Here is a 144,179-nt window from a genome sequence, read left to right on the forward strand (position 1 = left end):
CTCCCAGTTGAGCTCAACTGCTGTTTCTAATGTGCAAAAGGAAGCGGTGATTCATCTCAGCTCGTGATGGGCCCCAAAAGTGCTAAATTTCTCTTACTTTCCTTAATCACAGACTCCAAAGGGAACTGAGTGAGGTGGATTAACAACGTGGAGACTTGAAATTTTTCTGATACCTTTTAGTCTTATCATTTAGAATATATGACCCTTTACTAATTTGATTGAAAGTAAAAGTAATTAATTTATAAATTCATGTGGAATTAAGCAATAGACACATGAACCATAAACCTTGACTTACTGCATAAAGGAAAAAGTTAATTGTGGTGAATGTATTCAGTTTCAGAAATTAAAAAAAAAACACACACACACTAAAAAAGAATGTTCTGTTAAAAATGAGATATGTAGCATAGGTTTATGGAAAGGAAGAGCATGGGAAATATCTTGTGATATGTATGGTTGTAAGTGTATGGCAGTATCATGTCCACCTCTCTAGCATTGAAGCCTGCAGCTTGGAGCAGGTTTCAGTCACACTGGCACAGGTACAACCTGCGAGTCTGGCTTTGAGCCATGACGTGTGCTTCAGGATGTGGGATGGGAAGCCCTTGAGAACCCACTCAGCACTCACATATGGATATCCTGGAAATGCTGGAGAGTTAATACCCATGGGGCATGCTTGACCAATGAAGGATGGGGCTGATGGAATGCTTCTCTCTTGATGAGCAGTTCATAAGGCTCCCCAGAAGGTCCTGCTGAATGGAACATCAAGTGACCATAGCAGAAATCAACACATCCTTATGTCAACTTTCCCTCCCTCTCTGAATGACTCCTTGTTCTAGTTATCTATTGCTGTGTAACAAGTTACCTCAACACTCAGTGACTTAAAACAATGAAGTTTTATTCTCACAATTTCCATGGTCAACAAATCAGAAGCAGTTTCAAGTAGGTGGATGCAATTCAAATGACAGCCAGGGTTGCATTCATCAGAAGGCTTGACTGGGGCTGGAGGAGCCACCTCTAAACTTACCCATGAGGTTGTGAACAGGAGCACCCACTTCCTCACAGTAGTTGGCCTTCTCCAGCATGAACGATCCTGGAGAGAGGGCGAGGGAGAGTACAAGCAGGAAGCTAGTGTCTTTCATCACCTAACTTTGGAAGGGACATCCCATCACTTCTCTGTGTGCTGTTGGTGACATAGATCAATCTTGGTGCAGTGTGAGAGGAGACTACACATGAAGGTAAATGCCAAGAGATGGGGAACATTGGGCAGTCTTGGGGGCTGGCTGCCATGCTTCCTCTACCTCTCATTCATGATCCCTGGGGCCACTTCCAAACACTACTAGTACAACAGCCTTTATCTGAGGCTCTGCTCTCAGGTGGAAACTATGCTAGGGCAAGGAATGATTTTTCTCTGTCATTTTTTCAGTGAGGTGGATCTGTATGTGCATGTGTTGATACAGAAAGATTTCTGTTATATATTATCAAGTGCAAAAAGCAAGATAAAAAATTGTTCGGATATATGCATACAACCACAAGAGTATAAAAGAAATGTAATGATAGCTAATAGTATTTATTTGGGGGAGAAGGTGAGGGAGAAAAATCTTATTCGTTTTAATTTTCTTATTCTCAGCACTATTTAAATTTTTGAAACACTTTTGTGTTCTTTTGAAAAATAACTTTTGAGGAGGTGGTGAGATTGTGGGTAATTTTAAATTTCTCTATAACTTTATGTATTAAAAGGATAATAGTATTTTTTAAAAAACAATAACTTTAACAGTGAGAAAACAAAACATTTTCTGTAAGGAACTATATATAGAAGATGTTCAAGAGAAGGGTCAATTCAAACAATCCCAGGGGCCCTGTGTTCAGTCTTTCCAGGCATTGAGCTGCGGTGTTGACCTGATTATTTCACACCAAAAGAGAAGCGGAGAGGCATTCCACTTCTATGAGGAACCCATGCCCAGGACACAGTGCACTTCCTGTCATTGTGCTGGCTGTCCACTCTCAACATTAAATCAAACTGGGAACACCATGCCTCACAATTTGTCCTTGCCCTCTGCAATTCTCCATACATTTCCAATTAAATTAAAATCCTTTGACACTATGATACCAAGATAGTGCAAATTCCTGTATGAAGCAATTGATACTTGGTTCCTATTATTTTCTCAAAGAACAGGTAAAAGTTCTTATCTTGGAAATGACAGGCCAAAGTGTCTGGAGAAGTAGGTGATAAAGTGAAGAGCGGCTCTCTGCATCCTTCCTAGCCCAGTCTAACCCAGTTAGGGCCAGTAAAACAAGGGACAAACAACCAGAAGATTCCTGGAAATCACTGGGTGTCTCCCGGACGGCCCACCGCTTGGTAGTTGAACTGCTGAGGAGAGCTGCCACCAGGTGGTGCCAAACCGTGGTTGAGACCCAGGGGATTTGGATTATGCCTCCTGATCTCCTTTGTCAACTGGATGTGTAAATCCAACAGGCAATTCACAAATCCTGCAGGACACCACCCTGCATTTTAATCTTGACTTTTAAAAGCCCCACCCACCTAGTTGTAACAAGATTTTATTATCATAACTAAAAGATGTCTCTGATAGTCAGGATGATCTCTTAATAATGGTAACTAGCCTGTTTCATTTGATCATAGTTATAAGGAATGGAGGAGACAGACCAAAAAGACTACAAACTTGCCCAAATCTTTTTTTCCCCCCAAAGAATAAAAAAGCTAATTTTAGAAAATAAACATCTTTCCTGATTATAGGAATATTTCTCAGCAAGCAAGTTAATTTCCTACAATTTAAATTGCAAATCCAAGTGTGTCCTAGCCAAGTTTCCTGTGTTGTCAGTGAGGAACAGGGACACCTGTGACTAAGGCATCATTTGTGCTTTGGGTGTTCTGAGCCACGACCACAGTGCTGTTTCCATTCTGACACATGGACACCAGCAAGGCTTCTTATTGTGGTCAGTACTGGAGCCTGCTAATATCTGGAGTGCTCATTTCAGTCAGTAGATCGGTTGATACCTTCCCACTCCTCAAGTCTGAATCTCATCAATGTGATAAAATTCAAAATATGATGTAACTACAGACAAAAAATGTTGAAAGATATTTTCCCCCCAAACTGCCTAACTTCCCCTACAAGTTTTGTCTCCTAAAAATTATAGGTTTGGTGGGCAGTGATTGGAAAATTAGGTGAAAGGGTCAAAGGTATAAATTTATTTATATATAAGATAAAGAAGTCCTGAGGATGTAATGTACACCATAGTTGCTGAGATTCTGTCTTGTCTATTTGGAAGTGGCTAAGACAGTTGATCTTAAAGTTTTCATCCCAAGAAAAAAATGTTTATAAATCTATGAAGTGATGGATGTTAGCTAACCTTATGATGGCAATCATTTTGTACTGGTATACACATATATCAAATCGTATGCTGTATACCATAAACTTACACAATGTTATGTGCCAACTATATCGCAACAAACCTGGGAAGAAAAATCAAGAGTCCACCATACTCTTCTGGATGCCCCTCATGGTGAAGCTGTGTATCCTCAGACTGATGTGTATCACTTGGATTTTCCTTTTTACCTTCTTACAGCAACTCTGAATATATAGTGGATTTGAGAAAGCATAGAAGGCAGTGGACAGCATGAATAAAGCTAAGAAAATGTCATTAAAAATATCCTCGCCAGCAACAGAAAGACCACAAATTTAAATTCTATGCAAATCCAATTCCTTTTACTCATTTACCCTTAACTCCTTTTAATCAAATGGGACAGAGAAGTAAATGTTAATAATATAGGTAAATTTATATATCAGGTTTCTCAGTTTTGTCTTCTGCAGTGAAAAGTCTTGAACCACAGAGAAAGGAACTCTTCCTCCTTTTCTGTCCCCTCCCACTCTTCTGGCTGGGAAATACATCACCTTCTTTTGGGCCAAACCATGCATATCCCACTCTTGATTCAATTAATTATTTCCATAATCGTCATAAAATATAATCATAAAACCTCTCTCCACCACTTCAAGGTTTTCATTCTGGAAATTGAAGAAGAAAAAATTGTTTATGTGAGTTCCCTCTCTGTGCGTGATTTAGATTTGCTCTTCGGAAAACCTTCTCAAAGATTTTTGTGGTAGCTCGGCCTCTTAACTGAAAGTTCTTCTAGACAGAGAGAGTAATTATTTACATGTGGTTTTATCTAGAGAAATTTTTATAAAGTACTATTTGGAAATTGATATGAGGATATCAATATACATGTAAATAAGAAATAAAAAATTATTTTCTTAGCCACATTCCAAAAGTTTCCACATTCCACATCTCCCTTGGGGGAGATTCAGTTTTGGGGTTGAGGCTCTGAGAAGCCTCTTTGGAGTTTCCAAGGCTGTAGATTTGCACCAGAGATAAACTGAGAAGGAGGACAGAGAGCTCTACTGTTCTGCTTAAAAAGAGTGCAGAGAGAGATACAAGACTTCACAGGGGAGAGATGGCGAGAGGGAGACCCAAAGGCTGGTCATCAAAAGAGAAAGAGATAATTTTAATGTGATTCTGGAGTGAAAGACTGTCTGTTGCCTGATGCAAGTTCTCCTGTAGTCTCCTCTACAAAACCATTAGTAACTTTACATTGCACACTCATGCCTTACAGAGAAGAACAGAATTGCAATTTGAGACATGCAGGCTACAGAAAAACCATAGGCAAATTGGCAAATCTGGCAGAAAGGGAGGGGAACTTTATGGAGAAAAGGGAGGAAATTGAGAGGGGCTGCTTTGAACAGAAGTGCATTGGAGGAAAGTGAGAGGTCAGGGTGGTGACAGTTTCTCATTGGCTGGGGCTGTTGCTGGTCAAGGGGAAAATTTTCTTTCCTCCAGCTGGAGATGCAGGGTGGGTCTCTTCCCGTTTGCTGTCTGTGATGGCAATGAGGGGTGGAGCCTGACAGCTCCCTCTTCAGGACTCCATCTTAAGTGAGCCTTCCTCTTACTAATTTTCATGGGGTCAACTAAACAGTGGAATGCCGTTAGTAGTAAAACTTGTCTTGACACCCAAACTCTTCTGTGTTTTCCATCATTCCTTCCCATCTGGCCTTCACCTCAACCCTCCAACAAAACAGCTCTTGTCAAGGTCACCCAATGAACTCCACTTTTTAAAATCCAGTGGGGAATTTTCAGGCAGGTAACTTGACTTGTCAGATCCTCTCTCCTCCTGGATCTAGTTTCTTCACTTGCCTTCCAGAGCACCACCCCCTCTGGTTAAGTAGACTCCTGCCGGCCTTCTTCCCCTGATTCCTTTTTTCCCCCATCCTTTTAACACTGGCACACCCTGGGGTTCAGTTCTTGGGTCTTTTCTCTGCTGTACTTACTGTGTTCACAATATGTCATCTAGTCTCAGGGCTTTAAGTGCCCGTCCATATGCACATACTTCCCACATCAGTACATCTGACCTGGACTGCCCTCCTTAACTCCCAGCTAATTAACACAGCCACCTACTTACTGGCTCTACTTGGATGCATATCAACTGTAATATATCACAACCCGACCTCCTCCTCACATGGGCTTCCTCATCTCAGGAATTGACTCATACCAGTCAGTTACTAACACACTCCATCCAATCACACCAAAAACCCTGAGGTCATCCTTGAATTATCCTTGTCTAATATCTCATGTCCATTTCATCAACAAATCCTACTGGGATTCAGATTATACCCCACCAACACGACCCTGGTCTGAATCTTTGGTCCTAAATAGCCTCCTGACAGGTCCCCTGTTTATACTTCTGTCCCCTAGAGTTGATTCTCAGCATAACCACTAGAAATATTCTTTTGTAAACAAAAGCAGAGTATGTTTTTCCCCTCCTGAAAACTATCAAATGTCTGTCAGTGTCTCCCAGAGTAAAAGCCAATAGCTTTTTAAAATTTTTTATTTTGAGGGGGGGTAATTAGGTTTATATATTTATTTAAATAGAGATACTGGGGATTGAATCCAGGACCTTGTGCATGCTAAGCATGCACTTGACCACTGATCTAGACCCTCCCCACTCCCATAGCCTTTAAAAATTTTTTGCATTCTTTTTTATTGAAGTATAGTCAATTGCGTCCATTTCTGGTGTACAGCATAGTGTTTCAGTCATACATGAACATACATATATCCCTTTTCATATTCTTTTTCATTATAGGTTCCTACAAGATATTGAATATATTTCCTTGAGCTATAAAGTATAAACTTGTTGTTTATCTATTTTATATATAGTAAATAGTATCTGCAAATCTCTCCTTTAAAGGCCAAGAAGCCCTCTACAATCTGCCCCTCCTACCCCTCCAACCTCTACTCTTCTCTCCCTTTAGCACACCCCCTCCTAGGGCCATGCTCTTGCTGTTCCCTCTGCCTGGAACAGTCCCCTCTGGACAGCCACATGCTCACTTCCTCATCTCCCCTGTATCTTGGCTTGAACATCACATCATCAGTAGCGCCTCTTCTAACTACCAAATCCCACACCCCCACCACTTCTAGGTTTTACGTTTCTGCATATCATTTATCACCATCTGACACATTCTACATTTCACTTCCCTGCTAATGTTCTGTCTCTCCAGTTAATCTTATGTTCCACCAAGGCATGGAATTTCATTTTGTTTGCTTCTGGTTCCCACCTAGAACAGTGCCTGGCAAACAGTATGTGATCATAGAGACTGGCTAAGTAAATGAATGAATGAATGAATGACAAAAAATAAATTGCTATTTCTATTACATAACCTTCTCTCTCCCTCCAAAGAGAGGCATTTAGTTAATAATGTTACTCTGTGTAGGCAGTTTCAAAGATACATTTCCCCCCCACTCATTTGTATGCATCATCGTTTTATCTTACATGTTTCAAGACATTTAAGTATTTAAAATAAACAAAGTTGATGAGGAAAAAAAAGCCAACAAGAGCTAAGATTTCCAGAATATTACATATAAATGAGATAGATATGAATAGATAATGACTGTAAAAGATTTGGGGGAAAATCACTTTGGGGGAATATAAAATTAAAGCAAACATTTAAAAAATTTAAACAGGCAGAAATAGACATGTTTTTAAAAACTGAAGCCAGGTGACAATTTTTCATTCCTGTTATCGATCTGCTATGACATTTTTAGATTATAGGTAATATAGTCATTTGAAGCCAAGAGAGGCTTTACTTAAGCCAAGAAATGCTTTAGCTCATCCACATAATGCCAACAGGAAGAGTTCTGAGATAATTACAGTGACATCCAATAGCCTCTGACCAACTTTAACAAAGTGTGATGATACGTCTCAGACACCATTTTTCTACTAAGACAAACAATATCTAAGCCAAGGATTGAGCAAAGGGAAACTTCAGTATTAAATGGGGAAATTCCACTTAAGTATCACTTTAATCAATGGAGACATGAAACCTTTGTTTGTTTGTTGTTTATATGAATATCAGTTTAGGAAATGTGTTTTATCAATAATTTACCTATAAATGAATTAAATCAATTTGAGATTTTCAACTGGAACTTTGTAAAAGATATCCCAGAGATTTTCTTCTTTCATGAAAGGAATATTTAAGATTATCCTCAAAGGGCTAGTTTTCAATAACTTGAGCTTAATGCTGGGAATCCCAGTGGCTGCGATGGTTGACTGTAGGTTTAAGTTTGCTAATAATGAGGAGAAACAACAAGTGGAAGCTAGCAGATAAACCAGAGGGTAAATCTGCGAATATCCAGCTTCCTTTACTGCCAAATCTGTTGAATGCTGTTTGTGTCTACCAACCCCAGAGGCTTCTGGGAACTAAAAATATCCTGGGGATGAGTGAGGCACTGCCTCCATCGCCAGGTTTGCTTTCTTTGTCTCAACCTTGCTCTACCCACCTGTCATCTTCTCCTTGCCTATCATGCGGGAATCATATCCTTCCAGAAGCACTCTTGAGTTATGCATGCACAACTCACCACACACATGCACATAAGCATACACATGTGCAAATGTATGTGCACGCGCACACACATCTTATGCTATGCTGATATGTGTACATTTTATACTATGTTTCTATATGGTGCTTCCACAGACAATAGTACCAATAAACTAGTTTATAGATCCTATGACCAGCATTAGCAGAAGCTGAAAAATGAAATATTCAATCCACATCTATTGCAATTTCATTTGTCAACTATACCTCAACAAAGCTGGGGAAAATAAATTAAAATACGTATTTTTCAGATTGAAAATAAAAGCAATAAGTTAACAGAATTTTTAATAATTTGCAATACATTAATGTCAAATCACTGAGGAAATGTTATTCTATGTTAGGACATAAAGATAAGCTACAGAGTATAATCTGCTTGAGAGGATTCTTTGTTGAAATTGTTATTTTTTTCTACGGGGTTTAAATTTCCTTTATCTTAATATTTTGGCTCATGGAATTTTTTTCCTCTTTTTCCTTTGAATGCTTGTCTCCTGAAATTGTAGAAATTGATGTTTTACTTAATCTATTTATAAGTATATTTGGAGCTTTTTCAGCAAATGGTTTGTGGAAGAAAGGAGAGACTCACAGGTGGAAAATTTACATGAGAGCGTGTGTTTCTCTAAGGCAATATTCAGAGTAGGTTCTAAACTCAGCACAAGTTGAAGTTCCCCTGGGTCACTGCACTGTGCTGTGGGAACTGTACCCCAAAGAAACATCCTCACCCTTCATAGGAAGTGTAGATGGATGTTTTCACATCTAACCACCAGGCTCATTTCTCATGCCAGATTCTATAAAATTCCCTGCATTTTAATTGCCCGAATTAAAGGGTTAGAAAAGCAGTCATGGTAAAGTTTCCCACAAAAATCATTATCCATTCTTAATTTTTCATGCACCAGGTTGGGGGATTGGCCGTCTAGTCCAAGTCTCCAAAGTCCTAGCACTGTCCTTGACACATGAATCAGTTAGTGTGTAGCCCAAGTGGACGTGCATTTCTGTCATCTACACGTCTTCTGTTACTTTGAAACTCTTTAGCAACTCTTTTGAATGTTTGGCACCCAGTGGCCAATTTTGAAAGACCTCTATGTGAAAAGAAGAAAATACTTTTTAAAGGAAGCACAAATGAAATAACGAACAACATTCTCTATGCCCTGGCAAAAGGTTGAACTCAAAGAGTTAAATGAAACATTTCATCCAGAAAGTGCCACGATGATGTGGATGAAATGAAAGTAATCTTTCTACGAGGGGAAAAAAAAATCTAGCCCCTAAGAAATCTTATAAATGCTTACTAGTTAAGTCTTTAAACTATGAGTCATGCCCCACGATCAGTGAACTATTCCTCCTCAGCTTTCAGTAACCATGAAGGTAGTTTTTATAAAAGTAGTTTTTACCCTCCCCATAGTGATAACTAGAAAAGATAAACTCCCACACGAGGCAGCGGTGGAGGGAGCGGGGGAGGAGGTTACGATCTGCGTGGGAAGCTGTAGGTTGTCGGGACGCTTCACAGTCCAAGATGGGGCTCCCACTCATCTAACTTCCGCAGTTACCTGCTACTTTTTAGTGGCTTCATCGGTCTGTTCTCTCTCTCTCCCTCAAATTCAACCCATGTTCAAAAAACAGCTTACAGTTCTCATTAAAGCCCTTGAGTTTGTATCAACTTGCATCAGCAAATGGAATAAATTATTAAGAGCTTTTTCACACACATTTTGTCATGCAAGCCATGTGTTCCTGTAAATATCTTATTGAAATGTTCCACGTAAAAACAAAGATGCTGTGTCATTCAATGTATTAAATTCAGCATTTCACTTCAAAGTCTCCCAGGCCTTGGGTGACCGTGTTTACAGTTTTTTGCCAAAGAAATCACTTCTATCTTGGCATCAATCAGTTTAAGAATGTAGCCACAAATTATCTTCACAGAGAATGCACTCTCCCGCAGAAACACTTCCCATTCCGGAATTAATCTTCTGAAGGCTATTTTTTTCCCCTCTTAAAACCGAGTGAATTAGCCTTTTAATATTTATTTAAAATGTTCATTAGCCTTCATACTATTAAAGACCAAACAATTTGAAACTTCCATATTATGTATGTTTTGTGTAAATGTATTTATATGTGTACTTGTGTTTTTATGTATATTTTGTGTATGTGTACACACATACACACACAGACACACATACATAGAAAGGCAAATAAAGTGAAATATAAAACAGAAGTCCCAGAAGCACATTAAATGTTCACAGCTTTTCTGTTATTTTTATAATCCCCCCACCACCAGAAAAGGTCTCTGGTGGGCACTGAAGATCTGGCAGACGGAGATGACCCCGGGCACCCATGGCTTCCCTAGAGAGCTCTGACAAGATTGAGAGGCCGTGTCTGTCGCTGTGGAGGCCCCTTTGCTCTGCATGAATATGGGGCAATTAAACCGAGTGCAAGGCTTCCTTTCCCGACCCAGCGCCTGACACCACAACCTGGGGAGGTACTTCCTCTTTTGCCCCAACTTTGGCTCAAGTTACTTTGGCCTAATTTCTAGAAATTAGTGCCTCTCCAGTTATCGCCCCAGTTGTATCTGAGAACCCAAGGCTGCTGTGTCATGTGCCCCCAGGAGTTCCGCTTCCAGCAGTTGTCCTGCAGTCACTCAGCGCCGTGGCTGAGAGCGCCTCACAGGCTTCTGTCCTCAGAGACCACCTGCCCTCCGGTGTGACTGTGCTGGTGCCCCCGGTGGCCCTGGGAGGGTGCCGCTCTCCCTAATTTTCATAGTACAATGAGGACCAGGAAGTAAGTTTTATCAAGAATGTCCTGAGGAGTTAAAGATAACACACACCTAGCTCAAAAAGAAGTTTACGACTGCTATTAGAACCCCAAAGATGACCTTTATATAACTCTGGGTGGCCTGCAGGTGAGGGCAGCGTAGCCCCTGCCTCATAGGACCCTCAGACATCCTCACCGCTGTGTCTGTTCTCCGCGAAGGGGAATGTTCTCTTTTGCCCACGCTGACTGGCAGAATGCCTGCTCTGTTCTACTTACTTTATAGGCTTTAATCATCACCTTGCAATAGTGATAATAATAATAATAACCACCACCATAATAATCCATTTTACAGCTGAGGATAGTAAGGCCCAAAGAGCTTAAAAGTCATCTTGCTCAAAATCACAAAGCCAGGATTTGAAGACCAGACTCCCTCACTTCAGGAATCTAGACACAAAATTCTGGGAGTGTTCAGAGCAACAACCTCAAACATGATTTAGTAAAATTCTGACAGATTATTGGGTGAAGGAGACACAGGGGCCTTGGCCATGACGAAGGCTCCAGGCAAGGGAGCTAACAGCCCAGACTCTGGATGGGCTAGGAGAGAGAGCTGCCTCTGAAAAGGCACCTGCTGCTTTAACATCTTTGCAGTGTTAATGTTCATGCACTCTGAATCCGGAAGAAAAGACGCTCCTCCAGCCACCCCGCCGCCACATCTGCCTCCTCTTGTGGCAGGAAAACAGAAGATCCTAATACTGGACCCCCAATACTGTGAGTAGCAGGGAGGGAGGAGAGAGAGATGATGTTATTTCTCTTGTCTTTAAGTGTCTTTCCTATTCCAAAGAAAGTCTGCTCTTACAGGTAAGCTGCAGGTGAGCCATGCTTCATCAAATGGCTTGGACTATGCAGGTGAATATTATACATCTATATATTATACACATCAGAAGTCAGAAGTTACAGTGCTGTTCTGCAGAGTTGTGGAAAGTGATGCAAACGGTATAAAGCCAAAAGCCAGAACCTGGGGACCCAACGGCTAAGGCTGAGGAGATGAGACGTGGGCTCCGTAGGAGGACGTTCACCACAAGAGAGAACAGAAGTCACGGGTGAAGAAGAAATAGTGGGTCTACTCCTGGTGCGCAGTCGGCAGTCAAGCAATAACATCCCGGAGAGTTGCTCATCAGTGAGACAGGCAAGAATGCACTTTCTCTTCGCCTCAAAAATATGAGCAGCAGTTGGTAGTTGTGACTGTTTGACACAAATAAACTCACTGCAGATGGTATAAGTCTTTGCACTGTCCTGTAGATTGTACAGCTACTCTGAAAATACAGCCGTTTGAATGACCCTTTACTTCATTTCTTCCATTCCCTCAAATTACTTGATGCAACAGATTTGTCTTCAAGTCATAGCATGTTTACCTTCAAGATTCTGCAAGTGCTTAGCAGCAATTGTAGTGACAATTCCCATAGAATTTATGAAGTGTGTGCTCAGGTTAAGGTCTGAGCTGAGAAAGTGGAATTCCCTTATGAGATTTTATTGCAGAAATCTCTATCCTAACAACACGCTGCCATCTTCAAGGCGATTAATCCAGGCCCAAGGTGGCACACTTCTTCCCCAGTCAGGGCATAAAGATGATGACTAAAGATGTACAAATATTCCTAAACAACATATCTGAGCTCTAAGTATGACTAAAGTTGACTTCATGATCTTAAATTCACAGACGAACAGTCAAAGAGCACCTTTTAAACAGAGCTTCCAGAGTTGCACAAGCATCACCTGCCACGCAGCAATCCTGTCTAAAGGACAGTGTCCACAGCGTGACCCCAGAATCTGCTCTACTTGAAAAGACCTTCCCGGGGAAGTTACATTTTTGCTAAAGTCTCCAGACTCTGATCCAATACGACTTAGTGCTTTTGTTCAACCACACACATGCACGATCTCAAATCATCCTTTCATTGGTCAACATTGCTAACAAATGACAAAGGGATGAAATCATGCTCACTGAGGGAATTACTCCAGGTCAGAGATTGACTGCGATTTTCACTTAATTCATATATATATATTTTATATAAGTAAATATGTTCCAAGAAGTAAATATTGGAACATATGTCATATATTGGAACATATATAATGTATGATACAAATAATATATAATATATATTGGAACATTATAAATATAGATATATGTGCCATGTGTAAATGATTACTTCATTGAGCCCCTCCAAGTATCTTCAGATCTATTGTACCTGCTACATTCATGCTTACTTTGATTTCTCTTCTTTTTGGCCAACTTAGTGTTGCTGTCTACCTCTAACCATCAAAGTGAGGAGTCAGAAAGAATTTTCAGTCCAGGACAAGACCTTTGATCTCCAACATGTCTATTCTGTGACTGTGATAGGTGAACCCAGAGAAAGGCCCTGGGAATTAGATGATCACACTGAAGGCCTTTGACCTTTTCCACCTTCTGCTGCTCATAGCAACAAGCTTAAGCCTCATCTTACTCCCCACATGGGGTTTTCCTAACAGTGGGGTGGGAACAAATGGTTTAGCTCTGTACAACTTTCCACTCGTAGATACAGACCCTTTTTTGGAAGGAAAGGCCCAAGAAAGAAATTCTTGCGTCTAATCTCACAGGGTTCTGAGAACAAGAGTTTTTCTTACTCCTGACCTTCATGGCTGATTCCAAGATGTGATAACGGACTCTAACCCAGCTCCGCACCTGAATACATTGGCCTGTTTACCTCCTTGGTTCTTGTTCCTGAATTTCTCCAATAACCTAATATCCTGATTCATTGTTTTGACTGAGTGCTAACTGGCAAGTCAGACCTTCTGGTCTCCCACGGAAAGCACCCTGATGCCCACAGTTTACCCACACCCCCGTACTGCATTCCAGTAGTACTAATACTGTCCAGTAGCACTAAGACGTCTAGCGGTAATAATATTGTCTAGTAGAGCTGTCAGCTGAGGTGGAACCTATGCTGAGCCATTTCCCATTGAATCTAGCAACCACTAGAACAGTTGTTTTCTGATTCCCACTTGGAACGACTTGTGCATTTGAGGACAGTCTGTGTCTTTATAAAAAGTTATCTTCTGCTTGTAAATTCTCTTTGCTCAAAGCCCCACCTCACTTTTTTTTCCCCGCCATTCAGGCTCTTCCTCTGGGTCAGTTCTTCCGGGATGACTCCGGTACTAGGTCCAGCAGAGAGCAGACAGCCCTCATCTGCAGGTGGGGACAAGTCTCACACTCCCAGACTCCCTGACTTCTGCTTATCACCCCAGTAGAGTTTGCTTAGGTAACAGCTGAAGGACGTGTTTGGTTTTTTGGGGGGAGGGGGGAGTTTTTTAGGAGGTTTCTTTATAAGGAAAGCAATCAGAGTGAGAAAAGAGCCCAGCTTTTCCAAGAAGGCCGGCTACAGCTGTCTTTGTGAGCAGGTGAGGACAAGAGGGCAGGCAGCTGTTGCACCCTCAGGCTGCCCCTCTCGGCAGAGACAGGTCCCCAGAATGTCTCCCTCACAGGGGCAGCGAAGCGTGGCTTTTTGAGAGACAGGAAGTAAGAAGCGTGGGTGGGCAGGGTGTTCGACAGAATTTTGAGGAGTGGTTTCAGAAAGAGGGGGGAAGGGCTCCAGACATGCTTGAGGGATTACAGAGCAAAGGAGAGGGAATTGTTTATGCTGCTTTGTTTATTTTTCTCAGAAGTGGGGCTGTGGGCTGTGAGCTTGATACCCCTGAATGTTTTTCAAAAGACAAAGATAAAAGCAGAATTCAGTTTTAATGTTTGATAGTTATTATACATTTTAAAATATCTCCTAGGGCAGTCCATCACTTAGCTTTTGCTGTGTAGCAAATTACCCTAAAAGTTAGTGATGTAATAAAACAACTAATTCTTTAGCTCACAAGCCCTTGGTTGCCTGTTTGGCCTGGGCTCAGAGAGGCAGTTCTGGTCTCACAGGGACCCGAGGACATTTGCCGTCAGCAGCTGGTCAAACAATTATGATTTGGGGGGTTTGCTGGCCATGAACTAGGCCGGAGGTTGGAGGTTGGGGCATCTGGGATGCATGTCTCTCCTCTTCTTGGGAGAAGCTGAAAAGTCGCACTGTTTCTCCCGTCACTACGGTAGAGTCTATTTCTCTGTTCCCTGAATCTGGGCTGGCCTTGTAGCTTGCTTTGCCAGTATAATATGCAGGAAGCCAAGTTGTATCATTTTGGAGCCAGTCTGCGTCTGCTGTCTTTTTTTTTTTTTTTTTTAAGAACACTACTGGGTTACCCATGAAACACTGACAAAATGTCGCTGAAATCCGAATTGCAATCTGGAGTTGAACGCATGGTTCAAAACTGGCTATTTTGGGTGGAGAATCAAATTTACACAATACTGTATTGTTTCAGTAACTTAAAACTCAGTGTCTCTCCTATGAAGTTGTGACATTGCCAACCTTTTTCACCCAACATCCATGAAGCACTAGATTTCCTGAGAAATGACAAGTATTTAGGTTACTGACCTTCCTTTCATCAATGCAGATTTATTGCTGTGCTTCATTGATAGACCCCACATTCTTTGTGGAGGTGGGTATTACTATCTGACTTGTAATCAAGGAAGCTTTAATGGGCATAAGGTATTTCTACCATAAACTGGAGAAATTCACAGACAGCACAAGTCTCAAGATCCTCAGGAGAAGACGTTGAGTCTCTTAAACTATACCAGTGACACAAGGCAGGACAGACATCTCAGAGGTTGAGAAAAACCGACAGCCGAAAGAGAGATTTCTGGGGTGGTTCATGGCCTTAGAGATACACAAACCATGTAGCATGACCTCACCTCCCCAAAACAAGTGATCTGGAATACAGTAGCTAGGATTCCCACAGCTTCCTGTTCTAATTGGAAGGAAACCTGTGGGCAAAGAATGTCGCCTGTCGTCTCAGTAAACAAAAGGATGTTTCAGCCATCAAGTCCTGGAAGTAGAATCAGATCCCAGAGGTTAAGGGCTCAGTCTTACAAGACTGCTCCCCACCAACTTCTGACACTCATTTCAAATCCAAGTTATCACCTGTGCATCTGACTGATGGACTATAGATTGGAGGCTCCCACAGCCTCCTCCTCAGTTTCAGTTAATTTGCTAGAGCAGTTCACGGACTCAGAGAAACAGTTTACCTACTAGATTACCAATTGATTATAAAAGGATATAACTCTGAAACAGTCAGATAGAAGAGATGCATAGAGAAAGATGGAAGGGAAGGGCAACAAGCTTCCGTGCCCTCTCCCCAAATCTCCACACGTTCACCAGCCTCCAAGCTCTCAGAACCCTGTCCCTTTGGGGTTTTATGAGGGCTTCATTACACAGGCATGGTTGATCAAATCATTGGCCATTGATGACTGATTCAAACTCTAGCCCCACTCTCCTCTTAAAGTTGTGACTGAAAGTTCCAACCCTTTAATTACATGGTTGGTTCTCTAGACAGCCAGCTTCCATCCTTAGCTGTGGTCCAAAAGTTGTCTCATTAACATAAAAAAAGATACCATTTGCGCTCATCACTTGGGAAATGCCAAGGGTTTTAAGAGCCCTTTACCACAGTATCACAGAGGGTCTTTGCAGGTAAATGACCCACCCTTGGAGTATCATGTTCTATCCATCTCCAAGGGGCCTGGGCTTTATTTTTTGATGGAGACACCACACCACTTTGGGTCACTCTGGGTCTGGATATCCTCAAGTAGAATGGTAAGGCAGAGGGATTGAAATGAGGAAGTGAATGGGCAGAAGAAAATTGGAAACAGTGATGTCTTTTAAATTTAGCTTTGGATCTCCCTCATACTCTCGCTGACCTTAGAAATTTTTGGTTTATTTGTGTAACAGTCATAATAATCACTGTGTGGGATAGTGTAAAAAATATGTGTTTCTGTGACTCACAAACCAGGATCTGAATCTCAGTCTGAATTAGCTATGCTAATTACTGGCTGAGATAAAGTGGCTTAGCTGAGTCCTTCAGTTCTCGGCAGGGCTGTTGTTGGACACCTGCACATACTCTTGTTCAGGTCTCCTTTCTTATTGGCTGATGCCTGTATTCAATCAGGTATCAAATATTTTGAATATTAGCTCTGCTTCTCTGAGTTTCATTTTCCTCATGGGTAATAGGAGGCTAGTGATACCATATTTGCCAGTTGCTGGAAAGAATAAATGAAATAATACAAAGTTCCTCAGACTTTACTTTCATTAATGAGATTCCCTCTCATACCTGGAGATCTTGTTAAAATGCAGATTTTGATTCAGTGAGTTTAGGATGGCTCCTGAGATTCTGCCTTCCCTACAAGTTTTTGCTGGCCCAAAAACGTCACATTAATTAGCAAGGAAATAATGTTTGTAAAGCATCTGGTACAAAATAAATGATCAGAAATTATTGCTAGTTGTTATTCTCAATTATCATCATCATCAAACTCAAAAATGTAAATTGATTTATATTTAATTATCAGACAACAATGATAATATTTCATTAAATTATCCAGGCTGACTTTTACTATAAACCTGGCTTAATTTCAACAATGGGCTCTATCCATATATGTTTATTCTTTGTATTACATGGTTCATTAATTCACAATTTAAAAAACTGGAGAGAATGACCATAAAAATCTCTTCAACTTATAATTTTATTTTAATTCTCTCTCTCCACTTTAGTAGATAGAGAAACTATAGTTTATTGAATTGCAAGAAGTATTCTTAGTCTCACCCAATCAAAGAATATTATTGTCAATAGTAATACTTGTTAGCTTCCTCCAGGAACAAAATAGTCCACTAAATAATGATACCAATTATTATGTGTTCAGAGAAGATAAAACTGGAGGAATGTGCACCAAATTATCTGAAAATGATGCTATCATAGCCTCATGTCAGAAGTTACTTCTCCATTTTTTACTCTTTCCATATAATATAGTTTTATACTCTCAGACTTTTCATCAGTCTTATGTTTGACATTTATAATTAAAAATTTAAAGGAAAAATAATTATTATTTTGGGTCCTTGGTTAATCTTGACTCTCTAGAACACTAATATCTTTGTAAAACAGAGAAAATTTCCTTCAGAGTAAAGTACTTCCCCTTACTGTCAAATGTTTTTACACAACAATGAAGGACATGATGAGAAGACTTTTCCCTAAGGCCTCATTACTCCTTGGCAGTAAATTAGGCATTCAAGTATTTAACTTTGTAGTTGTGCTGGGAGTCCAGCTCTTCGAAGTCTTTGATAACTTTGGTTTAAGAGCTGAAAGAGTTAACATAATTCCATGAGTAGAATCAACTCAGAGTAGACACACTGTTGAACAATGTGTTATATTTTTATGGTAGTCTTTCTCAACTATACAAGAGACATTAAAAAAGCATAAAACCAATCAAAATGGAAATGTATTGTTTGCTGTTTCGGGTGATATCAAATCATAGAATCTTTGACCCTGATGGGATTTTTAGGCATCATCTGTTCCAATCCCATTTTTAGGTAAAGGAACTGAAATCTCCAGGGGTTAAATGAATCTGATTCCTGGTGAGGTTGTTAGAATGACTGCCACAGGAGAATAATGCTTTGGTTTAAATTATACATCTATAAACAGACCTCAGGACTTTTCTCCTTGGTGTACAAAATTATTTCCAATATAAGCTTCGAAATCATCATGTGAGTTTCAGAGTGCTGGAGCTAAAAGTCTTCCCCTTGTTATGTAACCTTCTGGGTCCTTTGGGATAAAACACTGAGAGCCCCTCCCAGACTTCAGCACAGTAAATGACTTTCCCATAAAATGTCCATAAAACTAATCATTTTAGTGCCTGTTTTTCAGTTTTAAAGCTCCTGTCTGTTCCCAAGTGTACAAACCCTGTGATGCTGTAGATTTGGAGTTAAACATCTAAAGATCACATGAAGACAACTGGCTATAAGTGAGGGTCATAGAAGGTGGAAATCACAGCTTAAGATCAGAAGTAATTTTTCTGTTTTAGATTTTCAATTGAAAACAAGAAACTACTATAAGAGAATAGTTCCATCAAATAGGACATGTAGGCTTTCCAGTACCCAAAGTCAGTTTTCACACAGATGGAGAATGTATAAATTATTCAGTGTTGGTCTTATAAAATCTGGTCCAAGATGCCTGACTTCTAAGTTACTGCTCTTCGGGTGGTAATTCCTGTAAGACAGGAATAATCAAGAGCAAATGTAATGTTGAAAACAGGTATGGTTCCTGAATTTGGGTGAGAAAACATATTAATGTGTGTTGAAAACAGGAAGGGACGCAGTTGTGGTGAGGGTAAGAGGCTAAGGGTTTGAGTGTCAGAGTTCTCCTGGGATGTGTCTGCTCTGTTGACACCTGGGGTTGCCTTTTGAAGATCACCACATCTTCGGCCTGGTGTACAGTGATAACTAGACTTGGTCCCAAACAGCTGCATTTCTGATTTATCTGCATGTATGATTCATATTCATTCTTCCGTCCTCTTTGGAAATGAGATTTATGCCCCTTCTCTTTCCTGGTTGTTTGCCTGATGTATCCTCTTTTTGGCAGAATTTTTCAGAGAAAAATGGGATCTAGTCCTTAGGAAAAAGTAGAACTGATGTAAATTATGAGCTGTTTAGCCCTTTCTTACCTGTGGTGGAGTTAAAGGGGGAAAAAAGCATGTACACACACACACACACACACACACACACAGTAATGAGGAAGAACTCAGGGAAAATGCATAGAACTACTGAGTTCCTTAAAATGATAGTTCTACTGGGGAAAAAACAAGTGGGGAAGAAAATCAAATTTAAGCATCATATCACAAGTATAACTGTTCCTGGAGTTTTATGAATGGGTATTCAAGTTTGCAAAATGATGACAAAAATTGTCTGTTCTTCATGTCAATTTTCATCCAGATGAAATTTTATCAAATAGTGAAATCAACTATACTCCTGGTTGTTATGGGAGTTTGAATCTGAGAGAAAAAAAATGCCATTTGAGAGGAAAAAACAGTACCATTTTTTGATGAAGTAGAAAGCCCAAATTAACACTAGGTTTTATCCTTTATAAACTAGGCTAGGAGACAGTGGAGCAGAAGTCATATTACCCTTCTGGTTTGATATCCAATCTGTTGAGGCTCCTGGCACAGCCATCTCCATCCTGTAAGTAATGCTACAGGTGATGTTCTGAAGTTGTAATGGAAATACAATCTCTGGTTTGAATCTCTCAAGGAAACAGTGAGGACCAAAGTTTGGCAAGAGGCCATGGCCTCCCTCTTGAAGGACTCTGGAGGCTCATCAAATGTCCCTAACCTGCAGGAAGCTCTCACCCAACAGACAATTCGTTTGAACAACTCCCAAGGTATGTGTAGTTCATGGCACAAACATTGCTAGGTTGGTTTTACATTTCTTAGAAAACCCTGTGAACTTCTTAGCTGTGGTACCTACGTGATGGTCTCCATTCAGCCTCCATTCTTACTCATGATTTGGAATCTGGGATGTTGGGATGCTGAGAGGGAAAGGAGCCTGAGTTAGTGGTAGGGAGGAGGGGACAGGGCCTGGAATCTTGCCAGAAAGCAAGCATGTGGAAGCACTTTCCCTGTCTTCCTGAGGACCCCTGTGGACGGCCTGCACGTGAGGTGCAGCTGAGGTCCACCGGAGCCTTATGACTGAGTGACACACTCAGCTCATCTTTAGAGACAGGGTGGATTTGCCCCTTCCCAAGCCTAAAGCTGGGGAACTTCCTTACCTTAGCCTCTTTAATACTCTCAATATTAGTTCCGGACAAAGGAAGAAGTATTGAACATGACGTTCTCTTCCCCCAAACTCAACTCTTGGTGGCCTTGTCTTACTTCACCAGTCTCATTTTCTCCCTTTTCTCCCCTTCCCCCCTCAGACAATTGTACCCTCAAGCCATGTGAAGTTAATTTTGTATCAATCACTTTAGGTATGAGTCTTCAAGTTTTATTAAATTTTTTTTCAACTCATTTCCTTATTTTTCCCTGAAGGTAAATGACTAAACAAAATGCTCTTTTGTGAACAGTAAAAATTGTTCAGTGGGCAGACAGCCAGCTTTTGCTTGCAGTTGCTACTAAGTGGCTTAGATGTACACTAGAAGCAGCACAGTGCTTTCTGGACCAGTAATGCCTGTATTTCACGATGGTGTTCTAGACAGGGGCCAGCGTCCCCCTTACGGTCAGAATGGTGGGAGGTATAGATAACAAGATCTGTTCTTGTGCTTTAGGGACCCTTTTTTCACCAACATTTGCATGAGGTAAATGAAAATGATCTCTTATTCCATTTTCCACTGACTAGCATCACCATCCTCACGGTCCATCCCATAGTTTTTAGTGATCTTCCTGCTTAACCATCAGTGAACTTTGAAAGAAACGTCCCTGCTTTTTCTACACCCTTTAATTTATGTGGTCATCAAATAAAGAGGCACATGGCTTGAGATAAGATTGGTCCTTAGACACACTGTGGGAGCACTTCAAAGTTTTAATAGCAGCAATTACACGGGGCACTTGTGGAGCATTCTTATTTAATTTTCAAGGAAATTTCAGAAAAGGAAAATATCAGTTAGATCTAAGGCTTCTAGTTGATAAAATGACTTGACTTTCCACCTAATTGCTGTTGGCTGATAAATGTCTCCTTGCTCTTTTGGTATCACACTAAAATGGCATATTCCTGTGAAACATTAGGTAATTATTTTTCTCACATGGAAAGAAACTAACAGGGTAAATGTCATTTTGTGTTAATTCAAAAGACCTTTTAAAAGACATGCTCAAAATACTCCAGGAGATCTTGAAACAACAATATTGGTATTTTCATACCAAATATGTTTACTTTAATGACTCAGATTAAGGACATTGTTTCCTCCATGGTTTCTATTTGGATTTTTTTAAGTTAATGATATGTGCAAGCTACATTGCATTATAGACTTTTTTTTTCCTGGAAAATTTTTGAAAATACAGAGAAAAAGCACACACACACACACACACACACAAAATAACACTCATGACTTTACCATTCAGGATTGAGATTTATAACATTTTTGTCATGAAAAAGATAATGTTGAAGATCTCTTTGGGATTTGTTGACTTTCCAAAGTGTACCTGGGGAAGTGGAATTGTAGAAGTGGGACCTTTGGATGGTATCAGCCTACTTTTCTGAAGCGCAGTGACTGCTGTGCTGAAGTGTACCGAACAGTCAGAATCTGGTACGATCTGTCTTCTCCAGCACATTGCCAGCATGCTATTGGCAGTTTACCTAATTCCACTATGTGTACGAGGAAAGTGATCACTTCAATACAATCAATGGTGTAAATAACCGCTAATGATGGCTACCGGGTACCTCATCCACAATGATTTCATTTCTGAATTGGCACAAATTTTGTTTTTCCCTTTGGAGAGTTTTCCCACTGCTAATAATTATAGTTTGGTGAGAAAACATATATTATTTCTCTCCTCTAATGCCAGTAAAGCAATATAGAGACCATAAATACAATTTCCTCTCTAAGAAAACACTCATCAACTCTTTTTTTTTTTTTCTGAAGGGAGTGGGCTTATTTCTAAATTACTTTAAAGAATGAGTGTTTAAATGTTAACCTGGGTGCTAGCTCTCTCAGGGAAAGAAATAGGAAGATGAAACAGAGGAACATTCCTAGAAATGAGTGTGTGACCTATGTGGTCCTTACAGTAAATTATACAAATTCTACATTTGTGTTTATGTGTTGTGACCCTATTAAGCTGATATAACTTTTCCATGAAGTGGGCAGGTGGATTTCCTGTAGTACCCCCAAGCGCCTGAAGAGGTATGTTGTTTTCTTGTGTTTCCATTACAACATAGCGACTAAGAGGGAATCCTCTGTGGTATTTTCACATCTTTTATCTGTAGGTTGTACTTGTATCCGAGAGGTGAATATTAATAGCCTCTTGGCAGCAGAGTGACTTTCTTAAAAAAGGGGTTTCCCTGTGTATGGGTGGATTAACCTTTCAAAATACATGTTTCTACTTAAACCACTTAGTTACTATTTGATTCAAAGGCTGTCATAAAGACAAACCCTCCACATCTGCCCTTGTAGTACACTCACCTAGAGCGGAGAGGAGCTTTCAGTATAGAACATGGTGAGTAACGTCGGCTTTGTGCCTTTACTTTCATTTCGCTGACTTACCAGCGGTTGCGCGAACTTGATTTCTTTTTCAAATGCCTAAACGTTCTCGTATTAAAATGGCACGTGTGATTGATTTTTGAGTTTGGTGACAAAAGCATTTAATTTCTGGCTTCATGCATTCCGTGTGGGAAATGAGAGAGAATTTATGAAGTGTAATAATGTGTGACGCTCTCCTTTAAAAATTTTATTTTATTTTTTTTTAACAGCCCTTTTGTCCATGTCAGGTAAAGTGAGCTTTTGAAATGACATGTTTAACTGTATGATGGTATCCTATTTACTTGGCTACTTCTAACAAGCCTGTAAATAATAACTCAATTTCAGTCGTCATATGAGTAATTTTACTACGCTTGTCCTCTTAGGCTATGGTGCAACCCTTCACAGCCTTATTTAAGCAACGATCAGGGCAGGGATCCAGGTAGCGTGCGCCACTGTATTGGACAGCCTTCATTGTATTCTTCATGGTATTATAGAGTCATGTTGATGGGACGTATGCAAAGTTCTAAAAGAATGTATTTCTAAATATAAAGTCACTGGATTGATTTATTTAAATAGTTGAATTTTCCAAAGCAGATTGGAAAATAAACTTCCCTAGGTATAATTTAAGTGTAAGCAATCAGGTTGACATGCAAGGAAGGTTCATTTTAAAAGCCAGCAGTGGACAAATCTCGACCAGATGATTATGAGCAGAGTGTTGCTTTGTCATTAACCTAACAACATTAAGTTTCTGGCATAGCCACAAAATTTCCTGCTGTAAAATACTTAGCGGCTCCATTTTTCTTAGGAATCTCAGGCAATGCCCTGTTGCAGAAAATCCAATAGCCCTTTTGAAATGGCAAAGCATCCACAGACCTGCCCCCACAGCATAAGGCTCACATAGAGTCTTAACATTATGGGTGACAAGCAAGGATCTGTAGAATGGGTCAGTGTTAACACAGTATTTTCAGAAATGCTCTCCTCAAATTTTTGAGGCTATTTTTTTAAAAAATCAGAATTGTATTAGATTTTTAAAGTCCAGAAATTAAAGAGAAACAAGTCCTCTTATTTCCTCCTTTTCTTTTTCACTCTGTCTCTGTCTCTTTCCTGTCTTTCTGTCTCTCTCTCTCTCTCCCTCTCTCTGACTCACTCTCAGCTAGCTTCTCTCTCTCTCTCTACTAAGCATGCATTTTAATGAGTACATCACTGGCTTCCAGTACAATTTTTCCATTGAAATTTGCAGCCACTATACAATTTCCCAATTTTAATGAGACAAATGAGACACAAATGAAAGAGGAAGAAATAGTGATTTTTAAACATGGGAAACTTAGTATACTCAATTCCTCCTGTTAAAGGAATCAGAAACACAGCTGTCAAAGGGACTTGTGGAACAACAGAAGAGACAGGGAACCATCCTATACGCCTGATCAGTCAAGGTCCCTGACTCCTTGACTGTCTTCTTCCACTGGTGGAGGGAATAAAGATGCTTACTAAGTTCTTTGTCAACTGAATACTTCCTGCCAAGGACAAACCTTAAGGCCTCATTTTGACTGTTAACTTTTAAAAATTGCTCTTTAATGTTTTAATTTTAAGCCCTTTAGCTATCAATTTCTAAACTTTGCTTCCTCATGAAGATGAGATAATGAAGAACTCTCAGAGGAAAACCTGTTGGTCGCAGTTGTTACTCCATCTGTTTGGAGTTGTGACAGTTTAGATCTTTCAAATATTGTTTTCATAAAGGAAGAAGGACTTAAAATAAAAGAAGCATATTTTACACACGTATGTCCTCAAATCTTTAAGAAAGAGGAGGGCATAAAAAAATAATATATGTCTTTCTACTGAAATTGCACAGGGCATGAGTAAAGAATTATTTTATTTGAAAACACTGCCAAGAATAAATATCCCCAGGGTTTCTAAAATAGAAACAACATATGAGAGAAAATTATTCTGGTAGCTGCAAAGCACAGTCCCAGCAAGCGGATCCCTGGATTGATTTAAGAAAGTAAAAAGCCTTGGATGACAGAGAAAGAGTCACAGTGGGACGGTTAGTACACAGTTAACAGATCATTGTGGTAAGTAACCAGAGTTAATTATTCCATGCTTTTGCCAATCTGACAACTGTAAATTCTACAAGAAGAAATACATTAAGTGGTATAATTCATAAAATACATTTAAAGGTAAATTACCCCTTTCACAGTTTTAAATTACATCTTAAATGACAAAGATGGTGGAATATTTCCTTTTGATGTGAATAAATATTGGTAAATAGAATAAGCTACATCCAGAGGACTCTAAAACAAATTGCATGCTTACAAGATCTATCAGTACATTCTTCAGTAGGTTGCCATATTCATTTTTTCCCTTCAATTTTAAAGAATATATTATCATTTTTCATAAACCCTCTACTAGGAGAAGCTGTTCAAAAATCTCCTGGGAAGGTGGCTTACATTTTTTAAACTACAGAAGGCAAAACAACTGTAGATATTAAAATAAGCAAAAAATTGTTCAGCCTGAACAACAGGAAAATGTGCTTCCCATTTGAATTCTTTTTGTAGAGAGGAACGAAACATATTGGAACAGGATCAAACTGATCAGGCTCGATTTATGATTGAAAAAACTGAGTAGGAAGATTCTCAACTTTAAAATGTTTCATGTAGACAAATTTAATCTTACCCAACTATGTATCAAAAAATAAGATGAATTTCTAATTAGAAATTGTTCTGTGGCTCATTTAAAAACAAGAAAAAATATCAAAAAATAAACATTAACATTTAGATAAGACTAAGGCAGAAACTACAGAATTAGTCTGAAAGAGCCTTGAATTTCACATGTAAAAACCGAAGGATGGATTCTGTATCTGAAATCACAGAGGTCAAGTCTCATCTCAACTTTTCATTACCAGCAGAAGGCATTTATTAAAATCTCAGGAATGAGCTCAGTGAGTATTCATTTTTATTATATTAAACAGTCTTTCATTTATTTTCATTTAAGTCATATTAAGATAGTAGCACTCTCTCTCACTCTCTCTCTGTTTCTCTCTCTCTCTCTCTGTTTGTTAATCTAGTGATAATCACCTGGATGTTAAAATTCCAAGGCAATTTCTATGTAGTCATGGATATTTAGAATTATTACAATTGCTTGATTTTAATAATAATAATAATAATAGTAACATTATCTCTGAAATGGTTTCTATTGCTAAAAATTTGGTGCAGATCAGAATATACTCACTTGAAGCAAGTCCCACAAAACAAACAACACATCCTTAATCTCCCATTTTCATGATTAGCAACAAAATAATCAACATTCATAAATAATAGCATACATAAAATATTCATCTCCCATAATAAAATCACTTTCTCTACAGGCTTTCCATTGAGTTTTAAATGTTGAACAGTATTTAAATTCTACAATATTTATTTAAAGCTTATTATTCACCAAGACAAGGAGGCAAATCTTGAAATGGAGGTGAATTGGAAGTGCTTTCAAATGCGATCTCTTGTTTAATCTTCATGTTCTTCCCTTTGAAGATAGGAAGTATTATTTTTACTTCATAGATGAGTATGTTTGGGCTCAAAGAGTTTAAATAATTTGCCAAAGTCACAAAGCTCGTTATGCATAAGAGTATAAGAGTTGTTGAGTATAAGAAAGATTGGGATTTACATCTTTTGAGTCTTAATCCAATCATCTTTCTAATATACATGTTAAGAAAGGTGAATTTATAATATGGGGGGCCTCATTGAAGTTCTTCAATAGAAGTCCACAGTGTGAGAATAATTCCTCAGATAGAGCTGGATAAAGACCCAGAGTGCGCACTTACTTGTCTTGCAGAATGAAGGACCATTCTACAGACAACAAGACCCTCTCTACAGGGTAAGAACTGACCATTGCTCATATTTCAGTAAGCCTCTAATACACATGCGTCACAAGTGATACTGCAATATGTATAATTCTAGGATTCTTAAGTGTTGGAAAGGCTCTTAGACATTGCAATTCCAATCACTTCAAATCTGAGAGATGGTGATAAACAACTTACCCAAGGACAGGCAGTTTAGTGACAACCCTGGGGACAGAATCGTGGCCTCTTGAAGTCCTAATTCAGGAACTTTTCCAATTTCAGTACCCAAACGTTAGTTTTTCATATAGTAATAGTGCAGGTGCCCTGAAGTGATTGAGCAATAGAGAATCTGTGGTGGCAAAGAATTTTACTTTATTGCTATAAAACGAAAAGGCTTCTCAGAAGGAAATAGATGATAAAAGTCCCCTGATTTGGCACCTTTCTCAGAAATATGAAATGGAAAAAAAAAAAAAGCTCTTCTTTTAGTCTTCTGTTAGGTATTTCTTCCTTTTGGTTTAGCCAAACAATGTGTAGCCAAAAATCTCTTTCTTATTCTCAATTTCCCGCAAGCCATTACTGTAAATGAGAGTGATGTATAATTTTCCTCTCTTCCAATTTCATCCACAACTGCAATCAAAGAGCCTTAAGTACCAATTTAGATACAGGAATCTTATTTACTAGAGAAAATAAATGAATGAAAACCTAAAACACATGCTTTTTTTTCCCCCTCAAATGGCATTATCATAGTTTTAAAAAACCTTGATCATTTGCCTAATTTAGCATAGAAATTATCTGAAATATTTTAATGGAATCTTAGCTTTGTGCTTATCAATTTAGATTTTTTCTTTTTTTTTATAATCACCTGATATACTTTATAGTCCCAGTTTCTAGGCTAAGTGAATTCCTTTTTCTTTTTTCTTTTTTTCTTTTTTTTAGCTTTTTGAAGATCAATGACTTTGATAGGAAGCTCTGGGAATAAAACTTCTTGAACATACAAACTGGTTTAAAGAGTGATTTGGGCTAAACTAAAGTATTATTAGGAAACCATATTCATGATTTTGTATTAAAATGTTAACAGTTCCATGTACTGGCATAATTAATATCCTTCAGTTCATTCATTCAATATCTGTGGCACATTAAACCTATTACAGACACTGAACCAGGTACTGGAATTTAGCTGTGAGCAAAACAGATGGAAAAATCACAGAAGTTACAGTCTAGTCTTGAAAAATGACCTTCAGCAAATACTCACTCACACACCCAAACAGCGAAGGTACAATTATGATAAATGCTACAAAGGGGAGGTGCATGCAGTTGCAAGAGTGTATGTTAAAGGAATTTGTACAACATAAGTCAGGGAAGATTAACTGAGGGAAAGAACAATCTAAGGAGGAGGAACAACAGCTTCAAAGATTATAATGGAAAGGGGCATGGCACCTTCAAGGAACTTACAAAAAGACTGATGGGTGGCAAGAAAAGAGGCTGGAGAGAGGGTAGAGTTCAGTGGTAGAGCTCAAGCTTAACACGCATGAGGTCCTGAGTTCAATCCCCAGTACCTCTTCTAAAAATAAAAAAACCTAATTACTTCACCCCTCCCCACAAAAAAGGCAAAACAAAAAGAAAAGAGGCTGAAAGTTGCTTCTGGGTCATTGAGGGTGGGGAGCATTTTTGGTTATTGGGATCTGGTGATGTTAAGCATCTTGCAATATTGGAAGATTTGTCACACGACAAAGAACCATCACTTCCTATATCCAATAGTGACTGATTTGAGGCATGCAGAGCACTTTAGCTGTGATAAGGACTTTGAGCCCTGTAATGTAAAACCATGAAGGTGTTTATATTGTGGGGGTGGAGAGAGGAGAGATGGCAAAGTCAAATATGTGTTGTGAAAGAAACACTACGTCTACAATGTGGAGAGCAACTTGAAGGGAGCCAACAGTGGGAGGAGGCAGACCAGCCAGGATGCCACTCCAGGTTAAAAGGCAAAGTATTGTCCATGGTTTGCCAGCATTGGAAAAAATCTATAAAATACTTGAAGTTATTTCTTACTAGCCAATGTAATACAACATTAAGCATAAAGAAAAGTTTGTTTGGCCCTTTAGCTCCCCAATTCATTCTTGAATTTTGTACAAGTGGCCTAATTATAGTTTGAGGAGAATCAAACACGGAGGACAATAGCTTCCATGACTCCTGCCCATCATAAGGGTTAGCGATCCTGGTCATCATCCCTAATGCTGACAGTAAATATGTGGCAGTGATCACCATGGAATTTTAGAATTCAAAGGACATTAGACACAATCCAGGCAGGCCTTGATTCTGCAGAAGAGGGCTAAAACCTGGAGAAAATCATTAAAATGCTTAAAATTTTACATCTAGTTCATTTAGGAATTGGGATCAGAAAAAAAAAAGTAAAAAAATAGATAAATAAAATAAAACTTCTGGCTTCTAATCTAGTGCTTTATAAAATATTTCTTTCTTGCTAATAATTGCAAGGATCTCAAAATTAATGCAATATTATTTACATATTGGCAACAAATAAACTCATACTTTGGAAGTTACAAAAGGCTGTGAAAAATAGACTTGATGGTTCCTGAAAGTCAATAGAATTACATTTTTAAGAGCATTGTCTTTTGTTTGTTCATTTTACTTTTTTTTTTAAATTGAATTTTAAAGCCTTCAGGCAGGAGATCATTTCCTTGTTCTGCACAGGCCCTACCACCACCTAAAGTCACCAATTTATCTTAGCTTCCTAACCCTGCAGGCTTTTTCCCACTTCTGACTGAAACCACAGCTCTTTTTTCCAACCTCCACTTAACCAGCTCAGCATGGATTAACCATGGTGTTCATTCTCTCTGTACATAGACTGGCACTCAAGGCACGCTGAATGCTCGCAGCTAAGAACATTCACTTATTTCTGCCTCCAAAAGTTGAGCAGTACTTTAACCAAAAGTCAGTCTTTGTGACCAGGCTACATGTGACCTTTTTTTTTTTTTGCAATTACATAATTTAAATAAAATTTGCATAAGCTTATGATACTTGAGTCCAAAAACAGGTGAAAAAATTGTTCTATGCAAGCCCATTTGAATACCTGGGAAACATCCCACAAAGGTGAGTTACCACATTCAAATTGGAGGTGGGTGAGGCAAATTTAAAAGACTGGACAAATATCATAAAGATCTCAAAATATTCTGTTTCCAGATAGCTTTGTAAATGTCTCACAATTCTAATTCCCTTGTAAAGAAACTACAACTAAAATTCACAGGAGATCTGTTGTGGGTCACCAAGTCTGTGGGGAATGCCATCAGTAGGTCTCTGCTGCGAAAAAAGGGCATAGCAACTGATGAGCACTTGTGTGTTTTCAGTTACAATAAATTAATATGGAATTAATGAATTATTCTTCATGAGTCCCAGTTTGAACTAATTTTGTAATCAACTGACTCATTATAGGTCTCATGTGATCAATAAGAAAGTATTTATGTATTAGATACCAATATATCACTTCTTAAAAAATCAATATAAGTACTTTCATACATGTAAGTATCAGTGCATAGGTATGTAAATTTTTCAGCATATTGTGACATCTTTATTATTTATCATATATAGATAAAAGGATAATAATTTTCACAATGGTTTAGTACTTAGCTAGGGCATTTCATCCTACATGTACTGAACCTGGTTAATGTTTGATGTTGAATTTAATAAAGGTGCGCTCTGGAATGAAACAGATTTTCTGGGTAAGTATTATGTGTTCTGAATTGTATGCCTTAGAGGGCAGAGCATTTTACATAGATAAAAATCACTCATCAGCCTCAGGTTATTTCTCTTTTAAGTAAAGCTCTCATGCCTTTGATTGCACATTTATTTTGATACATTCTAGTGCTGTAGCATAGACCTGATCAGCATAACAAACTTATACAACAGTAGAAGAATTCTTCGGCAATTTCTAAAGCGCTGTTTTCAAGGTCTGTAAAACTGATTTTTGCATAGTTGACTATGACTTGTGATACTCACACCCTCACCCTTGAACCTGACTTCAGAAACCCAAGTGTATTAAAAGCTGACAGCACAAATGGCAAAAAGCTCATAAAACTTGGTTTACTTCCAAAAGTCAGTTTATCCTCTAAAGTTGGGTTATTTTGGAACTGTGGATTGTGTAAACGTCTGCTTAAACAATCAAACAGCTTATGATCTTCACTGATGTACTGAAATCCATCCAAGAATCCAGGACATCCTTTGGTTAAGTTAAACAGAAAGCAACAGCTGCTTCTTAAGAAGTAAGAAACTCCTTAAAAAGAGGAAGAACTGACGGGAAGAGGAAGAGGAGGAAGTTACTCAGTGATGGAAACAAAGAAATTTGTTTGCTTTTAGCTGAGAGGATGCTGTCAGCCAGCTAGGTACTCTAACTCCTGTGGGCTTTAATTGTAAATCTTTTGGTTCCCAGAAATTATATGTGGTTTATACTAGTCTTCCTCCAGGAAAGCAAAAGTATAAAACAACTTCAAGTAAAATTTTTAGCTCCCTTAAAAGGACTTACATGAAAGACAAAAATAAAAGCCTGTAAATAATCCACTAAAAATGTCTGAGCAACTGCTATTGGTCATTATAAGTCCTGTTATCCTCAAACTCTTAATTGTCAATATCGTTTTTTTTTCATTTTAACATCTTTTATTTTATACAGTTAGGTAGCCTTCTTAATTCTGTTAAAATATTTGGTCCTCACTGTGAGATGCACACCATGTGGGATCCTGGGGATACGAAAATAAGAAACACCTGGATTTGGGCTGCTAAGGCTTAGCATCCTATTTTCTCAAAAAGATGATGAACTCTTTGAAAGCAAGCACCAAATTCTTTACTTGGAATCCTAGAATCAGAGAATTTTATAGTCACAAGGAATCTTAAAAGTTATCATCAAGGCCAACCCCCACACACTAAGCTCTCCCAACATGAGCTGCCCCACCATGAGTCAAAATGGTGAAGGGACCACAATTATTTACCTCCTCCCTCCTGGATGCTAGCACAATGACACTCATTAACAATTACAGACTACTAACTACATGCCAGGCACTACTGTATACATTTTACATGTATCAACATATTTCAACCTCATTACAGCCCTAATGAGGCAGGTACTGTTAATATCCCCATCTTACAGAAGAGGAAACAGAGGCACAGGAAGGTTATCATCTCCCAGTCGAAGAGTCACGAGAGGAGTCAGGACTGTACTCCGGCAGGCTCGCTTCCCAGCCTGCTCTTAATCACTGTACTACTCTGCTTCTGTACATACGAAGACTTTTGTTTAAAAGTTTCCTTGTTTGTTTGTTTAAAACTTTTGTTTTAAAAGTTTACGAACGAGGGAAGGAAGCTCTATTATTTTTCACCCTATGTCTTTATTTTTTTTAACATTTTTTATTGATTTATAATCATTTTACAATGTAGTGTCAAATTCCAGTGTTTAGCACAATTTTTCAGTCTCACCCTATGTCTTTAAACCACTGATATTACTTAGCTTTTTCTCTCTCTACCTTATTTACCAAACTTTAACCTGATAATTTAGTCCTTTTCCAAAAATTTTTGAAAGAAGGTGCCATAGATTCTAGAAGTAATTTCAGAAGAAGGATCTCAGTATTTAATTCATAGTAGCTTTGTTGGCAGAGAGCAGTCACATTATGGTCACACCTCTTATTGTTATGAGTCCAAACTCGTTCTGCTCGCCTTACAACAGGCCAGTACACTGGGAGACAAGGTGTTGGGGCAAGGAATAATGACTTTATTTGCAAAGCTGGCAGATCGTGAAGATGGCAGACTAATGTCCTGGAGAACCATCTTACCCAAGTCACAGTTCAGACTCCTTTTATACTGAAAAGGGAAGAGGGTGTGGTTATTTGTTGCCAACTTCTTGGTGTTGAAATCCTTTGATCTTGCACCTTTCCCTGCAGGTCAGGTCATGATGTTCCCAGAAACCTCCAACAAGACAAATGTTATTCTATATTCTGCAACACTTTATATGACTGGAAAAGTGTTATATCCTTAAAGCTCAGAGCCTTGAGAATGGGCTGTCCTGTATATTTCAGGCTGTAGGCAGCATTCTTTTACAAAAGGTGCGGAAGCAGCATGACTAAGCCCAGGAAACAGAGCACAGGGTTAGAGCCAAAGGAACAGATCTAATAAGATCTAATATGGACCCAGATTTGTTCTTCTCTATTACATTACAAATGATGATAGTGTACAAAGTTTCTGTGTCTCATAGGCCACATATGTGAACATATCTGGCAGAATAGCTTTTCAGATGACCCTGCAGGGTAAAGGACAAATGTCACAGACATGAGAGAAAGAATAGATTTGTTGACTTCTACCTAAAAGCTAACAGAAATAGAGGAGTATACCAGGCAGACACCATAAGCAGCAGTTAAAACTTGACTAGTTTATACTGTAAGTACGTCAGGATGACCTATCTGAGAAACTCACCCTGAATGAGCAAAAGGTTAAGAGGGATCAGGTACCCAATCTTTTCTTTATCTTTCTACTATTTGATATTCAGAAACAATTTGCTTTAATGAAAGTTCACCATGTTCTATCTCGGACATGATTGTCCCATTCTTGGATCTGTTTCAAATATTTTAAATGTTTAGCAAGGTAAAAATATTTGAATTACACATTTTATAAGAAACAAACGAACCTCTATCAAACTGCAGTGTGCTGCTTAGAATTGGGAGTTCTGACTACGGAGTCTCTTGATTTGTTGTAGCAGGTACCTGGCTCCTGCCTGTTCTTATGTCTCCACACCTGCCAAAAAAATTCAGGAAGTCTATTCCCTCCCTTTCCAGGCTGGTTTTGTGCTTTTGCTCGGTGAAAAATTATAGGAAAGAGAATCTCAGTAGAATTCCTTGTCTTCAGAGAGGCACCCAAATGTTTGCTAAGTCTTATGAGACTTCTGAAATTGTTCATTTTCTCCACAACTGAAAAAAAAAAGTGAGGCACTGATATTGAGAAAGGCCCTGCATCTCTAGGGTTGGCTTGATTTTATTTGCTTCCACTTGAAAGAGAAGCCCTTTAGTTGTTGTCTGTTTCTGATTCTGACTTGTTTCTGTTCCATTAGAAAAAATCCCTATCCGTGAAAATGGATAAAGTATTGGGAATTATAATTATTCCTGGGATGTTGACTTTTCTGATGACCACTAGTTGACATTTTGTCTTCCTGGATAGAAGAATAGCAAGTTTAAAATTCCAGCCAATGAAAAGGCTTTTCAGAAAGGAAATACAAGTTTTGGTAAACTATACCTTTGAGATAATAACTATCTGATCTCTTTCTAGTGCCTTGGAGATATTATCTGTGAATTTTAAACTATAAAATTTTAAGTCTGGACATTTCCCTCTCCACATACTGTTTTGGGGGTAATTTGCCACCAGAGTTCAAATAATACAGTATCATGACCTAACAAATATATTTTATGAGGTTTTATCTATAATGTAAACATTTCATATATTACTTTTTAAATATTCTAGTACTAAAATTAGATCTCACCTTATTCCAGACTTGAAATTTCATCTGTAAAGTGTTTAGTTATAAAACAACAATAAAAAAAATCATAGACTAGGAGTCTAGTGACTTGATATCTAATGCTAGATCAGCCATTAATTAGCCAAACCACTTGCCCTCTTTGGGCTTCTGTTTCCTCTCTTGTAAAAAGATGGTGTCATAATTCTCAGAATATTATCCAAAGTTTCAATTTCTGTGATTTTTCTGATATTCCAGGACCCCATGTGTCATCTCAGTTCCGCAGGGAAACTAGCATTTTTTAAAAAACTATTTTAGGAATAATGAAACCATTAAAGACATGTTTTAAACCTTCCTGTAGTTTTATTTTATTAATTAAAATTTAAAAACCTCATCTTCCAGGAATTACAGTGTGGGCACTTATTGCAAGCCACTCTTTGTCAGGTAGCACCTCACTTGCGTGCCTTTCAATGTGTTTGCAGAACTGTATAATATTTCCAGAGTGTCACATGAAGAAACCGGGCAATCTTGCAATTTTGTGTAGTTAAAAGTTAGCTGTACTAGTTGGTGGTCTAATTCCTACCGCAGTCCTGAAAGGCATTTGCTTTCATCTAGTAACTGGCTACCATGGTGGCAATGAATGACTTTTAAACAGCTGTCACAAACTGAAAACAAAACAAAATTAAAAAGCCACCCTCCCACACTGTACAGACAGCTTGCCAATAGTTGAAACAAATCCTTCTTGGAGCATTTTGACAAACAGACTTTTTTGGGGTTGTTGTTGCAATTAAATAGAAACTCATAAAACGCAGACAAGCTGAGTTCATGTTTCCCACAGACCTGAACTGCCTAACTTTTCTAATGGGATCACAGCAATTAGTGGTTTCCAGATGCATTTAAAATGTGTTAAGTGCCTGCAGAAATTGGCTTTTAAAACATACACAAGTCTTCAAATGCTTCAATCTGAAGAATCTACTATAATCCCCAGGAGGGACTGTGATGTCTGTGTAATGTTTAGCCACAGTTTGGTGCTTACATTGCAATTAATATTAAATAGAAAAAGAGTGGGAAATGGAAAAAAAAATCTGTGTCTTACACACATTTTTAAAAAATTCCCTCCTTCTCTTTTAATGATCACATTACCAGTTCCCTTGTTATCCTGAAAATCAGAAACAATCACTAAATTCTACTGGAGAAAAAAGCTGGAGTGAATGTTGTTCTGAGAAGAAAGCTCTTGGTGTCGCTGGTCGTTAGGCACTCCTGGGAAACTCGTTTCTGGACTGTGGCTAATTGAACCACAAACATGTCAGTCTGACAACGTGGAAGTTTATGACTTGTGCGTTGGAATGTCCAGCTTTCTTTACTTGCTCCTGGACAATTTCTCCCTGTCATGAGACTCTTCTTGAACTGAGAGACTGGGTCCTTATGTTTACACCCAGTATTTTACATCTGATTTAAACTAGGCAGAAGGCAAGGTCACAGTCTGTCTTCTTATACCTGGCAGTGTTGAAAACAAGACATGAGAGAAAAACATGGCTTTGAGGAAAAATGCATTTAACAAGTGGTTTCTCCTCCAGTGACTGACATAGTTATCTTCACTTGACATACAGCCAAACCTCATGTCCTTTATATTTTTTTTTCTTTTAGATTCCATGTGGACGACTCTCAAATAAAAACGAGGAACATGAAGAGAAACTGGTAATGTTCACCAATCAGGTAGAAGATTCTGAAAGGTAATGATGACATTTCATTTAGAGGATGTATGACTCTAATATTAATATTCGAGTTAGAGCACTTCTTTCAGACAAAAGTGATGAGTCTATTCAAGGGAGATGAGAACCTATCAGGATACAACCATGAAAATAAGGAAAAAATGGTGGATAACAGTGTGAACTATTTGAACACATTTTCTTTTGTTGCTATTCAAAGGGCAAGGATCATGGTAGGTTATGGAAGTTAGATTTTTTTTTAAATATTTGATATATTTCCCTTGACAAGTTTGGATCTTAAGATAATTTCTCTTGAATAGCACACATTTTCTCTTAGGAAACAACTCTATTTCATTAGTAAAGAGTAGTTTTATCTTCTCTCCTGAGTTATTAAATCCTTAGCTCAGGTACAGGGTAAGAAATTTGCTCAATCTTTTACCAAAAAATCCCTTCTTCAGTCATTTTCTACATTCTATCAACCTTTTATGGCTTTTTCTCAAGCTTCAGCATATTCACTGACCCCCACCGTTATTTCTCTGACTGCTTATTTGGCACCTTTTTTGTGTGAGACATTGTGCCAGCTGCTTGCAGAAGATGAATCAGGTCCAGTCCTTTTCCTCTAGCTGCTTGCAGTTTAGAAGTGAAAAGCCACACACAGACCTAAGTATAATGTATGTTGAATGTTTTGCTTTATAAAAGGCACAGATAAATTGCTCTGAGAAATCAGAGGACAGTGAGATTCTTATCTGTGAGAGTAAAGAGATGCATGAAGAAAATTTGTTTGACCTAATTCTGGCAAAAAGAAAATACGGGGGAAGTTGGAAAAAGAGAAAGAAGCTGAAGTTAGAATGTGTACGAAAATGTTGTGTAGGTAAGCTGAGGACTTGTGTTGGGACCAATGAGCAGTTCCGTTTGGTTTCTGCATCTGACGTGTAATATAAAACACATTTGAGTGAGAGACTAGATAGCAGAGAACTTATTCTATAAGCCAATGTTTCTCTGTCCATAAAGACAAAACTTTCAAGTGAAAGATCATTTAAACAAATAATAACCCTCAGTTTCTTAAGTCGGTGTTGTTCAAACTAGGGTTCCCATAACCTGTGGATGTGGAGACATACTCTCAGGGTTCTTGGTCTGTGAAAAACTTTCCATTATAAGAGGCCCATATGTCCTTCTGTGAGAATCACAACTCTGTACAAGGAGAGCCATTAAGAATTCTGAACAAGGGATTGATAATAGGCTAATCTGACAACAGGGTTTGAAATGGGGAAGGGGGAAGACTAGAAGCTTGAATAAATATAGAAATGCTGATTTCTCCCATTCCTCTCAGTTACATCCAGCATTTACAACAAGTGTTAAAAAGGCTAAAAGCCTTTAATCATATAAATTAAGCATTTTATTGTGCACTATGCTTTATTATTCTATAACTGTGCTGTATGTATAAGTCTCATCTCCTTGATAAGATTTTATCTACCTCAAGGGAAAGAACTTGGCATACAATAGTATAACCCACTTCAACAGTAGTTCTACAATAGCACTGATCAATTTCATATAAATTGTTATGAAATGTATAAGTGAAATATAAATTCACATCACAAGAGTAGGTTGAGGATTAACTGATTATATTGACAATCTCTAAGATACTATAGATATTACAGAAACATTGAAGACAACATATTATGTTGAACAATTTCTAGGAAAGAGGATACCTCATTCTCCTTTGGTAGCAAAGGTCCGTATTTGGGACATTTTATCAGTTTGGGGAAAAAAAGAATGAAAGAGAGGAAAGGAAAGAGAGGAAGTGAAGAAAGAAGGAAGGAAGGAAGAAATGCAGGCAGACAAACCTACTGTTTCTGTGTTTTGGAGATACGTATATCCTAACTTTTCCTTCAGTTAACCGTGATGCAAAGAAGCAGCAATTACCCTCCCTGCCCCCCCCCCATTTTCTTCCATATGGAGACTTATAAGGACTCTGTAAGCTCCCAAGTCCCATTCTATTGCCTCCCTTCCTCAGCAGTGTATATTAATGTTTAGATCCTCTCCATTTACCCATGATGAAAATGACTCAGAATTTAGTAGTTAATGTACTTTTTTTTCCTACAGTAGTAAAACGTGTGTGTTTCTGAGAGAATGAGAGAGGTAGGTCCTTTGGCAGCGATTTAAAATGCTCGGAGATGGTTTTCACGTTAGCCTTTATGGTCAACATGACCTGGGGTCCAGAGGAAGGATGAGTGGATGAGGCAGATGTCGCGCTCCATGCTTTTATCTCGGGGGAGGTGAGAGAAAGAAGAAAGGGAGGCAAGAGGCATCAATCAGGGCAGGAACGGAGGAGTGAGGCTACTCGTCTTTCCCTCTCTCTCTCCTGAACCGACTTCTTTCTACTTGAACCACTTTAGATTCTGCAGGGGTAACATTTGCCACCTCTTGAAGTATTACCTATTGATATCATGGTTGTCATACCACACTTTCTTCCAAAGTAAAAAGTGAAGGGGCAGGGGAAACAACTTTGATCCCAGGGAGAAATCAAAATAAATACAATATTTTACGGTTTTTATATTTCCCTTTAACAAAAGCTCAAAGCATATTGTTTAAAAAGCAGCCCCACTCAACATATTATGTTCCCAAAGTTCATCCTTGCTTTACCAGACTCTTATAAGACCAGCTCCTCGTCTGAATTTTTCTAAAGCTGATTTTTCCCTGTCCTAAAATGTATTTTAAGAAATGGAAGTACTTTTTAAAATAAATTGTGTGTTCAGAAAACTATCACTGTAACCTAGCCAGGAAAACTATTTTGATTCATTATAGTTTCAAGGAGAGGTAATCTCAGTAGAATAGGATGAATGTTAAATTCTCATGATGTGCCCCCTTTACCTGGCGTTAAACTCATTCACGTTAGCACTGACTAAACCTATGTCTTAAACATGGTGGAATATCTCTGTTATTTGTTGCCTCCTGAGAACAATATACTGGTTTTAGATGCACTTAAGGAGCTCCTGTGTCTCTCCCTATATTCAAAGCATTCAAATGTCTTTATGCAAAACATTGGTGTACTTTAAGAAAATTAAACAATAGTTGTTTTTTATTTTTTTCCATGTGGATAGTGCACTCCCCTCCAGATGCAGTATTTGGCAGCCAAACAGCTGCTGGCTATTAAATGTCCCTTAAAGCTTAATTTTTTGCTCATAAAGGGAAGAGTAGTGTAGGGACGTTTATGGGGTGATGGGTAGATGTTTTGGTTTAAGCAAGACTATGTGCTAAGCAAAAGCTAAAATGATCTTTTTTATGATATCATCAGCATTTTTACAATTCTTTTGAACTTTTTGTTTCTAACCTCTTTCTTACCTGACCCTAAGTTAAACTATTCTGAAAAGGCAGAATAAAGAGCCATTTATATAGTTACTGTCCACATTGTAGAGAAGTTAATAGTATCAACTGCTTTCTCAGACATTATTTTCAGTCCATTCACACTGTTTTGTCAGAGAAAAGAAATTAATTTTGAAGTGCTGAGTAAGTATTTTTAATGACTCACAAAACATCACAGATCATCATAAATTTTTTCTCATGAATTTTACTAATTCTTAGTCATGCTTTAATTTAAATAGTTTCAATATTAAAATTCATGAAACGAAATTTGTCGGTTTTTCAGAAATTCTAGTTCTTCAAACTAGTAAACATCAAAGTTACGTTGGGTTTCAGGACAACAGTCTAATTAAACCTCTTCTCTTTCCAAAATAAGAAAGTAGCATCTCAAGCATGTGTTTATGTGTAATATCTTACATAAAATCAGCCTTTATTGGATGGATACACTTACAGAGATTTAAGATAGGGGGCTTTTAGAAAACTTGGGTTTTCAGTCAGACTCTATATAGTACATTTTGGAAAAGTTTCTTCCATACAAAACACCCATGGGGTGAACACAGACTTTCCATTTTCTGAAGCCCAGCTTTTCCAAAATGCCCAAGAAAATATCTACAGTATATCTTTTGTTCTGTCTTTAATACTTTATGCCTATATAAACTCTTTGATTCAATGCAGCAATCATTTGTAAAGTTCCTACTGTGTGCTAGGAAATGTTTGGGGAGATATCATTGGAAAGAACACCAAATTAGAATTCTCCAAAGGAGCTACTTATCACTTACCTGGGAAGGGCTGGTACTCCCTCTCTGCATGAAATTGGTGTATCTGGAGACTGAGTTGCTAGCTGTTACGTCAGTGGAAATGTCTTTAAGTGTGGAGGCACAGAAATCCCTTGGGGGTCTACATTAGGCCTCAGGAGGGCCACAGACAACAGGCAGCCAGCTGAATGAGTTATATGTCTGCTCTTTCCATGTGTGACAACTCTTAAGAGTTGTCCTTTTCTCACAGGAGGCTTCAGACTTTAAGCTAATGGCATGTCCGCCAACGTGGTAATTAAATACACAGACCCTCCTAAAGAAGTACATTTAGTTCCCATGGCTTGAATCTGACGTAGTTCAAAGCCGATTAACATGATGGAAGTTATTGCATTAGCAAAATTCCAGTTTTCAAGGCAATTTGAAAATTAGGAATTCACCGCTCTATGCTATGCTAACAGGAAGTTATGTAAAAACACAAAGTGAGGAAATAATGTGGAAAAATGAAGGGATTTGAGTTTGGAAAATTCGATTTGGTTTTGGTTTGGCTCTTTCTCTTTTATTCCTTCGTATAAATTGAACATTTAAATTTAATATCCTCAGTGAATTGAGTTTTTTCATCTCTGGGAGGCTTCTGCTTCGAATACTACATATGTCTCTGTTCAAACATAGGTTTACTTTAAAAGGAGGCAGGTTATGTTCAGAATTTATTTGAAATAAATTTTCATTCCCTGCATTTAATCGTTTTCATCATTTGCTAATTTTTATATTGACCTAGTGCCCACTCTATATCCTGATATACCTCTCTGTTAGGAAGGACTGCAATTACTTACATCACACATCATCTCACTTTCCAAGGCAACTGCACTAGAGAGTCATTTTTCCATTTCTCATTTAGGAAATCCTAAGCTAGAGACATCTGCTTTCCAAATAAAATTACTTCCATTGTTCTAACCATGTAAGTTCCAATATTCTCTGTATATTACCAGATCAGTGTTTTCAATTATTACAGAAAATAAAGCATGTGAAAAAGTGAAGTATCATTTGTTTTAAGACTCAGATCATTTGGATGATTAGTCTTTTAAAATTTTTATTTTACTTTGTACTGTATCACAATTTTAGAACGTAAACAGGAAAAGTAGTGTAAACATTAGCAACAAAACTTAGATGAGTTTCACACCCTATGCTGCTGTTATTATCAATATTTGAATGTGACACTGTTGAGGTGTTATTATGCATAGTCAGACTTACGTTTATCTAATATTTTACACAACTTGGAAAGTCTTTTCACCTTTACATCTAAATTTAGCATAGGTTACAAGCTACAGAGAAAAGTAAACTTCAGTACGTGATTGTTGGTTATTTCCATCTGCTTCTGTCTTACCTTTTGAATAGTCAGTTGCTCTTTACAGGAAAAGAGCTGACCACGGGGCATAGCACGTGGTTAATGTTCTGAAATTTTTGTTGAATGAGTGGATAAGTGGAGACTAATTTAGCCTCTACTCCTCTGCTAAGCAGAACACTTTTCTGAACATTACAAATTAACCTGCCGCCATGTCATCTTCTTATTTTCCTTAACTTTCTTTCTCTTTCTTTTTGAAAATCGTTTTTATTTTCTAATTATAACATTAAAACATGATGTATATAAGTCAGTTCTTTCTGTGTGTGGCATCTCTAAGAGTTGTTATATTTATGCAAAAGGCTTTAGTGTTTGCAAATCAAGATGAAAAGGAAGAAATGGAAACTCAGGTTTAATCCTCCCATCCAAAATAACTACTGATAGAATTTTTCACCTCTCTCTCTACAACGTTTTGTTTTTCCTTTAAAAATGGGACTATAGAGAAAAGGTTGTTTTCAAAAAAAAAATTTAGGTAAGTCTATTATGAATATTTTCCCAAGAAAATATTTATCTCTATAGTATCCAGTTATATAGCTGTATCGATATTTTTTTAACTGATTCCCTGTTTGAGACATTTATGTTTTATTCAGTCTCTTACTATTAGGGACAATGCTGCAATAAACATATTTGTATTTAAACCTTTGTGCGCATTCGTTTTTGTTTTCCTAGGATAAATTCCTAAAAGTGGAATTGTTGAGTGAAAGTTGAGAAAAGACTTTCGATATGCACTTAACAAATATGCACTTAACAATGTTCTCAAGCGAAATAATGCCAGATTACCTCCCTCCAGAAGTCAAGTAATTTTTCTACATTGTTATTGTTGCTCCGAATATTACTTACTATTCAACCAAGTACTTCACTCTGGTCAAAATTTCTTTCCTAAGAATGCCATCCCTTACTGGAGTTAAAAGTTGCTCTGCCACTTCAGTTGGTTGACTTTCTAGATGTCCTTCTCCCCAGATGAGACAGCCTACTCCTTGATTTCCTCTATAGTCAATCCCATCAGTCACTTATTTTCTAACATCCTCGTTTCTTGACCTTATCGTCCATCTCTCCAACCGGGCTTGTTACTCTTTGGCCAACGGTGCAGCTTTTTTTCCTAGAACTTACTTCACCACCACAGCTCTTCTGATCGTTGGTTCTTTTCTGGCAGTTCAGCTGTTCTAGGGAGGGTTTTTCCAATTTTTAGTCTTCAGACATATGACTGGCTGTAGGTATTTAGAGCAGAAGTGAGGGACGGGATCTCAAACTACTACAGTTTACTATGTAGATTTTCATGCCGCACTTCACCTCCACCCCAGACTTCTTTTGTGCCTCCTGTCCCTGAATCCAGAGGCTTTTGTTTTGTTTTGTTTTGTTTATTTGTTTTCCAGAGGCTTTTGGTTTCATCTTTCCAAAAGAATCAGTCTCTGGCCACACATGGGGTATATTTGCCTGGCTGCCCGGGTTCACATGAGGAGAGACCTCAGGGATTCAAATGCTCCAAAATCAGAGAGAGAATTGGTTCCCTAGTTTCAGCTTTGTCTTCCGTCCTTTCAAGTGCTCAGCCTCTCAGATATTCTCTGGAACAAATTGTCCTCTGTTTTTGGTGGCTTCTCTCGCTAAAGATGTGGCCTTTACCTTCCTCTGCTCCAGTAATTCAATTATGACTTCCGATTTTCTTTTCCCCAAAATTGACTGAAAAATGTTCATCTACTGTTTCTCCTCTCCCAGTTCTCCTTGCCCTTGTAGAGTAAGGATGGTTTAAAGAATCCCATTTCTTGGGATTTTAACAGGGCTCTAAGAAAAAGAGTTAAATTCATAACGTACCATTGATGTCTGCCTATTACTGAAACATAGTAAAGTCAAGATCAATTTGGAGAATTATTTTAGAAGTGAGACAGGATTTAGATACTATCTGAGGCTTTATATTTTCTGTCATTTTCAGTTTGTTGGTCAGAGACTTGGTAGTTCATCAAGTGTATTTACATCCAGTTAACTGCAACGTGCATTAACTTGTCTCATTTAATGCTTTGCACTCAAATTGTACCTTGCTGATATCAACCCCGGCATTTTGACTCTTGTTTTCATTTGTCGGCTCTGCCTTGGCCCAATACCTTACTGTTAGCCTCTTGGAATCACTTAGTTATTGAGTGTCTTTTCTACTGAGCAGAGATATGGATTTTGCTTTGTAAGCCACATTCAAAATCTTGTTCATTAAATAGCCGAGATAAGCCGCTTTACATTTGTTGATAGGATCGGCATGTTTGTTCTTAATTCTGTCTTCTTATTTGATGTTACTATTAATTTTAGATTTACAATGTTTTCTTCTCCACTTGGTCTGTCTTCTTTGCATATTTTAGTGCTTATTTTCGCATTTAAGAAAGCTTGTATTTTTATTCTAGTAGTTGGCTAACTCTGCGCTAAGAACTCTTAAAATTCCCTTAATCCTTTTTTCCCCTTGATTAAGCTTCTGTTATCTGATTTGTTAGATTTAAATGGTATTCTTTGACTCCTATCTATAATCTATGCAGCAATCAATGAACTTATTCATGAGAAATACTTCTACTTTTTCACAGAAATTATTCTACTTTTCCCCCTCTCCTACAACTTTTAAAATTATTTTTATGTTGTCAGAACACATAATTTACATAATGCCTTTTCATACTTGTTCTCGTCTTTGTTTTAGCCTTGGGTATATTCTTAGACCTACTATTTTAATACTCATCAGCAGTCCTTTTGCCAAAGCTCCTTCAGTTTCGACACATGTAAAGCAGCATAGCTGAATACAAGATTCTTTACTCATACTTTCCTAAATTTTTTTTAAACGCCATGTCTTTTTTGTCTTGCTTGTGATATTTCAGTCAAGAAATTTTGTAAATTTCTTGGTATTTTTTTTCCCAGAGGACCAATTCTTAAAAAATTGAATAATTTTGCTAGACTCTGTCTTGTAATTTTGAAGGTATGAGGTGGGGACTGGGAGGCACTTTCAACAATAAGATTAAGATTTCGTTGTTTTTTTTTTAACTTTGATTAGTTTTTATGGTAGCTCTATTCCATTGTTTTATTTTTCTTATTCAGAAAAATGAAATGTATTGGATCTTTTTTGCTGTTCTATATTGAGCACTTTCTTTCTGATCCTATTTATTTCTTCATTTCATTTTTGTTCCTCTGTTCAAAATCACTTATGAGACTTGTAGTCAAATCTATCCTTCCTTGGACACTTTACAATGTGGCCTTCACCTGGGAGATGACTTTTACCATTTTTCCAATTTGCCTTCCTGAATTTGATCATATCTCATTTTAAACTGTGCTTTTGTTCACTTCTGTACTGGGTCTTTTGAATTTGTGATTTAAGGTCCTCCTTTATATCTAAAAATGCTTATTTAGAGATATTTAATTCTCATTGGGGTAGGTGTTTTATCATAATTTCCCTGTGCTTCATGTTTAGGTTTTTAGAGACTATTTTCATCAGCTACAATCTTTTGAGTCTCATTTTCTATTTCCTTCTTGTGTTTTTCATGGTTGTCACTTGTCATTTTATAATCATTTTCTTGGACTGGGAATAATAGATGTTTTTATGTTGATTTGGTGAGAATGTCTTGCTAGGTTTCTTCTTTTAAGAGGCCCCTCGCCTGCTGGTAAAGATAAATGATTTTTCTTTGGTAGTTGGTCTGTTCGAGGTTGATGTATCTTCTGACTTCATTTTTATAGGGTTCAATTCCCCAACTTGCTCTCTTGTATCTCTTCACTACCAGACTCAACAGGATGCTTCCTCCTTCCAGGTCTCACCCTCTCCTTCATGGTGGCGCCTTCCTAAGGGAGACAGTTCTCCATGGCCTCTCACACTCATGCGCGTCTGACAAGCAGAGGCACTAACTGCCTTTGTTCTGGGTTACTTTTTCAAAGATATTTATTGAAACAAAACTCTTGGAAGACAAAAGGAATAGCTTCTCTGGACTAGAGGGCACAACTACTTACAGTCTTGGCATATAGTGTCTCCCTTTGTAGCAGGTAGGCATATTACTGTCCAGGATAAAAATACTCACTTTCCTAAGATCAGGGTTCCTCCTCTGTAAGGCAATGCACTTGGTCGCCAGTGCCACCTGGCTACCCTTGCCCCTCACTGTGAGAAGCAGGCTTGAGGAACTAGCCCAGTTTATCAAAAAGGCTGATACTCTGGCTACTGCTCTTTCAGTGAGCTAGAAGTCCTTCGTCTCTGGTGTAGAAGCCTCATCTCTTCTGTCAGTATCCGTGAAACACTGACCAGCTAAATTGTTAGTTTCCAAGTAGGGTAAAGTCTCAGACTCGTCACAGTTTTTGATGGCGGCCTTTTGATCTCTGGGTCCCCAGAAACCAGTTCTCAGACACATTCTGAGGATTTTCCCATTCAGAATGGGACTTTCCCCTCTTTGTTTTTTTCCCTCAAATTTTACGATATATTCCTTTTAAAAAATGTATTGTGAATATTTTCAAACATATACAAAAGCAGAGAGAATATTATGGTGAACCCCTTAATCATGATAGCAGTTTTTATAATATTCAACACATGAGCAACTTATTTCATCTATATCCACACATACTCTGCAACTTTGGATTTTGAAGAAATTCCAAAATGTCATTTCATTTCATCTGTGAATGTTTCAGTATTTCCAAAAGATAAGAATTAAAAAATAATACCCACAATATCATTATTACACCTAACGTATTTAACAATAATAATAACTGCTTTTTTTTGTTGAAGTACAGTCAGTTACAATGTGTCAATTTCTGGTGTTGTTGAAGTACAGTCAGTTACAATGTGTCAATTTCTGGTGTACAGCACAATGTCCCAGTCATGCATATACATACATATATTCGTTTTCATATTCTTTTTCATTAAAGGTTATTTCAAGATATTGAACATCGTTTCCTGTGCTATACAGAATAATAACTACTTCTTCACATCACAAAATATCCAGTCTTAACATTTTTCCAATTGACCTTTTTCTATTTACAGTGTATTGAACTAGGATCAAGCATTTAAGTTGATTGATCCAGCTCTTAATTATCTTTTGGTCAACAGTTCCTTCTTTCTCTTCTTTTTTTCCTTGCAGCTTTGTTGTTGTTGTTTTGTTTTGCTGCTCTTGTTCTTTTGAAGAAACTGGATAATTTGTAGTTTGCCAACAACCATCATCTTGACCCTTTAATATACTCCTCTGTCTACTGTATTTACTATAAATTACTCCTTGGGTCTAAAAGCCTGGTCAGAATCAAGTTTTATTTATTTATTTGGTAAGACTACCTTGTAAGTTATCTTATATCTTCTACCAGGAAATACTTACAGCTAGGGGTTACTATCAGCCTCTGATAATTGCCTAGATCCATTCATTCATTATTATTATAAAATAACAATGGAGCATTCTACCATTTTTTCTTTGTTATGTAGAATACTTTAATAATTAGAAATTTCCCCCCAAACTATAGACTATTCTGAGATATGGCTTATATAGGGGAGACAAGATAAATAACTTGTTTCTGTCATGTACCTGTTTTGGAAGTAATGAGGACTTGTTCTTTCTCAGGGAGATTTTTGTTCATCACCACTAGACCTCAACAAGTGTGTTTCTCTTTTCCATCCAGTCTTCACCAGACCCTGCTCTGGTGTGGTTCCCAAACCTAGCTCTGTTGGTTTGGAATTAAAATTTATAGTATTCTCTGTCTCCTATTGCTATGGACTGAACTGTGTTCCCCCCAAATTCATATACTGAAGCCCTGAACTAATGTGACAGTATTTAGAGATGGGGCCTTTAGGGGATAAATGAGATTAATTGAGGTCATAAGGGTGGGGTCCTGATGAAATAGGATTAGTATCCTTATAGGAAGAGATGCCAGAGAGCTAGCTTGAGCTCTCTCTACACACACAAATGAAAGAAGAGATCATGTGAGCAAGATGGCATAATCTGCAAGCCAAGAGAAGAGGCCTCAGAATAAAACCTACTTTGCTGGCACCTTGCTCTTGGACTTTCCAGCCTCCAGAACCATGAGAAATAAATTTCTATTTTTGAAGCCACCCAGTCTGTGGTATTTTGTTATGGAAGCCCCAGCAGGCTAAGACATTTATGCTACAGGTGCCTGCTATGGATTTAATTTGCTCTTCTTGTTGATCTGTAAGGGTTTGGGATGACTTGTGGAGGAATTTGGATTAGGCAACTGCTAAAAATCTAACAAGAATCCAGAAGTCCAGGCAATATATTGGGAAATAGTCTCCTAGAGAAACACAGGTACTTAATTATTATCAAAGATATGATTCCCAAATCTGGTTCAATTTATGACCAGTAGAAATGTTCTAGAGAACAAGGATTCATTTCATCTCTATATAGTGCTAATCTTTTCTCTATTATATGGTGTAACTTGTTAGAGGATAATGAGACCCCATTCTCATCAATGGCACACGGAAACTCACACCCATCCTTTTGAGCAAAGCTGACAGAAGGTCTTATCTATTGACAAGTAAAGAGCATCCACTATCTCAGCGACACCATTTAAAAACAGTTTTGTGGTTAAGAGTGTGGTTCCTTGAGTCAGACTGCACAAGTTCAAATCGCACTTTTTAGGTAAGTTACTTCATCTTTCTAAAATCTTCATTTTTTTCATCTTCCTGATGGGGATAATAACAGTGGTGAAGATTAAATAAGATAATATTTATAGAGCCCCTGGCATATAGCAAGCATTCAGTCATCCTACAGATGTATTTAAAACAATCAACAAACAATCAACATAAGTTATGTATAGAAAACATTTTGCCTTAAAAATATTTCAAATTTCAATAAATTTCTCTTTACTTAGAAACCATCATGTAAAATTAGGTATAAGTCAATATAATACTCAAAAATAGGTTATTAACTTGTCTCTCCCAATAAGAAATATAAGAAGCATCTAGGACAGTTCTTGGCCCATAACTAACTTCAATAAATATTTGTTGAATGAGTGAATAAAAAGCATATAATGAAAATTTATAACTCATATTTAGCTCACCCCATTTGGATCAAAGGATAAAGGACATTGATTCTTCTGTAGTTATTCTATGGAGCTTCAGAGCCACACATGAGTATTTGTGAGATTTGCCATAACTTTATGGATCAGAATTTACAAGGCTAATCTGAAGCCTTGCTATTTCCTCTGGGCTCAATATCCTTTCTATTTATAATGCTACTTGGGTTTATAAAGCATCAGTCATATCCAATGTAACATTTTTTTCTGACATTCAGTGAGTGACTTTTGACATACCCAGTTCTCCAACACAAATACAAACAATTCAATTCAATTTTGACACTAGCTACCTAGAGTTAGCACAGACCCCACAGGTTAAGGGCTCAGTCCCACAAGACTGGCCCCACTTTGAACGCCAGTCAAAAGTCCCAGGGGCCACCTGTACTTCCTACTGACCTGTTATACATTTGGGGCTCCCATAACCCTCTCCTCAGGTTCTAAATTTCACTCGAATGTTAATACCTCAACTCAGTGTTAGAGAAGTTAATTAGAACATTTAAAAATCACCAGACTTATGAAATAGTGTAGAGAGATTTAAAGGAAATATAGCATCTACATAGACTTAGTTGCTTAATTCAGTGACATTTAGTAAATCATGTACAGATGTCCCCAGCTTAACAATGGTTTGACTTAACCATTTATGGAATTTATGATGGTGCAAAAGTGATGCACGTTCAGTAGAAACTGTACATAAAATCTTGCATTTTGATCTTTCCCTGGGCTACTGATATACAGTGTGATATTCTCTTGGGATGCTGGGCAGTGGCGGTGAGTGGCAGCTCCCAGTCAATTGTGCCATAACAAGGGTAAACCACCAATATACCTACAGCCATTCTATACCTGTACAACCATTCTGTTTATCACTTTCAGTGTTCAATGGATTGCATGAGATCTTCAACCCTTTACTATAAAGCAGGCTTTGTGTTAGATGATTTCGCCCAACTGTAGGCTAATACAAATGTTCTGAGCACTTTCAAGGTAAGCTAAGCTAAGCCATGATGTTTGGTAGGTTAGGTGTATTAACAAATGTGTTTTCAACTTATAATGGGTTTATTGAGATGCAATGCCATCATAAATCAAGGAAGATCTGTATTGGTGTATCTTGGTTTTACCAAACTTGAATAGATCCAATTTTAATGGAATTTTCTTTGATTTTCCTGAGACTTGTTAATTAATTTCTCTTTGTGATTTAGAAGTTCCTGCTTTACAGCTGTCAAAGCTTAATGTCTTTTTATGTTCTGAGCTATGCCTCATTGATCATTTTTTTTTAACTGATCTTGAGGCCTTCTCTGCACTTCTGAACAATTCTCTGAACACTCATGGTTCCTTCATCTTTTCTCTTCATTTGTGGGCAGCTAACACCACCAAAAAACAAATGGCAAAGAAATGAAACAAAACAAAACACCCAGACCACACACAAGGTATTCTCACTAATGTGACACTCCATGATGATTCTTTTCCAATGAGAAGGTTTTCCTCTAGCTGACCACCTCTTTTTCTTTAGCTCTTAGCCCTTTGGAGTCAATGCTTAAATGTATTTCTATTTTGAGGCAAAATGTCAAGAAGTAACCCCCATAAATATAAAATTAGATAGGTCTGTACCCTCAGGGGCTTAGTACAAAAAGAAAAATTCAGGTTATTTCCAAGTCTAACATTTCAACACTTTCAAGTAAATTTGTATTTAAAAAGTCAAAGCACTGAGTGATGTGTCTATGCTAAAATGCCTCTGCCAATAGTGAATAATTTGTAGACTTCTCATTTCTCAGACTACCCCAGTTTGCTCCTCTCTCAGTTTTCTGTCTCAATAAAGGGCAGCCAGCGTCTCTGCCCAGATTCGTGAGTAGCTTTCTAAATGGTCTGCACACCTGTACCCTTGACTCCCTGCAGGTTACTCTAAACCCAACAAGCAGAGCAGTCTTTCCAAAACAGAAGTCATCATATTACGCCTTTGCCCAAACCCTCATCTCCTCAAAGGAAAAGTTGAGTTGTTTTTTTTTTAATACCCACAAGCTCTCCTTGAGCGGCTCCCTCTTACCTCTAGTATTACCGACTAACCTCCCCCTCAAGCTCCTCTTCTCCAGTTATATCTTCCTCTCTGGCATCCGTTGGACAACACCAGGCAAGCTCCAGCCTTAGGGTCTTGGCGCTAGGGAATATTGCTTCCCCGTGCTATGTGGCTCACTCCTGCACCTCTGGCAATGCTTGCTTAAACGTCTCCTTCTCAGTGAGCCCTGCCTGTGATCACCCTACATAAAATTGCAATTCCTGCCTCCTCAGGTCAACACACCATAGTTCTGATCCCACTTACCTTGTTTTGTATGTTTTCTGTAACACCTCTACCTGTTACTATGCTAAGTAGACAAGTATTACAAATGGGAAAGAGAAAAGAGAAGAGAAAGAGAAGTCAGTCAAGAACCAAGTCTAACGAATTACAGAAGAGAATGAGAAAATAAAAACAAATATACTGAAATATGATCAACCCCCTTGGTAAGCAGGAAAATGCAAATCAAAACAACAATGAAAAACTCATGGTTGGCAAAGATATTCACACATCTAGAGCTGCCATCAATTGCAGGAAAATAAGCATTCTTACACATAGCTGATAGGAATGAAAATTGCTGTAACCAATTTGGAAAGTCATCTAGAACACTATTAAAGTTTGAACATTTATACCCTAACTTTGGTAAATCTATTCTATGTTAAAAAAAGTACTAGTATGTAAGAGTACATCTAGATGAATATTTCTTTTACAGCATTGATTTAATGCCCATTGGTTGGGCATTAAAAAGAAAAAATACTTAGAAACAACTTGGTAGTCCATCCTAGGGAAACAGTTAAATAAGTTTGGTCCATACATAATGTTCAATATTATTTAGCCATTAAAAATAATTGGTTAGATCTATATATATGAACCTGGAGGAATGTTCAGAGAAGTGCAGAATAACCAAATAATTAGCAGAGTAGTGTATAATATGACTGTATTATTTTTTAAAAAAGGAAGAAAGAAAATATCATGTATCATATAAATAGACACATATTTTTATGAGCATAGAGAAAAATACGGAACACGGGTGCTAATACTATCGCAGTGATGTGGAACCGAGGGAAGAGCAAGGGGATTAACGTTTTTATCTTCTCTAATGTTTGCTTGTTAAAATGGGAGTACTTTTAAGTGTGAAAATATCCAATAAAGAAAAAAACCAAAACAGGTTATTATTTGAAAATACATAGCCTAATATTTTGATAAATACCTAATAAGTTTATGTATCATATCAGAGGACTTGGCTTTTTTAATCTCTGTCCTCAGGAAAAAAAGCGACATGTAAAATCAATTACATGAGTCCAACACTGAGTTGATCTAGGGTAGTTCCGTTTATTTGCATATGAGGGAAATGAGATCTTCACGCACAAGGCAGCTTCTCAGTAGACGGCCACTGAATGAATGGATGGATGCATTAATTACCAGACAAAGAACGAGCTAAGTACTTGCCCAAATCACAGCTGGAATCCAGATCTTCCCATTCCAAGTCCAGGCCTCTTTCCATTAGGACATGGGCTTGGGAAAGCAGCCTGGAGAAAGATGGGTGTATTGCCTAAAGCAATGACAGGTGTACCTGGAAAACCCCTGTAAACATTCTGGCTCTAACTTTGCTGAGGCAAAAATCATGACACACATGGTGAAGAACCATAATTATCTTTCTTCTTAGAAAGCTTATTACTTTGTGTTTTGGGGTTTTTTGTTTTTGTGTTTGTGTTTTGCTTTCTGAAGCATACAAAGCAATGCTTAAAAATTAATTTTAAACACACAAGACCCAAAACAGTGCCCGATAGCCCGATGTTCTGCTCTGGAGCCTGCTGCTGTCAGAAGCAGCCCGGTGACCGCACACCGTCTTGCCTGGAACAGCCTCATGGTTTCTGTGGTATGTCCTCCTGCGGTCCTTCCAAGCACCAAATAAAGCACCAGCATGGCTACCCAATTGTTCCCTTATGTGGAACATTTGATTAGCACGTTTTCTGGACTTTCCTCACACACCAAAACTTCCTTTCTTGCCCCCTACTCACCCAGGCTCGTCAGAAGCATCCACTGACGTAGCTTGGAGTCCATTCATAAATTAACCATAATTATTGCAGCCACCAAATTTCCCCCTTGACCTTCAACTCCTACTCTCTTCCCCAACACACAGTTCTGCTTTTACTAATATTCAGAGCCTCTTACCAAAAAGTGACCTTTACTTTCACTCTCACCTAGCAGATCCAAAGAACCAGTTTCACTTTGTAATACTTCCCTCAGGGTTTAGTTCCACGTAAGGTACATTATTTTCCAGTACAGTTCTGGTTTTTTGTCTTAATAGAGCCTGAGCAGGAGACTTGAAATGGCCAGCCAGTCTAGGGGTTGGTTCCAGAAATCTGCTGGATGCAAAGAAACAAAAAGCTGAGGGAACAAAAACAAAAGCAAACAAAATCTGTTGTGGAAAAGATAACCAACATGCCTACTTGCTGGCAGCAGTTCCTTGATCATTAAATCAGCCACAAAGTAAGAGGCAGCCCCAGTTCTGTCTGAACTGGATTGTTTGGTCAGAGGAAAAGGATGTTTTCTCATCGGCAGTTGGTTGGTGGTTACCTCCAGTACCAGGGGAGCTGGGACCCTGTGGGTCAGGACGTGTGTGCTCAGGGGTCCCTTTGTGCATCCAGAGACTGCTGGGGACCCAACAGCTGCCAACTGCCACAACTTTGTGTAAAGTTGAAAAACGTTGCTCAGAAGTGTGGAAACCCCCCTGAGACTGGCAAGTTCTAACTAGGTATAGTTTTGAGAAATTGAGTCTAAATAAAGATGATGGAGGCCCCTCCTATAAGAGTTTTGAGAAATCTTGAACCCTAAAATGTCCTCTTCTTAATTTAAGACTAAGTAAAGGGAGTTTTGTCATTTTTATAGTATCCTCTTCGTAAAACCCTTTCTGCAGTTGTCCCGGTACTCTCAGGTGTGGGGGTGTCACCTGTTGGGGTGAGAACAAAGGCCGGAGGAAGTCCCTGTAGTGTGTCTACATCCATTTGGGGTCTGAGAAGACAATGAGTCAGAGCGGTTGCAATGTCTCCACATCCCAACAGAAGGAAAGCCAAACGCCACCCCAGCATTGACAGGTACGGGCCTTGCCTCTGACGGTGGGTTTTGAGGGGACACATTTCCTGGGGTACTGCCAGCCCATGGAGTGCCTTCGTGTCACTGAGAACCAGGTGCTCCTTCTGCTGGTGGACACGGTCCCGCACAAGAGCTCCTGGCTTGGCAAGAGGAGAACTGGAGAGACCCCAGCCTTCCCCAGCACCAGCCAGCGGCTCTCACACAGCAGCCTTGTCAGCTACTCTGACAAGTCACCTGCTCTAATAAGTAACCCTCCTTAGCGTCCTTTCTTATCTGAGGGTACCCAAGGGATGCTTCAACGCCAGGCACTGTGAATTGGGGTTTACACGATCCATTTTCTCTTCGCCAGGACATTGGTCCCTAGCCATGGCAGCATGATACACACAATCAGTTCCAGCTCAGTGCAGGGGAATTTGGAAGATTAAAATCAGTTCAGTTATTAGTTTAGTCTCACATCTCTCAGTCTGTCTGTCATGGGTTGAAATCTTCAATCAATGGTTCCCAGTTGCCACTTCCTTTTCGGATCCATTGACCCCAACTCATGGCCAGGACTCACGGAGGCCTTGTTTTCCCTGCCCTCTTCCCTCTGCCAGGCAGGGGTATTTCCACACTAGACTCTTCTCCTGTGGGCCCCATGCCGGACTGCCTTTACTTTTAAATGAAAACTGCTGTCAAAGTAACAATGAACTTCACTGATGTGTCTTTCAGCTCAGTACCCGGTCAATCTTACAAATATTTTACTGAACTCTTCCTGGCTCTCAGATTCATCCCTTCCTGGGTCCCTGAGGTTGTGCCCTCACCCCAACCCCCCCATCTCCTTGAACACTTCCCAGGTTTCCTTTTCTCTGGATTGTCTCCAGATTTTCTTATTTTTTGCTTTTGGGGCTTTAAACTATCTCTTCTCTCTTGTCCTTTGCACAGTGCTCTCAACTGGGCCTGCCGCATTGCAACTGGGTTCTCTCAAGAGCTTGATTTGTTTTGTCTTCCAGGTTCGCTAAACTTCCTCCTAATTTTTTTTTAACAACTTTGTATCTCTAGCCATCATAGAAGGTCTGTCTATACCCTTTTCAAATTAGCTCTTTAAAAATATTACATGTTAAAGGTGATCTCTTGCTTAGTACACTCCATCATTCTTCTTTCTTATATCTTTTCAGCATAACTACCTCAGAACTGTGCGAGTATTTTATGAGATAAAACTGTAGGGTTACAGGGCCGACCATAGTCACTTTGTGGTGGGGGAGTTGTTCTCCTAACATAGTGCATGATTTTGTTAACATGCTCTTTGAACGTACTCACATTTTCCAAATAGATTATATTAAACTCCTAATCGCCTTAAGGCAATTAATCTTCTTGATCAGTAGAGCGGCCCTCACTAGATCTTCTGAATCATGTTTATTAACGAACTTGACAGCAAATTCATCGTAAGTTTCTTCAGAGGCAGGAAAATGTTACAGTTGTTTTTAAGAAATCCTGGAATGTAAGCGCCACCAGCAAAGGGAGGTTTTTTCCTTCTTCTTCCTTTGTGTTGATTGATATAATGTGCCGACCATCAGAAAGACTGTCTGGCACATAATAGGGGTTCACTAGTTATTTACTGAATGGATAAATGATAAACTCCAGTCACTTTTTGTTTTGCTTTTTACCTCTGTAGCACTGTGAGGATGATTTCATAAGCAAACAGTCTGCCATGCCGTGTCAACCTCTTTGTAACTGAACATTTAGGCCACGGATATCAGACTCACATGTTTGGGGTTATTTCTTTCTCCAAATGCGGTTCTCTACAACGGAGGTCATATACTATTTTTCAGCCTATTCCCATAAGTGTGTGCACCATTCCTGTAGTTTATTTAGTATTTTGGTTTGAAAAGGCTTTTAAAATGTCATTGTTATGGTTTACCTTTTCTTTCCTGTAGTTTACAAAAAAAAAAAGAAAGAAATCTTTCCTAGCCTAGATCCCTAACAGGGACCAAATATTTATGCTCACCCAGAAATACGTCTTTTACCTACACCCTTCTGTTCTTTTCTGGAATCCAGTTTTTAAGACATGATAAGACATTTCTGTATTTACTCAACTTTAAAACTGCCTTTGCCTATAATCTTAGTGAAGAGTTTTTAATGTATTTAATCAATCAAGCAACATTTGTCCTCACAGAAACCTTTCTTTCCACAGCTTAAACTACTCTCATATTAGTAAAGCTATATCAGAAATCACACTGCTCACTGATAAAGTCTTTAACTTTCTTATAACACTATTCTTGTTAATTAAAATAGTATTAGCAATCCTTGCTTCTCTGGTGGCTAACATATTTTGAGGAAAATTCCTAAATTTGCCCTCAAATTCCTTTCAAGTTCTTGGGTGAATCCCAATATTTTGTTTATGTTTAGCTTTATAGCTAGGCTAGAATAGATTGTATGTGTACTTAAGCTTGGACCTAGATGGAAGGGACACTCAGAATCTTTAACAGTTAAGTCAAAAATCAAGTTTCTTAACCCTGAACAGACATCTACTTGGTGAGTGCAACTCTGACATTGTCCTGGTAGCCCCATTGCTTTCTAACTGGTGTTTGCCTATCTTTGATTGTACTTGACTACATTGTACTTTATTGAAATCCATTAAGCCTAATGCTTTGAGCCAAATCTGTTCATGTTTGTTCTTGAATGTTTTAATTTGAATTCTCTTGGATCTCTTTACTAAAGGAAAGTCCTTTAATAGTCTGATAATATATTAATCAGAAAAAGTACAGTATAATACTTTTATATGCCCCAATCCTAATTGACAAAAACATATATATGCATATGAAGAAAAAGGGTACATGTACCATGCATGGTTTTACTCTAAATTTTCTATATCAAAGTTGGATTACTATGATAATAATTATTATGAAAATCTTTATTACAGAAGATTAGAATATTTGTTTTCCGTATTTATTTATTCAGCATTTGTTGAGACTTGATGTTGCTAGATATGCACACTTTAATTTGGTGTGAACCTATGTTTTTAAGCAACTACTAATTTTTTTCATCTGCAAAACTAAATACTCTTCCCTGGGTATTCTGTAAATTCATTTTTCTAAAATAAGCCTGACCAATTCTTTGGTTTTCCAGATCTGACTGGAATTCTGACTCTAATTGTGTTATGATCTTCACTTCACAGTCAACTACATACAATCTCTTCCTGTTTCAGTTCCTAATTTATAGCTCTAAAAATACAAACATTGTACATGCCTTTTCTTTTCTTACAGTGTTTAAAAAAAAAACTGTTATAGAAAAAAGAACTGTTCATGAAAAGATCTGTCTCTACCCGTATCTCTAGCTGATCTGTTCTAATTCTTTACCTTTGGCAAGCTATACAAAATCCCTGCTCAATGAAACGCAGTGGTTAAGAAGAGCTCATCTTGGGCAAGTTACTACATGCCTTTGAACCTCAGCTTCCTCAGCTGCAATAGAGGGAGAGCAGTTCCTACCACATGGGGGCGCTCTGTGGTTCGCATGGGAGAAAGCACAGACCGTGCTTGGCGCGGTGCCTGGCTCAGTAGCCGCTGCCATCACTGTGACCCGCCCGGCCAGCGGGACTGTGTGTTGGTACATATTTCAGCAAGCGTCAGCTGAGTAAGGGTGAATCTCACCTTTTCAGCAGAATGCTAGTTTCCCATCCACTCTGTCATCACTTATAAAAAACAATGTCACCTCACCCACCTGCTGGTCCTTGTGTTTTACTACAGAACGCTACCTGGCCTGTTTTTTCACTTGATCTCAGTAATGCCAGTTTTATATGAGATTCAGTTTTGCTGCCAAGTATTCTAACTTACCCAGTTTTAAGAATTCCTCCTCTAGTCTTTGTATAGTTGCATTTATACAAGTACATGAGCTTTTATGTCAATCTTGTAAAGATGTATGAAGAACAAAAAACAATTTTATACCAAATAACTGTTTCACTTTAGTGGTTTCTCATATAATCATGACCTTTGATAATTTCCATCTGAATTCAATGAGTTGATATTTTATAACAAAGAGAAGCCAGTGTACTTTTTTCCATTTCACTCAAAAATAAATGACCCCATTCTCTATACTCAGACAAGGTCAGCCAATATTTTGTATTATAGCTTTTGTTTCTAAAATTAATAAATATCCATTTTAAATCCCTGTGATGTTCTCTGATGCCAAAGTTTGTATCATTGTGTATAAAAAAAGTAATTAATGAAGGAAAAAAAACCCTTTTATGTACATTTCTTTCATTTGGAATCACATGAAAAATCATGAAGACACAGGCTTTTGAAGGTTGATGAGCTTTATACAGAGAAATTTTAAAGAAATATTTGTTGAATTAAATGAGAAAAAAAATTTCTGAGTTTTGGGAGTTTTTTTCTGTTGTGAATGGGTTTTAGCACTAACTCAAATTTCCAAAGGTGGACATCTATAATCTGGAATTATAGCAGAGAATTTCAGCAGATCCTACATATTTATTATGAGAAGTCTACAGGGAGGTGAGATGCCAGACATTTCAAAGCAAAGATGAAGATATTCAAGGTTTGAGGTTTTGTTTGTTTATTTTGCTTTTTTTTTTTTCTATCTGGGCTTTAAAATTATGGCAGAAATAGCTCATTTCAATTTTGGAATCCTTGGGCTAGAATAGACTATCAAAGTATTTGATTCACAGAAATGCTCTTCTGCCATATTCCTTTAGAAAAGTGGAACAAAACACTAAATTATCTTTGCTTTGTTTTGGTTTGCACTAATTTCACAAATCTCAAAGAAGATTTACTGGCCTGCATCTTAGTTTCTGCTACATAATGAAATGCTGATTTCATTTTTATAAGATGGCTTCTCCATTGAGCATAGTAATTTAAGTGTCAAATCAGATTTTATTGTTTTAGGTTTAATATTTATGTACATTTTTATTTTAAAATAATTTCAAATTTCCAGGTTCTTTTTTTTTTTCCCTGAGCCATTCAGAAATAAATTACCACTGGATTACTTAGTGTACCTTTCCTACAACCAAGGACATTCTCCTGTGTAACCACAAGATAAGCATCTATCAGGAAGAAAAAAATTTTTCCTCTACCCTCTTAGGTTCGGTGTCAGAGGGGCTAAGAATTTAACAGATTGACAAGAGAAAAGGAATATACATTTATTAATATTTTTAATTTGCATAGTTCACAGAAAATAAATGAAATTCAGAGAGGGAGTTAGACTTAAGAGCTTTGATACCCTTCTTAATAAAGGAAAGAGAGTTTGGGCTTGGGACGATAAACTGTAGTGAAGTTACTGAGAGATATATGGGCCATTTTAGTGAGGTTTGTTTACACAGACTCTTGTTGGTGCCAGCTCGTCATCTCCAGTCTGGGTCTTGCTTCTCATCCTGGTACAGGAAAGGAGCAAAATTTATGCCACCTTCACAAAAGGAAATATATGCCTGCTTATAGGGAGATCAGGGGAGAGCAGATACCTTTTCCTGGACTTGTTAATTCTTAACTGCCTTCAGCTCAAAATAATCCTTCTGTCAAAGTGGCATATTTGAGAGTGACATATTCTGATCAACATCAAAAATGAACATTGTTACAACACTTCCATAGAATCCTCCAACCCATTCACTTTTTTTGCGTATTTTCCTGTTCATGTCCTTCATAGAAAAAGAAAGATCCAATGCAGGATCATAGTTTGCCTATAGTTTTCACGATTTTTAGCCTCTTTCAGTCTTGGACAGTTCCCCAGTCTTCGCTTGACTTTCATGACCTGACACTTAAGAAGACTATAGACTTTATATTTAACAGAATGTGTCTCAATTTGCTTTTGTCTATTGTTTTCCCCATAATTAGATTCAGATCATACATTTTTAGCAAGAATACTACAGATGTGAAGCTATATTTTTAATGCATCTTATCAGATGATCACTTTGGATTTTTCTCATTATAGGTGATTTTAATCTTGATCATTTGAGTAAAGTGGTGTGTGCCAAGATTCTCCAGTGTAAAGTAACTCTTTAGTGTTTCCTTTAGTATCACTAAGTATTGGAGGAGGGGGAGCCTGTGAGATTATGTAAATATCCCATTCCTCATCAAAAATTCAGCCATGAGCTTTAGCATCCATTGAAATTTGCTATTTAAATGCTTAATATGATGACTACCAAATAGTGGTTTTCTGATACCATAATTTCTTCCACATTTATTAGTAGGTATTCCAATGTAATGAAAAGATTTCTTCTGTCCCCATCTGTTTCTTTTTAAATGTTTTATCTATATAAATGAATGAATCCTATTTTATTTAGTTAATGAGTTATAATGTATTCTTATTATTAATTATTTTGATGCTGAAATTGTCCCATATTTAACTAGTTCTTAAAGTACTTCCTAATTTCTGGCACAAAAAAGAAATTCTAGGCTCAGCAATTTCACATCCACGTGAACACTGGGAAATAAAAAAAAAAGAAAGAAATGAATATAAACTGCTACAACCTTTAATGAAATTAACTTACCACTGTGGGAGGAAAGCTATTTCAATTAAGCCTATTACATAAATGTAAAGTGATGACTACAAAAATCCAAAAATAAACTTTATTGAAAAGGAAGTATGTTTTATTAAAAGTTTAAAATTCAGTGAAAAACAAAAGAAATGAGATAAAATTATTACAAATGTTCGCAACACACATTTCCCTCTTTTTCTCCTGAGCTGAAAACTATGAAAACCTTAACAGAAAATTTGAACCTAAGAAACAAGTTTCTACCTGAACTGAATGCAGAGCGCCCTCTAGAGGCATCATTCAATCAATGCAATATTTTCAACTGCAAATGAACCGGTTCATACCTTTGTAAAACGTTTTTAGAAGCAGTTCTCATTAAATACATAGGTTTACTCTACACATACTAATAACTGATCATGATTTGACTTAGCATGTTATGAACCACCTCTAACAAAACGAATGCAAGAGATCCAACAAAAAGTGGCTCCCACTTTATCAGCTAGAAGGAAGAACTGGGACGTGTGATTGCAAGATAAGAAATGAAATTAAATTGTCATGTCAGTTTGTGACCTTTGGTAAAGCTGTTATGAGATATTCCAAATATTTCACACAGAAGAAATGTCTCCATAATTTATCCCATTATTTCCTCACCATCCATAGGCGAGTCAGGTGTAGATTCTGCTTGGAAACTGCCTCATTGTCATCCTCCACCTGGCGGCTGCAAACTCCAAAACTGCAGATGAATTAAAAAAAGAACTGTGATCAATCACATGTTAAAATGAAATTTCAAGATAGATGTGAAATAGTCACGCTTAAACTGATATAGTTCAAATAAATATTATTTAATGATCAAATAAATAGAAAGGTAAACTATTTCTACTTAAAAGTTTTTTATACAGCTCTCAAGTATATGATATCTAAATTATTTAATGCTTCAGATATAGTTATTAAAATATCTCTTTCTCACCATTTTTGCAATAATTTAAAATAATTTGCATAACATTATTTTACCCATGGCTGGCCTTAAAAAACAAGTCCTTTCAAATATTTGTCCCAATGAAATTCAGCTTTAACAATATTGATTTGAGAGAATAGTTTTAAGATAATATTGTTTTGTTATCTGATGATAATTTTTACCCAAATACATAATCAATATGTATTTGGGTAAAATACATATTGCATAAATAGCAATGAGATACTAGGGAAAATATTATAATTATTAGATATGACTCAAAATGCAGTCTTCCAGCCTTCCCAGAGAATGTCACAACTTGATATTGAGTAAAGTAGAGATTTGAGAGATTATACATTTTGATAGATTAAAGGAAAACTGCAGATGACACCAAAATGACCAAAATGTGGTTGTATCAGATGAATATACCAGATCTAACTTACCTACTTTGCTTTTTCAAAATAGACACAACTGTAAAAGATATAATTTAATGTTCCTGTTGAAATGCTTATTTCCAAGAACAGTGTAGGGGAGAGAAATTCTTGGCTGGGCCTCTGTAACAAAAGATAGCTTAAGAGAAAAAGCACACAAACTTAAGTTTTCTGTGACATGGGAACCCTCTTAAGGAAATGAAGATTCAAAGAATTGGCAAAATTGGTATATTAAGTATAAACGCTTTTATACTAAACTGAACAAAGAGAGACAATTATGGAAAAGTAACTGAAATGTATGGTGAGGCTAAAGGGAGATAAATTTTAACAAGGTCTGTTTATACAGATTTGTCTGGGCCTTAATTTCCCGTCCTTGATGATAAGAATGTTTCTTTCTTCCTGGTATAAGGAGGACATTTTTCACAAGGGACTTTAATCTCCTGTTTTCAGGAAGAAAAAGGGGTGATCAGAATGCTTTTCTTTTATCTGCTGTTTTTCAAATGTCTTTTGCTCAAAATAATCCTTATGCTGAAGTAGCATGTTTCGGGGCAGGATACTCTGCCATTGTTCAGCATTCACAATAAAATATCTAATTTGGCTCTGCATGGATAGCTACTTTAATTTTGATTTCCATAACTCGGTACGAGCATATTTACCCTGGAGAACCATGTGCAAAAGCATTAGCAAATTTTAGAATAAGTGCCAATGCTTTCCTGACCTAAAAATAGAGGTTTAACTTGTTCATGATGCTGGTTGGAAGTTATGTTTCCTATCACCTGAATCCTTAAGATTATTGACTTTTTATAGTCTTTGCTTCTTCCAAAGAATGAAATTTTAAACAAGTGAGAAACAACCTTGATGACAGAATGCCATATTAACACAATAATAATAACAAAAACACCAAGGAGTCTACCTCTATTGACCCATAAAGCTACCAAACTCTGTCTTCCTGTATTCTTGTCAGTGGGTGCATTTTGTGGCGTTTTCAACTCTGTAATAAATAGTAGGCGAACTAGCAATGTTGGCATGACTTCGTTTTTCTGCTGTTCCTCTACGAGGGACCCTGCTTCCCAGAGAAAAGAAACTCACACCCCAGCAAACCGTGGTCTTTTAGGCTCAGCCTACGTGTCAGATCTAATATGTAAAAATGGTGTTATTCTTCTCTTAATAAAATCTCATGGAGCTTGTTAGGAGATGGGAGAATCATGCTGACTACTTGCGTTTGGATAAGATTTTATTCCTTATTTATGTTTCCTCTCAAGTAGCGACCTGACCGTAGGTTTATTTCCCGGGAATCGGAAAGGGCTCCTCCACTCCGAAATCCCTCCTGCTGATGCGGGAAAGTCTATAGCTTGTGACAGAAAAGTGTGTCCCAGGTTACAGCCTTCACTGTGAGGCCTTGGTCAGCTCCTTTTCCTGGGGCAGATGCGCTGAGAAGAGGAAGGAAGAAGTCACGTGGATCCCAAGGAGAGCCTACATGGGACTTTTCAGGGTTTTTGTTTTTGTTTTTTTTGGTTTTTTTTGGAGGTACTGGGGATTGAACCTAGGATCTCAGGCATGCTAACTAAGCACACACTCTACCACTGAGCTATGACCTCCCCCCTTTACGTGGGACTTTTTAATACAAGCTTCCCCTCCTTCAGTACTACCTGGTATCCTTGTTGACCTCAGGCCTAGTTGTCTTTGACTATTTGTTCTCTTGTCAAACATTAAATAATCACTGGGAGGCTCTGGAGAGACGATGAACTTGTGCCTGCCTCCAGGAAGGTCTCATCTAATGGAGGAGACATGCGAGTAGACACGCCGTTACAATCAGGTGTAATAAGCCGCGGAGTGGGGGAATACAGGTTGCCATGGAAATACATGGCTGGAACACCTCGTGCAATCTCGGGTGCAGTTTCCATCCCAGGTTTAAGATGAGAACGGCATTTAGCCAGGCAAAAAGGCCAAGTTGTGCATGTACCAGAGCATCTTCAGTCGAAAACTGTGTGTGTCCATAGACGCTGTACCCTGTCTCAGTCTGTCACTCTGCCCTTGTGGATGAGAATGTCTCGCTGGTGCAGAACAGTTCCAATAAGGAGGCCAAACCTATCTCCGCAGGAGAGTTGTAGGGGATGTGGGTCCTACAGCCTGTGCAGACCTGTAACCTTTCGCGATCTGATCAGCACCTGCAGCAGCGCTTTATCTCTGCTCCAGCCTGGCTCCTCTGCCCGCCAGTTCCTCCAGGGCGCAGCCATGAGAGGTCTGGCTCGGGTCCCTGACCTCAGTTCAGCTACCTGGCACATCACAAAAGCAGAGAGGAAGTAAACAGGGATCCAGCCAAGAATGCAGATTGAGGGCAGCAACAGAGCCTGAGTTTATAAGAACTATCCCTATCCTCTGGGCTTTCCTTTCAGACTTGCAAAGACCACTTTTAGACATATGGCCTTGGGCTAAACTCTAGGAATACTCATTCTTGCCTGAGGCCAAAGCTACTTTCAAAATTCTGTGAGCAAACCTTTTCTCTCCCATTACCTCCTTAAATCACAAATGTTAAAGTTCCCAATGACTAAAATACTTAAAACGCCATGACTTGTGGGTCTAAAACACATTTACACAGAGTAACTTCTTTATTGAGAGTTTGTTCCTCCCCCAAGTAGCCAGGAGTGCACGCTGAGTACTGATCATAATGACAAAAAGTAAAACCTACAAGTTACTGCTTGATTGTAGGTTTATAGACAACACTTCTCATTCTGGGTCCCCAGAGGTTACAATTCCTGGTCTTTGAACATCTGGAAGCATTTCCTTTAGAGAAGAACCTGCTATTGATTTTTCCTTGTCTTGTATTTGAAAATATGCTTTGTTCTCCAGAATCTTCCCTAAAAACACTTGGCTTGTGAAGGAAGATCAAAGCATTAAATGTGACCTTGGCAGCAGCCTGGGAGGAAATGTGGACATTTGAGGTGGGCGAGTGTGTGTAAGAAGAAAAAACCCTAGTGTCCCTAATTCTTGCCCTGGCTTTGCTATCTGCCATTTAACCCCTCTGAGCCTCATTTCTCTGTCTTCTAGAAGCAGGAGAGGAATTAAATGATCTTCAGGTTATTTCCAAGATTGTGGTTTCTGTTTTGTCTATTAAATATAAATTTTTTTAAGGAATTTGCACTACTTGTCAAGAATAATGAGGCAACCGTAGCACGTAACCATAAAAATCAAGTCTGGTGGTTTTGGGTCGCACGCTCACCAGAAGACATTATCAGTGACTAGACATTCTGTGGTCTTTAAGTACAGATAGCCAGCGGCGTTCATGTACAAGGCACAAAAAGTTGAAAATATGACTGTCCTACAAATATAAAATGAATGCATGTCAACTGTTTTAATTCAGCTCAGTGGTTAATGAGGTATCCAGAAAGATAAGAAGGCTTGCTCAAAGAGTATTTGAAGAACTGGGTATTTACAGGCAATTTAATAAAGGAATATTAGAATAAGATGTTTAGATTATGTTTAAAACCTGGTAATGCCTTATAAGGCAGTAAGCCAAAATCATTGAGATTATCTCTTCTATAGTGAGGATTCTACAAATGAACAATGTCTAGGCTCTAATCAAATAGTAACATTTAAATAATTAAACCTTAGATAAGCCTATTAAACAATAGCACACAAAGACATGCTGTGTCCCTCGCTTGCTTTATTGAATAATTTTTTGGAGGCTTCTGTACTGGAGACTCTTGAATATGGAATAAAAGTCTGAGGGCTCCAAGTAGACCTGAAACACATTCCCCTCTTTCCCTGTTTTCTCTGGTTTCTCACCGGGTTACCGGGCAGATCATCACCTCCCAACGGCAGTTTAGGGGAAAACAGTTCACACGTCATATATAACTTAGGGAAAACTATTTGTGAAAAAAGCTTCATGGTCACATTGGCTTAGCCTACTATTCTATTGTTAAAATCTAATTCATATTAATATCATTTCTATTTACTTTCCAGGTTGCTTTATTCTTGTGGGTGAAGAGTAGGAAGGAGGAATAGTAACGAAGGACATTAATATCCGTGCAAGTTTAAAACAAGCAATGAATAAGCCAAAGGCCCAGCAGGAATTTACTGGGCTTCACTGATTTGTGTCACTACTAGGAGAGCTCTCAGCCTAACAGTACCGCCTCTATAATTCTGTTTACTTGCAATTTCCTAAGGAGGCCACCACAAATCAGGATTTTAGTTAATTGATTCAGAGTCGTTTCTGAATTTTCACAGTTCTTTTGTGCTAAATTTTTTTTTAAATCAAAATGTACTCAGACAAATGATGTTGAGATTCAAATTTAAAGTAGTCACTCATGGCAATAAATTAACATGGGTTCATGACGGGAGAGGTCAAGAAAAAACTATAGACCTCTCTTCAGAAAGAGACAATTACAACATACTTAATTTTGTATTTAGTTTGATTTAGGATGATTCATGAACCCGCTGCATCTCATCCTGGACTCTGGTCCAGGACTCCAAACTTAGGAAAACAGGGGCCACATAAAAGACAGGCTGTTGGTGAAGCACCTGGTCCTCATAGCTTGTCTCTAAGCCTCTCCTGATACCTGACTTTATAGGTCAGCCGCAGGTCAGCTGTGGGCACCAGTCGGCTGTTTTCTTTGGAAATGAAGCAGAAATGGCCCTTATAATGGAAAACCTAAGCCCAGTTAGTTGGGAATGACACAGTCCTCTGTGGTCCTGCTGTAGTCACACTTCCTAAAATCACTAGCAACCCAATGGTAAATTAAAAAGCCATGGGCTTCAGAGTGCGTACTTACCCTGCCCCTCATAAGTCAAGTGACCTTAAGAAAAGGTACTTAACTTAACCTCACTGAGGCTCACATTTCTTATCTGAAAAAATAGGTGGCTAAGGGATAGGGCCCAGAGTAAGGGCAAGTGGAGCTGCACCCCTCACCTAATCAGCTGAGTAGAACCAGGGAACAGATCCTAAAGTAAGGATAATAGGTATGCAGGAAAACTGATGCAAGGTTACGTAGGATTTGTTCTATTTGCATTTAAAAGTTTGGTAGTTTTTTTTTTTTAACTCTACTCCAAACCTTGGGCCATAATGTTATATTAAGAATATAATTTTGCTGTGTGCAATTATTTAATGATCTGAAGAGAAAAGGAGAGTTTGCAACTTTTATTAATTCTTTCTTTCAATTGTCAGAATTTAGAGCTTTATAGGAAAGAAATCAACCTGGATAAATAGTACTTTCTCTTGTAAAATAACTCTAAGGCCTATTAAAATTCATGAAACGTAATGAATTTCACTAGTTAAAAACAATATAAAACTATTTTCATTCACTAAATTCTTATGTTAAAGAATAATCTAAAAGATTTGAGAAGAATTCCATAAAACCCAAGTGGTAACGTAGCCTTTATCCAAGGTGTGACTAAACCTGCTGATTGTGTTTTTAACCAAAATTTTTGTGCTTTTAAAATTATTTTTATTTTCAGCGACATACTACATTTGTGGTTCCTACTTTCCAAACTTATTTGTTAGAATGTTCAGTGGGCCAGATCCTCAGAGTAAGAGCAGTGGCATCAGTCAGTAAGGACCTAGGTCTGGTGCTGCGCCCTGACGTGTGTTGTCACTGGTCCTGCTGCCAGCCTCACGGTGCAGCATTGTTTTTCTCTTCCTATAAACCAGGCCATAGAAAGTGAGAGACTTACCCTAGGTCCACTGTTATGTTCAACCCTAAAAGCCTGTTTTCTCCATTCTACTGCATCATAATGCTTCTTTCAGAGCTTCACTTGGAAGTTCTGAGGCGCAGTCATTAGTGATGACAATGATGTCGGCAATGGCCCTGAGAAGCGAACGAAGCACCAAGTCCTGGCTGAGCTATAATCTCTTAGCTCCATCCCACCCATGGCCCTTCAGCTCCGAGCTGGGCTCCTGGGGCCGAGCGCTGTCCCTGCCACAAGTGGTCAGCGCTGAGACACCCCATCCCCACAGCTGTGACCAGAAGCTCCCCACCTCCGGTCCCCACTGCCTGCTTCTCTTCCTCTTTGCCATCACGTCTGCTCTTTCCATGGGGGTCAAATTCACTGAAGCTCTGGTCACCAGAGAGGCTCACTCTGCTTCAAGACCAGGAGCCCACATGTTCCACAAGGGCCCCTCCCGCTTTGGCTATTGTTCTGAGGGACGGGTGTGAACCCCGCTCTCAGGGCAGGGAGCAGGGCCCCTCTTCTGAGGCAGAACCTTTGCTGACGTGTCCTAATAAGACACGAAAAGGCGGCCATTGGCCTCTAAGCATATTCACCACTAAAGCTGAGATACTGTGCTGATCATCACTGACTATGATTATTGCTGCGAAAAGTCGGGACCCTGCAATAGTGGATACTCAATGAATGATTGCTGAGTATCGAAGAAGGCACATAATTCAAGTGTAAAAGCACACACGACGGCAGTAACCGCTAGGCTCACGTGTCCATGCTAAAGCTGCTGTTAACGTCTCCTTGCTTAATGAGTTTTGTCCCAACTTTACTGGTCTTGTGAGTTTGAGATTATTTGCACACATCTTAAATAAGTAATTCGCTGTAAGATTTGAGTTAATGTTTTGAATTAAACTTCATCATGGAGTCACATTTATTCAATAGCAAATATTTATTGAGGGAGGTCACAGTCTGTGCCAAGAAACAGAGCAGTGAATAAAAGCGGACAAAGGCCCTTCTTTTACGGGGCAGGTGTGAGGCCTGTATGGGAGCTGGGGAGAGGAACAGTAAACAAATATGAAATCAAAATAATACCAAATTCTAAGGAGAAAATAAAACAGAATGAAGGGCCAGTAGTGATGGGTGTGAGAAAGCTACTTCAGGTGAGTTGATCAGCAGAGGCTTTCGTGATAAAGTGACATGCGAGGCAGGCTCTGAGTGGCACGGGGGGAGGAAAGGGCACACACCAAGCCTCGGTGTGGGAAGCATGCTTGGCATGCTCTGGACACTGTGATGGGGCCTGGAAGAAAAAGGCAGGGCAGAGGGGAATAGAAGATGAGCTCAGAAGCAGAGCAAGGGAGCTGGATCATTTTGGAACGAGGAGGTCACAGTGGGTAATCTCAAAATGATCCCCTCTGGGATTTGGATTCTGTAACATGTTTGCCACAGTGGAACATAGTACCAGAAACTGTTGCGACCTCTTGGCAGGCAAGTCTGGTTCAGAATAGGTCAGAAAGCTGCCTCGGGGGCTTGGCATTCAGTCTAGTCCAATTCCATTGGACTAATTCATTAATTGGGAATCTAATTAACCTGAAGGATTTGGGGCAGTTATTAAAGGAATTTTGTGACTCTTCTCTGAGAGTTGTGAGAAGCCATGAGGATCGATCTGAACTCAATGCTATGCATGACGAACGTTTGAGCCACGAGGGGTTTACTGTACACCCAGTAGCTTGTTATATATGGTGGCATCATATGTGGGACACGAAGTGCCAATATTACACAGCCCAAGAGAGAGAATAAATAAATATAAAATAGAAGGGTTGAGGTGTATTATTTAGAGATTTTTTTTCTATTATAAATAACAGACACCAAAAAGCTAGCTTCAGAAAAAAAAAGACAAAGCTAATTCATTGTAAAGATTTAGGGTGATTAGCAGAATGTAAAGGTAGAAGGGCATTCATGGTTTACAAAGGGCTGATTCAGGACTAGAAAATTGCCAGGACTCCGTCTCACTGCTCTGCCTTTCCCGACCCATTTGCTTCATTCTTAGCTCCCTCTGTGCAGAGAAGAGGGTCTCACTGGCCAAGCCAGGATCGGTTGTTTACTCTTGGTCCAATCAGTTATAACCACGGAAGTGAAGTCAAGTAGTGTCAGCAAGCATGGCTGTCAGAGCCCCCTTCTGGGAGCCATTCTCAAAGGAGGTAAAGGACTGGGCAGAGAGCCCATGTGATTACGTCGCCCACCTACATATTTATTTTACTTGGAGACACCTTTTAAAAGTGCTCCTGAAAGAACTGCTACCTCAATCCAAGGGGTTATTTTTTAGGGGGTGAAAAATGGTGAGGCAGGCAAAAAAAAAGTAAAGAAAAAAATCACAAAATGAATGCATTTTTCTCATGAACTGTATTTTTATGAGAAAATTTCTCCATCAAGCCAACATGATCTAAGGGAAAGAAAAATGGACTTGAGTCAGAAAATCTGATTTAAATCTTGACGTTATCAGTTAATTGTCATGGGAATGTGAGCAATTCATTCAGGTTCTCAGATAAATGATACAAGTTGGACTAGATTGTCATTAAAGTAACTTCCAGATACTCTTTGGCTTTAATATACTATTTCCATTTGGTGGCAAATAATTGCTTAGGGATTTGTTCTCAGGTTAATTGGAAACAGAGCAAAAATGGTCAAGAGACAAGCTATAGAATCCTACAGATCTGAGTCTGATCTTGGCCCTGCCAATGTTTTGCAGCTTGTTTCACATAAATTAGTCACTTGGTTAACTTCCTAGGTTCAAGTTTGCGCGTCTGTAAAATGCAGGGAATGCCGACTACTGCCATGGATGATTGTGCCCGCTGAGTAAGAAAATGTATGTAAAGCTCAGGCTCACTGTGCACGCTCGGTTCTGGTCACTGTCTTCAGACCGTGAAAATTCGTCAGCCTGTTGGTATCTTACTTTATTACTTTGAATCCATGTGCAAGTAAGTGAAAATTAAACTCTCATAGTCTTTGAAGTGCTCTCATGGCAGCAGCTAACGAATATAAAATGAGATTAGAGATCTGGAGATTCTAGAGGGATATCGTACACAAATAGCACCTCCGAGACATTCACAGTCGCGTAACAATTTTTAATGACCTTTGTAAAACCTGACTCTCCCGTGTCTCCCGGGTAGATGTGAAAGCGTGGAGCTGGATAATACAATCTGCGATCTGATTGAGAGGAGTGCTTCTCCTGATCCCAAAGGGTTCCCCCCACGGGCCATGCCAAGCTACAGAAGTCTGTGTTCTGTCAAGGTAAGAAAACACCTTCTTTCTACTTTCTCTCCACACACCTTTCAAGAGCGTGTTCACCGAGAGGAAGATATGGGGACAGTCCCCACGTCATTTACAGTAACAGACTTCCTTGATGACTGAGAGGACAAAGTGAACCAGTATAATCTTCTCTTACACAGTCACTTCCTGTTACTAAAGAAACCCTTCAACAGAAGGTCCTTCCAGTTCAGAGTGTGATATCAGGCGACTGCGAGCACAGGAAAGGGGGCAGAGCTCATGCCCTCGGTAAGAATGCTTAATGCAGCGACAACTCATTTTTGGGGGAAGGAGGTCATCTAATTTATGTAAACCCGCTTAAACAGGGTTACTAAAAATCAGCACACCTCATGTCCATTTTTCAAAGGAAAAGTAAGATTTTCCTGATTAAAGGAGTTGTTTGAATTTCCTCTTGTTTCAAGATATTTGTCTATGGTGATTTATGTAAGCAAATAAAATTCAAGGGGAAGCTCAAGCTAGGACTTTTGTGGGTGACTTTCTAGAAATATATTATAAATGACAGCATAAGCTCTTAAGCTCTGCCACCCTTCTGGTTAGGAACGTCTCTAATGATCACTTCAAAAAATTCTAATGTAAGTAAATGAGAGAGCATGACTGACATTAGAAACATTTATGTACCTCCTACTTTGGTTCTTATTTCTAAGGTACTTCATGCTCACTGTGGAAAAGCTATCCTAAGCTCTGAGAAAACTCTAAGAACCATGTAGAGACAGATTTCTTGTGCAGCTAGTGAAGCTTGCATTCCCAGAACAAATATTTACTTTTGTATCTAATTTGCATTCATAAATTTGCATCTTTTTTCTCTTAAAGGAGGCCCTGGAATTGTATAAGCCTCAGGCCTCACCAAACATGTACTGGCCTCTGAAACCCTCTCCAAGCACTCCCTGCTAGAGGCCATCTGGGCATTTGGGAACTTACTTTCTCCTTCTGTCACACACACGCACGTGTGCACGCACCCTGTTTTGTTAAACCTGCCTCTTCTTCACTTCATATGTTGTGGCTACCCCTGTACCTCTTTCTTTCATTCATTCAATGAACAAATAGTATTTTGTGTGTTCTATATCTATGCACTTCTTCTGGCTTAGAAACTCACTTCTGAAAATGAAGTACTTCTTTTCCAAGTTAGAAGTGACTCTCTGCTAACGATGAGAGGCCAAGAAGACTTCTCTCCCCTCCCTTTCTTCTCTTCTGGCCCCCACTCCCAACCCTCATACATACACCTCTAACTCCCAGCAAGGGCTTCCTCCCCTCATGGGAATGTGTTCTTTTCTCTAGCGGCCATCTTGTCTATCCCAGAAAGAAAGTTAATGAAGAGAACTTGAATCCCTCCGGTACCCTGACCCTCATGTTCTCTGAGTCTCAGCCCCTAAGACTCATTTGCTCATGACTGACTTCCCTCCCCATTCTGTTCATTGTCTTCTGGATTCCTCCTTGTATGCTGAAGACCACTCCTACATCCTTATTGCTGCCCTCTGGTTAATTAGTTCTCTATTTGGGGACTTGACGGGAGCCTCTGTATCTCTTAAAGATACTGTTTCCCTTATTACTTCCTCGAGGAACTTTGCTCATTTTCCTATACATATCCAGGCAAAGAAGAGCAGATTCCTGGCTGATTTTTTTTTTTATTTTCCACCTGAAGTGTGAACTAAAGACATCTAGCTAAGAAAGTGAGAGAGTACCAGGTAAGGTCCAGTGTTTGAAACAGGGGAAGATATGACATGGACATTGAGAGACAGAGAGACAGGAGAGAGGTGCAAAACTAAAGTGAGTTGCTGAGTAGTGATGAAGACTGAGCTGAGTTTGAGTCACCACATTATGAAACTAATCTCTAAACTGTGTTTGGGCTACTGTATCTTCAGTCTCTCCATCACCTCTTACCAGCTTAAAAGATGTTCAAGTCTCCTCCGCTTTTGAACATAGATAACACCTCATATTCTTTTGTGCGTAATGTTCTAACTTGCTCTTACACATCATAGCCAAGCTTAGTGATCATGGCATCTAAGACTTTCTGGCCCCGTCACACCACTGACAAGCTCTACCTTGATAAATCTGTGGTCATTTTGCATCTGATTTTTTCACTTGTCCTCTCATTTGCATTTGACACCATTCATGAATTCAACTTTCTTAAAATGTCTTACTCCATTGACATCTATAAAATTATCCCCCCAAACCCTCCCTGTTTTCCTCTGATCTTCTCACTCACCTTCACTGACTTCTCTTACATCACCTGCCTGGGTTATATCAATGTCACCCAGAGATCTGTCCATAGTCCTTGGCTCATTAACTACAAGATACATGCTGATGACTTATGACATGGGGACACTTACTAAACATGGAGTTCTTTTCTATATTCACATCAACTTCACTCAGCATTTTCAAAGGTGAATTCAGTATCTTTCTTGCTAAAACTGCTTAATTCCCCCCCACAACTTTCCATTGCCCATCTCCCAGGTTAACTTATCTCCAGAATCCTTCACAAATATTCTCAAAGTCTACAGGGGACTGTTGAATGTACACTCACAAACCCAGTAACGTATCCTAAAGCTGGTGACTGCCACTGGTTGTCAGATGCTCACCCATCACTGCGGCTTCTAGATGTCCACTGTAGCATGCTCGAATGCATCATCGTGGTACCACCCACTGTGCCAAGTCAGCCTAATATTCCGATATGTTCTCCAGAGCCCAAATGCAGCTAAACACTACTACTCTCTCCACTTCAGCGGAAAGATTTCCCCTCCCCCAACTTTAGCTACACGGGTCCCCAGTGGTACTTCACGCAGTCAGTGTTTGTCAGAGGTATGTTTAACAGTCTTTTTGATTTTCCGTGGTTTGGATTTTAGCTGCCATCTATTGAGTGACCACTCTGGGTTGGCTGTTTGCAAAGCATTTCTATACATCAACCCATTTAATCCTTATCTAGATAGGAAAACTGAGGTTCAGTGAGGCTAAATAATTTTCTCATGGTCCTACAGCCAGTAGAATTGGATTTTGGACCTCATCCTAGATCTGTCTGAACTTGAACATTGCCGTGTACATGGTGCTTTTAGCTCCCCACCCCCCTCATATAAGAATCATTTGGCGACTGCACCCGAGCTCTCAAGCTGGTGTTAGGAATGATGCTGCTGTCAGAGCATCATTTAAGCCTTTCTGGCTTAAAGCATCACTCTGGGACCAAGCTGCTGTGGCTTTGTCCTCTCTCTCTCTCTCTGAGGGTGAGGCCTCCCAGGAGCCATCCCCAGAAGTCTCTCTTTTTCTCACAGACTTCTGTCATATCCTCCTCCATTGTCATCTGAAGTATCTCCAACTATTTGATTCCTTCAGTAAACACAGCTTAGTTTCCAGCTGGAATCTCTGCTGAAATACTATTTGCGATAACCCTCTGCCAAAGGAAATCCTACATTCAGAACAAACAAAAATTTCACGTTCTCACTGAGATAGTGATGGGACTGAAAAAAAAGCATAAGAAAAATTCTTTCTGAAGAAGACAAGGGTGAGCTGGTGACAGAGGAAGTGTGGAGGGCATCTGTCACTGCCCCACCGAATGAAGTAAGCAGAACAGTAGGGTAGACTCCCTCCCTTTCCAGGAGGAGGAAATGAAGTTCTTTATGACTTCATGCGATGGGAAGAGTGTAGCTGAATAAAAGAAATATGATATAATGAAAAGGCCTGAGACATATGTCATGTTCCCTTTTTGTTCTGCCTTTGCCAAGAATAAGTAAAGAGGGAGAATTACTATAAGGAAAAGCAAACAGACTGACTCATTGCTTTGAGGAAACAGAAAAGCATTATTGAGGAATAGGAGGTATTCCATCAGTGTGTAAGAAGGTTTTAATATTCCGGGAGAGTTGAGGTAGAAAGCTGGTGAACAGACAGCACTGAAAGTCTTGTAGGCAACTGACAAATAATTTTATTTCAAAAAAAATTTTTTTACTGGAATTGAACCCAGGACCTCATGCATTTTAAACATGCACTCTACCGCTGAGCTATCCCCTCCCCCAGGACAAATAGCTGTCTAAGTGAGAACAATATTCAGTTCCAAAATGGATGTTAATGGAAGTTATACTAAACCAAGACCTGGTCTTAACGCTATGAGAAAATTAACATATGAAAAATAATTTATGACCCTGTAATTGTATATCTTCAAATGCAAAGAAAGTGAATGAGAGGCTTGAAATGTATTTCCTGGACAAACAAGTACATGTCCAGCAATGCTTGGGAACAAGGATGCAACCTGGGGGTGGGAAGGAAAAGTGTCCACATTTTAAGATGATCTACCAGAACAGAATTTGCTTAAGAGTATTGTCTTGTCTTTAGATTCAATCTTGCCTTTCCGGTTTTAACTAAAAGACAGCACTAGGAATTGGCTTTTAATAACTTTGGTACCAGCTGAGGGAAGATTTCCCAGGGACTGGGGACAGATTCTAGCTCTGGGTGTTCTCAAGGTAAAAAGCCGTGGGAAAGTGCTTTGGCTGGTTCAGAGAGTAATTTGAACTTCTGACACTTTGAAAGATTATGAGGGAAAATCTTCTTGGAAACTACAGTAAGTTGACACACACTTTCTGTAACCACACAGTTTAAAAAAAAAAGATCTCGTTTCCCGTTCCTTATTTCCCTTTTTTGAAAGTTAATCTATATTTCTTTATCAAAATATAATTTGGATTATCAAAATCTTATTTTCTCATCTATAAATGACAAGAATATACTAAAGTGAGTGAAAATGTGCAGGCACTTTGTCAGTGTAAAGGGCTAAACAAACCCTGTTTTTGATGATAATGATGTGGGATTAGCTTGAGCCTCAAAGTCTTTTGAGTTTTTCTCATACAATTACTTGCTTCCTCTTTGAATCCCATTATATAATTTTCAGTGGTAGTAACTGTGGAATGTTTCGATCCTTCTTCTTCTTCTTTTTTTTTTTTTTCCTGTTAGGGAAAAAAGTTGCATTGTTGTATGAGGCTCTGTTTACAATTCCCTGGGAAATGTTTGAATAGTTGGCTGGAAAAACAGCAAATTCTTAGGCAATGAGAAGGCAGGTCTCAGCTCAGCTGCTGCACATTGTGGTGTTTGAAGCTCACAGTTGGCAACCTGGGTGAAGACACTGAAATGAGCTATGTATCTTTCTCTTACCTATGAGTTCAGTGAGTCGTTTGTAGTCTTATGATTCTAGAAGTATAATCAAATCTCAAAGCTAAACAGATGAGTGGATTAAGAGGCCAGGTTGTGTCTCCCAAAATATCACCAGAGAGTTAGGATGATCCCATGACTAATCAATGACATACTACTCTTTCCATTCATTGCAAAGATTTTGAAGGCTTCCACTACGTGTGAATATCAGATATATGTCCAGATAAGGAGATCTCACTGTGTATGCGCACCCCGAACTCTATTTTATAATGAAGTACAACACGAGGCAGCACAGGAAAACAGAGACACAAGTCTGTAAGCTAAAATCACACTCTAAGACACAAGAATGAAAACTGTTACAAAAGAAGGGAGACAAAAGCTCTCCCTGAGTTTTGAGAGGCATCCACTTGTTGGACAGATGGCTGTCTAGGGAAGAGGAGAAGTGAGGTAAAAAACTGGGGCTCCTCTTGGTTGGTAAGTAAGAGATACTTTGAGCAGGGCACTCTCTTACTCAACGTCTTTGTTTTCCACTGCTGCGATGATTTGCCCCAAGTTCACAAGAGAAGGAGTTGGAGAAAACTGGAAGGCACACCTTGTCCTTTTGGAGATGCAAGCAGTAGCTGGAAGAGGACTCTTTCTGTCTCAGTGAAAATAATCATCCTAGAAACTCCAGTGCAGGCCACTTTGGCGGCCAGAGGAGCAGCACAACAACACTAGGGGTGTGGGTGGAGGAAGCCACCAGACCTTGAAGGGAAGAGCGGGAAGGGCGGCATCCAGGGGGAAGTTATAGTAGATCTGGTCATTTTAAGTGATTAAAAGAACATAAGGCATCCAGGAGCCTGCAAAGCAAAGAGAGAGAATGAGAGTCTCAGGGTTTCCACTGAAAAGGTACTTGGAGCTCAAAATATTATCCTTACTTTTGGAATCATTAGTCTACCTTTGCTTGTCATCTCCTAGCCTTCTATGACTTCACCAATTACATTTGAAAAAACTTTAGACACACCTTTCTTATTACACAAAAAGAAGAGTAACATAAGCCTCTGGGTCCAGAAGTTTGTAAATCTGTGACACTATTAAGGAAGCAAAATTCTTGGCATGGGAGCTACCATAACACGTCCATAAGAGTTGTTTAGCAAATAGGTATTCTTTCGGTTCTTGATCTGTTTAGCTCTGTGATGGAGGTGGATCTCTCGTAGGGACTTCCAAACCCAAGCTGGGTTTTGGAATCTAATGCCTCAATAAGCCTTCTTTCTCACACAGTCTTCCTCGTTTCTAGTTTGGTAAGAAACAATTTATTTAATGAGTGTGGGGGGAAATAATGGACCAAATGGGCACTTTGAGCTCTCACTGAGGAATGCTTAGCTCATTCTAACGTCTACCTTCTAGATGAAATGCGTCTTACGACTTTTTACCTTCTTCTATACTTGTGAGGAGTGTAAGGCCTGACACACAAATTAGATAAATATCTTTTCCTATAGGATTATGGATATAAGTAGCAAAAAGTGAGATCATTGATTCCTTTTTTTTCCTCCAGTGAGGAAGATTTATGTTTAAAATAAATGCTCCTTAAATCACTAAAGATCAGTTAGCAAATGTTTGCAATTTTTGCAGGCTATCCTATTGAGAGATTTTTTTAACTTTTTTTTTTCATTGAGTCATTTTACAATGCTGTGTCAAATTCCAGTGTAGAGCACAATTTTTCAGTTATACATGAACATACATATATTCATTGTCACATTCTTTTTCACTGTGAGCTACCACAAGATCTTGTATATATTTCCCTGTGCTATATGGTATAATCTTGTTTATCTGTTCTACATATGCCTGTCAGTATCTACAAATTTCGAAATTTGAGAGATTTTCTTTGAGTCGGGATTGTTTTCAGACAAAGCACTCTCAATATATGTTATTTGGTCACTTGTGTTCCCACAAGTCATCACCATAGTCTCCTGTTATTCCTCCATCATCTTTATACGTACAAGCTCTTTCTTGATTATTATACGTAACTATAATTTTTGGTTACTTAAAAATAGCATTTAAATATCTGATATAATGTAGCAATGTATTGTCTCAGGAAGAAAGCAGTCTTTTTCACCTGAGGTCTCCAAGTCAGTCATTTGGTGATTATGAAATGACGCAGAATGAATTTCTTCATCAGTGGAGCGGTCCCCCTAATCTTATATTAAAAAACCAGAAAATACATGAAAGACGTATCTGTTTTGCTCATCTAGTACTTAGCAAACACCCAATCCACAGTCCATAATCAATAAATGTTTATTATAAGGATGAGTACATGAGTGAAGGTGAGGTCAACACATAGGCAAAGTACAGGAGAAAAATAAAGTGATTTGCAATGACATTAAGTGATTATGGATTATAGTCCTGGCAGAGAAGAGAACATTTATTTTTCATTCAAACATAGGATTACAATTTTTGAAGGCTAAACCTCTCTTTTGACCACCATTCATTGGCAGTAGAAATTAATTTCTGGACAAGCAGTGGTGGGAACTGGTAAGATTTTGTTTGGACATGATTTCGGAGGTTGAGCCAGTTCATGTGTAGTTCTCAAGAAAGTTCACTTCCCTTCAAATTTTTCTGAATTATATTTCTTAATGGGTTCCTGCATCAAACAAGTAAATTATGTTTTGTCCAATAACTTTTAGCTGTGTTATTCATGTCTCCCCACATAGGGAAAAGGTTCTTTTTTGAGAGGGTTAAGCCGGAGGGACTGGGTTCTAGTGTGGGTTCAGCCACCTACACGTAATGGGATGACGGGGGCAAGTCACTTAACATCTTTGAACTTCAGCTTAATCCTTATTAACATCAAAGATGCCTCTCCTAACAGTCTCACAGGGCTGTTCTGAAGTTTAAGTTGAAGCAGATAAATATTGCAAACCACAGAACTCACATGTGCGAAATTGTAATTTTCTTTGTGTTTTAAGCTGAATTTAGTTTCAATCTAGGACTGCCATCCTGTCTTTTAGAAGATAATTTAATCCAGTTGACTGCAGGAAATCTCAGCCACTTTGGTGTTTTCTCAGGCAATTTATATTTTCAGTGCAGTCACAGGCAGGAATTCTCTCTTCTGTCTCCTTCTACTCATAACAGCACCTACAGTCCATGAAGCAGGTTTTGTGAAGAAATCCAGGTGGAATAGGGTTGCCAGATATGGCAAATAAAAATACAGATGCCCAGTTAAGTTTGAATTTCCAGAAAATATTGCATTGATAAACAAGAAAATATTGTATGGGACATACATACTTTTAGGAAAAAAATTTTGTGTATCTAAAATTCAAATTTATCTGGATGTTCTAGGTTTTTCTGGCAACTTTGGGGTGAAGGCATCCGGGCTGCAATAACCCACCATCTTACTCTGCCATTAGCGCTGGTGTCATCTACTCCTTATGGTCTTTTCATTGGCATATAGCCTCAGTGGCAATCAGTGAAGCTTCCAAGTCCCTCTTCTTATCTCCTGTCTTCAGATCCATGTGGTAAATACTGCATTTTCATCAACTAGATGGTGAAGACTCCTTAAATCCATGACACTTTAATTAACCACTTGTGCAGCCTTCTCAGGAATGTAAGAAATTTCTGGCTCCACTTCCAGACCACTCTGGGGTTGAGCTGTCTGTCTCAGGACCTTCCTACCTACACATGCCCCAGAGTTCCAGCTGTGGGCCATGGTGCTATGGAGATCTTCTCTTCAAGACCTGCGCCGTTCCCAGGCTTAACCCAAGGGTAAAGCTAAAGCTCTGTCTGCTCTTTGATGTTCAATCTGGGCAGTTCAGCAGATGAGATGAGTCCCTGAAAGTAGAAAAGCTGGACTCAGTTTCCTCAAGATGACTCACAGCATTCAGGTACTCTTTTTCCCTATTCTTTTTGTTCTCTTCTCATTTTCCCTCAGGTCTAGATAACTTTATCTACTCTTCTCTGTGCACTGTGGTGGTGGTGGGGTGGGGAGGGGGGCCATTGCGGCAGAGAAGGAAGAAATAGGTCATACTATCTCTCTCTTTTTTAACTGAAGTATAGTTGGTTTACAATGTTGTAATTTCTGGTGTACAGCATAGTGATTCAGTTATATGAATAAAATATATTTACATATATATATGTATTCCTTTTCACATTCTTTTTCACTATAGGCCATTATAAGCTATTAAATATAGTTCCCTGTTTTATACAGTAGGACTTTGTTGTTTATCTGTCTCTTCATCTACTCTCTCTTCTATCAGTTGTTTATGGCATAAGATTTTTTTTGCTTTTTTAACTTTTTTTATTGAGTAATAGTCATTTTACAATGTTGTGTCAAATTCCAGTGTAGAGCACAATTTTTCAGTTATACATGAACATACATATATTTGTTGTCACATTTTTTTTCGCTGTGAGCTACCACAAGATCCTGTATGTATTTCCTTGTGCTATACAGTATAATCTTGCTTATCTATTCTACATTTTTAAAATCCCAGTCTGTCCCTTCCCACCCCCCGTCCCCTTGTTGTTAATGGCATAAGATTTTATGCCTTGATTCTGATTTTTTCCTCAAACATTTTGTTATAAAAATTTCAAATATATAGCCAAGTTGAAAGGATTTTATGGTGTACCTATGTCTGCCACATACATTATACCATTAAAATTTCACTCAACTTGTTTATTGTGTATGTATCCATCTGCCCACTTCTTTTCATCCATCAATCCATGTTACTTTTTGAGGCATTTCAAAGCAAATTACACAAAAGGAATTAATCTTTAAAATTAAATATATATATACAATTTTCATAAATACACTCTTGCAATTCAAAGCTTTGGTTTTCAGGATGGTCTCTAGAGTTTCGAGAGTCTGTTTGGAAATTCAAAAGCTGAACAGGGGCTGTTTTTCCTTTTGCAGTCAATGACAAACTTATTCAGCCCCGAGACAGAAATTCTTTACCAAGCAAAGGATTTAGCTACATGAAACAAAGAACTGTGTGTGCTTGTGGGAGTCACCAGTTAACACTGCAACACATTAACTTATCTCATAAGATATAATAAAGCACAGTGCAAATGTAGGAAATGTTATTGAAGACCACCTTCATGCCTTTTTAAAATTCCCCCATAGCATGTATGATTATTTACATTGTTTATTTATTAAATATTCACCAAGATTAGGAGAAAAAAAATTTAAGGGGATTTTGTATGGAGGCAAAATAATGTTGATCACATAACCAAATTAAGAAAGGGTGAAATATTTGCCTATAAAGTGAATAAAAAGAAAATACATTTAAACAGAACAACTTTTAAAAAGTGAATTGATATTCCTACTTGATCCTTTCTGATTTAGAGACAAAACACATACCTTTGTGTATCCCTGCAGCCATTCTCTTCTCAGCTGTGTTCTGAGAAGTAGAAGTGTACTAGGATTTCCTACTAAAGATTTTTTACATAAATAGATTTGTTAAACTAAAGTATATATCACTACTCTCTACTCTGAAGGTACCATGTTAGTTCCCAAAGCTAAAACGATTAATATTGATCCTACCTTCAAGAGGCTTGCAACCTCTTGGGAGAGAAAGGTAGATAAAGCTAACCGTGGTTTTATGATAAGGGCTGGAACTGATGCTTCACAAAGCGCCGTAGGATCGCAAAGGAAGAGGTTACTGACTGCTTTGGAAAACCAGGGGATCCTTCTGAAGAGGCTGGCAGTCTGGCTGGGTCAGATGGTTTACTGCTTTGGGCAGCGCTGAGGCAGGCATGGAGGTTTCATACAGTCTGCAGTTTCATTAAGACCACAGACTGGTTGGCAAAATCCAATTTGCCCTATGTTGTATCTGATATGCCTTAAAAACTAAATGTGCAGTGAAAATAGACATGGAGTGAAAGAATTGCTTCAAAGTTCCAACCTACAGGGACACAGGCATATGTCCCCTGTGAGGCTATAGAATTTGGGACATGCCTTTTATGGGACTTTTCTAGTCCAAGCCCAGATATGGGGTATGAAAGAGAGGTAATCTGCTAGTTTGGAGGCCAAGAAATTGACATTTCTGATCTTTAGATCTTTTATAACCTCTTGAGAAGATACCTGATTCGGCAACACTATAGGTTTAGTCTCGGGTGGGGAGGAGGCTTTCTGTGTGTCTGAGAACTACGTGTACTTGCACTAAAATAGTTGGCACTATTTTAGGTTCGAGAAACATAGAGTGAACACAACAGACAAAAATTGCTGTCATGGAGTTTCTAAAAGTGGGAGGCAATGAACAAAGAAGAGAAATACATAGAGTATGATACACAGTGCTATGGAAAAATATAGCAGGAAAGCAGTTTTAAATAGGGAGGCCAGGTAAGGTCTCAATGAAGAGATGACATTGAAGCAATGACCTGTTGGAGTTGAGGGGATAAGCCATGAGGTTATCTAGCAGAATAATAGTTCTTGGCGGAGACAATAGGAAGTCTACACGACAGGTTCATGGACCAGTAGTGTGGCTGGGACACGGAGCTGGGTGAGCAAATGGGAGATTGCTGAGAAAGAGGTCAGAGCAGTGCAAGCTAGCGTGCGTAGGACCCTGTGTGCCACTATAGAGTTCTGCTTTCCCTCTGAGTGAGCTGGGAAGCCACTGAAAGATTTTGAGCAGAGGAGTGACATAAAATGGTATATTTTAAGGACTCAGAGTGGCTACTAGATTGATAATCGATGGGAGAAGAGCAAGAGTGGAAGCAAGGAGGCTGTTAGGTTACTGCAATAATCCAGGTAAGAGGCGATGGAGGCTTGGTCATTGCAAAGATGCTGAGCATCCTGCCCAAGGTCACACAACTAGTAAACGATGGAATCAGGCTTTGACACAAAGACAGAAACCAGTCACTACCGGATGCTCTCTTAAGAATTTTCATGTGAATAAAATTAGGAAACAATCATTAAAGTTCCCATTTTGAAAAGTTATAAATATGCGTGTTTATTTCATTTCACCACTCCCCACTTAAAGCGGGAAGTCTCCAGGCTCTGGGGCAACATACTGCTCTCCTTTTGAAATATATTTTCAGAGATCCTTAAAAAATGTCCAGATGCATTGGGTAAAGGCTGTGAGAGGAAAGGAGGAGTCAAGGATGACTCCAGGGTTCTTAGGCCAGAGCATGAGTGTTGTCATTGATTGTGAGGGGAAAACAAGTTCTGTGGGAGAAGATCAGAAAGTAGCTTTTATACAGTGCAGAAGGAAGTCCCTAGTAAGCATTCAAATAAGGATGGCAAGCAGGCAATTAATATAGGACTTTAGAGTTCAGAGGTGTGATACGTTCCGAGCGCCCCAGGTGAACTGATTATTAAATACTTCAATTACCACAGTTGTTAAAGATTTTAAATATTACTTTTGATAATATCCATTAAGTGGTATTACAGCTGTCAATCTCATCCATGTAGTACATAACGCACATATCCAGGTTTATTTTTACTAAAATCTACTTTGATCACGTAATACCTTTGTGCAAAGGTCTTCAATAGTGCCCCATGGCCTATGCAATAAAGATAAAATTCATTCGTCAGAAATTAAGAGCCTTTCACAATTTGATCCAATCAGCTTTAGACAGACCGGTTATACTGGGCTTGCCAGCATCCTTCATACTTAGGTTTGTCCATCTCTGTTTCATTTAAGTTCCTCCCTTTGTGGCAATAGATCTCTAAATATCTCAGTTCTCACCATCTATGAAAAGTCTCTCCACCCATCAAGGCCCAGCAAGAACTCCAACTCCTGCAGTAGAATTAAAGCTGAGAATGAGCTCGCTGTCTGACTTCTTACAGTCAGGCACACAGGCTACACAAACTGTGTGTGTATGTGTCTATATATATATACAGACATTTCACTGGAAGTAAGAACTTTTATTTTCCTTTGGAACCCGCTTAGTACCATGTTCATGGTAAGTGGTATGTAAATGACTGACGGCCCCATCTTTAAGCTCATGTAATTATTAGTATCTAAGCTCTCACATGTTATTATCGCAGACAGCAACGCTAAGAAATCAACACTGCTCCTATCCCCATTTTACAAATGTGGGGGCTGAGCCTTAGGGTCCTTATGCATTGCTCCTGAATTTACAAGCAATGAATGGTACAGTTGAGCTGCAAATCCAGATGACTGGACTCTAGAGTCAGCTCTTTTAGTCACCACGAGGCACTCTGTCTCCTACCTAGATAGCACAGTCACTTAAAAATCCACGCAAATAGATCCAGGAAGCAAAGGAGGTTTTTCAGCCTCAATACTGAAAGAGTATTAAAGAAAAAGCCATGTTTATTTTACCTGCCAAAGGATCCCTCCAAGAATTTATAGAAATGTGATGATCTCTCTTGGACTAATTTTGAGAGAATTATCATCAACCCGAATGATAGCTACAGACCAACGATGGGTAGTTCCTTGGTCTTTTACTTCGCCATATTTCCCTTTGTTCATTATTTTCCTCTAGATATTATTTTAGTCACTTGAGAAATGAGGACTCTTCGAAATCACTTTGGAAACATGGAGTGATGTGTCCATTTCTCTGAAAATTATTGCAGCCAGTGAGACTTACGAAACAAAGCTTGACTAATAGCCAGACTCTTAAAGTATACAGCACATGCGAGAGGGGTGGAGATGAGACGAAGAGGGCATATGTAACAGAAAATATCCAGTTTTTTTCCCTAGGACTGGACTAGTGCAAATCCCTTTTTTCCTCAAACCAAACTTGGAGCTCTCTAGCAAAGTTCTTGTTTATTCATAAATCACCACATGGCTCTCTGGAGCTAATAGAAAATCTGTCTTTTGTTAAACTGCCATAGCAGAAGAGGCAGAGGAATTATAATGAAAAATGCAAAGATATAGGATTTCCATTCAAAGAAGCAATCACGCCATGATGTGCTACGAAATGAGTGTGCAACAGGATACCTGTGCAAGGGGCCCAAAGACAACAGTGCCAAGGAGAGTACTTTCTGGCAAGACAGTGTTCTTTCTTGGACTCACGACTTAGAAAACAAACTGGTTACTGAGGAGAAAGGCGGGGAGGGATAGATTAGGAGTTTGGGATTAACAGATACACACTACTATGTATAAAATCGACAAACACCAAGGACCTGCTGCAAAGCACAGGGAACTATATTCAATTCCTTGTAATAACTTACAATGGAAGAGAATTTTAAAATATATATATATATGTATGTATACGTAGAATTGAATTGCTTCGCTGTACATCTGAAAGTAACATTGCAAATCAACTTCAATAAGAAATCAGAATTAATTAATTACCTAAGGCCCTATACTCTAGTCGTAGATATTAATGCAGTAAAATTGCTAGATCACGTCTATGAATTTTAAAATGTATGAATTTTAGATGTTTTAATTTACCCTTGGTCAGTAAATATGTAAACTGACTCAGGATATCTTAAAGACTTGACTATTCAAACAAAAAAAAAGACAATGTTCTTTCTAAACACTTCTTTAGATCAGTGTTACCACATTGCGGAGTTATTATTACCAGCTACACAGGTAAGGCTGACAGACGCCTTGAGCCATATGTAACTATGTTGTGTGTGTGTGTGTGTGTGTGTGTGTGTGTGTGTTTGTGTTGAGGGGGCAAGAAAAATATTTTTATGTTATTGTCTTTTTTTTTCTTTTCTGATATGAGTAGGTTTTAGTGTTGATGAAGTGTCGATCTCCAGGAGATCCCTGCTTACATTCCATAAAATCGGATATGTGAGTCATAAGTTTTACCTTTAGAACTCTGAACAAATTTGATTCCCACTTGTATTTTTGGATACTGCCTTAAGGAAAGATCGTTTTGTTTCACTCACATGAACCCCCCCCAAACAGACCAAGAAGCCAGCAGAAAGTAAATACACATACACACACATAGAGACATACACATTCTAGGTGGAGAGAGCGCGTGTGTGGGGGTATGACTCAGTTCTCAGTTCGGGAAGCAGAGGGAATTCAGCAGGGCTGGAGCACAGGGGGAACTGGAGAGTGGTGGATCTGAAGGAGACAAAGGAAGGTCAGGTCTTGGCCACCCACTCATTTCCTGCTAAAGAATTTGAATTTCAGCAGTTTTAGGATTTATCCTATACATATGTGCTTGGCTGTACACCTGAAGCTAACATTGTAAATCGACTTCACTTCAATAAAAAATAAGAATTTAAAAGTTAATTAATTAATTAATTAAGACCCTATACTCTAGTTGTAGGTGTCAGTACAGTAAAATTATTAGACCAACTAGGGAGATCTAAACAAAAATGTAAATTCAGGGATTGCCTGTAAATTCTTTCTTTTCTCCTTTCAACGGCACATTCTTCCCTTGCCTTTTCTTTCGCTCCCTCTCCTCCGAGTCCAGAATGAGGTCTTCTGCTCTATCCTGGGCCATGGGTGCAGCTCCAAGCGTTTGCTTTTTTCTGCACTATCTAGTAAGTGTGCCGTTACCTTAGTGCCCTGTAAAATGACAAGTCAGCTTATTAAAGCTAAATGTTAGTGCCCCCCCAAAAATTTTTTTATTGTGGAGTCATAGAGAATACCTGGATAACTTATGAAAAAGACAGTCTGGAGACTTGAATCTTGAGAACCAAGCTTAATCTTCCTGCTAATATAGAAGATTAGCTTTATGAACAATGCCTGATATCTTTATAATGAATTATCTTCTCTTTCAGTTCCATAAGAATTAGTGGCACTTATAGAATTATCTATGATTCATTAAATGTCACACCGCGAAGCTCACATGTACAGGACACTGTCAGAAGATCCTGCCTTTAGGGAAGCAAGCAACCAAGCTGTCAAAAGGTCGATAGTTACTTAATTGCACTGGGAAATACAGTGAAATTATGGCAGTTAGGCTACTGAGGAAAGGCTTGGTTTGCCCAGGCGTTCTTGGTAACTTCCTCCTCCAGCGGGAGGAACTGCCAGTAAAGGAAGAATGACAATTTACATACCATAGCAAGGCTAATCCGCCTTGTGTGTTAATCACAGCACGCCTACTTGAGACATCCTGGGAAATCCCTATCTGGAAGAGAAGAAAAGTTAAAATCACCATTGCTGTGCTTATTCTGTGGAATTTGTGGACAGAGTCACTTCTATTCATTTTCAGTGAAATATTGAAAAACTGTTCCTGTTATTTTCTATCATGAGTTAACTGTTTGTGTGATCTTTTTTAAATTTGATGTATTTGCTCTCACTTTAAAAGATACCGTAAGAGACATTTTCTTTCCTTTTTTTCTTCCTACTTTCCAAGACTCCAGGAAAAACAGCTTCCGTGGCAACTTGCGTCCAGAGCACAACTAGAATGAGTGGTGCAGAAAGTTGTACGGAGCTTGCAGAGGTAAGAACACATTTCTAGGGGGTGAACTGACTGTATTTAGCATCAACAGCATTGCTACTGGCTAATTATGCAATGATTAATAAGAGTAGAAATGGCTAGTTTGCTTTCTTTAGCTAAGACCTGCTCTGTATTTTTTAACAATGTTATTCAACAACAACAAAAAAATCTAGGTGATGGTTACATTTTTTTAACACCTGTGAGCTGCGTTTCTTCCTTTACAAAATGAGAAATTAAATTCCATCCTCTCAGCTTTTCAATTCTGTGTGTTTCATATTTTGTTCTTGAGTTAGAGGAATTTGGTTCAATGTAAAATTTAAAAAGAATATTATATTGATGCGGTCAGAAATAAAATCTATTATAGCAATAGAGTGTCTATGGTAAAATATTTATTTATATATGCAATTAATTATGTAATCTTTGTTTTGTTAACTGGTTACTGCAACAGATACTAATTGAATAAATGAATGAATGAATGAATGAATGAATAAAAATGTTTTCTTAAAGTTTTTTTTTTTTGAGAGATAACTAAGATATAGCAGGAAACTCAGTGAGACTCTTGTTCATTTAGGTGTTTAATTTAGCAATGTCAGAACTTGAGTATCTTAGAGGTTGGTCTGGTATTAGGATAAATGAGGAAATAATGCCCAGCCACTTTGAACACAGATTACATTTTTATAGGGAATAACTGTTCTTTAAATGGGCCCTTAGAAGGACCAAAGACTAAAAATCTTCCTATTTATTGCAAATAGCTTTATTAACAACTGGAAAGCAAAGCAAATGCAAATGAAAAGTTTCCCCCAAACTTTGTATTTAATTGATTTTTTTTCATTTTAATACATATCTAAGACATATGAACCATGGTAAAATGTTGATTGATCTCCGAGAAATCCCTACATTTATGACTTATAAGCCATAATTATTGTTGTGATGATCTTGCAAATGATTTTTATAAAGAATTATTTATATATAACTTATTTATAAAAAAATCAAGAGTCAAAATATTTCATAATTTTTTCAGAGAAAATTGTATATGGGAAAAAATGCACACTCTCTGATTACTCTTAATCTAAATTCCCAGAAGGCAAGGCCATACAAATGTTTGCTGGTCACAGATTTTTCGTGTGTGTATATCATAGATAGAGAAAAGACTTTTTTGAGGACCTAAAATCCATATTCCGAAGCACAGTGTGGAATGCAACAACCTTGAACTTTAGTATGAATATGATGGTCTGCGAAATTTATTAAAAATAGAGGTCAGATAAATAGGTGGAGCATAGAGGATTTTTAAGGCAGTGAGATCATTCTGTATGATACTATAATGATGGTTACACGTAAAACTTTACACATTTGTCTAAACCCATAGAATACACAACACCAAGAGGGAACCCCAATATAAACAATGGATTTGGTTAATAATGATGTGTCAATATAGGTTCATCTATTAACAGATACACCAGCCTGACAGGGGATGCCAATAATGGGGAAGGCTGCCACATAAAGGGGCAGCAGGTATATGGAAAATCTCTATACTTTCCACTGTTTTGCTGTGACCTAAAATTGTAAACAAGAAGGTAGAGTGCTACGGCTCCCTTTCAGACATTCTGATTCAGTGTTCAGAGTGTTCTATGTCTAACAAGCTCCCAGGGAGACTTTGATGCACTCTTGTGGTGAGAACCCCTGGCGTAGAGTCCAGGCTCACCGCACCTCTGCTTTGCTGAGCACAGGACACTCTCAGCAGGTTTGGCTCACAGCATTTTCCAAATCAAAGCTGCCTAATATTTAGTCTGTTCTGATCCAGAATAAGTCCAGACCCCTGGAAGTCCTGAAAAGGAGCAACCTCAATTGCAGGACCGAACATACTTGCCACCTAGAAATTGATGTTACTTCTGGCACTCAGCCAAACCAGCTGGAGGTCAAAGGAGGTTTAATCATTCTGATTTTGTTGACCCACAGAAAAAAAATGTCTTTTTTAAAATGCAGTCTTAATTATAAATGGGTCTGAATAGGAAGTAGCTAAGAAAACTAAGAACTGCGTTTATAGAGACGTAAGATACCATCAAGACCTAGAACGCTGAGTGAGACAAAAGTAAGTACAGATAGAAAAATAGTTTTATAAGTCACTTCTAATGCAAAAAGCCCTTGAAATCCCATGATGATTGCAAAAGAGCATTTCCTGTAATGTTTCTGACAAAGGCCAACATGTTCTGAAAATATTTCTTAATTGCTTGTTAATACCGTTAAGCAATTTCATGGTCCACAATAACTATTGAGTCTGAAACTGAATAGCAGATTTGGGGACTACCCTCTTCACCTAATTTACTGTATTACTTATATGACTCAGCCATGAGGTGGTTATAAGACTATTGAGTTGGAACAGAGAAAATAGTACTTAAGGGAACTTTGCTGGTGGTCGATTTAGACAGACGGCAGGCAGTTTCCAGAGCTTTTGTGCTTTCTTTAAATACATTGAAAAGAAAAAACCCTGAAAAGAAAGGTGGTTAACTTTTTCACCGTGCCAATGATTTATTGTTAACCTAAATTTGTAACCTATTGGGTTTATTCAAAAGACTGCTTAAAATTACACCATGCCAGGTAATCTATGCCCACCTCCATAACATAATCGTATGATGGTCATTGAGGGTAGTTAATTTATTGTAGTTTTCAGAATCAGTTTGCTGCCACTTAACTGTCATGTGTTGGTCTTTTTTTCTTGATGGTTCTGTCACTCCTCTGACTTTTGCCCGGGCCACTCTTCAGATCATGGACACAGCTACAAAAATAATTTTTCAGAAACGTTTACTAGATAAATGCCTAACATGTATCCATGAAACTTACCTGATTTCTATACACATGATATGCTGGGGGTTTTTTTGAAAAGGATTGAAATCCAAATTCATAAAATCCTAATTTCTTGCTTGCCTCTTAATAGGCACATTTACAATTCATAAGAGCATTATTTTGGTAGTCGACTCATATAAAGGAGTCCAAAATATAAAGCTTATTCATCAGCAGGTCTCTATGAAAGGCTACGGTGTGGGGATTGTCACCGCTAAAATCTTTTTAAAAAATCACAACATGAGAGTCTGTGAAAGAAGCATTTCTCCTGTTTTCTTAAAAGACTGTTCTGTTTCACTTTTTTTTTAAAGTGTGCTCAATCATCAAGAAGAAAGAACTTACCAAATCCTCTTGAACAAAAGATAAAGTACCTGGAACAACAGAGGAAAGAGGTAATTCTGAAATACTAGTTGAAGCAACACGCATGGATTGATGCTGAGAATAAAACAGACAGTGTATCACCTAGTGCCTTTAATTTTTGTTACAGGGTCACAGTGTTTATCTCTAGGACCCTGGACTGCATTGCTTTGAGAGCAAATGCATCTTTCTAATTCACCTACATATTTCTTACTTGGCCTCTCGGTGTTAAGAAAATGAATAAAAAATAGCGAAGTCATAAGTCCAATAATTAGAATCTTAACTTTTTCCAAAGCTGAGATGTTTCCTCCGTGTGGGCCAGGTGAGCTTATCACCTGTCACCTTTATGCCCTGCAACTTGACATACCCTGAAACTCAAACTGTCAAAGGCTTTGTTGTACAGTTGACTTAGGTGCTATGACTTCATGAGTTGGTGTCATTATCATTAAAAAGAATTTTTTATTCTAAAATGCCTTTGGGAATGTGATGTATATTATTTTGAGTTCTTTTTTGTTTTCTGAGTTATAACAAATATTAGAACCTCCTTATTCTCCTTGATAGAGAAAGAAGTGAAAAGTCAGCAGTTTTAGCACTATGTTGTCAATTCTGTAATTCCTTTTCTAAGTCACTTTCTGTATTACAGCCTTCATGTTTTCTACTATAGTGCCTTTTGCCCCTCTTTGTACTGTATAAAATATTGTGCCCTTCTGGAAAATTACTGAGCTCTAGCAGAGTAAAATTACTATAGCATAGAAATGCTAGTCCCTAAAATGACAACAGATCAGGTATCTTTATATAATAATATTATATAGTCTTATACTAAATAGTCATCTCTAGTTCCAGCATAAGAGTTACTTAGTAACTGCTAGTCTGGATTAGATATTTTGTTTTGTAATTAAGAGAAAATCTTACTACCTTTTAGTCCTTTGACTATCCCCTTGATGTCTGTCCCATATTGATAGGTGTTGGAATTTCTCTTAATATGAGAAGTTGTAGACTTCCCTTACAGGAAAACTAAAAACAAGTCATAGTGTTTTTTCTTTTATCTATTTAGTACATTGTTTTAAAACTTTCAAATTGTTTTCTGCTTAATTATTTCTAAATATTGCCTTATGACAAAACTATTATTCCTTGAAAGTCTGTACCTTCAAAGAGGTGATATTATTCATTCACTGAGTGTATATTACAAATCACGTGCTGATTTAAAAAAAAAAACCATAGTATTGTAAGCAAATGATTATCAGTTAACAGGGCTCAGAATTTTTTAGTAGAAATTCTGCTGTTAAAAAGCTAGAAGAAATATTTCATTATAATAATCAATGTAAGAACAGAGAAAAATATGAAAAGATTTGAAAAAAGGCCCTTCATATATTAATAAATCTCACAGAATACCATTAATATATTTTTTATCAGAATCTGGTTGGATTAAAGAAAGAAGATGAAAATTCAAATAACTAAGCAAAGTTAAAAGTTGCCAATAAACTGTTCAGCTGACTAATCATACCTAAGACCTAACAGTTTTTCATATGTGAACCAATTATGAAAGGGTGAGAGTGTGTTCAAGAAAGTCATCTCAGATCTACCGGAACTTGGTGGAATTGTCTTCACCCATGGCTTCTAATAAACTTCAGTAACCTCAAAAAAGTGATTTCATTTTGGCTAAGTTTCCAAATGGGCAGAAATCCTTTGTTGATTTACTAAATTTTAATAATTTCAGCTCCTGGAAGTTAACCAGCAATGGAATCAGCAGTTTAGAAACATGAAAGAGTTATATGAAAGAAAGGTAAACACGTCTCTGCCTGGTATTTGCTTTAACTCAGTCATCTGGGGGAGCCAAGGGTGTGAAGATTCTCATTGATTTCAGCTAGAGGAGATTTGGGGATAGCCAGCGGTCTGTTGAAAAATGATAAGGGGGTGGTGGAGGTGCTGAGTGTGTTACTGGCCCCTTGGTACTGAGGATTAATGAACAAAGGAGGTGTCAGTGAATTTTCTTGAGTGTGGCAAAAGAAAGTGCTTAAAATAGCCTCTAGCGATGTCTCTAGAGTTGGCACGAACATTCATCACAGCTCACAGAGCATCCTGGCCTCTACTTTGTTACTAGCAGCCATAAAAACACAAGGTTATATGTAAGGGCAGAGATGGCTTAAAGTTCAGACTGTTCTATGCAAGGCTAGCTCTCTAATTCTTTGGGGGATAAGCTATTTTCCACAGATGGAGAAACAGTGTGAGCAGTGAATGTGTGAGGGGAAGTGGGGCATCCCCTCCTCTCTAGAGTATGTCCTCTGTCAAGAAACTTCTGGGAGAAAATATCTTTTAATGGGTAAAAGTCAATTTATAATTTAAAATCATCCCACATTCAAAAAGAGAGGAAAGAGAAAGTAAACACCCCTAAATAATTCAGAACTAAGAAACTTAACCATAAGTGAGTAATACAGCAGTATTGCTCTTTTCTTCCCCATTTTGATACTCAGACGTATCAAATTTAGAAAAAGCAGGATAATGTCCCCCTCCACAATGCCATAGTCAAGCCACCTTGTAATATCAACTCTGGAGTGGGTCTCCAAATTTTAAAGAACAGGATCCCAGAAAGAAAATGTTTAAGATACTTTCCTGACTGACTTGCAGGTGCATGAAGACCTGGGGTTAACAAGGAGAACAATTCCCATCTTTGGTCAAGTGCCCGTCTTCTCAAACTGGACGGTTGTTACTCGGACTACTAATCTGGTTTTGAGTAGCAGATTAAGCGCCGCAGGTTACCGATGGGTTGAAGGCCATGTCTCTTTTCTGTGATGTAGTCATACTCACTTACCCCTATCCCTCGCTGCCGTTGGCAGCTCAGGCAAGGCATTAACTGGAGAGTTGAGAGTAGAATGACAAGCCTAGAAGGCTCCCTGTCTACCTGTAGTCCCTGGAAAGTAGTGTGGTTTGGAGAAAGGGAAACCCTGGCGGCTGTTTTGGCTTTCCTGTATCAGAAGCTTCTATCTTTCTTTGTCTTTCTTTCGCTTTCTTTCTTTAATTGAAGTATAGTTGATCTACAATGTTGCCTTAGTTTCTGGTGTACAGCACATTCAGTTATACATATATATTTTTTCATATTCCTTATTATAGGTTATTATAAGATATTGAGTATAGTTCCCTATGCTAAACAGTAGTAACTTGTTTACCTATTTTATATATAGTAGTATCTGCAAATCACAAACTCCTAATTTATCCCTCCCGCCCTTTCTGCCCCTCCCCCGTCCCGCCCCGGTAACCATAAGTTTGTTTCTTTTTAAATGCAAACGTCCTGATCTGGGTTAGGGGCGTGAAGTAGAGCCTCTCCCTAGGGGACGCCCGGGAGTGGGGCAATTCTGTCTCGGGCGCTTAGGCTGGGAGGGAGTAAACCCAGAGGTATGTGGGGTTTAGCTGCAGCTGTCTGTGACCCACTTCCGTAGGTTGCAGAGCTGAAAACGAAACTGGACGCGTCCGAGAGGTTCCTGGGCACGCTGGAGGAGGAGCGGCTGCAGAGTCAGAGGGAGATTGACAGGCAACACCGCCGGACCCGGGAGAGGCTGCGGCGCGAGGAGGTGGGCGGGGCTCGGGGAGCGACCGCCCCGCCCCCGGGAGCGAGGCGGGCTCTGGTCCCCCGGCGGTTGAAAAGCGACCGTTTCATTACAGTCAGCCCTTGCAGAGCAGAGTGTGCGAGGGTGTTCGGGTTACGCAAGTCCCCAGAGCCCCAGATAAGGGCCACTTCTCTAGAATCAAAAGGAAGGAGGGGCCGCGCTCACTTCCTCCTTGGTTGCACAAGTAGGCTGGCCTTAGTTTGCCCGGCTCTACCCGCTTGGAGGACCGATCCTCGGATTTGAGGATCTCTTTCTAGGGCATTTTAGCCCAGGAGAAAATTAATTTCGGTTTTTTGCTTTTACTTATATTTTTATTACCAGTGTTGTTTATATGACAGTACCTTGTATTTGTACAGATGCTTCTCAGCTTACCAAAGTTTTATACATAAGTACGACTTCTGTCATCTTAAAAAAATAAATTTTAAAACTACCTCAACCCCATCCTCTCATTTAACGTTCTCAGCCCACCTGTGGGGGAAATCTCATTTTCGCCATTTCAGAGATGAGGTGTAGAGTGTAGATGATTTGTCAACGTCGATAACGTAGCATTGGGCAAGTGGGACGTGAACCCAGTCTCCAGATCCCGAGGCCCCACTAATCCTGCTGGGAACTGGCAGGTGGCCACTGGGAGGACGGCTTCTCTTAGAGTCCCGGTTTTACTGTTAGTTATGGGACTTCATGGATATCATAGAAACTGGGAGGAGGCCCTTGAATTCTAATGGCCTCTCATTTTTTCCAGGTGTCTTAGGAAAAAACTAGAAGGGTACATTTTCTCAGGTGAAGTCTTATCACTGCTATTGTGTTGCATCGGCTGTATTTTAAAAAGTGCACAAGTTTTAAGGCAATATCACAAATCAGTGCAGGCGACATCAGTCCAGGTTTCCTACCTTGCTAAGGATTTCCTTGCCATAGTGAGTCCTAGGAAAACAAGATTTTTGCAACTCCCTTTCTGCCACGTAGAGGCCCTTTCTGTTCTGTTCCATTTACACCCAGCACAGGAATCATGGTGATTTTTTTTTCCCCGATGCAGTTGAGAGTATTTTCTAGTTGAAATAATTTTCTCTTAAATTATGCTAAATTAGGAGAAGATTGGTAAATTTTCTTCGTGTACATAGAGGCCTATTGTATTTAAACAAAAGGAAATAGAAATCTTTTCACTTTTAAGGTAAATGATTCACTTAAAGTAGATTTCTTAAATCTAATCATTGTATTGGGAAATTTTAGTTATTAAAATAACGTATTTTAACATATAGAAGACAGTTTCTCATAGTGATTTACCTAAATCCCGGAATATTTATTTTACTAGGTTAAAATTGCGGTCTTATTAAGAATCCAATTCCCTCCACAAAAAGTCTACTGTCTAGAATATAAAATTAAGAGATAGGAAAGAGATGTTGTCTGAATCCAGGGCCTGCTAGTGTCTAAGCCACCGACCTCGCTTTGGTTATTTAGAACACTGGATTCCTTGAAGGTGACCTGAAACGTGGAGGGGTGATAGGCAGTTGGAGTAGCTCATCTCTACCTTTTAAAAGTCATAATCACAACAATACTGTGCTCTGAATAATTATGTGGTAAAGGGTCTTATTTGCCTGAGGTTTTATCCTCCTCTCGCTCTCTCCAGTCCAGAAGGCTGCAGGATTGGGCTTTGAGATATTTGGTATTTTTTGTTGCAGTGACACTTTTTGCTTTTTAGAGCGTTCAATTATTTTTACTGAGTCACCTATCCATCACCTTGTAGCAGTGCTTGGCAAGTAGCTTATTGTGCAGACCCATCTGACCCTTAAAAATGCGGAGTAGGGATTTTGATGTCTTTTTCTGGGATCACAGAACTTAGTAGCACGAAGGATAACACAAAGATTTCTTCTGTCCTAATCCTGACCTCCACCCAGAGAATATTGCTCAGATGGATTGCTAAGTGAAAATCTAGCAGGTCCTGTTTTTATTATATTTCAGGAGTATTCCTACATCTGAATTTTATTGATTTTGATTTTGTTTTCTTGCTCTCTACTTCAGAAGGAAAAGGAGAGCCTAAACAAAGAATTACATGAACTGAAGAAAGAGAATAAGCTTTTGAAGGAAAAAAATGCTCTCGCAAACCAGAAGAAGCAACATTTCGAATGCGAAATAAAACGCCTCAATAAGGTATCAGGCCAGGTCAAGCTGGGAGATCAGATGGGAAGTCTTTGTACCAAAAGCATATTCTTGATTGAGACTCAGCAAAATCTACACTGCAGTGTGCCTCAGAGTTTTGGAGGCTTGCACAAGAGGTCTTTGTAATTTTCTAAATCACTCCTATCTGCTTTGTTCAGCCATACATGGCTAAGGAGTTTTTTGGAAATTCATGTCCCTACAGAGAATTGTCATGAAAAAAGAGAGACGTGGAGAAATTTTAGAAGAGAGTAAGAACACTTTTTTTTTAGTTCAAAGAACCACATAAAGCAAGTGGGTGTTTGCAAACAGTAGTGTATCTCTTAGTCAACCGCAAACATTTCCTGAGGAAACAGGGTGCTCTTTAAATTCACCACTATGGAGCCGCTGAGTGTGATGCAGACTATGTGGAAGCACGCTAAATGCCAAACCTAAGGCTGTGATGGTGGCCGTCCTGAGACTAAGCCTAAAACTTATCTCTCAAGGGGGAGTCTGGGGAGTAGGTCTGTTAGGAAAATGCTGCTGATTTAATTCCTTTGCTCCAACTTAGATATTCAAAACGCTGTCTGTGAATTACTGCAAAGGATGACATGAGAGTGCACGTGTGTGTGCATGTGTGCGTGTGTGTGCTGTTTTATGGACTAATGTCTTAATTTTCTGGGGGGAAGGGATTGCTGACTTGTTCAGGGAAAAACATTAAGTCCTTTGCTGTTGATTTTTCCAAGAGCCACTTGTAGTGCATGGTTGAGTCAAGATATTCATCTCTCAAGCTAGATATTTCTTGATCAAAGTAACAGAAATTGTCTTCTAAAACAGGAGTAGGTGATTGGCCTCCAACACGTGCTCAGTGCTTGTATTTTGAAACGTGCACCATATTGTAGTTAACTTGTGTTCAGAGTTGTCCTTTAAAGATCTCCAAAGTTGATAGTTGTGTAGTTGCCTGTATAGTTGATAAGGTGCTTTCCAAATGTGGTGCTACATTTGATCTATTTGTGGGGAAAGTTATTATCCAGGGAAAAGTGGGAAATTGGAAATTGACTTCATAAACAATGCACCTCTCTGTTCTTTAAGAGAGAGAAACAATGTTCAGAGATACAGATTCAGAGCAAATGATTTTTCCTGTTTATTCTTTGCTGGAAATCTTTGGCAAATGAATTCAAAGAGCTAACACTGAGATTATATTTGAAATCTCTCCAAGTTTTGATATTTTCTTCTGTTCCCTAATTTATGTCTCTAAATGCAGGCACAAGGATATAAAGCCTGTAGAAATTAGAACAGCCAAGAATTCTGTTTTTTAACTCGCACCAATGTGCACCCTTCATTTTTGTGTGTCTGTATTTCTAGTCAACAGAAAAAATTTTAAAGTTAGTAAAAACTTTGTAACTCATGACCATAATCACAAACACTCAATGAAAAAAATTAATTTGAGTATTCAGAGCTTTATAAAAAATGTCATCTTGTCAAAGAGGATTTTTCTGGGTATCTTAATTAAAATTACATGCTCCACCTCTAGTATTTCCTATTTTAACTTTTCCTGGGAATTTATTGCTATCTGATACATGCTTCATGCCTCATATTCATTATCTTACCTGTTTCCTGTCTCCCAGTCTTGATCGTAAGCTCCACATGAGTAAGATTTTTGCCAGGCTGACTTCTTTCCTATACATAGTAGGCACAGTGTTGAGGGCCCACAATACTTTTAGTAGCCCATTAATATGTTTAATTTCTCTTAAAATCAGAAGGAAAAAAAAAACCCTTTTAGATTGAAAAAATATTTTCATGTTATATTAATATATTCATTTCTCTGCAGTTGTGAAATAAAATGTTAATACATATTTATTTGGAGGAAGGGTCTTACAAAGACAGCAGTCATTATGGGGCCCCGAATTTCTCTATTTTGATCACTGTTGTAATCCAAGTGCTTAGAACAGGGCCTTGCTTATATTATGTTCTTCAGTATTTGATGAATGGATGAATTAAGCTAATTAATTTAATTGACTAGTACATTATACGTTCAATAGCCAATTCTCGCCCTGAGAGTCACGCTTTAATAGGCATAGCACATTACTTATGAGTAGTGAAGACAAACAAAAGGGTACTTCAAGCCAGAAAAGATTTCACCCCACACATCTATACCGTCAACTGTCACTTTAAAAATTTAGATAGAAAACGATGCGCTATGCAGAGAGATTCCTATCTCATTTAGTGCAAGTATCAGTGTCTAATGAAGTGTAAGAAATTATTATTTTGTTTTACACTGTAGAATTTTCTTTTTTTTTTTTTTAACCACTGTAGTAAATAGAGGTTACTCAAAATGTTGATTTGGGTAGCTGACTGCACACCATTCGTCAGTGTGGAATTTGGGGCTCGCCCTACTTACACAAACCGACTGCTTGCAGACCCAGTCCCTCAGCAGAAATTTGTAGCATGTCAGCTTAGCAGTTAACATATGGCTTTCAGAAGTTCATGTAACTGTGTGTACTCAGTTCTGCTTATTTGCTTTGAGGGAGATACCCAAGGGCATTGTTTTCATCAAGCTCTTGAAGAGAAGCCAGATGTTAAGTGAAAGAAATAACCTGAGGTCAGCCAACCAGTGCCACTCATGGGCAAAACTGACTTGTCTGACATGTCACCATTGTGACGTGGGCAGATCTGTTGAGTGTATCTGTGCTGATGGTAAATTGCTATTCTAGAATAGCTTACCTGTGTTTCTTCAAGGAAGTTGGAAAACCCCAAGATAGAATAAATGTCTACTAGACTTACCTTTCATTATGACTCATTTACAGGATTTCTAGAAGTCTCAATGGCCTGAAAGGTAGACCAGGAAGTTCAAACATAACAAGAACCACGAAATAGTATATTCACAGCTGTAGGATATGGAACCAGCATATTTAATTGTCTCAGTTCACTTGGTTCACCCCACCCGAGATTATCTCTCCTATTACTAATATATATTTTTTTAAATATAATTATTATGATACTTCCTAGAACTACTTAGCTTAGCAACAGATTCTAACAAAACACAAATTATTAAACAACTTCTGCTGTTTAATAATTCTTGGAGGAAGAAAAAAGTTTTGTTTTTTCTTACAACTTCCTGAAAAATCATACTTACATCAGATTAGACAGTATCCGTATATTATAAGACATCTATTAGGAAATTTATAGCCTGATTACTACACATATATCAGACCATAAATTTGCTTTGCTTTTCTACCTTTATGACCATATTGTATAGTAATGCAAGGAAGTGAGTTAATAGTATCATCAAATGAGTATCATTGAAGCTACTAAAGAAATACAAAGGAACTGAATTCTTGGAGCTCTGAAAGTGAACCTTTTAAAATTTGCATAGAGGACTCATTTGATAATAAGTGAGTAGTCATATTGTGTGTGGGCTTCGAGACCACAACAGGATGAGTGAGTTATGTTCTGTCACAATTTTTGATGGCCATTTTATTGAATTCATCATGAACCCAAAGTCTTTAGAACAGAGACAATGTCTTTTATATAATCTGACAAAGTAGAGTATATGTGTGGGTACTACGGGCTTATGAGTAAGGATGATAATCTGGTTGGCAAATCTAAGTGTCTCATTTCCTTCACCTCCTCACCCCACGATGAAAACACCCAAGTTGTGCTGAATGTCAAGAAAGCAGATCACCCTCTTTCTCCACCCTGTAGTGGGCTAGTGGATGTTTTATTGGAGAATAAGTATGACTGTGGCTAAGCCACGGCAGGGTATGCCAAAGGAGTACAGAGCAGAAAGGACAATGCATCTGATGGATAGTGAATCTGCCTGAGTTCCCGTTTTTGTGAGGTTCCCACTCTCCTGTTGGGCACGTGGTTACATAGCAGAAACATATTACTCAAAATGTCACCTGAGATCAGGAGCCCCAGCTTGTGAGGAATGCAGATACTCAGATCCTACCCCCAGATTTACTGATTCAAAATCCTTGGGGGCAATGCCCAGGGATGGGAGTGTTTGCTAGCCCTCCAGGTGATTCTGATGCTGCCTAAAGTTTGAGCCTAATTAATAGAGTATATCTGACTGCAGCAGAGAATCTAGAGAAGGGCTATAGAACTAGTTTCCTTTCGTGGTTGGCTATGTGGAGGGGGCTCTAACATCAATGCTCTCGTAAGTAACAGTGAAAGTTGACTATCATGAGCATCATTGTGGAGAATAGACAGAGATTCTGAAAAAAAAAATACATATATATATATATATATATATATATATATATATATATATATATGTGTGCGTGCCAGAAAATCAGAAAGAAGAAAATTATTCAATGATGGAAGTAGCATTAAAAGTGAAATTCTACCTTGGGCGTGCATTTGAAGTGACTGCAGAGGAATTCGTATGATGTGGCAACTCTTAAGTCACCCGTGTGCTTATCTTATGACATAGGCTCTGCAGGATGCCTTGAAAATGGAGTGCTCTTCACCTTCTGAGGACTGTTTGGGGAAGTCTGAAGCAGAGTGCAGCCGTGAGGAGATGCGGACAGAAATGGAGGTCCTCAAACAGCAGGTGAGAAGTTGAAAGTGGCGCGACCACGTGGAGAATTTAGTGCTTATTGTTCATCCTCCTTTAGACATTTTTGGAAGTCTTGTTGTTCAAAATGTGTTGAAAGCTTTTGCATGTATTTTAATTAGGATTACCTAATTTTAAAGCTTTATGGGAAAATACAGATCAGCTAGTCCAACACTCACACACACAACAAAAGAGAAAACTGAGTTTCAGACAGGTTCGGTGGCTTGTCCAAGATCACACTCTTAAAAGAGGAGCATGCTAATTAACCTTTTGGTGAGATTCTATTAGCACTGGGTCTGGAGAGTTTCATGGAGATGTGATTTATTTTGAAGACACTATTAACCCAAACTCTGTACCTTCTCAGAAAATGGTAACAGCGGGCTGTTATTCTGTAGCTGCAAGCCTCCAGGCTTTTGAACAAAGAGGGCAATTTTAAAGGGAATACTCTGCACGGATTGTAGCCACTGAAGAGCCAGACCTGTTCATTCATCTAGCCCCACACGAGGACAGCACCTAGGAATTTACTGATGCACAATGGTATCCTCTTTCCTGCTTACCCAGCTTCACTCCCTGTTGCCAAGTGCACAGCAAGAGTAAAGGATGCCCTCCCTAAGCTCCTGCGTGTAACAGCAGCACACGGCTGTGGGATATGGCATGGCCTAACCTACCTGAGTCTAAATTGAGCTCAGCCAGTTGGAGCTGACTTAGCTGAGCGGCCACCCATGCGCATCACATCTCCTTTCCTATGAGAGGCTAAATAAACTAGTACAGGTAAAGGGCTGGAACAGTTCGTGGTGATATGGATGAATACAAAGAGATCTAGGAATTCCAATCCCTGGAGCACACACTGTCAACAGTACATTCACAATGAGGGAGAAGATTTCATAGGACAAAGAGCCATTGTTTTTCTGCTGCTCCTGAGTATGACTTATTGGCTATTTTGCGCTAAGCAAGTGCCAGTTACAAGGATCCTTGATGCGATACATGGAAGAATTGAGCAACTGTGATTTGGTTGATATTGTTGTTTTTATTTGCTTTATTGTTATTACTTTATAGGAACTAGCCTATCTATAAACCTAAAAAAAAAATCAGAGCATGTGATGGTAAAGTTGGATTTTCTCTTCTGTCAACTCCATTTGGATAATCTGCTTCAATACATCCAGGATCAAATATATAGCTTAAAAACAAACCCATGAAGGGAATAAGGGTAATATTCAGAGTGCTAAAACTCTGGCAAATTCTCAACCCCAAAGGTACCATTGGCGCTAGCCAGGATTCCTCTGAAAAAAGTGCTGCTTATGTTCAGACACTTGAACCATCTTCAATGCTTTCATCTAATGTTCACCACGTGCAAGAGAGCTGCTCTTGCGCAGGGAGTTTACAGTAATGGTACAGTTCGTATTTGACACAGACAATGACAGGTATTCTTTTTTTCATAATCCCCAAGAGTAGACCAGAATCCTTCTCCTTATTTTTTGTGTGGCTCTTTTGCTAACTTTCTGCTTTCATATTTTAACTGTGCACATTTCTGATCAGGTACCCACAATCATTACATTACCAAGTGCTGTGTGAAACCCTAGAGGATTGAAATCCACAAAGGAACTGAGCTCAAATCTTGGCCACCTAAGTGCTGACATTGCTGTCAGTGCTGTATTTGATAAAGACTGCTCAGTTGTAATCACTTGATCTTCTTCCCCTTCAAATGCCTCTGGTAATTATTCACTGATCATTGGTTTAACTCTCTCCGTATTTGAACCTCAGCTCTCAACGAAAACAAACAAACAAAAAAACCCAAAAAACCAACTCCAGAACAAAATGTCAGCTTGACTGGGTTCAGTTCCCTTGCAACACTTCTGGTGAATAAAGCCTTAAAATTAAATATGCGTATCTGCAGCTAGAACCATATATAATGTTAAACTTCTTCCTCTCTTGCCTACTACATTTAGTTCTGTTATTATTGACTTAAAATTGATAAACCTCTAGTTAAAGGTTATTTCACTGTTGGTGATGATGGTGCAATTTACATTAACATTACTAGACAAAAATCTAGCTACTACGTTCCCATGTAAGTTGTAATTTACATCTGGTTTTAGAGGAATTCCTTTGCTTCATTCCTTAAGCTTCATTTGTTTTCATAACTCTGTATTCTAGTCTCTAGCCATCGGTCAACACAATGTCAATTAAAACAACAATAATTAAATATGAAGTTTTTTTGTTTGATTACTTTTCTGGACTATTTGGAGTATCTCTCGAGAGGCATTCCAGCTGAAATGTTACTCTTTTTTATGATGTACCCCCACAATACTTCTAAAGGGCAACTCTGGTCAATACCTTTCAACAAGCATTCTTTGCTTTCCTACATACATGAGCCTTTCATTTCTATTTTGTGCTCAACATAATGTATATTTAGAAACTTTGGCATGTCAATATTTAGTGACATCACTTAACAGCTATTGTCAGTAAACTGTCTTTAGACCCTCAAGCAGTAATTTGTACATCAAAGTCTTGTCATAGGGGTGGATGACTTGCTCCAAAACAGTGACACTTAACATTTGGGGTGACCAGGGGGAGGCCAGGTGTCATCACAATAATGAAATTGAATAATGGGTAAGGGGACTTTCTTTCAAAATATCCATATTATTACTTTACTTTTGAATTCCTGTTATACGCCCAAGGAGGAAAAAGTGAGAGCTGCCATTCTAAACAAAGTGACAGATAAAATTATAGTCCTATGTATCAAGATGGAGTCCTACCATGAAGAAATATTCATGAAAAGAGGTTAGGAATGTTTCAGACTGGACAGACCCAGATAGCACCCCTTCTGAAATCATTTAAATGGCTTAAGAGAAAAGGAAACTAACAGTAACAGCAAGTTACTATTTCCTAGGTGCAAATATATGAAGAAGACTTCAAAAAGGAGCGATCAGACCGAGAAAGACTTAATCAAGAAAAGGAAGAGCTACAACAAATTAATCAAACTTCTCAATCCCAGTTGAATAAGCTGAATTCTCAGGTATAAGTCAAAGCAATCTTTACCAGCACATGTGTATTTTATTTTTATTTTCTCATTTTAAAAAAATCAAGACTTTTTGGCCTCCATTAACTGATGGACTTTTTTTGAGAAGTTAGCACCTGGGATGAAATCATTCTTAAACAATCTTGTAAGGAGATGAAAATGACTGGGCATTTCTTTTAACATAAATATATTAAAGACTTACCCAAGAAATTGGATTCCAAAGTCTTGATAAAATTCAGTTCTTTTGATCTTTTTCTCATAATATTTATTCTGGTAGAATGGGAGTTGAACTACCTAGCACTCAAATTCAAAGCTGAAACACTCTAGTACAGTGAAGTTGTTTCTATATTCTTGTCATTTTCTTTGAAGGGCTGTGGTGGAATGTTCCTGTCTCCAAAAACATACATATTTCTAAATGTCATTTATATATCTAGTGAAACCAAGAATTTTGTTCAGTAGGTTCCTAGATTTAATGTAACTGGAGCATTCTCAAGAAAGCCAGATAATGGTAACCAGTTTATTGGAACCAAATATATTCAGTGCAAGCATATTAAAGTTAAATGTAATAGAATATATATAAAAGTAGACTCAGGAAGTTGCTGTGATGGGTAAATCTTGATGTTAATGAGGGAACTGTAGCTAACACAATTTTAGCTTCAGAAAAGAAAATGAACCACAAAATTTTTAGTTTGCAAAATTATGCAATGCTTTTCAATAAATCGGAAATCATTATGGTACATGCTCTAACAGCTCTACAGCTTCAAGGTTCTTAATCTTAGGAGAAATGTTAACTACTTGTCATCCTCTTCTTCCTAATAACAGATTGTGAATTAAATTTAGTTTCTTCTTTGACGTCTTTTTCAAGGATTAAATTGAAATTCCTAACTTTACATGGGAAATTATTTAGCAGAACCATTTCCTTTATAAGAAATTAGAAGGAATAAGATAGTGGTAAAATATAACAAAATGATTTTCTGAAAATAATTCATGCAACCTACTTTACACAACAATGGTTGAAAAAACATTGTGATTGCTCTTGGTGAGGAAAATTACCTCTCAATTTTTATGTCTTACGTGCAGAGTTGCCCTAATTTCTTCTAAGTTGTCACCGTACAAACTATTTTACTTCCTGCCAAATTTCAATTTTATTCATTCTGTTACAGTAAGTTCAGATTGATGACAAATATTTGTCTAGATTGGCAATGTTCTTGCCATTATAAAAGTTCTAGTATTGCTGGAAACACACAACCCTCTATGTATGTTATAGACTATCATCCACAATAATTTTCATTCCTGTGTCATCTGTAAAGTAATTTTTGATTAATTTCAACAAAATTAATGTATTATCTAATTACAATATGGTATAATTGTGCTTACGAACTAAGGGAAGATCTTAGTGGTATGTTAAAAGTATCAAATTTTTCTTTATAATGATAGTCCAAGCATTTATTGTTCAAAAGTCTCATTCACTCAGATAGAAAGATGATAGAGTTCATAGGATGTACCAGTCAGTTTAACAATCTATGTTAAATGTAGTAATAACAGATTAAATGCCATGATTTAAAGAATTGGCGTTGCTTTATTTGAATAGCATATTCACTGTGGTCCAAATGGACCATTTGACCAAAAAGGAATTTTTAGGTCAGTCCGGCACTAGTTGTTCCTATCACTGAGGAATTTTTAAGCCAATGACTGGTAAAATAGTCAGTGTGGTGAAGTGAAAGACACTTAGGAGAAATTTAAGGATAAAAGTCTGTTCATGCCTGCTTTGACAATCAGTGAGCACCTCAAGCAAATATTCAACTTTTCTGTCCTTCCTTTTCTTCATCTGCAAAATGGCAAAGTTGGGCTATATGATCTCTAAAATGTTTCTTATGACTCTGAAGCCTCTGTCTCTAAAAATGTTGCTTAACCTCTCTCAGTATACTCACCTGTAAAATATAGATAATGATACATACCTCATAACTTCACCAAGTTGTTCTCAGGGTTAAGTGAAAAAAATCATTACAAAAGCATGTAGCTAAAGTCATGGCTCATAGGTATTTCATAAATAGCCTATTGAAAGGGGAATTTTTAATAGTTCCATTTAGTTGTATAATTAGCATGCCACATTCAATGCCTCATAATCTAGTTTCGATCCTTGCTTTCTGCAAAGCAGTCAGCTTTACGCTGTAAGGGAATTAAAAAATGATCCATGCTGTTAAAAGACTCACAATATAATGAGAGGGACATGTATAGTCCATCCATTTGCAGATTTCATTTTTTGCAAGTTTGCCTACTCCCTAAGATATATTTGTCACTCCCAAATCAACTCCTGTGCCACCTTCAAGGTCATTTGTGAACTTGCATAGAGCAGCAAAAAACTTGTTTCCTGAAACACTTGTTCCCAGTTGAGGTCCACAAGGTGATGCTTGTTTCAGTCCTCATCCTGTAAGAAGCGTCTTTTTCATGGACTATTTAGTGCCACATTTTTCCCATTTTTGTGCTTTTTGTTGGTGATATCATTTTTTAAAGTGGCCCCCAAGCATCGTGCCAAAGTGCCCTCTCATGTTCCCGAGCACAGGAAGGCTGTCACGTGCTTTACAGAGAAAAGAAACGTGTCCGATAAGCTTCATTCAGAGATGAATATAGTGCTGTTGGCCATGAGTTCAATATTAATGGATCTAGAATATTCATCAAATAAGGTGACTTTAACAGAACTTCACATAGAACAAGATAATGTATTAATCAGCTAACAAAAATGGCATGACCAGGGGCTGGTAGGGACCCAAGCCTGCATTTCCCTGGGAGTCATGCATGGTTCAGTATTTGCTGTTTAAGTGTTCATAGTGACTTTATAGAACATAACTGATGCAAATGATGAGAACTGACTGTCCCTAGTACACACTGGACCTGAAAAGTCATATAGTAAATGTAAAATGCTAAATGGGAGGACCAAGGAAGGAGAGAATAATTCTGTAGGTGGGACTTGGAAAAATATCATACAGTAGGAGACATTTGACCATGCTTTACAGGGATGTGGAGCATTGAGTGTAGGGCTGACAATGGCATGACTCAAGAGTCCAAGAAAAACCAGCTTTCCCTCGCTATGCCAGATGTTGGGGGAGCTCCAGGTAGGTGACTCTGCTAGTTAAGGTTGGGCTTTAAATAGTGTGAAGCATGAAGTAGAGCAGTGTGACTTTGAACAAGTTACTCAGCATCTCATGCCTCAGTGTCCCCCCCTGTAAATAGGAATAACAATGTTACATATCACATAGGGGTACTGGGAGAATTGAACATGAGTTATTAAGCGTAAAGCACTTAGATCAGTGTCTGGCATGTATTAAGTGCATATGCAACTTCTAAAATTTATTGTGGAAGCCTTTGAGTGTGCCACTGACCAATCCCAATTACATTCAGTGAGCAGTAGATGCTGTTTCTGTATTAATACCTACGTCTATATCTTTATGTAGCTAAATATGTCAACCTAAAACTGAGAGTTATAATGGCACCAACAAATTGGAGTAACAATTTTTAGCCATCAAACTTTCCAGACTTCATTTGGGAATGTCAATATAGAACCAATGTGTGTCTGGACAATCCAAAACTCAACTCTTCATTGGCATTACTGTTATCAGTGCCTCACCCTTGGGCTTCTTAGCAGGTCACCGCGAGCTAGGTTAAGAATAGCTTTAGGACATTTGAGCTCTTTCTGATACACAAATGCCTTTGTTTTCTTGCACAGATCAAAGCTTGTCAGATGGAGAAAGAAAAACTAGAAAGGCAATTAAAACAGGTATGTTGATCCTTAGAGTCATCAACCCTCTTGTCACGTTTGAAATGCCAACTTTAGGTTTTACTCGCACATTTATTCCCAAGTACAGCAGTTTCTAATGGATTCAATTAAAGGCATATTCAGGCTCTGCTACAGATGGCCTGAGAACAATCCATGTTTTTCATGGTCAACTGAAACATCAGTGGAGAGATAATGCTTAAGTATCACCAAGGTCTCTCAACCCTAACGCTCATGAAAAACACACACTTTACAGAACATGTTCCCAGGAGCACAAGCTTTAGTGTATGTTCGTGTGAATGGAAATTTCTTCATAGACCCACAAACACCTAGGAAATACATTTCCTTGGTATTTCTTGCAGTTGCTCAACCAGTTGACAATGGAAAACTACGCCGAAGACTTGTGCCTTCTTTTGAGAAAGCAGGGTATCTTCTTGGGCATTGAAGCCTTCTACCTTGTTCTCTAGTAGCCTTAAGGAATGAATATTATTTCTCTTAATTCCTAATTCCCTCTCTGGACTTCAGTTATGCCAGAAGGGTCTCTGGCTGCAGTTTAAGAAAATGTATTTTTTGGCTTAATGGTTTTTCTTAAGCAAGGACACCCTGGGAAGATAACTGAGAAACACAAAGTTCACTCTCTACACCTTTCCAGGGTTTTTAATTTCTTCAACACAGAAAAATCACTAAGGTTTCACCTTAAGGAGAATTTGGCCTGGGAGCTTCACTGGTATCCATCCACAGTCTACACTGACAGGTCTCCTCTCTTGAATCAGGATTATGCCAGAGTTAGGCTAAGCCTTACGATTTAAACCAAACCTTGTGGTTGTATAAAGTGAGTGTCAGTGTGACTTTGCAATCTCACCCACTCCCGGTGAACCGGCAGCACCATTCTCCTCAGATGTATTTCCCAACCTGTAACTGCGGCTTGAAGCTCCCTGTGTGGGATCCACGTGGACCGGCAGTTCCTGGGGCCGTGCGGGATCTGCAGCAGCACCCAGTAAGTAGAGCTCTCATCCAACAAGCAACGGCTTACGTTTCTAATGTGTGCTGCTGCTCTCTTTTGGTAGAAACAATGTCTGCCTCTGGAATTTTGACACATTATTTTATCTGCATAAAGAGCTCCTATTTATCTCAGCCTCTAATCTTCAGAGTTAACAATGGTCAATGTGCAATATAATTATCTTTGGGACACTGTATCCACAGGACATGATATGAATAAATTAACTGAAAGGCATCAAATTGAGCTAACATTCCCTGAATGAACATATCGCATTTTATATGGGATTCTTTTTAATGATATACTGACTCTTCCAAAGGGACATGTCTGTGTATAAAGCAAAGTGAATATAGCAAACCAGTCTGGGAGATGCCTTTTTAGTTGTAAACTTATATTGAACTACTAAATTGCTACATCTGTGCAAAATAGTTTTTGACATTTTCCAATTGAAAGGATATTCTTTAAAGGATCCAAGAAAAAGTGACCCACTTAAGTTGCTATGACTGTATCTACCCAGGCCAAATGAAATGAAGAGTGGAGCAATTATTTGTAAGTGGAATTGATTTGGACAATCAACCCGAATAAGTCAGACTCAGCACCCTCCGCTTCCTTCTCAGTAGCAGCGTTCCACCCGCCCTCCCCATGGTCTGGATACTTGTCCCCACTCCCTAATTTGCCTACATAGACTCTTTAGACACGAAGTAAATTACGCATTTTCATGCATTTTGGATTGGCTCAGACAACCCCCTCCTCCTTAGTTGCTATTAGCTGTGTTTCTAATTATGCAAAAGATCTGGGATTTTAACTAGGGATTTTCCAAGAAGAGCACTTAGAGTGCATGGTTCTCGTTTGCCTGAAACTTCTCATACTTTTGCATTTGAGTGTGACTCAAAGCCCAAGGGAGGGCTTTCCCAAGGAAGGAGATAATGACTCTGGGTGGCGGAAGGATTTCGGAGTTTAATGAGCATCTCTTATTTGACCCTGGTGTGACACGGCGCCACAGCTGAGTTTGGTTCTTGTCATGTTGTTCTGGTTGCTACTTCTGTCTGCTCTCCCTCCTCCATTTCCTTTTCTTCTTTATCTGTTTGCTTAATTTTTACTCTGCACTAGAAACATTTCTGGGAATCTCCAAATGCATGACTCATTCCTTAGATTTTTTTTTTTCAGAATGTAGAAGTAAATTTATATTGTGGGAAACATAAAAAGAGAGAAATTTACTAAGGAGTTAGCATCTACAGGTTGGAGAATTGGGGAAATATTCTTGTGAAAGCTTAACTATAAAACCAATGAGTCATTCAAGTTTATCTAGAAGCAGAAATGACTGTTTTCTTCAAATCTTCATTTGTGGAAAGAAGGCAGAAACTCACCTGCTTTAAAAGCTCAACAAATTTTTCTATCAGTTATAAGAGACAAAACAGTCTAGATCACATAAAATTGTCACCAAATAAAGGTCCGTATTGGAAAAGATTTTAAACCATGTATAATGGCTACATTTTCAGGCAATATTCAGTTCGGTATGATGATAGAATTTACAGAAACTCCCAGAGTTCACTTTAAAAGCATATTTCATGTTTCATGCTTATTTCTTAGGCTGTATTAAAGCACATGTGATGGTGTTTGTAAAATTGTGGTATATTCACCTTCTTTTGGCAACTGTCCTGGAATAGAAAACTGAAGCTCACGTCACTTATCCTATGTGTTATTTGAGACATCTAAAAATAAACGAGAAGATGAAAAACAGAAGTGATCTCACTTCCTCTTTGCGTTTTTTCATGGACCAAAAACAGCTAAGAGCCTAGGTGTCTGAGTGAGGGTCCAGTGGGGTCAGACTGTATAAATGCAGCATTTCTTAGTGTCTTGTCAGACAACTGAACTGTTAGGCTACTTTCTGTGGTCTGGCAGTCCTGTAAAATGTTCTCGATTGGCTCATTGCTGGAGAAATTTTTCCTGAGTTATTTTCAGGAGGTGATTAAATAACAGAACAAAAGGTCTGTATTCTCTGTGTCTTGGGGAGAGGTAGGAGGCAGGCGTATGCCAGAGGACAGGGAACAGGAAGACAGGAAGACCTACCCACCTCCTGGGCAGATAAAGCTGAAGTTGCTCTGTTCCAAGTAGTTTAATACAAAGATTCTGACCTTGGAACTCTGTTTTGAAATTCAAGTCTATAGCTTATGATTTGTTCAACGCAGTTCATTTTACATGTTTCTTGATGTTCAATATCTCACAGTTCTTAACTGGTGTAAATCTAGGAGAAAATCCCAGGAGAAGACTCCAGGTCTGCCCGCTCTTCTGGCTGCCTCTCTAGTCTGAATTATCTGAGCAGTTTAGAGTAGTCTGCAGAGGAACAGCACGAAGGGAAAGATTTTCTTCACTTTAATGTCCTAAGTCTCTGTTAGCTGTGTCCTCACATAATGGCTTAGATTTCTTCCTTGAACCACCACAAAAAACATTAAACGTGTAAATTTTTGCCTGAGTCTTCCTGTTTCCTCCTGGGTGAGGCTTTTAAAAAGAGTCTTTGTTGCTGGTAAATTGTTTTGTTTTATTTATGGGCCATAGTAAGTTTTACAAGAGTGTTTATACTTCTGCACATGTCGCAAGCACATCTGTTTCCCAAAAAAGCCACAGTCTCGAAGAGGAAAAAATTCTGGCCAAACACAGAGTGGATTTAGGAGAGGAGGAGGGAGATGGTAGTAGCGATGAGGGAGGTAAGAGAGGTGAGCAAGACTGGCAACAGGCTTGGATAGAAACTACTACTGTGTTGCCCATGTAACAAAAGCCACACAGTTTGGTTATATTTTTAACGTGCCACTCTGTTTTGCTGGAAGCCCACCCTGCTACAGTAACGTTTTATTGTCCCACACAGCCGGACTATCAGTGGTATGCTCCTGACCAGTTTCCGCCAGATGTGCAGCACAAGGCAAATGGTAAGACCACAGCTGTAGTGAGCATTCTTTCATGTTTACATTTCAATGGGATCTTTGGGGGGATGTTTACTCAACATCCATTCATTCTCTGGGAGTACCTACTCTAAAGCTGTGCTGCATACACAACTCTAATGTGATGCACCTGGGGCGAAACTGCACTCCTCTAGGAAAAGAGAATGTTGGAATGCAGACATGCGTGGATCTCAGTTCTGGCTTCTGCTCCTATGGCGGTCTCAGAGTCAGTATTCCATCTGGGTTCGACATGAGAACTGCCAGCAGAGCCATACTGTAACAACAACAACAAAGCTCTGAAATTCTCCTACAAAGGACACATGTGCTGCCACTATTCCAGGTTGGGTTTGCTAGGCAGATGTTTTAAATGTCACTGGCAGACAGACAGAGGAAACCCAAGGCTCAGATCTGTGTTCCATAATGACTAAATGTCAGACTCCACATTTAGGCCAGAGTTGCCCACAATACCCACCTGGAAGTACTATGGGAAGAACTAAAAAGTCACCTACAAGGTACTCACAACTAAGAGTACTCTTCTATCTTATTTTTCTTTGGTTTACCATTCTCCTCACTCTTTCCAGAATGTGCTATCCTTTCTACCACTTGTTTCTGTGGTCTCACGAGGCCATCCAGGAGTGTGCTGTATAACCTGGGCTGTGATCATAATCCCACTTGTAATCTCATCACGTATAGTCAAAAGTCGGCATTGTCTGCCACATGTTTAAAATCCATGTGACACATGCCTGTGATTCTAGGCTGTTCATTTCCAGAGATTGGAATCTATCAAGACAAGCTGAAGATGAGCCATATTCCAATTTCAGGCCATATACTTAAAATTTAATCTCATTTACTTCAGATCTGAGATCACAGAATTCTGGTTTTTAATACAAGGGGTCCATTATGGAGTGGAAGTAAGGAGCCACAGATACCACTTGTAGCTTTGCAGGTTGTGAACTTCACAAGCCCAAAGGGTCCTTCATGGTAGTTTATGTAAACAGAGCCTCCTAGAGTTGAGCAGTACACAACTTGGACAGCTGTACAGAGAACCATGGGGAGTGGCAAAGGCCATAGCTTACAGTAGCATTATGGAGAAGAAAGATAAAAAGTGAGAACTTTATAAGAAAATGTATACCTATTTATTAGAAAACTGTAGCACTTTCTTTTTTCTTTTCTTTCTATTACAACTATAACCATTGGCTTTAATGACGTTTTGGGGTTCCAGTCATAAGAGAGAGCTTTTAATAGAAAGGCATACTGTTAACCATAATGACTGCTGCATAATGCCTGTGTTTTTGAAATCCATTTTTGTCTAATAGCTGAGTTTCACCTGATTATAATTTTCCGTTTTATATTACATTGGTCTGGAATGAGTATTAAAAATATTTTCTCCTGAATTGAAGTTTAATCAGTAAAAAGTACAATTATCCAGTAGAGACTTCAATAATCTCTTAAAGCCATTTATATTCACTATTGGATTCTTCCTGGACCAATGTAATAGAAGCTAATGATTATATAAAATAGAAATGAATTGTGATGACCTTCAGAAACTAAATAATATGCAAAAATATAATTTTATAGTCAATGTGTGAGACCTACCAATTCTTGTCTACTTGGGAAGAAATAGAAGAGCTTTGTGATGTATAAACATGCTTTCTATCAGTGCCTACAGACGTAAAATTACAATAAAACATAAACCCTTATTATGTAGGAACTTAAGTATTTTTTAAAACATTGTTTTAATCTTCACAACAATGCTATCAAGTAGGTTTTATTATTACACCATTTTACAGATGAAGAAACTGAGGCTTGGAGAATTTAAGTAGCATGTCTAAATTAGGAAGTTAGGAAGTTCTTAAATTAGGAAATTAGGAGTTAAGAAGATTGAGCCCTGGGCTTAGATTGCAGGTGTATTAGACTTCAAAACCTGTGCTTTGAGTCACATCCTGTAGTGCCTTTGAAAATCAACCTCTCTCACCATATTAAAAATTTCTAAAATAATACATATAAAAATAAGCCTGGGGGCCTTAATTTGGTTAATTATACGACTAGTATCTAATGCTCAATGATCTCTTCTTCCTAAGAACTCACAGCATATATTACCAGTGCTTCTCATTTGACATTTCGGATATCACAGGTAAAAGAACTATGTAGCTGGTACTATGTAAGAGTAAGTGCATAATAAATGTGTTATGAGCTGGTCTTGCTTGGGCAGCCCTGGTGGAAACTGAATAGGTATGCTACCATCCAAAATTTGTCCCTCTCTGCACCTGCCTGTGGCTTGTCTGCAGCAGGTGAGGAGGGCTGATCGTGGCTAGGGGACCACCATAGAAAGAAATCCCTTTCTTAAAAATCTACCTGCTCGGGATTCCTGTCGCTCCTCTTCCAGCTCCCAAAGCTGACACTATCTCAAAGCTCAGGCTAGGTCATGAGAATTGTCAGACGCTCTGAAATCACCCTTGTCACCAACATCGCACGTGCCATCATTTAATTTCGTACTGATTCTTGTAATTTTTTGTTTCGTTTAATTGGAAAGCTCCTTTTGATTTGTAAGTCCAACCTAATTCCTCCAAATTCTGAAAAAGAATTTTGGGGTATTGATTGTTAAACAAATGTGGGTTTAAAAATCTTTTTATGATACAGATCTTTTTGTTGTCTTATTATATGACTAATATTTTTATTCTGCACTATTCAAGAATACATACACAAGTGATCAGTATAGTCTGTGTTTTGGGCTAGAAATACCAAAAATCAAGCAATGGAAAGAAAAATGAGTGAAAAAATTAGACTCTGTTTCTGATCATCTATACAAAGAAACTATTTCTTAAAACCACTATATATTGTATTCAGATAATAAGGACTTAAAATATGTTATTTATATTTAAATGAAAAGGATCCTTTCAAAAATGTGGATATTTAAATTAACATCAATTAGTGTACTTTATAGATTGTCCTAGTTCTTGGTTTTTATTAATTTCCTATGACTCCTGACAAATTTATTTTTCTGACCCCAATATATGTAGGATATCTTTATCCTAGTATCTTTTTTTTGCAATTATTCCTCTTTTTATAATTTAAGCTGAAATAGTGGCTCTTATGTCTATACATAGAATATTTATAGAGTGGTAGCCTTGTGATTGTTAGAAGATACAGTGGGTGCGTCATGGGCAAATTTCTCTGATAGCACTAGATCCTCCTGTAACACTGCCAGGGTCTGGGGCAAGAATGCAAGGAGAATTGCATACTTTATGTATAAATATTTAAATGTTATGGCTCAAGCTTAGAAGCTATTGAAGTATAGTCTGTCCTACTATTGATAAATATCCTGGCAGGCCAGAGTCAAATTCGGACTGCTCAAAGTCCAGCCAGCTCTGCCAGGACCCAGTGGCACCAGGAGACCAGAGCCGTTGTCTACCACCTTCTCCTCCCACCTCCCTCTCTGAGGGGTCTTGAAGGTGAATTTGAGGACAGTCCAGACAGCACATCACAACTTGACCCATATCCCCCTCAGCACCTCATAAACAGCACTCCTTGGCTTCGGGCCTAGGGAAGAGGACCACATGGGGCCTGGAAGCAGACCCAGGGTCACTCGGCAGAGAATTTGGGGGTCTGAGTGGAGGAGCCCCGGGCTCGTGCTAAAGGAAGGCAGACACACTGTTGGGGGGAGTCTGGCTGGAGGAGGCCAGAGCAGGGTCCTCCCTGGCCCAGGATTTAGGTCGGTAGGTACAGAGTACCACATCGAACAGTCTTCAGGTCAACTGATTTCCAGCCTTGCTGTCAGTCACATCTGTGGTTCTTTTAGAGTACCTTGGCGACACACTGAAATCAAATCTTCTTTCAGGAACTAAAGATCTAAATAAAGGTTTCGAATTATTTGAGACTTACTTGGCTTTCCCTGTTCATAGCATTAAATAATGGCATTTTCCCACACTGGGTTCCAGTTTCTGTTTAAACCTGTGATTTTACAAAGAACGTTTTAATCTCATTTTATCTGTTATCAGAATGGGATGCCAAATGTCTTCCATGTTTCCGGAACAATTATGGCACAATAGAGTCAGCATAACCTTGAAAACAGCTTGGTTATTTCCTTGTTTGTGGAACGTCAGAAGGCTGTGTTGTTCTGCCTGTGTTGTACGCCAGTCACTTCTGGACCTTCCAAAATTTCCATATGGTGCCGAGTTGAACTGTCTAATAAGGTGGAACTCAACTCTTACATAGTTGGAGAGGCACAAAATGTGGGGACGTGAGACTGTGTTGTGAGCAAACACAATTATTTTTTTACAATACAGAGATCAAAGCCCAACCACTATAATTGGCCTTTACCAATGTCCAGTAATAATTCATTAACTGAATACTGACTGAACTCATTACCATAACAAAGTTCCACAAACTAGGTGGCTTAAAACAACAAAAATTTATGTTCTCACAGCTCTGGAGGCCAGAAGTCCAAAATCAAGGGTTGGCAGTGTTACTCCCCCTTCCGAGCCTCCAGAGGAGGGTCCTTTCTTGCCTCTTTCAGCCTCTAGTAGCCCCAGATGGCCTTGGCTGTGACAGCAGAACTCCAGTCTCTGCCTCTGTCTTCACATGCCTGTCTTCCCTCCTTGTCTGTGTTTAAATTTTCCTCTTCTTATAAGGACACCAGTGCTATTGGATTAGGCTAATCCAGTATAACCTCGTATTAACCTGCTTATGTCTGCAAAGTCCCCATTCCCAAATAAGGGCACAGTCACAGGTACCAGGGGCAAGGACTTAAGCACATCTTTTGGGGGGACACAATTTACCCCATAACACTAGCTATGCCAGGAACTGTATTTTAGGTGTTTTATACTTATCATCTTATCAAAACCCTCATAGCGACCTTGTGAAACGAGGACTGCTCCTGTCCCTGCTTTTTAAAGTGTGGAGACTGAGGAGCAAAGAAATAAGGTAATTTGTCTAACCTCACCTGGCTAGTTGTTAGCTGACACAGACAAGCCCATGCAGCCTCACTCCAAAGCCCACATTATAACCACGAAGCAATTTGGACCACCCCATGCTCTACATTAAGTAAAATATAATAGTGTTGTATTTTGCACATATATTATTTAAATAAATTCTGATGGTCCTGTCCTGAAAGCCAGAATCTTTATTTCTCACTTTGTGTCTCTTTATAACTGTCTATATCTAAACATTACAGATGATTTTACAACAGTAAATAGCTTCCATTTGTTAGATTTTTTTCAGTGTCTAATAGTATGAAGAGATAAGGGAACCAGTTTAAATAGTAAAAACTACTTAAGAAATGTAAGAGAAGAAACTTAGAGACCATGCTTTGCAGAATTTTCAATACAGATGGATAAAATATCAATAATATTTTTCTTTTGTAAAACATGTTCCTTTCTTAATTATCTCGCCAGTGGTTAATAGAGAAGATTAATGAAACTTAAAGGAAGATAATTCTACGCCTGTTTCTAGATTGTTAGAAAAGAATTACAGGAGAAATAACACCTCACCTTTAATGCTCTAAAGGTCAGCTTAGAAATAAACTAAGTGATTTTGCTAAGGGACTATTAAATACAGTGCAAAAGCATATTTACATGTACAGCAACATATGAAAATACAGATGGTAAATATATTCCTGTTAAAACACTGATTTCATAAGCAAAGACTAAACATTCTAATTAGCAGTCTGTATGGATAGATACAGGTAGATAGACAAATAGATAGGGAGGGCCTAGATCAGAAAAATGGACACAATATTGCTACGATGTCTATCAAAGAAGTTCTGCCTATGTTTCTTCTAGGAGTTTTATGGTTTCCAGTAGATTTTTTTTTAATGGCCACAGTTCTCAGAAGAATGTTTTTTTAAGCCTGGAAAAGTAACTTCTTATCTTCCTATTACTAAAATGTTGGTTCAGCATGTCTTTGAAATACCAAATGCAGAGCAGCAAGTATAAAACATTTAAGATACACTAAATTGTTACCATGAATGAGGAAAACACCCTATTTCTTGGCGATAACATGATTTTTTTTTCCTGTTACCATAAGTAGACCTCATCGACTTTGTCTTTTCTGCGGTTCTATTTGTGGCAGTCTGTCCTGGTCCTACGAAAATATTCCCAATTTTCGGTATCTGTTTTCGTGATACACTATCACACCTTGAGAACTGTGATCTTTTCTATGGCTTTTTAAGCTAGTTTATTTGGCGGTTCTCTCTCTGGGGTGAGTACTGAACCGAATAGTAACACATGTGACTTACTTTCATAAGCAAATGCAAGCCACCAAATGCCAGCGAGAATGAGTAGAATAGACTGTTCCTCTCCAGGCATGGTTAGAACTAGGCCTCAGGTGAGCTCACCAAATGGTGAGCATATGTCAGTGCCGAAAAGAATAACCCTCCGTTTGCCGCTGCCTGATTTCTCAGTGCAAACTCGTAGGGGCTCATGAATAAAATATTTCTTTTTCTGGCCAACCTCGAAGTTTGTTAGCCTTCAGCCAGAAGAAGAGAGATGAATTTTTAATTTTGAATCTGAAACATTTTCCTGCTGTTTCTCATAGGTTTCACAGAAAAGAAAGTCAGCCAGTAGACGCGCACACAGCGGAGGAGCGCGCGGGCCCGGGGGGAGCCTGGCGGCGCCCCCACCCCCACCCCCACCCCGCTCTGCCGCGGCCGTGTCTGCGCTGCTGCCGCTCGGCTGCTGCGCTCCTGGGGCGCGCTGAGGGTCCCCTCTGGCACGGATGCGGCCGCGGCCGCGACGGCCGAGGTGCTGACCAGGTCCGGGGAGCCGGACTCTACAGCCGTCACAGCTCCCAGTTTCCTCCCAGTGAGGTTTGCCGACGGATTCTGCGCCGCTCCCCCAAGTTTTCCTCCGCACCTCGCTGCTGGATTTACAGGGATGATTTCGTGATATCAGCACCTCCACTTGGGGGTGCAATGATATTGCATGTTGATTTAAATATTTAAAAATTTCCCCTTGGGGGAAACTTTTCTGCAGCTTTAAAACTTTAATATTTGCTCCCATTATTTTTATAGGGGCTTAATTCTTCAGCCAGTGTAACTAGATGCTATGTTCATCGTTGTTGGTCTTCGTGATCTGGCAAATAGGATTGAAGAGGTGTATATATTTCCTTAAACTAAATGAGTACTTCAGCCTGAATAAAATGGTAAACTTGGAACTACTCTTTAATCAAATCATTTCTTTAAGATGAGAAATTGTGAGCCTACTTCTTTGTAGGTGGATTAGATTATGAAATATAAAAATCCTAACGTGATGGTGATGGCTTTGCTACATTCATACATACTAACAGTAATGGTTCAGAGATATATGGATTTGCAGCTAAATCTGTTTTCCTTCTTGTGCATGTGAGTAATTATTAATGAAAAACATAACTCTGACTTCTCAAACCAATTAAATTGGAAAGCAAATGTAGCCAAATTTTATTGCAATTAAATTATACAGGGACATAACAGATGTCTAAAGCTTAAGCAGATTTAAAAGTATTAAGTTCATCCATTTAATAAGGATTCTGTGAGGACCAACTGGTGATCCTCTTTGTGAGGAGAGATAAAGCAGGAGTGTGAGATCCATGGATATCCGTACTTCTAGGATCTAAAGAAAACCAGGAGCATTGGCTGAAACTGCGGTCAAATAAACAATCCAGAGATACAGCTGAGACAATTTAGCTCCGACTTCCAGAGGTTATGCTGCTTAATTCCAGCTCAGTTTTTTTGTTTTTCAATTTCTGGAAATACTTGAAGCTTTGTGTAGTAGGAAGGTGAAAGATCCTTAAGAAGTTAAATACTTTCAACCTCAGTCTCTGGCTACTTAATTCTTGATAATTCTTAAGAAAGAATTGTCCCTTTCATGTTAATTCACTAAAGCTTTATTTTTCCTACTACTTATTAAAGAGATACATCATTTTTGACCAATACTTCACTATTGAGTGAATCAGAAAGACAACAGTTTTATTGAAACATTTTGGTTTACTTTTTAAAATTTCCATTTCCTCAGATTAGTGAAAAAGTCATTGTGATACCAACTTCTAGAAGTAGATTAAGTTTGCCAACCAAGCTGTGCCCACCAGAATAAAAACTGAACATACATACAAGAAGTACCCCTTGATAGTCTTGATACAGGCCAGTTCAACAGCAGTAAAACATGATTTAACTATCCTATTACTACATTATTGAAGTCATCCTATTACTAATTAGCAAGTTTCCAAGCATTGGCAAGATTGTACAAATGCTAATGTATTGGGAGAAAATCCAATTTAAGTGAGACCTAATTTCATCTGAACTCCCCGTGGGTGACTACAGATGTGCGAAGAGGACCCCTTGCTCAGAGTACAACTGTTGTTCTAAGATAGATTTGCACAGCCCTGGCCTGAGAGTCAGCCAGTCCCTCCTGTGTCCCTCCCCCGAGTCATTTGTTTGGGGACATCTCTGTCTCAGCTCATTAGAAAGGCCATACCCCTCCGCTGTGGTACTTACTTCATTATCCCACGCAATTTGTAGAAACTGTGTGAGGAGAGCTGTGTCCCTTTGAAATGAGAGGAAGTCACGCCACACGGTCTCTTTTCCTTTGGAAATGTAAGACTAGGCACATTTTAGGTTTTCGGTGATCATGGAGAATTTGAGCTTTGCCTTGAAGGTATGACATGAAGAGAAAGGTGTATTTACTTTGTCATGGTTGTGATGTGATGTCAGAAGAAAACTTTCCTCGGGGTTTAGTTCGGTCTGGGGGTTAGGCCAGCCTTAAACACTCAATAGCATCAGTTTTTTTTTTTAAACCTCATTTTCTCTATCAACAAAAAGGATATTTTGGACTAAATTTCTAATATTATTAAGCATGGACTAACTTCTTGATGATTTTCCTTAGTTTATTTATTGAGCTCCATCATCCGGCAAGAGAGTTATAAGTATCCCCTTGTTGCAGGTGATTAATCAAGGTCTCATGGCAAGAGAAGGGCAGAACCAGGATTCAAAACTGACCCAGAGCCGCCAGTTCTGTGCGTGCCACAATTCTGCTTTCTAGATTACCCCAGCAAGTTCTACTTGTTTTTATGATTCTATGGGTTTTCACCAAATTGCACTGCAAGAGCATACTTCTTAGGAGAAAATATTTTGGTAAGAAAAAAAACTAGAATTTATGTTACCCCCTGAGTTAAGTATCTCATTTAAGCTCCTACGTAGAAAAAGAAACATATACATTTAACATTAAGATGAGTTAAAGGAGTTAGAACACACCCTCACACCATACACAAAAAAACTCAAAACGGCTTAAAGACTTACATATAAGACATGACACCATAAAACTCCTAGAAGAGAACATAAGCAAAACATTCTCTGACATAAATTGTACCAACTTTTTTTAGGTCAGTCTCCCAAGGCAATAGAAACAAAAGCAAAGAGAAACAAATGGGACCTAATCAAACTTACAAGCTTTTGCACAGCAAAGAAAACCATCAAACAAAACAAAACAAAACAAAACAAAAAAACAAATAGACAACCTATGGACCAGGAGAAAACATTTTCAAATGATGCAACCAACAAGGGCTTAATTTCCAAAATACACAAACTGCTTATATAACTGAACTTCAAAAACAACAACAACAACAACAACACAATTAAAAATTGGGCAAAAGACCTAAATAGACATTTCTCCAAAGAAGATATACAGATGGCTAATAGACTCATGAAGAGATGGTCAACATCACTAATCATTAGAGAAATGCAAATCGAAACTATAATGAGGTATTGCCTAACACCAGTCAGAATGACCATCATTTAAAAAGTCTACAAATAACAAACACTGGAGAGGGTGTGGAGAAAAGGGAATCTTCCTACACTGTTGGTGGGAATGTGAATTGGTACAGCCACTATGGAAATCAGTATGGAGGTTCCTTAAAAAACTAAAAATAGAGTTGCCATATGACCCAGCAATCCCACTCCTGGGCATATATCAGGAGAAAAATAAAATTTGAAAAGATATATGCACCCCAGTGTTCACAGCAACACTATTTGTAATAGCCAAGACATGGAAGCATCCCAAATGTCCATTGAGAGATGACTGGATAAAGAAGTTGTGGTATGTATGTGTGTGTATATATATATATATATATATATATATATATATATATATACACACACACATAACAGAATACTACTCAGCCATAAAAAGAATGAAATAATGTTATTACAGTAACATGGATGGACCTAGAGATTATCATTCTAAATGAACTCATAAGGAGAAAGACAAATACCATATGATACCACTTCCATGTGGAATCTAAAATATGACACAAATGAACTTATTTATGAAACAGAAAGAGACTCACAGACATAGAAAACAAACTTATGGTAACCAAGGGGGAAAGGGGTTGGGGAAGGGATGAATTAGGAGTTTAGGATTAGCAGATACAAACTACTGTATATAAAATGGATGAACAACAAGGCCCTACTATAGAACACAGGAAACTACTCAATATCTTGTAATAAACCATAATAGGAAAGAATATGAAAAGGATTCAGTGTGTATATATATATACACACACACACACATATATATATATAACTGAATCACTTTGCTGCACACCAGAAACTAACACAATATTGTAAATCAACTATACTTCAATAAAAAATAAATTAAAATTTAAAAACGTAAATGCATTAAATGTACAAGTATGATTCTGAATGGTTGCTTTCATGTACCAGTACTTTTTCATGTAGCTCAGTCAGTGGTAGAATTGAATCTAAAGGACATATGATCTCCAAATTCAATAATTCAGTTTAACAATTATTCTTTAAATACCCACTTATTTTCAAAAATGTCTAGGCAGCACAAAACATCTCACATTGCCTCTTGCTCTCTGCACTATTTTTGGTTGAATCTATATCTGGAGGGGAGGACAGAGTCATTTAGCAGCCATTACTCTCCTCAATTTGAGGGCCCCTTTGCCACTTTTCATTTCTGTCATTTTTCTTCCCATCTTCCTGGGCACCTGAATGACAGTAAATCCTAAGGAGATATAAAATCAGATGCATTGCCACTGCCACCACCCAATGAACTTCTTTTTGCTGGCTCAAAATTGCTGAAGCTCTAATTATCAGCTCAAAAGAAAAGAAAATATTTGTTATAATCCCTGCTTTTCAATAACTTTAGAAATCATTTCCCTTGCCTAGTTTCCTTCTCGCGTATCTACCTCTCCACTCTCATCAGTCTTTGTTCCAAGGGAGAAAGGTGTCCAAGGAAAACAGTTATGCATTTAGCCTTTGTGATTCCATAGAAGAGGAAAGTTCTCCCAGTACACATGTTAGGCACACACCCACGTGTTCAGCCAGACACCAGACACCACGCATGCACGCGTGTGCACACACACACCTGGCCTCTGCCTCCCCAACCTTCTAGGCAACACTGGGGGTCTGTAATTTCTCCATTTATGGCTGGGTAGATTTTTAAATAGAAAATTTTGCATAATCACACTAATTTTTCCCATCTTGCCTCAAATCTTTGTGTGTATAATATATTGCCAAGAATATTGACAAACTCTATCCTAAGCCGCCTATAGAAAGAACCAGTTAACTTGCCAGTGATCACTCTAAGTAGCATAAAGAGAATTTAATGTTTGCACGTGAGTTTCACTGATTTGCGCCCTGCGCTCAGAAGTTGAAATAATTCCTCTCTGCTCTTCTTCCACTTTATTCCATTTCAACATTGGAAGGAAGAGTACAATTTATGAGGCTCATGACCCACTTCTTCGGTAAACTACACCTAACCCTTAGGATTCCCAGTGTGCTCAACTTACCACTGAGAATTAACTTGCTGGGAGTGTCCATCTTATTTTGATTTTCCTGAGTCTGCCCTTGGCTGGCAGGAGTGTGCTTGGGTGGACTGGCGATCCCTTTTGCACAACTGTGGGGGAAATTCATGGCTCCCTTCTTCCTCCTCTGTGGCTGCGGCATGATGACCCTTGTCAGCCAACACAGACACACTCAGCTGATAAGCACAAGGCCCCCTCCACGCGGGACGCCTCTGCAAACAGGGGGGCTGGCTGTGCTGAAGCAGAAGAAAAATGGAAAAAGGAATCAAAGGAAGAAAACCTTTCTCTTGGTCCCCCTGGAAATCTGATTTGTAGATTGTGTATTCAGGAGAGAACACATAAAGCACACCGCAGGAACAAGCCGGCTCTGGGAACGGAATGAGAGCTTGCTGGGAGAATCAATAGTGGAACAAAACCTTGATCCTGACACAGTCACATCTGGAGAGTATTTTAAGAGATAAGGGTGCTGATGACGCTGCTCAGTGTGTCACCTCCCATGCATTTGCCACACTCAGGCTGTATCCACTTGCCCTGGGAAGGCAGGATGAGGGCATACGTGAGCAAGATCGCAGGGCCCCACCTAGGCTGAGATCCTCTGCATTTCCCATAAGGGGTTACAGCTTTGAGCACGAGTTAGCATGTCAGGAATGAGACTTACACCTTCTCTCCTCCTTTGATCCTGTTTAAGTTCCATAGGTCCCTTCTCTCTGTTCCTGGGTGGAGGCCCTGCTTCCTGACCTCTCCTGAATTGCTTAAACTGAAAATATGTCTTTTCCTTCAATTTCCTCTATTTTTTATACTCTTCTCATATTCCTTTTAAGTTATTCAAGTTTCAAAAAAGGCATGATGGATGCTAGCATGAATATAAACAGTATGATCTCAAGTGCTCCCAGGAGATGTGGGAACTTACACTGGGGGTCTCCAGATTCCTATTTCATAATCCAGACCTCTCTCTTGATTCCTAATAAAGAGCTCAGCAGGTCCTAAACTGCGATGAATCACACCTTCCCTTCTAAACCCACTCTGTCTTCTATTCCCTCTTTTCATTTACAGAATTGTCATGCATCTAGTCCTGCAAACCAGAGACCTGTGAAACACTGGCCGCTCTGCCCTCAGCTTCTTTTAAAGGGCCATCAGGTTGCTGCCCATTCTACCTCCCTAATATCTCTTGAATCTCTCTGTTTCTCTCCAGAGCTCTCCCCCTCAGCATCTGTTGACGCTTGCATCACCCCTCACCTGGGCTACACCTGCGGTCCACATGTCAGCTGGACACCTTGCCCTGCATCCCTCCTAACCTCTCTAGGAGTGGCTTACATTTTTTTTTAGAAGCACGGAGCCCTGAGCTGAAAGAGCTCAGTTTTGTGGATCATCTCAAGGCTGTTCCGATTCCACACTGAGCTACCCCAGACACCCAGCCACTGCTTTCCCCAGCATCCCTCAAATGCACCTGACTGTGCCATAAAAAACTGGAGGAGACCAGTGAGGACACTATTATAGTGTGTGCAAAAGATTTTTATTTATAACCAACACTCTTTGTAATTGCTTAGGTCTTCTAAGGAGACAGTGTGGGAATAGAATTTGTGTTGGTGAAAAAACAAATCTGTGTACAGCTCCCATACACTCACAGAAGATAGGAGGGGAGGGAAATGGAAATAATAAATTTCAAATAATGAGTCAGATACTTTGGCAGCCCAGTAAAACTGGCAGGGGCTCTGGTTTCTGAAACTGTTTCTATGAAGTCGCCTGGAGCAGTCCTAAGAGTCACCACTAGGGGTGATGGAGAGGCAAGTGCGCAGGGCTCTGGACCTACCAGAAATCCACAGAGAAGCTTCCCTGCCTTTGGTCGTGGAGGTTAGAACTCCATTTAAGAATTCATTTGACCAAAGTTGTGCCCTGTTTTAAAAGCTTAAAAAGCAGTGGCCTGTAGAATAGTGCACAAATCCTTATTATGGCTTCCAAGACAACACACAACCAAACAGGTCTTCCTCCAGCATCCTCCACTGCCAAGTCAGCGGCATCCTTCCCGCCCTCATAGAGAGCTTCCCTTAGAGAAGTCTCCCCTGAGGCACTTGCTCATTTCCCCTTCTGTGCTCCCAACCACACCTGCTGCATACATTTACCACCATCATGCTAGTAACACTGTTCTATAAACTATTGGTTTATGTGCTTGTCTGCTTGTTCCTAGAGAGTGGTACCCTAGTTATGTTTATAACTCTGGCATGCAGCACAGTAACTCTGTGAGTTTGACTAAACTACTCAACCTCTGTGAATTTCAGATTCTCCCAGAGTAAGCATTCCACACACTACCCAGGGCCTTCCGGACCCTCTGAGATGGCTTGCCATCTCTGTTTTGCCATCTTCATTTTACTATCTCACCATGACCTCCAAACCTCACATCAGCCCAGATGGAAACCTGGATGTGAAATTCAGAAACTTTCAGAGGATCCATAAGTAATCGCATCCCTGCAGCAAGTTTCTCATGGTTTGTGTGGCTGTCCTGAAGATTGTGGGGTAGTGAGAATTGCATCTGCAGCTCCCCGCTGCAGGTTCCTATCTAGTGTTTGTGCATCCTGCCTTGCCCTCTGCCACAGCTTTGCCTTGTTATTCTTATTTTTACTTTCTCTTCTGCCTTTTTACACTTAATGTTGAGTCTCTGACCTTTACTCCAACTTCCAACTCTCTTCCTCTTGTCAGCAGCAACAAACCTTTACCCCTCTGTCATGAGTATAATGATGGTCACTTATTTTTCAAATGTGTCCTTGAGGTCTTACCCTCTCTCCAAGAGGAGTATCCTGTCCTCTCCTAGGCAAGGGACAGGCAACCAGATGATCTGAACCAGGCCAGCTGGATGCTCCTTTGCCAGAACTTTGACTTCAAGTCAGCAGGAGGCAGTGGTTGCTGCCTTGGCCTTGAAGACTGACCATGTTCTACAACTTCCCTGTTTGTTATTCATCTGAGTAATCTAGTATCTCTCCAATCAATTCTTTTAAGTCAGTTAGTTGCTCTAACCTACAAAAGAATCTTAATCACAAATGTGGAGTTAAAGCTCAGAGCTTATGCCAAGGGTCTTCTGAGGAACTTACATACACATACACATACATATACATATACATATACATATACATATACATATACATATACATATACATATACATTTTTTTATTATATCTTTTAAAGTGGAAAGTAGAACTGATGGTAGCCTTATAATAACATAATCAGATCCAATATAATCAGAGTAGTTAAACAATTCAAATGTTATTCTTGCCGATCTTACAAAATATTACCTTGGATCACTGCACAGTACATTTTAATACACATTAAAGTGGAAAACACTACAATAAAATATAAGATATCATTATTCATTTGAATTTCCTCTGAAATCTTACAAAGCCCCTTAAGAAGGTATTTAAATGAGGCAACTTTGAGAAAAGTTCCAATGAAATAAAACCACCAAAGCCCATGTCTAATTTCCTGATTTCTTTCAATGAAGTGCCTGCTTGCATATAACTGATAATTTACATTTTAGTAGGTTGTTAATAAATAAATCATAGGAAATGGAATTCCTTTGTGGAAGAGCTATACCAGATGAGTTCTGCTTTAAAAAATCAGGTGGTGTTTCTTTCCAGCCAAGTTAAACCCTAGCTTATAAAAATTTCAGCTCATTCTGCAGCAAGATGTTGCTTCAAATACAAAGTAGTTCCTCAAAGAGAAGTTAAGGTAAAATTCCCGATGGCTTCAAAATTTTCTGTGAATCAGTACATCTTTGGACAATTGGTCAAGTCTACACATATCCTAACTCTCATCTTCATCAATGATCTATTTTCGATGTTACATTCTAGTACAATGTCATGTACTAGAAATTTCTTTTGTTTGCACCAAACTGTAGTGTGTGTGGCGTGATAGGTGATACAAAAGAAAGAGAGGCCAGTTCTATTCTTTCCATTGTCTAAAGAAAATTATTCTAGCAGCTGTGGGGAGAATGCATTGAAGCTGGGGGGAGATTGAAGCTCCTTTTAATTTCCAACCTATTCCTTAGTCTTTCAAGGTCTCTAGAAGTATCATCTACCTTCTATAAATCACAGGCAGCAATCAAAATTTGGTAATTTAAATTGAGCAAAATATAATATTTAAGTATTCTAGTAAAATTTTGTAAATTTTTTAATCAAAATATATCATTGTATATTATTATTACATATAATTATGGGTATTATTATACATATAATGTAATATTATGTATTAATATTTCAATAATCAGCAAAATGTAGACCCATTTTTCCCAAAAAGACAACTAGCCTTTTATTTACTTTATATTATTCCTAATTTAATAAGGCTCTACACTATGACTGAAGTCTATATTTACTATTAAGCATTAAAGTTAATCCTAGAACACAGATTCATTACCAAGAAAATTTACAAAGTTAAAATGAATTTTTTTAAATATAGGGAGTAGAGAGCCAATGTTTCTGACATAAATTCATGTTATAATCATAAATTTAATTATTTTCCAATTTTATCATGTTTTTCAGACAAAATTACCACTACCAATATTTGGCAAACTTTTAATTTACCTTGGAACATTAATTCTAATTCTTGTTTCATTACCAAATAATTTAGCATCTATCTCCTGTACCCTCTACCTATTGCTTTCCAGAAAAATGAAAAAAATTGTCAGGTTAAAAATAAGGATTTTTTACCAATAGAAGTAATTGAGGGCTTTTATCTGAAGTCCTGCTAGAAATTTTGTTTTATCAAATAAGAATGTACTAAGTGAGCAAATTTTGTAGAAAATTTTGTAGAAAGAGCAAAGGATTTGGAGGCAAGTAAGGATTCCGCTCCTGATTGCCTCAGGTATGAACATGAGCAAGTGTGTGTAAGTTAATGACCCTCAGTTCTCATAACTGAAGAGGGACAAGAAAATAATCTAAGATTTTTTTAAAAAAAATTAAATCATATCAAATATGTGAAGTTTGGCACTTGGGTGGTGATCAACATATGTTAACTCCCTTTGCTTACTGTGTTGGTTAAAGAGATTTCTCTTGGGTGACATTTCCCAGAGGGTGCTTGGTAGGAGGAAAACAAGAGCTGTGCAGGGAGGGATTTCCTGTCCTCGTAACTGCAGGAAACCCTTTGTCCAACCCACCTTTTACTGTACGACCTTTCACATCTTTTCATGTGAAGCTTGCAAGTAACAAGCCTCACATTGTGAACTGTTCTCACCTTGGGAAGATTTTAAGGCATGTTGAGAAAGAGAACATAAATAGAATTAACCAAAAATCAGAAGTCCATCCAAAGATTAACCTCTGCAAGACAGAGGCATAAAAAGTGATAATTCTGTGTTAAGTTCAGATATATTATGCTTATTAAAAAAGTAGACCAAACAGAGAAAGGGTTATCTTGTCACATATCACTCAAAGACACGGGATTAACTTCAGTGGATGGGACAGGCTAGAAGTACGGAGAAGGAAGGACACTCTGAGAATGGGTGTTACAGATCCTGACGAGGAAGACACAGCCGCGGATGATGGGAGGAATGGATGTGATGTGTAATCATTTTGCAAGCATGACAGAGCCTGTCCAAGATGGCAAGGACGATAGAACGAAAAGAATAACTCAGAATATTTAATAGCTTTCTTGATTTGCTGAATTAACAAGCCCTGGAGCCTCCCTACCTCTGAAACACTAATTATGTGCAACAATAAAGTTTCCATGTTGACCAAGTCACTTTGAATAAAAGCCAAATGCATGTCTCTTCAGCAACATGGTAGCAGCCAATGTGCACATATCTGAGGCAGGCTTGGCTATTTGCTAGAGTAATGTATCCGTACCTATTTTCAGTGCTTACTTCTGCCAGCCTCGGTCTATGATGTCATTCTGAGCAATCACTTGGCAATTTTGAAGTGACCTGCCTATTGTTAGGCTACACCTAAGTCCCTTTGGTGTCTGACAGAGCAAAGTAGAACACAAAGACATGTATGAGAAAAAAATCTGGACATCTAACCAGCTGTAAATCAAATAAAAATAGTCTCATTCTTCAGTTTTATAAAGCTATTCTTTGAACTTAAAAATTCTGCCTAAATTTGAGTATCTTTCTTTATATATAATAGATGTGTTTCAGGATGTTGACTGTGTTTTGCAGCTAATGTTGGTAATTTATTTGTTGTCTTACATGATAAAATTAAAGGTATATTTCTAACCAAGAACTCCAAGTAGAAGTGAATTTTAAAACTTCCAGCAAAAAGAGACTGATTATCAGGTTTGAAATTGTGCTTGCTGTTGGACTTACTAGAAGTTGCTCACAGTCCTTTAAAAACTTGCAGAATTTCTCACATGGTAGATTTTAATTCTACCATCGCTACCAATTTTCAGTGATTCCAAGGTTATGGAACTTCTCACATTCCCCAAATTCTTTTGACAGTATGTTTGTGATTTCCAAATTTAACATTTTTTCTATTTGGATTGGGTATATACTACACAAATGGGGATCCTGTGGTGAATTCAGATGAAAAGTATGAAGAGTAAGAGTCTAGAACTCTGTCTTCCCTGAACTCGTCTTTGAGCCTAGACCCAGTGCTGGAACAAGACTCATCTTTGGCACAAAGGGAATGAGCTAGACCCAATATTTCTAAAAGTTTTCCACCGAAGAACATGGAATGAACATGTTTGAAATATAGACAGTTTTGGAAGATTTCCATCATAGATAAAAAAAAAAATTCAGGCTAATTGTGCTAAGTCACAGTATTTATTTGTTTTTATATATAAAGTTGGAATAAAACTGAGATGTCAGACAACTGTGACATGCATGCTCTGTAACTGCTGATAGTCTAGACATAGCATATTTCCCCAGGAAGATGCATTCTGTAGTTTTAAAACCTAACAAAACAGTTTCTTCCTATATTCAAGTCTTGAGAATTGGTTTCTAATGATGTTAGACTGCAGTATCATTCATCGTCAGTAGGTGCCACCACTTAATGTAATTACTAGACTGAAAATTCCTTAGTTCAATGTCCATCAACTAATTAGTATATTTTAAAATTAGTGTAATAAATGTAGAAGATGCAGAAAGTAATTTTATTTAAAACTGGAATATTTGTCACTTGGAATCTAGAAAAAATTAAATTCTGTAAATGAATGCTCTGCAAAGCCAATGGAGGAATGGCAGCTTCCTTTGGAAAGGCATCCATTATTTTCCTGAGGTTTGAGAGAGCAAACTTACTTTTATGATTGAATATGTTCCTATTCTGCCTTGCAAAATTTTAAAATAAAAAGATGTTATTGTTTCTAAATACATTAAAATAATGTTCCTTCTTAAAGAAAAAAAACCAAAATAATAACACAATGTCATGGAAACTTATGGGATTTGGAGTTAGACAGACCTAAATTTGAGTCTATCTCTTCCACTTACTACCTGGACAATCTTAAGCAATTTACTAGGTCTTTTTTTTTTTTTTTTGCCACAGAGTCCCTATGTCTTAACTGCAGATTTACATCTCTGACAAGAGTTTTTGGGTGATTGATATATACGTAAATCACCTGGCATACAGTAGGCATTCAAAAAACAGTTGTTATTAACGGTGGTCACGTTTCAGCAAAACCTCAGAAACTGCTTTACCACCATGGCATAAACATGGTAGTGTTGAACATTATTATAAACAGTAGTAATATTAAAGTTAATTTGAATTCATTCTAATGCAGTGTGAATCTAACATGTAAGAGGTAAGTATATTTCCACATCAACTCAAATCCCACTTAACTTTTCTGTTCTCTAGCTGGAAACTGAAAACATACTTAGATTAGCTAATCTGGTAGCAAAACTTGAGGGTCAGATCAATGACTATTTAATTCAAAATTCCTGAAGAAATCATACACAGAGCAATGAGCCTCCACAGTTCTGTGCACAGCTCCTGCTCCTGGGATCCCCCCACAAACTAGGCTATTGGGCAACTGCAGGAGTTGAAGGAATAAAGAAAAAGAGCATTCCTCCTCAACCTTGGCCCTGGTCTGGTAAACAGTTTCAGCCTAGAGTTCCTCACAAAATTTTTCCAAGGTCTGGAGAAACCAGAAAATAAAAACCCCTGCCGAGGTGACACCCTCCTATAAGACTGCCTCAGAAATTTCTTAGCAGGCTTGGACCTGACTAAGTAGTGAAGGACCACAGTCCGGGCTACTTAAGTAACATAAATTTATTGTCTCACAGTTCTGAAGGCTAGGAGTCCGAGATCAAGGTGTTAGCAGGGTTGTTCCTTCTGAGGGCTGTGGGAAAGAATCTTTTCCATGCCTCTCCCCTAGCTTACGGTGATTAGCCGGCCATCGCTGGCTTTCTCCACTTACAGAACATTCACTCCATATCTGCCTCCTCCGCACATGGCATTCTCCCTATATGCATATCTGTGTTCAAATTTCTCCTTTTTATAAGGACACTAGTCATGTTGGAAAAGGGGTTCATCCAACTCCAGTATGAGTTCATCCTAATTTTAATTATATCTGCAATAATCCTATTTTTAAATAAAGTCATATTATGAGGTCCTGGGAGTTAGGACTTCAACATATGGATGGGGTTGGGGGGCACAATTCAAGTGAGTATTCCTTGCTGACTTAAAGATACTCTGGTGCTATGGTCTGTATCTTTATGTCCCCTCAAAATTCGTACGTTGAAAACCTAATGCCAAAGATAATGTTATCAGAAGGTGGAGCCTTTGGGAGGCTATTAGGTCACGAGGGCAGAGCCTTCATGAATGGGATCAGTGCCCTATTAAAGAAGCCTTAGAGAGCCAGCTCACTTCCCTACAGTGTGAGGGTGAGGACCCAGAAGAAGTAGGCCAAGAAGTTCTGCAACCCAGAAGAGGGCCTTCCCCAGAATCGAAGCACGTTGGCACCCTGGTCTTGGACGTACAGACTCCAGAACTGTGAGAAAGAAATCTTTGCTGTCTATAAGCCACTCAGTTTGTGGTATTTTAGCAGCTCAAATGGACTCAGACATCCCGTGAGCACACAGCTTCTGAGCAAGCCTCCAGCTGGACTTGCCTTCCCTTCAGCAGAAGTCCTGTCAGTGGGAAAGCTTGCTCACGTAGCAGCTAGAGGTTCGGGGCAGAGGGTGCTCTCAGGGGCTCACCTCTCCAGCCCATGTTGTACAGCTGACCAAAACCATACTGAGAAAGTCTATGGTGGACCGACTGGAAAGACAGCGTGATCCTGACATTCTGAATTTTATTAGTGCTAAAGACTCCACCCAAAAGTCTTTTCAGATATCCTTAGAAATGGCTTTAACAACAAAAAGTTAAGATCTCAGTGCTTAAAGTGAGATTTTGAAGTATGAAAAGAAAGCCATATGCACGCGCATGCCTCCACAGGACTCTTGGTCGCAAGGTTTGGTTTTTCTTTTCAATAAGGGTTTTTGTTTTTCCATTCCAGAATCTACTTATTGGAATACCTTGTCTGTTTTTAGCTCATTCTCTTGAAACTTCCCCATCCCCTAGCTAGTGTGTCGTTGCTGTTGGCCGTGGCGGTGGTGGTGGTCTTCCTTTGTAGATACTTAGGCTTGTCTAGAGCAAGATTAATAACAACGCCTGGGTTTTGAGAAGCAGTCGACCTGCGCCATAAACAATGTCATGACTGCCATGACTCAGTATGTGTCTTTCCCCAAACAGAATCACACATAAAATTCCTAAAACTGACCCCCCAAAAGTTGAGCACTGTTTAACAATTGAAAATAACCAATGTCAGCAATAAGTTTTTCATTTAAGTACAATTGAAATGAAAGCAAAAGGGAAACACGTTAGCTAACTGAACACAATACTACGCAGCAGGACCAAGACGAAACCACCAGGGCTTTGTAATGAAGTGGCGAAGGATCACTGAACTTTTGGCACTGATTGAAGATACGGAGAAAAGCTACTTTACAGATGCCAAACATATGGCAAGAATTCTTGTTTGGCAAACTGAAGAGCCAGTGTCAGTGTAGATAATAGATATTCTGAAAAGTCAGCTGTCTTGCTTTGATGCAATAAACAAATCTCTGAAGGGAATCCCTTCAAAGCAACAAAAATCATGACAACACAAAGGTGAACTCTGCAAATTTTCTTTGCCATTCGTATCATCTCCAGCCTCCAAGGCCTCCATCCTGCAGCTCTTTCTCCAGGCTCTATCCCGTTGGGTTTCACAGCACTTTTTATAACACCATTTGGTGTATGAGGGAGAAACCAATTCATGAGCGATTTCCTCAGACTTTCCTTGTGAAAACAGTCTTGCAATAGTGACTGTCCAGTTTTGAATCTGACCTTTCCTTTGGACTCACTCACGATAAGAACACTATCTGAAGGCCAAGCAGCGGGGAATAAACTGTAGGGACCAGGTTCTCCTCTTTGTTGCGAAGCCCGAATACTCACAGATGCCGAGGACATGAGGGTGCTGAGCACATTGCAAGTACCTAAAAGAGCATGAGCTGCTTGACTAAAGTGGGTTAGAGTAAGTCTTTCCCAACCAGCCCATCTGGGATTTATGGTTGCCCAGCTCCTCCCCAGAGGCAGAACGTAAAATGGCAACCAACAAAATACTTACGTCACGGGAAGTGGGCTAATTGGGGAGCCTTTGTGTGTGCAGGTAGAACAACACTCTGCATTGGTCTTGGCATTTTGCATTTATAGGAGCACGTTCGAGCCACCCACACCACACAAGCAGAGCATCTAACTAGAAAGGGAACAGACACATTTTCTCCTGGCGTAACAGAGCCACAGCTAAAGGTGCTGTGGAGCCTCCGTCACACTGATCTCAGCTGGTCTTTATTTCACCATCTGGCTCCTTTTCTAGGGCGCCCTCAAAGGGGATATCCCTAACTAACCCATCAGGGCCTTCTCTGTCCTACATCAGGCCATGTGGAAGCAACAAAAGAAGTCCATTGTGCTGATTTTCTGTGTGAGGCCCCATACCAGGCTTGTTAGCAGAAGCCTCCTCTTCACCCAGCCTGGTTGGCCTCCCCTTCGCAGTCAGGAGTCTTCATTTAAGTCCCTTTTAATGAGAGGAGCTGAGAGTGAACTCAATTGTCCCAACCTTCCTCTTAAAGGAACTGGGCTCCACCCTCCCATCAGAGCGACTTCGAACAGCATTCCTAATAAGATTTGGTAATGTTTTCCTACGATGCTTATTCTGTGCCTACACATTTTTATTTTTGGAACCAATGGTGTTACTGGTTCACTAATTTGACCATATTCCATAGTAGTTCTAAACCCCTTGTCATTTCATTGGGTAAAACCAGTTTACTGAAGAGATGTGTGCAGCCGTCAAAGAAAGAAGGACAGTTAGCAAAAGCTCTTCCTGCTTCCAATTATTTCAGTGATTTATTTGGGGCTAAATAAGCCACTTAATCTAGGAGTGTTTAAATAATGCTGAGCAGTGTCTGAATCTCAGTGGTGGCTCTTTTGATTTAAGATGCATATGGGCTCCCAGACCTGCCTGTGGACATCACCAGGAAGTCTATTCTCAGCTATTCTCTTTGTGCTTGTTTCCAGCTGACAATGTTCTTTAAATACGGAGTGGCACGTTCAAAGATGAATGTAGCATAAATTTTGCTCTGACTTACGACTGGAACAAATAACATGCTCTCACATTTACCTTTAGGAAATCCTTTTGTCATTGAATAGAAAATTCAAAACAAACTTGTCTACAGTGTTCACATCCTTCATTTACTCAGTATGACCCAAGCAGCCTTGCTTGACATTATAATGGACTCTCACCCATGGAGGTCAAATTTATGAAACACTTCCATATTGCACCTGTCACTTTGGGTATGAGATCTTTAGTAAAACTGGGCAAAACTGGCAATATAGCTCTTTATGGCAGATTGAGAGGTGCCCACATTTCCTTGGGTGTTGTATTAACTCAGGGGCTTTACCACAATGTTCCATGGGCCGTCCAACAGCTGTGAATCTGGGCCTTTAGACACTGATTTCCTCCCTGTAAGAAATGACATTATTAATGTTTACAGATGGTAGTTCTCAAAGTGTGGCTCCCACAGCAGCTGCATCAGTAGCAGCCGGGAACTTGTTAGAAATGCAAATTCTCAGGTCAACACCGTAAAAGTTGAATCAGACCCTCCAGAGGGTGTTGTAACAATCCCTCCCAGGGCCCTGCTGCGTGCTGAGCTTTTTCGGGGGAGATACTTAGCGGACAGTCGATTTTACCTGCACGGTAATTGGACAACACAGAGAAGAGTCTCTATTGGGCCACAGAAAGTCTGAACAAAGCACTGTCTAGAGGACCATAAATAATCTTTTTGAAGCCTTTTGCCTTTACTACAGAAAGGTTAAAATTTCAATATTTCTTGTTCTCACCCCAATCTATTTTAACACATTAATCACATTCCCTGAAACCAAGAGCCCGGTGGAAAAGAAGCAGGTGAATAACTGCAGGCAGCGGCGACACCTCCGATGTGCACAGCAAGCACGGCTCCCACGAATAACCAGCAGGCTGTGTGCCTCTTTTAAATATTTTGAAAATGAGAATCTCTGTCTATAGGCTATTCCCTTTCTTCCTTACTCAGCTCAATCTTTTATTCAGGATGTTGTTTCGCCCAAGGACTCTATGCTTCTCCCAATACGCTTTCTCCTCAAGCAACATGTTCTTAATCCTCTCAGGTCAACTCTAAATACAGGCACTCTAATCGTCTTTTCTGCTGTTGTTTCTTGACTTGACATGCCAGTAATTTCCTTTAATCTTTTCCCATTAATCCCCAAGTTCATATGTTGAGCCCGCAGATCCTCCTGTCATCTTCACCAGTCTTTTTGGTCCTGTGTGGTCGTCCCTGTTCATTCACCATCTTCTGCCCAAGCCATTATCTGATTAATTTCCTTCAATCAGTCCTTTGAGTCCTTTCTCTTTGCCTTTTCCTGGCCTCTGTTTAAAATCTGACAGCATTCCCCGGCCCTTACAGAGGTAAGCTGAAGAGCTGTCCACAGTGACGGGAGAATCCAAGACAAGATGAGATGGGGAGGGTCCCCTGGTGGGCGAAACATTTTAGCATAGACTCTGTGGAAGAGGACCAAGGTTGTTGAGTGCCGCAGACCACAGACGGAAGTCAGATTGGCCAGCATGGCGCCATATCCCCATCATCACTTGTTTTGTTCTGGGCACTCTGAGCATCCTCTGGTTCTATCTCACACATCCTGCTTTGTGTGTCGCTTCCAGTCTTTGGTTTACCCCGTGCCTCTGTGCAAGTTACAAAAAAGTAGTCCCTCTGAGCAGACACACCCGCAAGGCGGACGTTTAACAAAGGGACCCTTCTGGGTGGACGAATACAGACAGGTGGCCTTTCCCTTACATTTACACAGCCCTCAGGGCTTAGCAAGTGAGAAGGGGCTGGATTTCGAAGTCAACTGCTACCCCACAGCGCAAGCTGGTGCCTTTGTTTTACGCTAAAACTGCACAACCTGACCCATGGTGCTGCTTGTCTTTGCCCCAGCTTCTTACTGCTCTAAAGCAGCGGTTCTCTAAACACAAGTCTTGGACCAATATCACCATCACCTAGAAATGTGTCAGAAACACACGTTCTCTAACTGCTGCAGACCTCCTACCTCCACAGGCCGCAATCTGTGTTTAAACAAGCCCTCCCCAGGTGATTCTGACACATGCTAAAGTTCAGAAACAGTAGAAGAATACCTGATACCCAATAGGCAGTCAGTAAATGAATAAATGAATTTTTCCATCGAAACTCAACTCAAGCATCCTCCCCTTGAAGACAGTCCCTGCCCGCCTCCATCTCGTCTGGCTATGCCCCGTCTGTGTTCTCACAGAACTCTGTATCCCTGTGAGACAGGATTCAACTCACTGCAGGAAGTCAGTGGCCTTCTTGGCTTTCCACGACTTAAACTGGGGCTCCTTGAGGGTAGAAACTGTGTTTACTGAGATTCACTTTTGAACCCCTCAGCAAAGAGTGTGGTCCCTGATGGGAACTCAGAGCACACGGAAGGAAGCAAAGGAGAAAGACACAACGAAGAAAACAGCCAAAAATAGAGCAGTCACCAGGCTGAGAATTGATACCTCCCCAAAGAGCCCTGGGCTAGAAGTTTTTTCTGTATAAAATCCTAACCAATTCAAAAATGTATACTCAAAAAGATCTTTCCTATTGTGCCTGAGATAATGTGCTATTTCCACGTGTTCAGCTGTTTTCATACTTGTAGCCTCCCTGGTGTCTCTTCGTGTGTTCAAATTTCCCCCTCTTATAAGGACACCAGTCAGACTGGATTAGGGCCCACTCTAACGGTCTCATTTTAACCTAATCACCCTTTAAAGGTCTTAACTTTAAATACAGTCATGTTCTGAGGTACTGGGCATTAGGGCTTCGACCCATGAATTGGGGTGGGCGGCATAATTCAGCCCAGAACACATGGGAAAGCAAAGTAACATATGTCCTGTATGTGGGTTGATCTGGGAGCAGGTTCAGCCATTCTTAGGCAAATGAATGCACTTTCTCAGGTAGATGGATACGCTATTTGTCTGTCCTCTGTCATTTGATTATCTGTACCCAGACTTAGCTGAATCCATGGATCCCAGCTCAGTCCCAGAAAAGTTCAGGATCTGTCTTCTGACTTTTATGGATGTGTGAGCTACCATTTTAACCATTCTTAAGTGTTCAACTCAGTACCATTAAATACATTCACTATGTTGTGTAACAACCATCATTGTCTGCTTCCAGAATTTTTCATCATCCCAAACTGTACTCATTAAATAATAACTTCCCATCTGTCCCCAACTCACAGCCTCTGGTAACCTCTATTCTTTTTTTTAATATGTATTAAGTCACTCTTCCTATGTACCTCATAGAGGTGAAATCACAAAATACTTGTCTTTTTGTGTCTGGCTTATTTCACTTAATGTTTTCAAGGTTCATCCTGCTGTAGCATGTGTCAGAACTTCACCCCTTTTAAAGGCTGAATACTAGTCCATGGTATGTACACGCTACATTTATTCATCCATTTACCTGTTGACAGACACTTGGATTGTTTCCACATTTTGGCTACTGTGAATAATGCTATTGTGCAAGTAAAGCTTTCACTGTTTAGAGTAATTCAGTAGTTTCAAACTGCTTTCCATGAAGTTTCATTTGCTTTCTATATCAGCATTCCATCTGAGGGTTAAAAATACTAGTTTTACTGGTAAAGGAGAATGAGCTAAGGCTTTGGAGTCTGATTGAACATCATTTCTGCCTTCTATTTTCCATGTGAACTTGGGCAAGCAATTTAACTGCTTAGGGCCTTAGTTTTTTCATCTGTTAAATGGATCAATGGAATAATTTCTGTTGCACAGATTGTGGTGAGGATGAATGAGACAGCATATATAAAGCACCTAGTCTAATGTTTGGCAACAAGTAAGACAATGACAACTGGTAACCACGAGTATTTCTTCCAAATGGCCACATGCTCCAGCCCCTACACTTTGAATCTAACTGAACCACTTTCTTCATCCCATTGTCACGTGTCTGTTAATAGTGTTCCTCTAATTGCTGTTAATAGTTTTATTTCAATCACTTGCCTAGGTCACAACACCACTCCCCAACTTTCGAATCTGTTTAATATTTTATTATCAAAAGGTCTATTTGATCAAGTTTACCTTCTGGTCTAGTTTAAAACTTGGAGAAATATCATAGGAGAATATATTTTTAGAATTTTAAGATCATTCGTGAATGAATTACTTTGAGGCCCATCTATTTTAAAAATGTTTATATGGTATCAAAGACTCCTTCCATGCAAGTGAAAGGGCAAGGATGATTGACTTTTAAGGTCCAGACAGAAGACAATCATAGGCCAGGCCACTGAAATACAGTTTTATATTTGTAAAGTGGCATTTTGTCATGCTGCAAATATATGAGAATCTCTGGGAGGATCCTAGCTCATATGCCTAAATCCAGGAACAGTATGGTCCCAGAGTGTGCAGAAGAAGTACAGAGATTCTACTCACCCTAAGGCTGCCCTGTAGTGAGTTTATCTGCTCTGGGTTGAGCCACTCATAGTCAAGGAACACAAGGGAATAAGGGGAGATATATAATGTCCTGCCTCAATCCAAAGACGCTTGTACCTGGAAACAATCTGCACATTCTAAAAGATTTTCTCAGACTTTAATCATTTTAATTTTAAACTAAACCAAAAATAAATAATGATCCAATTAACCATTTTGGTCTTATGAAATGAGTTATAGATTTAGTTGACATAGAGCCATCCATACAAGATTTAGGTTTCAAGTTCATGAAACCAGAATCAAGTAACATGTTTAGAGGTTTACTCTGTAGGTCTTCAATAAGCTTTTAGAGAGATAAATGAAACTTCTGAATAGATGGGCCATTTTGCTCTTGTGTTGCAAATTAGAGCCATTATCAGAGGTCAAGTTTTCAAATTTCCAAGTTCACTGTAGATGGCCACTGATACCGACAGGAAGCTCTCTTTGCTGTAGGACTAAAGCAATTGTCAGTATCACAGATGCTAGGAAGTGACCAGCATATATTTGAAGTTGAAGTCCAATAAATATTGTTGCTGAAACGAACAAATGAATTTCTATTACTCTCTATTTTTGGAAACATTAATACCAGATTTTTTTTAAAAATCATATTATAGTTTGTTTCTCATCACAGTCAGTGTTACCTACTTTGGTCCTCCACATTGATTAAATTAGCTGAATTTTTAACAAATTTCTAGTGTGTTCCTAAGCATAGGAAAATGTTCTACTTGCACGTGGAGATTTTTGTTTGTTTTCCAGCGTAATTATTTGGTTTCTACCTTGTTGCTTGTGAACTTAATGTTTTAAACAAATTATCTCTGCTATTATCCTTGTTATTTGCCTTTAATGCTGATCTCATTAAAGAGAAAAACTTTCACCAACTTTTGGAGTTAAAGGTTTGTTTTTAAGTAAATGTCCACTAGATGGAACTATTGTTTCAAAAGAAAAAGGGTAATGCCATAGAAGAGACCCACTTCGAAAGCTTTTCCCGCTGAAAGTTACCTCATAAAAACGGGTAGATAATGCCTTTTCTTTATTTCTTTTTTAAAAATAACTCTTTTCCTTTTACATACATAGCATTACCATTTAAAAACACATGCCATTTGAAGCGTTATGTTTTTTATTTTCTGAAAACTTTTACATCTCTAACACATTATTTCACTAAGCTATAGCAATGCAGAGTTCTCTTTTTAAAACTTTTTTCCTCCAATATATTTCACAGGTTTAATGACAACAAATGAAAATATCTTAGCTGTAAAATGTGTCTTAAAATCAGAGGGAACTTGCTTAATGAGTCAGAAATGGAAAATACAATTCAAAGAGATTTAAATAAAAACCCTAAAACTAAAGCACTTAAAAAGGTAATAAAACCTCAGGTGTGGAAACACACACACAAAGATTAAATGTCAGTACGTATGTCTCTCAAGATCTCAAAGAAACAATAAGGTTGTGTGTTCACACACCCTTGCCCTGTTTACAGAACTATATTTAAGTTGCATATTTTACTATTTGCTAATGCAAATGGCACACTAAAGTTACAAATTACATTCCATCCCTGTTTGCAGTTGCTGACGTGACAATAAAAATTTTCTTTATTAACTGAAATTTGTCATGATTTACCCTTAGTTCAGTATACTTCAGCTTCTAAAGCAGTTTTTTTCACTTTCTTACTATAATGATAATCACTAATATTTTAAAAGAACTTACTTAATGTTTTGTGGCATATTATGTTTTATAAGTAAACATGGCTTTGGAATTAATTATTAACTTATTACCTGTAGGAAGCACAATTCTGAGGAAGCAAAGTTACGATGCAACATGCAAGCATTTTAGTTGGAGGTTTCTGGCCTTCCGCCTAATGATAAGCTTCCTCTACCTGTCATCCCACAAGTCACTTTCAACAATTGATGAAGAGAAATCTAGCAGCTTCTCAGCAAGCTCTTTGAGGTAGTGATTGCAGATATCAAAGAGTACATGTTTCATAAAGCAGGTCTGAGTCACCATGATATCACTGGAAATACTATGATTCTTCTTGCCTCTGTGAAAGCTGAGGGGAATTTTTTTATCATTTTTATATAAGTTTCAGGTGTACAGGATCATAATTCAACATCTATATACACTACAAAGTGATTCACCACCACACAGGTGACCCCAAGAGGATTTTTTAAAATTAAATTGAAATAGTATTAATACTTTCTCAAAGTTCTTCTTCAAAGCCCTCACAACTAAAAAATAATTTTTAAAGCTTCAAGAGTAAAAGTTCTTCCTTACATAATGTACTTAATAAAATTTAGGAAATAGATTAAGGTTCTCAAAAACTAACAGCAATTTTATGGTCTTCCTTGAAATCATTTGTCAAAATAAAGATTCAAATTTTGGGTTTTTTCCCCAATATATTGAAAATAAGTGACACATGTTACTGTATAAGTTTAAGGCATACAGCATGATGGTTTGATTTACATGTATTGTGAAATGATTACCATTATAGGTTCAGCTAACATCCATCTTCTTGTATAGATACAGTATCTCGTATAGATATAGATATAGATACTGAAAAGAAAGAAGAAAAGAAAGGAAAAAAAAGTCTCCTTGTGATGAACACTGTTTGTATTTTCTCACCAACTTGCCTATATATCATGTATCAGTGTTAGGTCTCACCATCATATTGCACATTACATCCCAAGCATTTATTTATCTCATAACTGGAAGTTTGTACCTTTTTATCCCATTCCTCCAATTTCTCCTCCCTCCCACCCTCCACCTAGGTAAGCACAAGTCTGACCTCTTTTTCTATGAGTTTTAAAAATACATATATTCCACAGATAAGTGAGATCAAACAGTATTTGTCTTTGTCTGACTAATTTCACTTAGCATAATGCCTACAAGATCCATCCATGTTGTCACAAATGTTCCTTGTATTTTAATAGCTGAATAATATTCCATTTTGTATATATGTAAAAACTTCTTTATCCATTCATTCATCAATGAACACTTAGGTTGTTTCCATGTTGTGGCTATTGTAAATATGCTGCTATGAACACCAGGGTACTGGTATTTTTTCAGGTTAGTGTTTTTGTTTCTTTTGGATGTATTCCCCGAAGTGGAATTGCTGGATCATATGGTATTTCTGTTTTTAATTTTGCAAGGATCCTCCATACTGTTTTCCAGTGTTTTCCATGTGAATGTCCAGTTGTCCCAGCATCGTTTATTAAAGAGACTGTCCTTTCTCCATTGAGTATTCTTTTCTCCCTTGTCAAATATTGGTCATATATGCTTGGGTTTATTCCTGGGTTCTTGATTTTGTTCCATTAATCTATTTGTCTGGTTTTATTTTTGGTTTGGGGGGATTGTTTTGGTTTGTTTTGCCAGTACTATGCTGTTTTCATGGCTAAAGCTTCATAGAATAGCTTGAAATCAGAAAGCGGAATTCCTTCTGCTTTGTTCCTCTTTCTTATGATTTCTTGGGCTACTCAGGGTCTTTTCTGGTTTCATATAAATTTTAGAAGTATTCTTCCTACTTCTGTAAAAATGCCATTGAAATCCTGATAGGTCTTGTATTGAATGTATAGATGGCTTTTGGTAGTATTGACATTTTAACAATATTAACTCTTCCAGTCCCTGAGCAAGTTAATTTTCTATTTATTTATATCTTCTTTGCTTTCTTTTATCAATGTCTTGTAGTTCTCAGAATATAGATCTTTCACCTCCTTAGGTAAATTTACACCTAAATATTTGGTTGTTTTTGATGCTATTCTAAATGGGATGGGGTTTTTTTCCTGAAAGTTCGTTGTTAGTGTACAGAAATGCTACTGATTTCATGTGTTAAGTTTGTATCCTGCAACTTTATTGAATTAATTTACTAGATCTAACAGTTTCTTGATTAAGTCTTTAGGATTTTCTATATATAAAATCATGTCATCTGCAAATAAAGACAATTTACTTCTTCCTTTCCAATTATGATATCTTTTATTTCTTTTTTCTGGCCAGATTGCTCTAGCTAGGACCTCCTGTACTATGTTGAATAGGAGGAGCAAAATGTTGGCACTCTTTTTTTGCTCCTGATGTTAGAGGAAAAGCTTTCAACCGTAAATATAAGTATGATGTTAGCCGCAGGCTTGTCATATGTGGCCTTTATTATGTTGAGATATGTTCCTCCTATGCCTAATTTGTTTAGAGTTTTTATCATGAATGGATGTTGAATTTTGTCAAATGCTTTTTCTGCACCTATTGAAATGGTCATATGATCCTTATCTTTCTTTCTATTAATGTGATGTATTGATTTGTGTATGTTGAACCATCCTTATATCCCAGGGATAACAAACGTTAGGCATGGATTTAATGTTATATGTACAAATACAAAAGTAGTTCACACAGTATAAATTTTACTTATCAAATCTTCATACTTTGAAATATCTAGAAACTCATTTTCCAGTCCTAACACTAGACAACTAAATTAATTTACTGTGAGGCTGTGGGATGGTTTGTTATATAAATGACTTCACGCCATTAATGTTTGGCATAAATGACAAAGGTGGCACTAAAGTCAGCCTCCTCACATTACTTCACTAGTAAATGCAAGAGAGTGTGAGCCATTGACTCCAATGCCCTACACCTCTGAGTTCCTCACATACTTCAAGAACTATTTCAGATTTTACCTCCTTTATGAGATTCTACTCCACCCCAAATCAGAAACCACCTTTTCATTCAGTAAGCTACCATTTTTGTCCTTGGATTTCTAAGTCTCTCACATCATCCATCACTTTCTACTTAATAACAGAATTATTAGCATATGTTTTATCTCCCTCTTCCAAACTGAGAGAGGACTGGGATCCTGGCATATTCATCTTTGCATCTTGAAAGCTCTCATCACAGTATCTCCCATTACCCAACCTGGGACCATCTGGACCATCATCACTCCATCCTCCTGATACTTGGGGGATTGCCTCTTCCTGGTAAAGGCTAAAGCCTCCATCAGTGCACTGTATCTTATATCCTCCTTCCCACCTCCTTAGGGATCTCCTGCCGCTGGTTATTCTCTTTTCCTTCTTTATTGGATTCTTCCCACCAGCAAAAAATCACGCACAAGTCTCTTCTAAAACTTTCTTTACAAACTGATACACCATTGCAACTAGCATGCTATCTCTCTTCTCCCTTAACAGCTAAACTTCTTGAAAGCATTTCCTACACATGCTGTCACCATGTCCACAGCACTCACTCATTTCTGAGCCCTGTATGATCTGGCTTCTATCCTCATCACTCAAACGAAGCTGTTATCACAAGAGACACCAATGATCTTCTGGTTGCTGAATCCAATGGGTACTTCTTAAAACTTTTTTTTTTTTTTTTGGCCTCTCTATGTCACCTAACACTATTGACCATTCTTTCCTCTTTCAAGTGCTCTCTTCTCTTAAACTTCTGTGACATTTTATGCTCCTGGATTTCTTCCTGAGTCTCAACCCATCTCTTAAAATGTGGACTTTGGTCAGTGTTCTGTCCTTGGCTTTTTTCT

General features: G+C 38.7%; 1 protein-coding gene and 1 long non-coding RNA gene across 6 annotated transcripts; one reads left to right on the forward strand and one right to left on the reverse strand.

The window, feature by feature from the left end:
• Window positions 1–35,764: 35,764 nt before the first annotated feature.
• On the forward strand, window positions 35,765–118,048 carry TNIP3 (TNFAIP3 interacting protein 3). 5 transcript variants are annotated; one of them, XM_072937952.1, is made up of 13 exons: window positions 35,765–35,832; window positions 70,130–70,250; window positions 86,610–86,696; window positions 89,843–89,923; window positions 91,606–91,671; window positions 93,323–93,454; window positions 95,504–95,632; window positions 100,053–100,172; window positions 103,063–103,188; window positions 106,916–106,966; window positions 107,847–107,960; window positions 110,824–110,884; window positions 117,431–118,048. In XM_072937952.1, exons 1-13 carry the CDS (start codon window positions 35,801–35,803, stop codon window positions 117,457–117,459), a joined length of 1,149 nt encoding a protein of 382 aa, XP_072794053.1. In that variant the 5' UTR covers window positions 35,765–35,800; the 3' UTR covers window positions 117,460–118,048. The 5 variants fall into 5 exon arrangements, with proteins under 5 accessions (XP_072794053.1, XP_072794044.1, XP_072794047.1 ...); XM_072937943.1 differs by lacking the exon at window positions 35,765–35,832 and adding an exon at window positions 67,130–67,799; XM_072937946.1 differs by lacking the exon at window positions 35,765–35,832 and adding an exon at window positions 67,130–67,799 and having other exon boundaries at window positions 107,862–107,960.
• On the reverse strand, window positions 59,737–67,011 carry LOC140685749 (uncharacterized). The gene is made up of 3 exons (XR_012059131.1): window positions 66,978–67,011; window positions 60,576–60,657; window positions 59,737–59,872 (listed from the first exon to the last, which is right to left on the reverse strand). It is a non-coding gene; the product is annotated as an uncharacterized lncRNA (long non-coding RNA).
• Window positions 118,049–144,179: the final 26,131 nt, after the last annotated feature.

Source organism: Vicugna pacos, chromosome 2 (genome assembly GCF_048564905.1).
Source record: "Vicugna pacos chromosome 2, VicPac4, whole genome shotgun sequence".
Taxonomy (NCBI): domain Eukaryota; kingdom Metazoa; phylum Chordata; class Mammalia; order Artiodactyla; family Camelidae; genus Vicugna; species Vicugna pacos.

Bases quoted from the DNA above. Each gene is read 5' to 3' on its own strand.
- TNIP3 (XM_072937943.1), top strand. From the start codon at position 67,738: ATGCTAAAGCTGCTGTTAACGTCTCCTTGCTTAATGAGTTTTGTCCCA. The intron at 86,697-89,842 runs GTAAGAACACAT...TTTTTTTTAAAG, and splicing joins GTTGTACGGAGCTTGCAGAG to TGTGCTCAATCATCAAGAAG. The intron at 106,967-107,846 runs GTATGTTGATCC...GTGAACCGGCAG, and splicing joins TAGAAAGGCAATTAAAACAG to CACCATTCTCCTCAGATGTA.